A 126132-nucleotide genomic window follows, 5' to 3' on the forward strand; every position below is an offset into this window, starting at 1 on the left:
CCTGCTGAATTGTGCTTAGTACAGGGGAATCCCTATGTGCCATAGTTTTATGGTATCTCTCTGTACAGGCTATGGGCAAACTTAGGGGGGCTGTTCCTGCTGAATTGTGCTTAGTACAGGGGAATCCCTATGCTGCCATAGGTTTATGGTATCTCTCTGTACAGGCTATGAGCAAACTTAGGGGGCTGTTCCTGCTGAATTGTGCTTAGTACAGGGGAATCCCTATGTGCCATAGTTTTATGGTATCTCTCTGTACAGGCTATGGGCAAACTTAGGGGGGCTGTTCCTGCTGAATTGTGCTTAGTACAGGGGAATCCCTATGCTGCCATAGGTTTATGGTATCTCTCTGTACAGGCTATGGGCAAACTTAGGGGGCTGTTCCTGCTGAATTGTGCTTAGTACAGGGGAATCCCTATGTGCCATAGTTTTATGGTATCTCTCTGTACAGGCTATGGGCAAACTTAGGGGGCTGTTCCTGCTGAATTGTGCTTAGTACAGGGGAATCCCTATGTGCCATAGTTTTATGGTATCTCTCTGTACAGGCTATGGGCAAACTTAGGGGGGCTGTTCCTGCTGAATTGTGCTTAGTACAGGGGAATCCCTATGTGCCATAGTTTTATGGTATCTCTCTGTACAGGCTATGGGCAAACTTAGGGGGCTGTTCCTGCTGAATTGTGCTTAGAACAGGCTATAAAGTTTAAAAGAGTCAGTAGAGAGTGAAAGAGCACTTAATATCCCCTTGCGTTAGATTAGTTTACACATCTAAATTTGGGAGTTGTAGTTCATCATCGCCGGTCCCATAAGGAATGAAATAAAGAGAAAAGAAATAAGAATAAAAATGCCTCAGCAAGAAATCCAGACAGGGAAACAGACAGGAAAGAATATTATTTTTACAAACGTAAACAACGCCACCCGCAGGCATTAGTGAGTAAAGCTCCTAATGATTGGCTAACACAAGAGGGAGAGTTCGGTAGAGGAGATGCAATAATGGAGTAAGTGCAGGGCTGCAGCGCCTCCAAGTGGTGGTGACACAGAAGAGTAAACTTGTCGATTCACTCTCTGCCCTCAATCAAATCTATTCTTACCCTGATAAAGATGGCAGATATTAGGAAATACTGGGGGTGACAGTTGGGAGGGGTCCCTGAGGTCACTGTAGGTTTATTGTTCCTGCAACGGCAGCGCTAAGTAATGAATTGTACTGCAGAAAGAATAATCAGTGCTGGGCAATTAGGGAATAACTGCAGTATCAACACCACCACTGGGGGGGAGCACTTCTTAAGGAAGTCAATGATATCTTACAGAGAATGTTCTGGGCAAACAGTAGGATAAAGCCTCATATTGAAGTGTATAAGGGAGACAATATGGCGGCTACAACCTCTAGGTATAAATAGATACTCAGAAGGAATGTTCTGGGCAAACAGTAGGATAAAGCCTCATACTGAAGTGTACAAGGGAGAGAATATGGCGGCTACAACCTGTAGGTATAAATAGATAGAAGGAATGTTCTGGGCAAACAGTAGGATAAAGCCTCATACTGAAGTGTATAAGGGAGACAATATGGCGGCTACAACCTCTAGGTATAAATAGATACTGAGAAGGAATGTTCTGGGCAAACGGTAGGATAAAGCCTCATATTGAAGTGAATAAGGGAGACAATATGGCGGCTACAACCTCTAGGTATAAATAGATACTGAGAAAGAATGTTCTGGGCAAACAGTAGGCTAAAGCCTCATAGTGAAGTGTATAAGGGAGACAATATGGCGGCTACAACCTGTAGGTATAAATAGATACTCAGAAGGAATGTTCTGGGCAAACAGTAGGATAAAGCCTCACATTGAAGTGTATAAGGGAGACAATATGGCGGCTACAACCTCTAGGTATAAATAGATACTCAGAAGGGATGTTCTGGGCACAAAATAAGCTAAGGGAGACAATATGGCGGCTACAACCTCTAGGTATAAATAGATACTCAGAAGGAATGTTCTGGGCAAACAGTAGGCTAAAGCCTCATATTGAAGTGAATAAGGGAGACAATATGGCGGCTACAACCTCTAGGTATAAATAGATACTGAGAAGGAATGTCCTGGGCAAACAGTAGGATAAAGCCTCATACTGAAGTGTATAAGGGAGACAATATGGCGGCTACAACCTCTAGGTATAAATAGATACTGAGAAGGAATGTTCTGGGCAAAAAGTAGGCTAAAGCCTCATACTGAAGTGTATAAGGGAGATAATATGGCGGCTACAACCTCTAGGTATAAATAGATACTGAGAAGGAATGTTCTGGGCACAAAATAAGCTATAAGGGAGTCAATATGGCCACTCCAACCTATAGATACTGAGAGGGAATGTTCTGGGCACACAGTGAGTATACCCTCATACTAGACCGTTTCTGTAAGGGAGTATAAATATACAAACTAATGTTTGGTGCCAGTTCGGGGTACAAAGCTCGGCTCTGGCTGCTGAAGACTAAGACAGAAACGTCGGTTCTGCCACAGTTCTCCATTACTAGGAATTGGGTTCCAGGTCACAGGCCACGTTTGGTGCTGCCTTGTTGTAATACCAACAGGTTCCGAGGCCTAGTAACCACGGGACAAATGCTGCCTCTGCTCCATGTTACACACAAGGATCGTGTCAGTGGTTATGGGGTGGGGGGGGGGTAGGTGCAGTCCGTGGGTGGATATTTAGGAGACTGGGTCACCAGAGACAAGTTCTGGACCCGCGAGTCCTTTTCTGACCTTCACCACTAGGAGTCGTTGGCTTCATCCCACCATGATGTTAAAGCCGCAATGAAACTTGTTCTTCCAGTGGTTCATAAAAGCCCCCAGTGCCAGGGTTACAGGTAGCGGGGGCAGCTTTTTCTCCAGGATGCCCCCTACACACCAAGAATTGTCCACAGAACCTTTAAAGACCACGTTGGCTTTGGGAATGTCCAGGTGGTAACCGAAGGCAAAGGACGTCTCCTGGAGCCTGGTGTTGGCCTCCAACTCCACCCCAACGTGGATCTGCTCATTGGCTCTGTGATAGTAGCTGGCGTGGGCGCCCCCGTAGCCGATATTTAACGTGGCCACCCAGTTGGGAGCTGAAAGATGATCAAACGGACAACATGAACTACACTGGCCAGCTATTGGCCAGCAGTGACTAGTGACTAGACTAGGACTAGTGATACTGCTCACATTCCAGCCAACCACAATCCTGTGTTCCCCTCTGCTATGACCAGTGGGACTTACCGGAATATTTCCCTGCCATGGTAAAAATGGCTCCCTCTTCTCCCATTCGTTGATGATAAACCAATTCTCCTCCCAGGACCAGCCGGGGGGTGATGCTCTGCAGGAAATGGGTCACCAGGATCACTGTGAAATGAAGAGGAAGGAAGATGAGTAAGACTTGGGCACCTAATAGTGGAATCTCCCACTCTAGGTTGTTCTAGGTTCCTCTAAAAAATGAAAATCTGATATTCTAGGTTCCTCTTAAAAAAACAACACCTGCTATTCAAGGTTCATCTAATAGAACAATCTGTCATTTTAGTTTATTCTAAAATTCATATTCCAAGTTCTCTCTCTAAAAGGGAAGTCTGATATTCTAGGTTCCTCTCACAGAGAAATCTGTAAAATGAAGTGGAAGGAAGATGAGTAAGACTTATGGGCACCTCTAATATCTAAGGTTGATCTTATAGTGGAATTTACCACTCTAGGTTGTTCTAGGTCCCTCTAAAAAATGAAAATCTGATATTCTAGGTTCACCTAATAGAATAATACTGTACATCATTCTAGGTGCCTCTAAAAAAGAACACCTGCTATTCATGGTTCATCTTATAGAACGATCTGTCATTTTAGGTTATTCTAAAATGGATTATCCAGGTTCCTCTCACAACACAATGTGTCATACTAGGTTTGTCTAAAAGGGTAATCTGATATTCTAGGTTCCTCTCACGGAGAAATCTGTTACACTGGGTTCTCTTAGTACTGTGCAGCCTCATCTAATAATGGAATGAATCTTTCTAGGCTCCTCTAAAAAAGGAAATTTGATATGTCTTTCTAATAATAGAGTGTTGTTCTAGCTTCCTCTAGGACATTCTAGGTTCCTCTTTGAGAATGTGTAATTGCAAGTTAGTATAAAAGGGACATCTGATAGTGTAGGTTCCTCTAAAAAACAAATATGTCATTTTAGATTGCCATTACCCTTACAGGGGCATCAGATATTGCAGGTCCAACTGTCAAACTAGAATAATCTAATAACAGAATCTGCTGTTCTAGGTTTGCCTAAAAAGGAAATTTGATAATCTATGATCCTGTCACAAAGAAATCTGTTACGCTAGGTTATCTCAATAGATAAAGGGGCATCGGATATTCCAGGTCCGTCTGTCATACTAGAAATGCTCTAACAACAGAATCTGCTGTTCTAGGTTTGTCTAAAACAAACTCTGATATTCTAGGTTTCTCTAAAAGAAACCCCTTTTCTCCTAGGTCACATTAACAAAGACATTGGCCAGTCTAGGTTATCTAACAGAGAAGTCTGTTGTGCTAAGTTACTCTGATCATTCAAGGTTCCTGACTTATAAAGTTCTGGTTCTAGGTTCTCTTGAACTCTTCACTTTTCAGCAGTAAATTACAAAGTTAAGAGTTCAGTATCCCTAGCAATATAAACCCCCATAGTGTGTGGCCCTTAGCAGCTGTTCTGCGAAGCCTCCTTACCTGATTCGTTGAGGATATCGGGGTTCCCCAAGGTCAGTGTCACTGTGCAATCGTCCCCTCTGTATTCCCCGTCAACCTGCCAGGTGAGGAACTTAGAGCGATAGGTCTGATTGGGAGAGAAACAGAGTCATTAGGTCTCTAATGCCATCAGCTTCCCTCCCTGCCAGGCAGTACCGGACTCGCCCATACCTGGAAGACGGCTTTGGATCGGAACCGATCGGCCAGCAGGCAGTGGATCTGAGCATTCAGGCTCCCTGCATTATCCACATCTCCAGTCAACATGGGGAACGTCTAGAGCAGGAAACAAGGAGCAAACCATTCATTTCTATTCTGTGGGGTTACTAAAATACAACTACCCCAGTCCAAAGCAATGTATCCCAACCTTTACCATCCCTGCTGTGAGACTATACCCTGTATCTACTACTCTTCCCATAAATCGCTCTTCCTAGCCCCTCCCTACCCCCAGCTTTAGCCTAGGTCTCAGATTTGCAGACAAGGAAGAGTTCACTACACTAGGAAGCATCTGATTTATTGTCTCCGCCCACAATTGCTCTCAAGAACCAGAAAGTGGAAAAATAAAATCACTTGGCTGCACTTTTAGAGCAAGTAATAATGAACCATAATAACTCTACCTCTGTGGGGCTGGGCTGATAGTCTCCCACATACTTTGCATTGAAGTGGTAACTGGACTGGCCCACTGTGCTCATGTGAATCGAGTGGCTGACCTGGAAAAAGGGTAAATAAAACACAATTATACCATTAGTGAGGGAGGTGCCATAGTGTTTCCCTTAGACAGTACAGTATGGGGGTACAGCTTATTGTGTGCCCAGAACATTCCTTCTCTGCATATTTGTATTTATACATATGGGTAGGGGGTGCCATAGTGTTTCCCTTAGACAGTACAGTATGGGGGTACAGCTTATTGTGTGCCCAGAACATTCCTTCTCTGTATATTTGTATTTATACATATGGGTAGGGGGTGCCATAGTGTTTCCCTTAGATAGTACAGTATGGGGGTACAGCTTATTGTATGCCCAGAACATTCCTTCTCTGTATATTTGTATTTATACATATGGGTAGGGGGTGCCATAGTGTTTCCCTTAGACAGTACAGTATGGGGGTACAGCTTATTGTGTGCCCAGAACATTCCTTCTCTGTATATTTGTATTTATACATATGGGTAGGGGGTGCCATAGTGTTTCCCTTAGACAGTACAGTATGGGGGTACAGCTTATTGTGTGCCCAGAACATTCCTTCTCTGTATATTTGTATTTATACATATGGGTAGGGGGTGCCATAGTGTTTCCCTTAGACAGTACAGTATGGGGGTACAGCTTATTGTGTGCCCAGAACATTCCTTCTCTGTATATTTGTATTTATACATATGGGTAGGGGGTGCCATAGTGTTTCCCTTAGACAGTACAGTATGGGGGTACAGCTTATTGTGTGCCCAGAACATTCCTTCTCTGTATATTTGTATTTATACATATGGGTAGGGGGTGCCATAGTGTTTCCCTTAGACAGTACAGTATGGGGGTACAGCTTATTGTGTGCCCAGAACATTCCTTCTCTGTATATTTGTATTTATACATATGGGTAGGAGGTGCCATAGTGTTTCCCTTAGACAGTACAGTATGGGGGTACAGCTTATTGTGTGCCCAGAACATTCCCTCTCTGTATATTTGTATTTATACATATGGGTAGGGGGTGCCATAGTGTTTCCCTTAGACAGTACAGTATGGGGGTACAGCTTATTGTGTGCCCAGAACATTCCCTCTCTGTATATTTGTATTTATACATATGGGTAGGGGGTGCCATAGTGTTTCCCTTAGACAGTACAGTATGGGGGTACAGCTTATTGTGTGCCCAGAACATTCCTTCTCTGTATATTTGTATTTATACATATGGGTAGGAGGTGCCATAGTGTTTCCCTTAGACAGTACAGTATGGGGGTACAGCTTATTGTGTGCCCAGAACATTCCCTCTCTGTGTATCTGTATATGTATGCAGACAGTAGCTGCCATATTGCTTGCTAGACATTACCAAGGGTGCCTTACCTGAAAGTGGCTACTAAGGGGCTTGTTGATAATTAGCTTCACACCCTCCATCTGCTGCGGGAAAACCTCTGAGTATAAACAACAGAAACAAGCTCAGACCATCTGTCAGTTAATAAGCAGTGCTGCTCTGTAACTAGAGAGGGGAGTTAACTGACTAGTTACCCACGGCAACCACAAAGCTGAAGCGAGAACTTCATTACGTTGGGTTATTACTTATCTACTAGTTCAGTCTCTTTCTGGACTCTGGTTCTGACTCTCGACACAATGTAGCGGAATATGGCTCACCTCAAGGCTGGTCAATTAGCTGGATTCTGCTACACTGTTTCAGCAGTCAGAACCGGCAGGGTAGGGAATGTTTTCAGCTACACTGTTTCAGCAGTCAGAACCGGCAGGGTAGGGAATGTTTTCTGCTACACTGTTTCAGCAGTCAGAACCAGCAGGGTAGGGAATGTTTTCAGCTACACTGTTTCAGCAGTCAGAACCAGCAGGGTAGGGAATGTTTTCAGCTACACTGTTTCAGCAGTCAGAACCAGCAGGGTAGGGAATGTTTTCAGCTACACTGTTTCAGCAGTCAGAACCGGCAGGGTAGGGAATGTTTTCAGCTACACTGTTTCAGCAGTCAGAACCGGCAGGGTAGGGAATGTTTTCAGCTACACTGTTTCAGCAGTCAGAACCAGCAGGGTAGGGAATGTTTTCTGCTACACTGTTTCAGCAGTCAGAACCAGCAGGGTAGGGAATGTTTTCAGCTACACTGTTTCAGCAGTCAGAACCAGCAGGGTAGGGAATGTTTTCAGCTACACTGTTTCAGCAGTCAGAACCGGCAGGGTAGGGAATGTTTTCAGCTACACTGTTTCAGCAGTCAGAACCGGCAGGGTAGGGAATGTTTTCAGCTACACTGTTTCAGCAGTCAGAACCGGCAGGGTAGGGAATGTTTTCAGCTACACTGTTTCAGCAGTCAGAACCAACAGGGTAGGGAATGTTTTCAGCTACACTGTTTCAGCAGTCAGAACCAGCAGGGTAGGGAATGTTTTCAGCTACACTGTTTCAGCAGTCAGAACCAGCAGGGTAGGGAATGTTTTCAGCTACACTGTTTCAGCAGTCAGAACCAGCAGGGTAGGGAATGTTTTCAGCTACACTGTTTCAGCAGTCAGAACCAACAGGGTAGGCAATGTTTTCAGCTACACTGTTTCAGCAGTCAGAACCAGCAGGGTAGGGAATGTTTTCAGCTACACTGTTTCAGCAGTCAGAACCAGCAGGGTAGGGAATGTTTTCAGCTACACTGTTTCAGCAGTCAGAACCGGCAGGGTAGGGAATGTTTTCAGCTACACTGTTTCAGCAGTCAGAACCGGCAGGGTAGGGAATGTTTTCAGCTACACTGTTTCAGCAGTCAGAACCAACAGGGTAGGGAATGTTTTCAGCTACACTGTTTCAGCAGTCAGAACCAGCAGGGTAGGGAATGTTTTCAGCTACACTGTTTCAGCAGTCAGAACCAACAGGGTAGGCAATGTTTTCAGCTACACTGTTTCAGCAGTCAGAACCAGCAGGGTAGGGAATGTTTTCAGCTACACTGTTTCAGCAGTCAGAACCAGCAGGGTAGGGAATGTTTTCAGCTCCACTGTTTCAGCAGTCAGAACCAGCAGGGTAGGGAATGTTTTCAGCTACACTGTTTCAGCAGTCAGAACCAGCAGGGTAGGGAATGTTTTCAGCTCCACTGTTTCAGCAGTCAGAACCAGCAGGGTAGGGAATGTTTTCAGCTCCACTGTTTCAGTAGTCAGAACCAGCAGGGTAGGGAATGTTTTCAGCTCCACTGTTTCAGCAGTCAGAACCAGCAGGGTAGGGAATGTTTTCAGCTCCACTGTTTCAGCAGTCAGAACCAGCAGGGTAGGGAATGTTTTCAGCTCCACTGTTTCAGTAGTCAGAACCAGCAGGGTAGGGAATGTTTTCAGCTCCACTGTTTCAGCAGTCAGAACCAGCAGGGTAGGGAATGTTTTCAGCTCCACTGTTTCAGCAGTCAGAACCAGCAGGGTAGGGAATGTTTTCAGCTCCACTGTTTCAGCAGTCAGAACCAACAGGGTAGGGAATGTTTTCAGCTACACTGTTTCAGCAGTCACAACCAGCAGGGTAGGGAATGTTTTCAGCTACACTGTTTCAGTAGTCAGAACCAGCAGGGTAGGGAATGTTTTCAGCTCCACTGTTTCAGTAGTCAGAACCAGCAGGGTAGGGAATGTTTTCAGCTACACTGTTTCAGTAGTCAGAACCAGCAGGGTAGGGAATGTTTTCAGCTCCACTGTTTCAGCAGTCAGAACCAGCAGGGTAGGGAATGTTTTCAGCTCCACTGTTTCAGCAGTCAGAACCAACAGGGTAGGGAATGTTTTCAGCTACACTGTTTCAGCAGTCACAACCAGCAGGGTAGGGAATGTTTTCAGCTACACTGTTTCAGTAGTCAGAACCAGCAGGGTAGGGAATGTTTTCAGCTCCACTGTTTCAGTAGTCAGAACCAGCAGGGTAGGGAATGTTTTCAGCTACACTGTTTCAGTAGTCAGAACCAGCAGGGTAGGGAATGTTTTCAGCTCCACTGTTTTCAGCAGTCAGAACCAGCAGGGTAGGGAATGTTTTCAGCTCCACTGTTTCAGCAGTCAGAACCAACAGGGTAGGGAATGTTTTCAGCTACACTGTTTCAGCAGTCACAACCAGCAGGGTAGGGAATGTTTTCAGCTACACTGTTTCAGTAGTCAGAACCAGCAGGGTAGGGAATGTTTTCAGCTCCACTGTTTCAGTAGTCAGAACCAGCAGGGTAGGGAATGTTTTCAGCTCCACTGTTTCAGCAGTCAGAACCAGCAGGGTAGGGAATGTTTTCAGCTCCACTGTTTCAGCAGTCAGAACCAGCAGGGTAGGGAATGTTTTCAGCTCCACTGTTTCAGCAGTCAGAACCAACAGGGTAGGGAATGTTTTCAGCTACACTGTTTCAGCAGTCACAACCAGCAGGGTAGGGAATGTTTTCAGCTACACTGTTTCAGCAGTCAGAACCAGCAGGGTAGGGAATGTTTTCAGCTACACTGTTTCAGCAGTCAGAACCAACAGGGTAGGGAATGTTTTCAGCTACACTGTTTCAGCAGTCAGAACCAACAGGGTAGGCAATGTTTTCAGCTACACTGTTTCAGCAGTCAGAACCGGCAGGGTAGGCAATGTTTTCAGCTACACTGTTTCAGCAGTCAGAACCAACAGGGTAGGCAATGTTTTCAGCTACACTGTTTCAGCAGTCAGAACCAGCAGGGTAGGGAATGTTTTCAGCTACACTGTTTCAGTAGTCAGAACCAGCAGGGTAGGGAATGTTTTCAGCTACACTGTTTCAGCAGTCAGAACCAGCAGGGTAGGGAATGTTTTCAGCTACACTGTTTCAGTAGTCAGAACCAGCAGGGTAGGGAATGTTTTCAGCTACACTGTTTCAGTAGTCAGAACCAGCAGGGTAGGGAATGTTTTCAGCTACACTGTTTCAGTAGTCAGAACCAGCAGGGTAGGGAATGTTTTCAGCTACACTGTTTCAGCAGTCACAACCAGCAGGGTAGGGAATGTTTTCAGCTACCCTGGAATGTTTTCAGCTCCACTGTTTCAGCAGTCAGAACCAGCAGGGTAGGGAATGTTTTCAGCTCCACAGTTTCAGCAGTCAGAACCAGCAGGGTAGGCAATGTTTTCAGCTACACTGTTTCAGCAGTCACAACCAGCAGGGTAGGGAATGTTTTCAGCTACACTGTTTCAGCAGTCACAACCAGCAGGGTAGGGAATGTTTTCAGCTACACTGTTTCAGCAGTCACAACCAGCAGGGTAGGGAATGTTTTCAGCTACACTGTTTCAGTAGTCAGAACCAGCAGGGTAGGGAATGTTTTCAGCTACACTGTTTCAGCAGTCACAACCAGCAGGGTAGGGAATGTTTTCAGCTACCCTGGAATGTTTTCAGCTCCACTGTTTCAGCAGTCAGAACCAGCAGGGTAGGGAATGTTTTCAGCTCCACTGTTTCAGCAGTCAGAACCAGCAGGGTAGGCAATGTTTTCAGCTACACTGTTTCAGCAGTCACAACCAGCAGGGTAGGGAATGTTTTCAGCTACACTGTTTCAGCAGTCACAACCAGCAGGGTAGGGAATGTTTTCAGCTACACTGTTTCAGCAGTCACAACCAGCAGGGTAGGGAATGTTTTCAGCTACACTGTTTCAGCAGTCACAACCAGCAGGGTAGGGAATGTTTTCAGCTACACTGTTTCAGCAGTCACAACCAGCAGGGTAGGGGAATGTTTTCAGCTACACTGTTTCAGCAGTCACAACCAGCAGGGTAGGGAATGTTTCAGCTACACTGTTTCAGCAGTCACAACCAGCAGGGTAGGGAATGTTTCAGCTACCCTGGAATGTTTTCAGCTACACTGTTTCACCAGTCAGAACCAGCAGGGTAGGGAATGTTTCAGCTACACTGTTTCAGCAGTCAGAACCGGCAGGGTAGGGAATGATTTCAGCTACACTGTTTCAGCAGTCAGAACCTGCAGGGTAGGGAATGTTTCAGCTCCACTGTTTCAGCAGTCAGAACCAGCAGGGTAGGGAATGTTTTCAGCTACACTGTTTCAGCAGTCACAACCAGCAGGGTAGGGAATGTTTTCAGCTACCCTGGAATGTTTTCAGCTACACTGTTTCAGCAGTCAGAACCGGCAGGGTAGGGAATGATTTCAGCTACACTGTTTCAGCAGTCAGAACCTGCAGGGTAGGGAATGTTTTCAGCTACACTGTTTCAGCAGTCAGAACCAGCAGGGTAGGGAATGTTTTCAGCTCCACTGTTTCAGCAGTCACAACCAGCAGGGTAGGGAATGTTTTCAGCTACACTGTTTCAGCAGTCAGAACCAGCAGGGTAGGGAATGTTTTCAGCTCCACTGTTTCAGCAGTCAGAACCAGCAGGGTAGGGAATGTTTTCAGCTCCACTGTTTCAGTAGTCAGAACCAGCAGGGTAGGGAATGTTTTCAGCTACACTGTTTCAGCAGTCACAACCAGCAGGGTAGGGAATGTTTCAGCTACCCTGGAATGTTTTCAGCTACACTGTTTCACCAGTCAGAACCAGCAGGGTAGGGAATGTTTTCAGCTACACTGTTTCAGCAGTCAGAACCGGCAGGGTAGGGAATGATTTCAGCTACACTGTTTCAGCAGTCAGAACCTGCAGGGTAGGGAATGTTTCAGCTCCACTGTTTCAGCAGTCAGAACCAGCAGGGTAGGGAATGTTTTCAGCTACACTGTTTCAGCAGTCACAACCAGCAGGGTAGGGAATGTTTTCAGCTACCCTGGAATGTTTTCAGCTACACTGTTTCAGCAGTCAGAACCGGCAGGGTAGGGAATGATTTCAGCTACACTGTTTCAGCAGTCAGAACCTGCAGGGTAGGGAATGTTTTCAGCTACACTGTTTCAGCAGTCAGAACCAGCAGGGTAGGGAATGTTTTCAGCTACACTGTTTCAGTAGTCAGAACCAGCAGGGTAGGGAATGTTTTCAGCTACACTGTTTCAGCAGTCAGAACCAGCAGGGTAGGGAATGTTTTCAGCTCCACTGTTTCAGCAGTCAGAACCAGCAGGGTAGGCAATGTTTTCAGCTACACTGTTTCAGCAGTCACAACCAGCAGGGTAGGGAATGTTTTCAGCTACACTGTTTCAGCAGTCACAACCAGCAGGGTAGGGAATGTTTTCAGCTACACTGTTTCAGCAGTCACAACCAGCAGGGTAGGGAATGTTTTCAGCTACACTGTTTCAGCAGTCACAACCAGCAGGGTAGGGAATGTTTTCAGCTACACTGTTTCAGCAGTCACAACCAGCAGGGTAGGGGAATGTTTTCAGCTACACTGTTTCAGCAGTCACAACCAGCAGGGTAGGGAATGTTTCAGCTACACTGTTTCAGCAGTCAGAACCAGCAGGGTAGGGAATGTTTTCAGCTACCCTGGAATGTTTTCAGCTACACTGTTTCACCAGTCAGAACCAGCAGGGTAGGGAATGTTTTCAGCTACACTGTTTCAGCAGTCAGAACCTGCAGGGTAGGGAATGTTTTCAGCTACACTGTTTCAGCAGTCAGAACCAGCAGGGTAGGGAATGTTTTCAGCTCCACTGTTTCAGCAGTCAGAACCAGCAGGGTAGGGAATGTTTTCAGCTACACTGTTTCAGCAGTCACAACCAGCAGGGTAGGGAATGTTTTCAGCTACCCTGGAATGTTTTCAGCTACACTGTTTCAGCAGTCAGAACCGGCAGGGTAGGGAATGATTTCAGCTACACTGTTTCAGCAGTCAGAACCTGCAGGGTAGGGAATGTTTTCAGCTACACTGTTTCAGCAGTCAGAACCAGCAGGGTAGGGAATGTTTTCAGCTCCACTGTTTCAGCAGTCAGAACCAGCAGGGTAGGGAATGTTTTCAGCTCCACTGTTTCAGCAGTCACAACCAGCAGGGTAGGGAATGTTTTCAGCTACACTGTTTCAGTAGTCAGAACCAGCAGGGTAGGGAATGTTTTCAGCTCCACTGTTTCAGTAGTCAGAACCAGCAGGGTAGGGAATGTTTTCAGCTCCACTGTTTCAGCAGTCAGAACCAGCAGGGTAGGGAATGTTTTCAGCTCCACTGTTTCAGCAGTCAGAACCAGCAGGGTAGGGAATGTTTTCAGCTCCACTGTTTCAGCAGTCAGAACCAACAGGGTAGGGAATGTTTTCAGCTACACTGTTTCAGCAGTCACAACCAGCAGGGTAGGGAATGTTTTCAGCTACACTGTTTCAGCAGTCAGAACCAGCAGGGTAGGGAATGTTTTCAGCTACACTGTTTCAGCAGTCAGAACCAACAGGGTAGGGAATGTTTTCAGCTACACTGTTTCAGCAGTCAGAACCAACAGGGTAGGCAATGTTTTCAGCTACACTGTTTCAGCAGTCAGAACCGGCAGGGTAGGCAATGTTTTCAGCTACACTGTTTCAGCAGTCAGAACCAACAGGGTAGGCAATGTTTTCAGCTACACTGTTTCAGCAGTCAGAACCAGCAGGGTAGGGAATGTTTTCAGCTACACTGTTTCAGTAGTCAGAACCAGCAGGGTAGGGAATGTTTTCAGCTACACTGTTTCAGCAGTCAGAACCAGCAGGGTAGGGAATGTTTTCAGCTACACTGTTTCAGTAGTCAGAACCAGCAGGGTAGGGAATGTTTTCAGCTACACTGTTTCAGTAGTCAGAACCAGCAGGGTAGGGAATGTTTTCAGCTACACTGTTTCAGTAGTCAGAACCAGCAGGGTAGGGAATGTTTTCAGCTACACTGTTTCAGCAGTCACAACCAGCAGGGTAGGGAATGTTTTCAGCTACCCTGGAATGTTTTCAGCTCCACTGTTTCAGCAGTCAGAACCAGCAGGGTAGGGAATGTTTTCAGCTCCACAGTTTCAGCAGTCAGAACCAGCAGGGTAGGCAATGTTTTCAGCTACACTGTTTCAGCAGTCACAACCAGCAGGGTAGGGAATGTTTTCAGCTACACTGTTTCAGCAGTCACAACCAGCAGGGTAGGGAATGTTTTCAGCTACACTGTTTCAGCAGTCACAACCAGCAGGGTAGGGAATGTTTTCAGCTACACTGTTTCAGTAGTCAGAACCAGCAGGGTAGGGAATGTTTTCAGCTACACTGTTTCAGCAGTCACAACCAGCAGGGTAGGGAATGTTTTCAGCTACCCTGGAATGTTTTCAGCTCCACTGTTTCAGCAGTCAGAACCAGCAGGGTAGGGAATGTTTTCAGCTCCACTGTTTCAGCAGTCAGAACCAGCAGGGTAGGCAATGTTTTCAGCTACACTGTTTCAGCAGTCACAACCAGCAGGGTAGGGAATGTTTTCAGCTACACTGTTTCAGCAGTCACAACCAGCAGGGTAGGGAATGTTTTCAGCTACACTGTTTCAGCAGTCACAACCAGCAGGGTAGGGAATGTTTTCAGCTACACTGTTTCAGCAGTCACAACCAGCAGGGTAGGGAATGTTTTCAGCTACACTGTTTCAGCAGTCACAACCAGCAGGGTAGGGGAATGTTTTCAGCTACACTGTTTCAGCAGTCACAACCAGCAGGGTAGGGAATGTTTCAGCTACACTGTTTCAGCAGTCAGAACCAGCAGGGTAGGGAATGTTTCAGCTACCCTGGAATGTTTTCAGCTACACTGTTTCACCAGTCAGAACCAGCAGGGTAGGGAATGTTTTCAGCTACACTGTTTCAGCAGTCAGAACCGGCAGGGTAGGGAATGATTTCAGCTACACTGTTTCAGCAGTCAGAACCTGCAGGGTAGGGAATGTTTCAGCTCCACTGTTTCAGCAGTCAGAACCAGCAGGGTAGGGAATGTTTTCAGCTACACTGTTTCAGCAGTCACAACCAGCAGGGTAGGGAATGTTTTCAGCTACCCTGGAATGTTTTCAGCTACACTGTTTCAGCAGTCAGAACCGGCAGGGTAGGGAATGATTTCAGCTACACTGTTTCAGCAGTCAGAACCTGCAGGGTAGGGAATGTTTTCAGCTACACTGTTTCAGCAGTCAGAACCAGCAGGGTAGGGAATGTTTTCAGCTCCACTGTTTCAGCAGTCACAACCAGCAGGGTAGGGAATGTTTTCAGCTACACTGTTTCAGCAGTCAGAACCAGCAGGGTAGGGAATGTTTTCAGCTCCACTGTTTCAGCAGTCAGAACCAGCAGGGTAGGGAATGTTTTCAGCTCCACTGTTTCAGTAGTCAGAACCAGCAGGGTAGGGAATGTTTTCAGCTACACTGTTTCAGCAGTCACAACCAGCAGGGTAGGGAATGTTTCAGCTACCCTGGAATGTTTTCAGCTACACTGTTTCACCAGTCAGAACCAGCAGGGTAGGGAATGTTTTCAGCTACACTGTTTCAGCAGTCAGAACCGGCAGGGTAGGGAATGATTTCAGCTACACTGTTTCAGCAGTCAGAACCTGCAGGGTAGGGAATGTTTCAGCTCCACTGTTTCAGCAGTCAGAACCAGCAGGGTAGGGAATGTTTTCAGCTACACTGTTTCAGCAGTCACAACCAGCAGGGTAGGGAATGTTTTCAGCTACCCTGGAATGTTTTCAGCTACACTGTTTCAGCAGTCAGAACCGGCAGGGTAGGGAATGATTTCAGCTACACTGTTTCAGCAGTCAGAACCTGCAGGGTAGGGAATGTTTTCAGCTACACTGTTTCAGCAGTCAGAACCAGCAGGGTAGGGAATGTTTTCAGCTACACTGTTTCAGTAGTCAGAACCAGCAGGGTAGGGAATGTTTTCAGCTACACTGTTTCAGCAGTCAGAACCAGCAGGGTAGGGAATGTTTTCAGCTCCACTGTTTCAGCAGTCAGAACCAGCAGGGTAGGCAATGTTTTCAGCTACACTGTTTCAGCAGTCACAACCAGCAGGGTAGGGAATGTTTTCAGCTACACTGTTTCAGCAGTCACAACCAGCAGGGTAGGGAATGTTTTCAGCTACACTGTTTCAGCAGTCACAACCAGCAGGGTAGGGAATGTTTTCAGCTACACTGTTTCAGCAGTCACAACCAGCAGGGTAGGGAATGTTTTCAGCTACACTGTTTCAGCAGTCACAACCAGCAGGGTAGGGGAATGTTTTCAGCTACACTGTTTCAGCAGTCACAACCAGCAGGGTAGGGAATGTTTCAGCTACACTGTTTCAGCAGTCAGAACCAGCAGGGTAGGGAATGTTTTCAGCTACCCTGGAATGTTTTTCAGCTACACTGTTTCACCAGTCAGAACCAGCAGGGTAGGGAATGTTTTCAGCTACACTGTTTCAGCAGTCAGAACCTGCAGGGTAGGGAATGTTTTCAGCTACACTGTTTCAGCAGTCAGAACCAGCAGGGTAGGGAATGTTTTCAGCTCCACTGTTTCAGCAGTCAGAACCAGCAGGGTAGGGAATGTTTTCAGCTACACTGTTTCAGCAGTCACAACCAGCAGGGTAGGGAATGTTTTCAGCTACCCTGGAATGTTTTCAGCTACACTGTTTCAGCAGTCAGAACCGGCAGGGTAGGGAATGATTTCAGCTACACTGTTTCAGCAGTCAGAACCTGCAGGGTAGGGAATGTTTTCAGCTACACTGTTTCAGCAGTCAGAACCAGCAGGGTAGGGAATGTTTTCAGCTCCACTGTTTCAGCAGTCAGAACCAGCAGGGTAGGGAATGTTTTCAGCTCCACTGTTTCAGCAGTCACAACCAGCAGGGTAGGGAATGTTTTCAGCTACACTGTTTCAGCAGTCACAACCAGCAGGGTAGGGAATGTTTTCAGCTACCCTGGAATGTTTTCAGCTACACTGTTTCAGCAGTCAGAACCAGCAGGGTAGGGAATGATTTCAGCTACACTGTTTCAGCAGTCAGAACCTGCAGGGTAGGGAATGTTTTCAGCTACACTGTTTCAGCAGTCAGAACCAGCAGGGTAGGGAATGTTTTCAGCTCCACTGTTTCATCAGTCAGAACCAGCAGGGTAGGGAATGTTTTCAGCTACACTGTTTCAGCAGTCAGAACCAGCAGGGTAGGGAATGTTTTCAGCTACACTGTTTCAGCAGTCAGAACCAGCAGGGTAGGGAATGTTTTCAGCTACACTGTTTCAGCAGTCAGAACCAGCAGGGTAGGGAATGTTTTCAGCTACACTGTTTCAGCAGTCAGAACCGGCAGGGTAGGGAATGTTTTCAGCTACACTGTTTCAGCAGTCAGAACCAGCAGGGTAGGGAATGTTTTCAGCTACACTGTTTCAGCAGTCAGAACCTGCAGGGTAGGGAATGTTTTCAGCTACACTGTTTCAGCAGTCAGAACCAGCAGGGTAGGGAATGTTTTCAGCTACACTGTTTCAGCAGTCAGAACCTTCAGGATAAATAAAATCCAGCATGGCGGCCACTCACCTTTGCAGCTCCTGTGCAGCTCATCGAAGCTCCCAGGATTGGGCAGTGGGACCCTCTTCTTGTGCTTTCTCCAATATGGCGGCGAGGTGGCCATGGCCACGACATTACCCATGCTGCCTCAGTCAGAGCGATGCTCCTGGGGTTATAAAGCTGGATAGCGCAGCCCGGGGTAACAAGCCGCTGCCCACAGACCTTCCCAGGGAAGCCACATTTCCCACACGGGGCGATTTCGTGGAGTAGTTGATGCCGGAGTCACCCACCTGCACAGTAAAACATAGAGAAATCAGAGAGGCCATCGCCATACGACTTCCATTTGTTATTATTTCACACACAGTCAGTACAAATGATATACAGGGACACCATTACATGCAGCCTCAGCTTTGGATTAAGCACCGCCCCCCTAGATTGCAAGCTCTTCTGACTGGGCATCATAGCCGTGGCTAGTAACTGGATGCCATGGCTTTTATTCATCCTAATATGGCCAAGGAACGTAGGAATGCTTTATCAATATCAAAAATAATATTGAAATAATTTTTTAAAAAATCCCAGAATGCTTTGCTGGTCAGTGAAATATGTATCTTTCAAATAAAACTACTAAAACCTGAAATAACGAGTCGCCCTTCGCCCATTTATCCCTGAGGTGCCCGCTTCATGGCTTTCCCTCTGTAAATGGATACAAATGCCAGTAACAAGCTGCCCTCCTCAGCAAGCGGATGCGGGCGGCCATTGCAACTGCTGGCAACATTCATTCCCAAGAGACGTAAGGCGCTTTCCTTACGACCGCCATCTTTGAAAAGGGCAGGAGGGTGACAGCGGCTGCTATAGCAACGCACGTAGTCAGAGAGGGGGATCTCAAATTTCAGTGAAACAGAACAAAATTGTCTTCAGTTTCTCAATAACTACTCTAGCAGCCATTTACTTCATATTTTTTATACAGAAATCATATAGAAAGTTTCGTCTTTTTTTGCAAAGTCGCACAGAATTACCGCGAATAGTGGTGCTTTGAGGTAAATATAATGTGTAAATGAGAATAGGCTGGGCGGCAGCGAGAAAATCCGGTAGGGAAATTCTTCCCAACGTTATTGGCCGATGAGCCGTTGACGTCATTTGACCCTCTTTTGTAAGTCATTGACTAACTAGGTTGCTTTAAGGGAAGCCACGCCCACCGTGACGTACCTCCGCGCTGCTATTGGAGGAGCGGGGACAGACCCTCTCACTTCCGGTTGTGGCGGAGGCAGGTGGGTAAAGGGAAGAGAGAGAAGGTGGTGCCACCCCCCGGGGGAAAGGACAGGACAGTGCGGGGCTGAGGCCTAGGGACAGGGCTGGGGACAAGGTACCGTGTAGGTAAGTGGTGGATATTATTATACTACAAATAATTACATGGAATGGCTTATATACCCTACTTTTAGCTATAATACGGTATTTTGGGGTGGGGCTAAGTCCTGCAATGGGGGGGGACCCCTAGTAAAGGCTCTGGGGTATTGGGATAATAGGGAGTGTGGGCCCTGTAGGTAACCAATGGCAGAGTTATTCCCAATGGAGGGGTGGGGGCAGGGCTGTGTATCAGCTGATTCCCCCCTCCCCCATGTCACACAGTGTGTAGATCCCTTACTGGAGAAGGGGGGTATATAGTAGATCTACTATAGGTTATTATACATTGTGTTGCCTGGGGGCTTCAAATTAAGGTGGGCAACAAGAATGCGGGGGTGTTATATTAAGTATTTGTATGATAGTAAGGCTTGACCCCCGCCCCCCAACCATATATATAAGATACTCTGAATTCATTAACCTCTCTCTTTCCATTCTTTACATTTTCAGTCCCTGGAACTCATGGCTCACTCCCACCACCCGCGAGAGGCTGCCGTACACCCGCGCTGAGAGGCTGACGATGGCCTGATGCCCCAGTCCAGGACCTTGATAGGTGAGTGGAACAAGATGGCAGATCTACATACTGATTGGGGTCATTCACTGGGTCCAGGCGGGACACAGAAAATACACTGGTTACTTAGCAGATAACAGATAAAGCCCCATTATATTCTACAGAGCTTATCTGTTATCTGCTATATAACCTGGCCCATTTTCCTGCTTGAATGCCCGCCCCCGGGGCTACACAGCGGGGTATTTATATAAACTATAGTAGGGTTTCTGTAGCAAACACCCCAGCTGTACCAGTGCAGGAATGACTGCCCCCGGGGCTACACAGCGGGGTATTTATATAAACTATAGTAGGGTTTCTGTAGCAAACACCCCAGCTGTACCAGTGCAGGAATGGCTGCCCCCGGGGCTACACAGCGGGGTATTTATATAAACTATAGTAGGGTTTCTGTAGCAAACACCCCAGCTGTACCGGTGCAGGAATGGCTGCCCCCGGGGCTACACAGCGGGGTATTTATATAAACTATAGTAGGGTTTCTGTAGCAAACACCCCAGCTGTACCGGTGCAGGAATGGCTGCCCCCGGGGCTACACAGCGGGGTATTTATATAAACTATAGTAGGGTTTCTGTAGCAAACACCCCAGCTGTACCGGTGCAGGAATGGCTGCCCCCGGGGCTACACAGCGGGGTATTTATATAAACTATAGTAGGGTTTCTGTAGCAAACACCCCAGCTGTACCAGTGCAGGAATGGCTGCCCCGGGGCTACACAGCGGGGTATTTATATAAACTATAGTAGGGTTTCTGTAGCAAACACCCCAGCTGTACCGGTGCAGGAATGGCTGCCCCCGGGGCTACACAGCGGGGTATTTATATAAACTATAGTAGGGTTTCTGTAGCAAACACCCCAGCTGTACCAGTGCAGGAATGGCTGCCCCCGGGGCTACACAGCGGGGTATTTATATAAACTATAGTAGGGTTTCTGTAGCAAACACCCCAGCTGTACCAGTGCAGGAATGGCTGCCCCCGGGGCTACACAGCGGGGTATTTATATAAACTATAGTAGGGTTTCTGTAGCAAACACCCCAGCTGTACCAGTGCAGGAATGGCTGCCCCCGGGGCTACACAGCGGGGTATTTATATAAACTATAGTAGGGTTTCTGTAGCAAACACCCCAGCTGTACCAGTGCAGGAATAGCTGCCCCGGGGCTACACAGCAGGGTATTTTTTGGTGTTACTGTTCCTTTAAACACAGCACTGCAGTATGGCAGACTCCCAGGCTGTTTATGGGCAGGGAGACAGGGATAATTCCTGTACAAACACGCTGATGCCATTGCAACATTTTTCCAAGTAGGAATCTGACGTTCCCCTAGTATCTCGTCTTAAGGGCAAAGTTTGTGCAGCTTCCAGTGTCACTGACCCCACTCGGCCATGGCCATGTCTTTGGTTTATGATCCTATCCCAGGAAAGAAAGGGAGGCCATTCCCCTGCTAGTGAGTAGCGGTACCCACGCCTGCCTGCACAATGCAATGAGTTCCATCTTTCCTGGGAATTAAATTATTGATCATTTCCATACATAGTCATTTTAAAGGGGAAGTAACCCTTACCTAAACACAACCGCGTCTTTACATTTCATACTGGCTTCTTTACTCGCAACTGGTTTTTCAACTCCTAGAGTCACTCTGTGACTGGTCCCTTAAGCCAAATGGATACGGGAAGTGGATTAATGGCATTCCTTTGCTTTCGTGTAAGCCTCTGGGCTCTGAGCTGCAGGCCAGACGCACCACTGGTAGATTCATCATTGTGGTGCAAACAGCCGTTTGGGTTTCCCTGGTACTGTCTGGGTATATGGAGTCCCTGCAGCCGTGGTGCTGCGCTCTGTACCAACCCATGACCTTCCTATTAAACTTAGAAAGATTGTGCTGTGGTTGAAAGATGGCTCCCTGTGCTCTAGAACAGTATTAATGTTCCTGTGTTCTGCAGTGCCTTTACAACAGGAGGCCAGGAGCATCACCATGGTCTGTAGAATAGATAGAATCCGTATCTAACTAGCAGCTGGTGTCTTAGCAACCCTTCATAGATACTGCACATCATAGGTCAACAAAAGCAGATAGGATATCGCAGCTTTATACCTATTCCTCTGTATTATAAGATCTTAGAGAAACCTAGAATCAGAGAGTTCTAGACTAGAGTAACCAAGAACAAGAAGTTCCTACATTAGGCGAGGAATTATGTTGTGCCTATTATGCCTTTCCACTCATTCCAGCTCTTGTTCTGCAGGCGGAACACTAACCGTCCAGGCATGGAGGACAAACGGAACATCCAGATCATTGAGTGGGAACACCTGGACAAGAAGAAGTTCTATGTCTTTGGGGTCTGCATGACCATGATAATCCGGGTGAGCGTTTACCCCTTCACCCTCATCCGGACGCGCCTGCAGGTGCAGAAGGGCAAAAGCCTATACAATGGGACGTTTGACGCCTTTGTGAAGATCTTGCGGACGGAAGGGGCCGCTGGGTTTTACAGGGGGTTCCTGGTCAATACGTTTACTCTGATCTCCGGCCAGTGCTACGTGACCACCTACGAACTGACCCGCAAGTACGTGTCAAAATACAGCAGCAGCAATACTGTGAAGTCATTGGTTGCCGGGGGTTCTGCGTCTCTGGTTGCTCAGAGCATCACGGTACCTATAGATGTGGTCTCCCAGCACCTTATGATGCAGCGCAAAGGAGAGAGTATGGGGAGGTTCCGGGTACATGCAACAGATGGGAAACAGCCAGTAATGTTTGGCCAGACCAAGGACATAATCCTGCAGATTTTCCGCGCCGACGGTTTCCGAGGTTTCTACAGGGGATACGTAGCGTCCCTGCTAACCTACATCCCTAACAGTGCAGTGTGGTGGCCATTCTACCACTTATATGCAGGTAGGTACCCCAGCAGGACTGCTGCTTACATTGGGGGGATCAGATAGGATCTGTGCCACTGTGACAGAATGCTCTGTTATACAGATAGCTAGAATCTCAGCCATAAAGCAGGGCAGGACTGCTGCTTACAATGGGGGGATCAGATAGGATCTGTGCCACTGGGACAGAATGCTCTGTTATACAGATAGCTAGAATCTCAGCCATAAAGCAGGGCAGGACTGCTGCTTACAATGGGGGGATCAGATAGGATCTGTGCCACTGGGACAGAATGCTCTGTTATACAGATAGCTAGAATCTCAGCCATAAAGCAGGGCAGGACTGCTGCTTACAATGGGGGGGGGGATCAGATAGGATCTGTGCCACTGTGACAGAATGCTCTGTTATACAGATAGCTAGAATCTCAGCCATAAAGCAGGGCTTTATCTTATTTTTGACATCTCTTATCTGTTACAAAACCAAACCCCCCACCCATTCATGCTTATGTTTAGTGGATCTTTAGATAATACAGATTGCAGGTTTCGGCAGAAAATACTAAGAGGACATTCACATACAGGTCAGTTTAAATTCCTGGTGTTTTGGCCCATTCATACACTAAAAGACAGACTGGGAAAGGGCTTCAGTCTGCAAAATAAAGTTTGTTATTGTAGAGCAAGTGAGGCATCTAAGTTTAGAGACAGCTGTGAGACATGTCATGGGGGGGTCAGAGAGTGCGGGGTATAGGCAGGGGCAATAGGGAGGGATTGGGAAGCACTGACTGTAACTGTAGGAGGGGCAAAGGAATTAGATATACTGAGTGAGACATAACAGTGTGCCTGTTGCTTTAAATGCTCTGTACTGGTGCCCTACTGGGTTCCTTTGGCTGCCAACAGGATTTGGTTCTAGATTACTATAATCTTTCACTTACCCTATACCATGGCAGTAGCCACTCAGACAGGAACTGGGGGGGGGGGGAATGATTTATTCACCTGTTCTATAAGTGAGAGCTAAAAGTAAACAAGTCCCCAGGCCTGCTAATTACAGGGCACTGCCAGCCTCGCTCTAGGGGAGAAGGTACAAACCATCATGTTTAGTTTGATGTAGAGAGTAACATTCTGAGATTTGCAATTGGTCTTCATTTTTTATTATTTGTGGTTTTGTAATGATTTCACTTTTTGATTAGCAACTCTCCAGTCTGGAATTTCAGCAGTTATCTAGTTGCTAGGGTCCAAATTACCTTAGCGACCAGGAATTGATTGGAATGTTAGACTGATATATGAATAGGAGAGGGCCTAAACAGAAAGAAAAGTAATATCAAGTAAAAATACCAATAAAACTGGAGCCTCGCAGAGCAGTTGTTGTTTGGCTGCCGGGGTCAGTGACCCCCATTTGAAAGTTGGGAAAAAGTCAGAAGAAGGCGGTTGTTAGGGGCGGGCACAGGTCTATAAATAGAGGGTAGATGTGGGGTTGGGAGTGGGTGGGTTAGGGGCGGGCACAGGTCTATAAATAGAGGGTAGATGTGGGGTTGGGAGTGGGTGGGTTAGGGGCGGGCACAGGTCTATAAATAGAGGGTAGATGTGGGGTTGGGTAGGGTTCAGGTCTATAAATAGAGGGTAGATGTGGGGTTGGGTAGGGTTCAGGTCTATAAATAGAGGGTAGATGTGGGGTTGGGTAGGGTTCAGGTCTATAAATAGAGGGTAGATGTGGGGTTGGGAGTGGGTGGGTTAGGGGTGGGCACAGGTCTATAAATAGAGGGTAGATGTGGGGTTGGGAGTAGGCGGGTTAGGGGCGGGCACATGTCTATAAATAGAGGGTAGATGTGGGGTTGGGAGTGGGCGGGTTAGGGGCGGACACAGGTCTATAAATAGAGGGTGGATGTGGGGTTGGGTAGGGTTCAGGTCTATAAATAGAGGGTAGATGTGGGGTTGGGTAGGGTTCAGGTCTATAAATAGAGGGTAGATGTGGGGTTGGGTAGGGTTCAGGTCTATAAATAGAGGGTAGATGTGGGGTTGGGTAGGGTTCAGGTCTATAAATAGAGGGTAGATGTGGGGTTGGGTAGGGTTCAGGTCTATAAATAGAGGGTAGATGTGGGGTTGGGTAGGGTTCAGGTCTATAAATAGAGGGTAGCTGTGGGGTCGGGTAGGGTTCAGGTTGGGGTGGGCTTTGGCTTGTTATTGGGAGGAGTCTCATTGGTAACTTTCTGTGCTTTCTCCTAGAGCAACTGTCCCGCCTGAGCCCTAACGACTGTCCCCACCTCCTGCTTCAGGCTATAGCCGGCCCACTAGCCGCTGCCACTGCCTCTACCATCACCAATCCCATGGATGTGATAAGGGCACGTGTGCAGGTAACGACTGTCAGTTCTTTGTGTGTTTGTGGGGGGATCATGCTGCACTACAACTCCCAGAGTTGCAGTTCTAGCAGAACAGTTTGTGTTTTCCTTTCTAACTGCCCTGTGCATTCCAGGTGGAAGGCAAGAGCTCCATTATCAATACCTTCAGGCAGCTGATGGCAGAAGAAGGTCCGTGGGGATTGACCAAAGGCCTTTCCGCCCGTATCATATCCTCTACTCCTTCCACCATAGTCATCGTGGTGGGTTATGAGACACTGAAGAAGCTCAGCCTAAGGCCGGAACTGGTGGACTCGAGACATTGGTGACTGGTAGAGCTTGTGGAACCTTGTCCATCAGTAGAGACACTGGAACTTTGGTGGAACTTTGAGGGTATCATCAGGAGAACGTGCTGGAATATCACTGGGCCCATCTTCTACTTGGTTCTTCCATGAGCTGCTGCTGGACTGGAATTGGGCGCCCAGACACTGAGAAGCACAAGAGGACAAGACCTTGTGACTCTCCGAACCAATAGCTGTGTATGTGACCTTCCTACTCCCGCCCCCTCACGCGTGTGTCATACACGCGTATTCCGTGTGGCCTCTCCGCTCCTTCTCAAGATTCTGGGATTTCCTCTCTTTTTCTTCAGTTTTAAAAACACAGGGTATTTTTCCCCTTTTTATAAAGACTTCTAGATTTTTTTACACAGATGCCCGGTCCCTTTTATTTAATGTAATTGCCAAATGGAGGGTGGGGGGTGGCAGGGTGCCTAGGTGCTTACATAGAGATTGTATCGGTCCACGGGGGAAATTCTCCGTCTGCTTACTGTTGGTTTCGTTTGGCCTAAAGCGCCTTTCCCTTTGCGCCTCCCTGCAGGGCTGACCGATAGTAATGGGTACTTGTTTCTTTTTAAAGGGGAAGTATGCCTTTTGTTTTGCATCTCTATAAGTATAACTGAAGGTGGAATATTCTAAGCAACATTATTAGAAATCTTACATTTATTTTTGCTTCCCCCCCCCCTAATTTTACATGGTCTGTCCCTAGAATTAAGCTTAAAAGGATACTGGTGCCTTTTTTTTGGGGGGGGGGGGGGAAGTGGTCTGAATTGCAAGGCTTTAGTTTCAGTTGAATTGCTGCTTGCTTTTCTCTATGGAACCTCCTGCAGCTGTCAGCTGAAAATAGGGCATTTAAAAAATAAAAAGTCATCTCAAGGATAGCGGGGTGCAGGAATGACCAGAAATTAGAAAAATAAATAAAGGGGTTAGTATCCTTTTAAAATGTGACCACTGTACCAGACAAACTAAATATTAGGTTAGTTTTTATTGCCATTACCCAGGCCAGTGGCAAAGTTGCTTTATACAATAAGTCCATTACCCAGCGAGTCGGACCTCCCGTACGGATGGATACACTAGAGGGGGCTCTTGTCATGTAATGGGGGGGTGCGTCCGGTCTCCTCGGCTTCTGTTACTAAATAAATTCTAAACCTGTGGGTCGGGGTGGGTCTTTGTTTGTATCCGGTTGTACTGCAGATTTTTATGTGTATGTATATATTTAAACTCTTTTTAAAAAAAAAAAAAAGGAATATGAAATGCGGATTATATTAACTGTGACTGTATATTATGTACTTGGCTACTGGTTTTGTGGGCACTGGAGCTGGCAGGGCTGTCCTGGCAGTGCCGAATGAATTCAACTTTTTTAAAACTCGTTCCCAGGCCCGGAGGCTGTGAATCGGGTTCTGCTAATGGTTTAACCCAAGCTGTATTTGCCTACAATAAATACTTTCCTCGCTGTGGACCATCAGATATTGTGCCTGAGGCTAATTGTATTGGCTGTGGGTGACCTTGGGGGGGGGGGAGCCTTTATAATTGTAAGAAATAAGGGCAACATTGGCCAAAATCATATCTACCATGGTGATAATCATTTAAGGGTAAGTAAAGCTTTATAATAACCTGTTCTGTATAGCATGCCAGGTACAACATCCTTATGGCATTGCACTTAATCCCACCAATTGCCTGTCTGATCCCACCAAAAAAAAATAAATAAAAAACCTGTGGGGTTGGCAAGGTACAAGGGGCAGGCCCAGACTGGGATTTAAAGTAGGTCCTGGCATTTTAAATACACAGAGGCCCAAACAGCCCCTCATTAGTCTGTCTAGGGCAGGGATCCCCAACCTTTCTTACTTGTGAGCCACAGTCAAATGTAAAAAGACTTGGGGAGCAACACAAGCACCATAAAAGTTCATGGAGGAGCCAAATAAGGGCTGTGATTGGCTATTAGGGGCCTCTATGCACCCTATCAGCTTACAGGGGGCTTTATTTGGTAGGAAATCTTGTTTTTATTCAACCAAAACTTGCCCCCAAGTCAGGAATTCAAAAATAACTCCCTGGTTTGGGGGCACTGAGAGCAACATCCAAGGGGTTGGGGAGCAACACGTTGCCCCTGAGCTACTGGTTGGGGATCCCTGGTCTAGGGTATCTTACAGCAGCCCCCCTGGCGTTTTCCAGAATCCAAAGACTGCCAGTCTGGGCCTGCAGAGGGATCATGAACACAGGCCATTCAGGTAGCAAGCCAAAGGCATAACTAGATATTATAGAGCAAAGTGGCCCAACTATAGGCCTTACGGATAAGTGATACCTCTTTTGGGGGGATCTTCATGGTTTAAGCCTGCCCGCAGACTCTATAGATTTATGGCATCAATGGGACACTGCTATCATAATAAAAAATTACTTTTCCTGAAAAATGTTTCTGTCCCTTTTTACATTCTGGTAAACAGCAGCAGTCCTGCTTTGCTTTATGGTGGGGATTCCAGAAATATTTGCAGGATCAGAACCACTGGTCCCACAGGACAAAGCAGAGAGCTTCAATTGTATTTACTGCACACGCGAACGAGACTGAGCAGGAAACAATGCTTAGATGAGGCAGTGACTGGGGGAGCCATACCTCACATCTTGTAAGTGTAATGGGACAAAGCCAGTGTTGGACTGGGACCCCAGGGGCACATCAGAATGACTTAGACCATAGGCCCACTCTCCAAACTATTTTTCCTCCTTTCTTCACCCAACCTCTTTATTCTCCTAGTCTCTTTTATTTACATGCTAGCATCTATCCTTCCATCTATTTCTCCTCTTTCTTTCCATTCAGAAATAGGGAATCAGCATGAAACAGGCCAAATGGTCAGGAGCAGGAGGGCTACTTACACCTGGACCCACGGGGAGTTTTCCTGGTATCCTGGTGGGCCAGCCCGACACTGGACAAAGCAAAGTGCTGTTAAATGTTGTGTAAAAAATGGTATAGTATAACTATAATAATACACAGGTAGCAAGTTATATGATCAGGCAAATACATGGAAAAAGGTTGGATGGACCTGCTCTAAAGAGCATACATAATTGGCCATAACTGAATATTATGGTGTACAACAGGGTCCTCAAGCTAGTGCCCACGGGCCAGATACAGCCTCCCATGCGTCCTCACCCCTGGTTACTACCTGTCTGCCTCAGCATGGTTTTTGGCCACGCCACTGTGTCCCACTGGGTGATGCTAATGGGGCACTGGGGCCAAGGACCACGCTACAGGTAGTAGCCAGGCATGAGGTTGCAGCGGGGGCCGTAATTTGAGGACCAACTATAGTCCACCCCCCCCCCAACAGTCTGAGGGACCATGAACCCCCTGGTGTACAACCCGGAGCAAATGTGCCTAAACGAATGGGACAAGATCCCCCTGGAACAGTGTGTGAAGCTGTTACCTATTTGCCCCAAATAGATTACTGGGGAAAAAGCCTTTTAACACCATAAAACAAAGGCCGCATTAAAAGTGAAACTAAGGGGCAGATTTATGAAGATGTGAGTTCAGATCTTAATATATAACAACTCACCCTTAACCCTTCCCATTCAGCCATTTAGTGAATGGGATTAGTGCAGCAGGCCTGAGCTATTGTTAGGGGAGTAATCCCTGTAGGGGAGTTGGGGCTTCAGCCCTGTAGTGAGTTACCAGCGTGTACACTGGATCTGGATGTGGGATTACCCATCAGCCTCCGTGACACCTGCAGTGAATCTCCATCAGGATCCCAAGAAGCCTTTCTCTCCCCCAGCATCTCAAGCTCAGTGAGGGTTAAAGCTGCCAGACTGCTTCCCTGCATCTGCCCCACAGGATCTATTCCCCTTTTCACTGCCACTGGGAGTTGGTGAGGTTTTACAGTTACCCACCCCGGGGTGCTACAATCTGGTGTTGCAACACATAACTCTGTTACCACTACCTTCATACAAGGAGTAAACCTGCGCAGACCCATAGTGTGCACACTCAATGTTCTTAAAGTGACAGGGGACATATTTTACACAAAGGGGAATAGTGTCAAATATTATATGTGTTATGTGAAACTGTTATTCACTGTTTTCATTCCATTGCATCTTGCATATATATTACAATTTATTTCATATCTATCAATTGTGTGGTTTATTTCCATTGCATTTGGTATATTAATCACTGCTGTTGCAGTTCCCAGGGAGTTGTTGCCCACTAATACATGGTTTAGCCCTGGGTGGAGGCACTTAAACTTTCCAAATCCCGCAAATCTCCCACTTAGCGGAGGCTTGGGATTTTTCCTGTTTGCGCCCCAGTGTGGCCCTGGATATCAGTGCCAAGAAAGGGTTACATGTATAAGATATAAACTCACGTTTTGATAAATCTACCCCTAATTGTTTCGGTTTGTGGAAATAGAAATATCCCATTTCAGTAGGATCAGTCATTTAGCCCAATGAGAGAGCAGGCACAGGCTAGGAATGTATCTAACCATGTATGTTTTGTTGGCAAACAAAATGGCAGCCGAGAGCCTGGAAGAGGGAGTCAAGTGTCAAAGATGGCTGCAATATATTATATAAAAAGGAGGAGAGGAATGTAAACAAACAAACCCCAAAGGGATTCCCAGACATAAATTTATATGAAATAAATATATATAATACCCAGTATCGGGTTAGGCCCGGGTGTTCAAACCCCGAGCCTGACGCTGTGGTTCAGAGAGTCACACAATGTACATCGCTCAATAATGTGAAAGCTGAGGAATCAAAATAGCTCACCACAAGCCGATAATGGTCCGGGTGCTCAAGGCCCCGAACCCGCAGCTGAAGGGGGAAATTTCTCCAAAGTTTGCATATGGAACATCAAGCACTCCGGACACGTGAAGACTGCTAAAATCCAAGATTTATTTCTTCATGTTTAAAACAATGAACGCCTAACGCGTTTCGTGCCCATTAAGGCACTTTATCATAGGATATGCCTATGATTAAGTGCCTTAATGGGCACGAAACGCGTTAGGCGTTCATTGTTTTAAACATGAAGAAATAAATCTTGGATTTTAGCAGTCTTCACGTGTCCGGAGTGCTTGATGTTCCATATGCAAACTTCAAAGATGGCTGCCACAATCCTGTTTGGGTTCTTTGCCATTTGGTATGAGGTGCTGTGCCACTTTTTCTGGGAAAATATACTCCCAGCTCCTAATATTTGTATCCCCTCTATATAACACTGACATGAAGCCTCATAGCCTTGCAGGTCTAGATTTGAGGGGTGTCAGTAGCGCCATTTGGGAGGCCTTGGCAGGGGACTAGGGTTACCAGGTTTTGTGGGGGCAATAATTCCTATATATATTTAGCTTTCTTTTCTATTAAAAACATTGGAATCAGATTCATGGCACCCCTTAACTTTAATTTAGGGCCCCCTAATCTCCTGTCATAATCACTGGCACTGGGCCTTCTACATTCCAGGGCCCCCACAAGATGGATTCATGTCAGGTTTCTGAAGGCTGATTAAATAAATGTATCTATAAATATATAAAAAAATAAATATATAAATATATATGTACACGCTTAATTAATCAAATACTGTCTGAAAAAAAAACGACGTGTGGTAAAACAATAACAAAATAGCACAGTGACATCTCTACAGCATGTAAGAGGCAGGGGCTATGTGCAGCTTCTAATTGGCTGTGGGGAAGATGAGCAGGCGGAGTAGCCAATCATAATGCAAGTATCAATTGCTACAAGTTAGGCAGGAGCTATGTGCAGCTTCTAATTGGCTGTGTGGAGGATGATTGCTTAATGAGCAGGCGCAGTAGCCAATCATAACGCAAGTATCCTTGCTAAAAGTTTGGCGGGAGCTAAGTGGGCGTGGCCGGGACGGCGCTCGAACAAGATGGAGGCGGGAGAGTCGGATGAGGGTCCCGCTGAGGGGGTCCCGGGAACATCCCAGGAGGCCGAAGTGGCGCCCAGCGAGAATCCTTCCAGAATTGTGATCTTCGATACCTTAGTGGACAAGTTCCTAGAGGGGCTGGTCCAAGCAGGCAGGTAGGTCGGGTCCGGCGCGCCTATTGGCTGGGAACTTAGCAGTGCTAAAAGCTGATTGGCTGGCGGCTCTCACTGGTTGTTTTTAATTGGATACAATGATATCGTCTCTGAATCTTAATTGGCTGGGAAAATGTAATGTTATACCATTAGCTGTGGGGATGTAATTAATGCCCTGGCTCTGGGCTGGAGAGCTTGCACTCTACTCCAAGCCTCTCAGGGTGGGGAAACCCCAGCTATCCCGTTACTATTGTATGATAGTAAGTCTGGGTTGAGGAGCTTACTCTTTATCCATGGAAATATGGCCTTACAAGGGAATTGATATCATTCTGGGCAGAATTGTTTCAGGAGTCGGAGCCAGCAGTGCAGAGGTGTAAAGCCAATGGGGCACAGGGAATATACAGAATAAACGAATGTTGGGGGGGGGGTTTGTGGTCAGGTTTGAGAGCTCCGCCCATGTCTCCGCCCTCTCTCCTCAGCTACCAGCGATTTGCCCGCTGCTACAAGCGCTTCTACAGGCTGCAGCCGGAAATGACCCGCAGTATCTATGAGCAGTTTGTGTTCCAGCTACAGAGCTCCATCAAGGTAAGTGTGGCCCCGTCAGGGTCATAGGGGGTTGCACCCTCCCCTGTTAGGGGCAGTAAGGGCGTGAACCCCCCCGCCCGTGGGGGGTTCAGTAAGGGCGTGCACCCTCCCCGTCCGTGGGGGGCAGTAAGGAATTGTACCCCCCCACCTCTCGGGGGCAGTAAGGAATTGTACCCCCCCCCCCCCGTCGGGGGCAGTAAGGGCTTGAGACACCCCCCCACCTTTCGGGGGCAGTAAGGGCTTGAACCATCCCCCACCTTTCGGGGGCAGTAAGGGCTTGAACCAACCCTTACCTTTCGGGGGCAGTAAGGGCTTGAACCCCCCCCCCCCACCTTTCGGGGGCAGTAAGGGCTTGAACCCCCCCCCCCCCCACCTTTTGGGGGCAGTAAGGGCTTGAACCAACCCCCAGTAAGAGCTTGCACTCCCCACCCGTTGGAGGCAATAAGGGCTGAATTCCACACTGCATTGATCTCTATGTGCGGACTATTTCCCATTTAATGGCATAGGGTTTTTCTGCAGGATGAAATACAGGAAATTAAGGCCGAGGGGAATCTGGAGGCGCTGTTGGACTCGCTGGACAAAATGGAGACTGAGGCGGGAGACAGAACAGACCTGGCCTGGTGAGTACAGCACCCTGTCCCCTAATGGCGTCTGGTACCAGCACCTCTCAGTACCAGGGGCAGCGCCAGGCAACCTGCTGCTTCCCAGTCTGGTCATTGGACTGTTGCCATTGGGCCCCATGTGATCTGGGAGGCGTAGCCAGCTCGCTGACTGTGCTCCTGTCCATTAGGCGCCCCAGTGGGGTTCCCGAGGAAGATCTGCGCTCCCACCTGGTGCCCTACCTCCTGCAGCAGAGGGACTACCTGCGCAAACTGCTGCGGGAGCGCGAGGAGGAGAACGCCAGGCTGGCGCAGGCCGTACTGCTCGGCAGGAGGAGGATAGAGGAAATGCAGAAAGAGATAGAGAGGAGGAAACTGGCCTGGCAGGTACGGGGGTACCCCCCTTTGTAACCCTGTCATTGGTATGTCCGGATCTGTCACTCAAGTGCCCACCCCCCCATAACTGTATGGTACATACCATGGGATATGTCTATATAAGAATAATAATAATGCTGAATAATCTGTTCCATAGGAGCTGAGCAAAGCCCAAAGGGAACTGATTCTGTCTATTGAGGAGCCCAAGTGAGACGCGGTTGCTGCGTGGCGTTTAGCAGACAATTCCCAGACAGGTACAGACTCTGTTCTCATGTTGCTGGAGCAACTGAAGGGACAATTTGAGGAGCGTAGGCCTATAAACTCTGCTTGGTTGGACCCGCTGATACAGAACGGGGACCTAGAGACGGTGGGGGAGTCGCATCTACGCCCAGTCGGAATGTTCTTTCTTAGTCGGATATTAAAGATTTCTGCAATTCAATCCTTACTGTGAGATTATGGATGTTTGTCCCTACACAGCACCACTAGATGGCAGCCTTACCCCCTCCAGAATTCTGCATATATGTAGTATATCATATCGTACTATAGGATCTGTTATCAAGAAACCTGTTATCTAGAAAGTTAGGGAAGGTTTATTTAAAGGAACAGTAACACCAAAAAATGAAAGTGTATAAAAATAATTACGATATTATGTACTGTTGCCCTGCACTGGTACAACTGGTGTGTTTGCCTTAGAAAGACTACTATAGTTTATATAAACAAAGCTGCTGTGTAGCCATGGGGGCAGCCATTCAAAGGAGAAAAGGCACAGGCACATAGCAGATAACAGATAAAGCCCCATTATATTCTACAGAGCTTATCTGTTATCTGCTATGTAACCTGTGCCTTTTCTCCTTTTTTCCAGGTTGAATGGCTGCCCCCATGGCTACACAGCAGCTTATTTATATAAGTTATAGTATTGTTACTTTAGCAAAAACACAACTTTACCTGTGCAGGGCAACAGTACATTATATTTAATACACTTTAATTTTTGGTGTTACCGTTCCTTTAATGGTTAAATGATTCCCTTTTCTCTGTAATAATAAAACAGTACCTGTACTTGATCCCAACTAAGATATAATTACCCCTTATTGGGGCAGAACAGCCCTATTGGGTTTATTTAATGGTTAAATGATTCCCTTTTCTCTGTAATAATAAAACAGTACCTGTACTTGATCCCAACTAAGATATAATTACCCCTTATTGGGGCAGAACAGCCCTATTGGGTTTATTTCATGGTTAAATGATTCCCTTTTCTCTGTAATAATAAAACAGTACCTGTACTTGATCCCAACTAAGATATAATTACCCCTTATTGGGGCAGAACAGCCCTATTGGGTTTATTTAATGGTTAAATGATTCCCTTTTCTCTGTAATAATAAAACAGTACCTGTACTTGATCCCAACTAAGATATAATTACCCCTTATTGGGGGCAGAACAGCCCTATTGGGTTTAATTCATGGTTAAATGATTCCCTTTTCTCTGTAATAATAAAACAGTACCTGTACTTGATCCCAACTAAGATATAATTACCCCTTATTGGGGCAGAACAGCCCTATTGGGTTTATTTAATGGTTAATGATTTTTCAGTAGACTCAAGGTATGGAGAGCCATATTATGGAAGACCCCTTATCCAGAAATCCCCGGGTCGTGAGCATTCTGGATAACAGGTCCCATACCTGTATATCATCCTATCCTTGGTCCCCTTTTTCTAACAATAAAACTGGAGCCTCACAGAGCAATAGTTTTTGGCTGCCGGGGTCAGTGACCCCCATTTAAAAGCTAAAAAGTAAATGGTTAAAAAAACTATATCATAAATAATGAAGACCAATTGAAAAGCTGCTTAGAATTGGCCATTCTATAACACACTAAAAGTTAACTGCCCCTTTAAATCTCTGATTAGAGTGCATGTCCGTGTCCCGCCCAGAGTTCCTAACAATGGGTTTGTGGTGCAGGCGAGAGGCGATGGGGTTCAGCAGAGTAAATACAGTTTGTGCTTCTCCCCTCTGGCCGAAGCTGGGACACGGGGGGGGGGAGCGGAAAGCCAGGCTGGGGCTTGTGGTTAAGGAGTTCCGGCCAAGCTAAGCTCCGGCTGCCTGCCGCTGGCTGTAACGCTTGTTATATGGCCAATAGGAGAAGGGCATAGGGTTTGGTGCTGTTGCTAAATAGATTAACCCTCTGTATGTGGCACAATAATCAGTATGGCAGCGCAGAGAGCAAGCCCATTGGCTCATGTACAACCTGCAGCCTCTCGCTCTGCTATTGGCTTGGGGTTCTTTGCCTGTAGTTACCCACCTGCCAGTCACATGGGTATCCATTGGGTTATTGTAGTAAGGGTCCTGCCCCAGGTCTGCTATTGGCTTGGGGTTCTTTGCCTGTAGTTACCCACCTGCCAGTCACATGGGTATCCATTGGGTTATTGTAGTTAGGGTCCTGCCCCAGGTCTGCTATTGGCTTGGGGTTCTGGGAATCAGAGCTGTGTAAGTAATGGGACCTACTGAGGGCCCCGGGGCCCAAAGCCAATAAGCACAGCCCTGGTTCAGTAGTGACAAATACAAACATATTTAGACTTACTCCAAATATAGGGGACTTGTTCTGATTCTGAGTGAATAAACGGAATCCCTGCCATAAAGCGAGACAGCACTGCCGTTCTGTAGTTACTCTCCTGGCAGTCACATGGGTACCCATTGGGTTCTTATAGTAAGGGTGCAGCCTCCCGCTCTGCTATTGGCTTGGGGTTCTGGGAATCAGAGCTGTGTAAGTAATGGGACCTACAACGGGCCCCGGGGCCCATAGCCAATAAGCACAGCCCTGGTTCAGAAGTGACAAATACAAATATATTTAGACTTGCTCCAAATATATGAGTGGATAAACAGAATCCCTGCCGTAAAGCGAGACAGTGCTGCCGTTCTGTAGTTACCCTAATGGTGGTCACATGGGTACCCCCGGAGAGAGATATTTATATGATAAGGATATTCCCCTGGAGAGATACATAATATAAGGATATTCCCCCAGGGAGATACATTTATATGATAAGGATATTCCCCTGGAGAGATACATTTATATAAGGATATTCCCCCAGGGAGATACATTTATATAAGGATATTCCCCCAGGGAGATACATTTATACGATAAGGATATTCCCCCCGGGTTCTTATAGTAAGGGTCCTTCCCAGCCTGCTATTGGCTTGGGCTTCTGGGAATCACTGTATTATAACAACTGTAGGTTGTGTGTAAATAATGGGACCTACAAGGGGCCCCGGGGCCCAATAAGCACAGCCCTGGTTCAGAACCAGAGACTCAGGAAGTTCAGCAGGAGACGTGGCTCTGGGCTTCCCCCTCCATCCAGTACCAATGGGCCACAGAGTCCTTCCAGAACCGCTTCCTCTCTGAGGTCAGACCGCCGGCTAATTACACAGGACAGGAGGGGGAACCCAGGGCAGTTGGGTCAGCTGACCTGCGGCATGCCATAACTGAGGGCGGGGCTCTGCTTCCCCTTTAACCCCTTCCCTCCCTGACACTAGTTGTTATGCATGTATGTAATGTATGAACCTGATCTGTGTTCTCTGCACTGCTGGGTTCTGACTCCTGAAACCATGAAGCTGAGTGGGCACGGGGGAGATACTTTCTCTCATTATGGGGAAAGATATATATTTGGGTGGGGGTTCTGCCCTCAGTAGTATGGTCGTGCTAAGCGGAGTCCCAGTTCTTGACCAGTATGGGCTGCAGCGTGCCGGTGTCTTCCTAAAGACGGCTATGGGCCAAATATCACCCAATGGAAATGTTCCCCATCTCATATCAATATGTCTCCTTTGGGGAATATCCTTATCATATAAATGTATCTCTCCATGAGAATATCCTTATCATATCAATATATCTCCTTGGGGGAATATCCTTATCATATAAATGTATCTCTCCGGGGGAATATCCTTATCATATAAATGTATCTCCCCGGGGGAATATCCTTATCATATAAATGTATCTCTCCGGGGGAATATCCTTATCATATAAATGTATCTCTCCGGGGGAATATCCTTATCATATAAATATATCTCCCCGGGGGAATATCCTTATCATATAAATGTTTCTCCCCAGGGGACTAACCTTATCATATAAATGTATCTCCCCGGGGCAATATCCTTATCATATAAATGTTTCTCCCCGGGGGAATATCCTTATCATATAAATGTATCTCTCCGGGGGAATATCCTTATCATATAAATGTTTCTCCCCAGGGGACTAACCTTATCATATACAGTAAATGTATCTCCCTGGGGCAATATCCTTATCATATAAATGTTTCTCCCCATGGGAATATCCTTATATAAATGTATCTCCCCGGGAGAATATCCTTATCATATCAATATATATCCTTGGGAGAATATCCTTATCATATAAATGTATCTCTCCATGAGAATATCCTTATCATATCAATATATCTCCTTGGGGGAGTATCCTTATCATATAAATGTATCTCCCCGGGGCAATATCCTTATCATATAAATGTTTCTCCCCGGGGGACTAACCTTATCATATCAATATATCTCCTTGGGGGAATATCCTTATCATATAAATGTATCTTCTTGGGGAATTATCTTTATCATATAAATGTATCTCCTCGTGGGAATATCCTTATCGTATGAACATATCTCCCTGAGGGAATATCCTTCTCTTATGAATGTATCACACCGGGGGGAATAACCTTATAATATAAATGTATCACTCTGGGGGGAATATCCTTATCATATGAATATCCTTATTCCCGGGGGAATATCCTTCATGTGTGAATGTATCTCCCTGGGGGAAGCTGCCCCCCTAACCCCCTTGAGATACCACACTAACCCGCTTTCCATTGCTATGGGAACGTAAAGTAATGGCCCAAGCGAGTCACTAAGGATACAGGGGGGGCAGTTGCTGTGCCCTGTTGTCTCCCCAGGTGCAAATATCTCTGCAGGTGACTCTAATCTCCTTATAGATGGATACTGGGTGACTGCAGGTGACTCTAATCTCTTTATAGATGGATACTGGGTGACTGCAGGTGACTCTAATCTCCTTATAGATGGATACTGGGTGACTGCAGGTGACCCTAATCTCCTTATAGATGGATACTGGGTGACTGCAGGTGACTCTAATCTCCTTATAGATGGATACTGGGTGACTGCAGGTGACTAATCTCCTTATAGATGGATACTGGGTGACTGCAGGTGACTCTAATCTCTTTATAGATGGATACTGGGTGACTGCAGGTGACTCTAATCTCTTTATAGATGGATACTGGGTGACTGCAGGTGACTCTAATCTCCTTATAGATGGATACTGGGTGACTGCAGGTGACCCTAATCTCCTTATAGATGGATACTGGGTGACTGCAGGTGACTCTAATCTCCTTATAGATGGATACTGGGTGACTGCAGGTGACTAATCTCCTTATAGATGGATACTGGGTGACTGCAGGTGACTCTAATCTCCTTATAGATGGATACTGGGTAACTGCAGGTGACTCTAATCTCCTTATAGATGGATACTGGGTGACTGCAGGTGACTCTAATCTCCTTATAGATGGATACTGGGTGACTGCAGGTGACTCTAATCTCCTTATAGATGGATACTGGGTGACTGCAGGTGACTCTAATCTCCTTATAGATGGATACCGGGTGACTGCAGGTGACTCTAATCTCCTTATAGATGGATACTGGGTGACTCTAATCTCCTTATAGATGGATACTGGGTGACTGCAGGTGACTCTAATCTCCTTATAGATGGATACTGGGTGACTGCAGGTGACTCTAATCTCCTTATAGATGGATACTGGGTGACTCTAATCTCCTTATAGATGGATACTGGGTGACTGCAGGTGACTCTAATCTCCTTATAGATGGATACTGGGTGACTGCAGGTGACTCTAATCTCCTTATAGATGGATACTGGGTGACTGCAGGTGACTCTAATCTCCTTATAGATGGATACTGGGTGACTGCAGGTGACTCTAATCTCCTTATAGATGGATACCGGGTGACTGCAGGTGACTCTAATCTCCTTATAGATGGATACTGGGTGACTCTAATCTCCTTATAGATGGATACTGGGTGACTGCAGGTGACTCTAATCTCCTTATAGATGGATACTGGGTGACTGCAGGTGACTCTAATCTCTTTATAGATGGATACTGGGTGACTGCAGGTGACTCTAATCTCCTTATAGATGGATACTGGGTGACTGCAGGTGACTCTAATCTCCTTATAGATGGATACCGGGTGACTGCAGGTGACTCTAATCTCCTTATAGATGGATACTGGGTGACTCTAATCTCCTTATAGATGGATACTGGGTGACTCTAATCTCCTTATAGATGGATACTGGGTGACTGCAGGTGACTCTAATCTCCTTATAGATGGATACTGGGTGACTCTAATCTCCTTATAGATGGATACTGGGTGACTGCAGGTGCTGTTACAGACACAGTGCTGGCTGTTCCTGCGGTTCTGTTGTGCAGCCCAGTGGGCCGGTGGGGGTTACTATTTGGGGGTTGGAAGGCTGTATATATGGTTTAGCTGTGCCACAACTGCCTGGCTCTCCGCCTGTCCCTTCCCCGGGGGGGGGGGGGGGGGGGGGGATGAGGCTACTGCCCCCTGTGAGCCAAGAGCCAGGGGTATATATCCCTCCCAGGGAACAGCCTCGGCCATACACGGGCGGTACCTCTGGGCCAGTAGCAGCAGTGAGCCATGAAGCTTGCAATCGTCCTCCTTCTGCTGGGGCTGGCAGTGCTCTGCCTGGGGGGCAAAGGTAGGGGCCCCTGGGGTTCTGTACTGGGGGGGCTTGTTTCATTGCTATCAAAGGGCCAATGACATCTCTAGTAACTTGGCCAGTACAAGCTCCCTGCTGATTGGCTGCTATAGGAACCTGTCTACATTATTGCATGGCCCCTTGTACTGCAGTGGGGGCTGCAGTGAGATTTGTATTGGGGCTGAGCAGCGGGGCAGTCTCCTCTGCTACTGACTTGTAATCTCTGTCTCTCTAGATTCCCAGCACTCTGCCAGCGCCGGGGACTCTCGCAGCTCTGAAGGTTGGTAATCTAGTGACTGCTAATATCCTTATCATTTACAGTAGGGGGTACATTATCCCTTATAATACATGAGTGATACTCAGAGTTCCCTGTAAAACTCAGCCTGCAGCCTTGTGCCTTTATATGGGGGGCACAGAACCCCTCAGTGACTGCTAATATCCTTATCATTTACAGTAGGGGGTACAGTATCCCTTATAATACATGAGTGATACTCAGAGTTCCCTGTATAACTCAGCCTGCAGCCTTGTGCCTTTATATGGGGGGCACAGAACCCCTCAGTGACTGCTAATATCCTTATCATTTACAGTAGGGGGTACATTATCCCTTATAATACATGAGTGATACTCAGAGTTCCCTGTATAACTCAGCCTGCAGCCTTGTGCCTTTATATGGGGGGCACAGAACCCCTCAGTGACTGCTAATATCCTTATCATTTACAGTAGGGGGTACAGTATCCCTTATAATACATGAGTGATACTCAGAGTTCCCTGTGTAACTCAGCCTGCAGCCTTGTGCCTTTATATGGGGGGCACAGAACCCCTCAGTGACTGCTAATATCCTTATCATTTACAGTAGGGGGTACATTATCCCTTATAATACATGAGTGATACTCAGAGTTCCCTGTATAACTCAGCCTGCAGCCTTGTGCCTTTATATGGGGGGCACAGAACCCCTCAGTGACTGCTAATATCCTTATCATTTACAGTAGGGGGTACAGTATCCCTTATAATACATGAGTGATACTCAGAGTTCCCTGTATAACATTTAATGTATTTATTCTGTACTCAGCAGCCGCCAGTTAGCAATGCTGGTAGAGGATGCTGGGAGTTGTAGTTAGTGCAAATGGGCTGGGGGTGTAGTAGTGCCCAGTTGCGACTCCCACACCCTTCTCATGGCTGGTTTCTCCCCTGTGTTACAGCTTTTATCTCCAGACAAGACTCTGCCAATTTCGCGAGGAGACACAAGCGCAGCTACAGATACAACGTGTAAGTGTCCTGCTCAGTAATATTTCCCAGAATTCACAGTAAACCTTTCTGTAGGGGGCGGAGAGCAGAGAGAAAGCTGAGGAATATTTTAAGAGAATATTTTTAATTAGATACACAGGTAAATCCTGTACTGGGGGGAGATTGGATTCACTTACCCAGGGGGAGGTTCCTGTCTGACCATGGGAAAGAGAGCAGCCCAGGAGCAGGAAGTACAGAGAATCAGAGCTCTGTACCTGGGTAAGTACTGGGGGGAGATTGGATTCACTTACCCAGGGGGAGGTTCCTGTCTGACCATGGGAAAGAGAGCAGCCCAGGAGCAGGAAGTACAGAGAATCAGAGCTCTGTACCTGGGTAAGTACTGGGGGAGATTGGATTCACTTACCCAGGGGGAGGTTCCTGCCTGACCATGGGAAAGAGAGCAGCCCAGGAGCAGGAAGTACAGAGAATCAGAGCTCTGTACCTGGGTAAGTACTGGGGGGAGATTGGATTCACTTACCCAGGGCGAGGTTCCTGTCTGACCATGGGAAAGAGAGCAGCCCAGGAGCAGGAAGTACAGAGAATCAGAGCTCTGTACCTGGGTAAGTACTGGGGAGATTGGATTCACTTACCCAGGGGGAGGTTCCTGCCTGACCATGGGAAAGAGAGCAGCCCAGGAGCAGGAAGTACAGAGACTCAGAGCTCTGTACCTGGGTAAGTACTGGGGGGAAATTGGATTCACTTACCCAGGGGGGGTTCCTGCCTGACCATGGGAAAGAGAGCAGCCCAGGAGCAGGAAGTACAAAGAATCAGAGCTCTGTACCTGGGTAAGTACTGGGGGAGAATGGATTCACTTACCCAGGGGGAGGTTCCTGCCTGACCATGGGAAAGAGAGCAGCCCAGGAGCAGGAAGTACAGAGAATCAGAGCTCTGTACCTGGGTAAGTACTGGGGGGAGATTGGATTTACTTACCCAGGGGGAGGTTCCTGTCTGACCATGGGAAAGAGAGCAGCCCAGGAGCAGGAAGTACAGAGAATCAGAGCTCTGTACCTGGGTAAGTACTGGGGGGAGAATGGATTCACTTACCCAGGGGGAGGTTCCTGCCTGACCATGGGAAAGAGAGCAGCCCAGGAGCAGGAAGTACAGAGAATCAGAGCTCTGTACCTGGGTAAGTACTGGGGGGAGATTGGATTCACTTACCCAGGGGGAGGTTCCTGCCTGACCATGGGAAAGAGAGCAGCCCAGGAGCAGGAAGTACAGAGAATCAGAGCTCTGTACCTGGGTAAGTACTGGGGGGAGATTGGATTCACTTACCCAGGGGGAGGTTCCTGCCTGACCATGGGAAAGAGAGCAGCCCAGGAGCAGGAAGTACAGAGAATCAGAGCTCTGTACCTGGGTAAGTACTGGGGGGAGATTGGATTCACTTACCCAGGGGGAGGTTCCTGCCTGACCATGGGAAAGAGAGCAGCCCAGGAGCAGGAAGTACAGAGAATCAGAGCTCTGTACCTGGGTAAGTACTGGGGGGAGATTGGATTCACTTACCCAGGGGGAGGTTCCTGCCTGATCATGGGAAAGAGAGCAGCCCAGGAGCAGGAAGTACAGAGAATCATTTCCAGGGAGGATAAGGTAAATTAGATAAGATTTCAGCCCAATGGGTAGGGGAACACAAAACTTGCTGTTGCAGAACTGCAGCTCCCAGCATAGCAGCCAATAGAGCAGAGTAGTAGAGAGTGATGTGTTGCTATGGTTCCTACAGAGCCCGAGGTGCAGCCGTGACATCCCCCCTGGAGTCCCAGCGAGAGGTCTGTGAGCTGAACCCAGACTGCGATGAACTTGCAGACCACATCGGATTCCAGGAGGCCTACAGGCGCTTTTATGGACCAGTCTAATTGCCCCCCTCCCCAAGCAGTGCATGTAGCTCCTCCTGATGCCCCCGCCCTTCCACGCCCCATGTGGATATTTCCTGTTCCCCCAAACACATGTTGTCTCTGATTGGTTGATAGGGTTCCTGTTTGCATGGGAAGGAGATGCTATTGGCTAATGATGGAAGCTCTAAAACCAACCATAGATACTATGCACCTGCACCCCTTCCTATTGGCCCTTGTTTCAGACACCCGGGGGTCACTGGGAAAGGATCAGCACTCCCTAGAGCCCCAGTGGCTGTCTCCAACTCCCAGCATCCCATTGGCTGAGCCACGGCTGCCATACTGCTTGCCCATGCAGACCTAAACTTGAAAAGCCCCCATAGACCAAAGCAGGACCCCTAGTGGCCAAACCCACATGGTGCTATTCTGGTTCCTCTCTAGGGGAGTACTCAGATTTACCTCATCTGGGGCAAGCAACATGGCAGCTCCTGTCCATGTATGGGGTATGTTGTTCATTTAAAGGGCCCTCACACTAATATAGCAATAAAGCTTTGCCTGCCATGATTATACTGCAGATTTATCATTGGGCCCAGGGTGCACGTGGGAATGGCTCCCCCTGCCTGCTGATTGGGTGCCTGCACCCCCATATACTGTTCTGCCCGCGCTACTGTATGTATGTAAATACCATGATACCCTATGGGGTATAGGCGCTTTCCCCTGACCCATAAGTACTAGCCAATACTCTGTTACTATAGGGGGTACTCACCTGTACATGAACTCACTCAGGCTGTGTTATTCTGGGAATTGTGACTGCTTTGTGGTTGCTATGCTCACTGACCCTGACAACAGGGCAGTCGTTTGAATGACAGACAGGGCACCGAATGGATATCAGGCTGGAGAGAGGGAAATCGATAAACACCACAAAAGGCTGGAATCATCGCTCACCAGGGATTCCATGAAGAGACAATATAAGGTGAACTTGCCCTTTAATCAGCTGGTTACGTAACGCTGCTGCTTTGCCCAATGTACTACACACGCTAATAAACTCCTTGTTACCCCATTCCTCTCTCTCTGCCATGTTTTGTGGGGGGGGGGGGTAATTACATTTCTTGGGGCTCATTTAGCAAAACTGGGCAAATTTGCACCTGGGCAGTAACCCATAGCAACATGTCATTAGTTTCTTTCGTGCAAATCTGGTTGGTCTAGCCCTGTCAGTGTCACCATGCTCTGATTGGCTACAGATTGGTTTAGCCTTCTGAGTATTCTCATGCTCCAATTGGCTACAGGTTGGTCTAGCGCTGTCAGCGTAACCATTCTCTGATTGGCTACAGGTTGGTCTAGCCCTGTCAGTGTCACCATGCTCTGATTGGCTACAGGTTGGTCTAGCCCTGGGGATATTGTAATTCCCTGATTGGCTACAGGTTGGTCTAGCCCTGGGAATATTGTAATTCCCTGATTGGCTACAGGTTGGTCTAGCCCTGGGGATATTGTAATTCCCTGATTGGCTACAGGTTGGTCTAGCCCTGGGGATATTGTAATGCTCTGATTGGCTACAGGTTGGTCTAGCCCTGGGAATATTGTAATTCCCTGATTGGCTACAGGTTGGTCTAGCCCTGGGGATATTGTAATTCTCTGATTGGCTACAGGTTGGTCTAGCCCTGGGGATATTGTAATTCCCTGATTGGCTACAGGTTGGTCTAGCCCTGGGGATATTGTAATGCTCTGATTGGCTACAGGTTGGTCTAGCCCTGGGGATATTGTAATTCTCTGATTGGCTACAGGTTGGTCTAGCCCTGGGGATATTGTAATTCTCTGATTGGCTACAGGTTGGTCTAGCCTGGGGATATTGTAATTCCCTGATTGGCTACAGGTTGGTCTAGCCCTGGGGATATTGTAATGCTCTGATTGGCTACAGGTTGGTCTAGCCCTGGGGATATTGTACTGCTCTGATTGGCTACAGGTTGGTCTAGCCCTGGGGATATTGTAATTCTCTGATTGGCTACAGGTTGGTCTAGCCCTGTCAGTGTCACCATGCTCTGATTGGCTACAGATTGGTCTAGCCCTGTCAGCGTAACCATTCTCTGATTGGCTACAGATTGGTCTAGCCCTGTCAGTGTCACCATGCTCTGATTGGCTACAGATTGGTCTAGCCCTGTCAGTGTAACCATGCTCTGATTGGCTACAGGTTGGTCTAGCCCTGTCAGTGTCACCATGCTCTGATTGGCTACAGATTGGTTTAGCCTTCTGAGTATTCTCATGCTCCAATTGGCTACAGGTTGGTCTAGCCCTGTCAGCGTAACCATTCTCTGATTGGCTACAGGTTGGTCTAGCGCTGTCAGCGTAACCATTCTCTGATTGGCTACAGGTTGGTCTAGCCCTGTCAGTGTCACCATGCTCTGATTGGCTACAGATTGGTTTAGCCTTCTGAGTATTCTCATGCTCCAATTGGCTACAGGTTGGTCTAGCCCTGTCAGCGTAACCATTCTCTGATTGGCTACAGGTTGGTCTAGCGCTGTCAGCGTAACCATTCTCTGATTGGCTACAGGTTGGTCTAGCCCTGTCAGTGTCACCATTCTCTGATTGGCTACAGGTTGGTCTAGCGCTGTCAGTGTCACCATTCTCTGATTGGCTACAGGTTGGTCTAGCCCTGTCAGGGTCACCGTGCTCTGATTGGCTACAGGTTGGACTAGGCTTGTGAAAGTTCTCAAGCTCTGATCGTAAAGTATCCTGCTCTGATTGGCCACGGCTTATTTCAAGCCACACCCACTAAAAAGTGCGAGACTGCCGTAGTATTACGTTTATTTCCGCCGTCACCGCGGCTTCATATCTACAGTTATCTCTAACAATTCCAATACAAACCTTGTTACACAACACCATTAATATAATTAGTGAGATATTAAAGGGGCGGCGACACCCCACCCTGCAAGGGTTAACAGGAAAAGGTAGTATAATGCCGGATATCACATGATCAGCTCATTTAGGGGTTACAGAGCTTTATATAGGGAATTCTGGGAGGCCAGTCGTACCTATAGGGCCTCTGTTTCTTTCCCTTGGGTCATCAGATGGTGCTGAACTACAAGTCCCAGAATTCCTCAACATATAACCTAGGGATAATGCATGCTGGGGGTTGTAGAACTGTAACATCTTGGGGTCCCGGGGTTAAAGGGGTCACCTTTGAGCTAACTTTTAGTATGCTCAGTTTGGAATTGTAGCATCTATTTGGTTGCTAGGGTCCAAGTTACCTTAGCAACCAGGGAGCAGCTTCAGTGAGAGAACAGGAGAAGGGCTGAAAAGTAAAATGAGTTAGAAAAAGTAACAATAAAACGGTTTCACGGAGCAAAGGTTAAAAGAAGGAGTTTAAAATAACTATGAAAAATAAATAATAAAGACCAATTGAAAAGATGTTTAAAACTGGCCATTCTATGAATGAACTTAAAGGTGAACCGCCCCTTTAAGAAACAGGGCTATTGAGCAACCTCACACCTTTAGGCAACCTCACACCTTTAGGCTTGGCCCCAGTATTGAGGGGCAGATACCCCAGTATGGGGGGGGGGCAGTATATGGGGGTAACTGGGGGACAAAATGGTACAGGGATCAGCAGCATGTCAGGGGTTACAGGAGAGATAGTGACACCCCCCTCTCCATTTCTGGGTGCCTGGGCCCCACCTATACAGAGTCTGGGAAGGAATGAGATGTGGGGGTGCTGCTCAGTAGTAGTACAGACAGTGCTGGGCCCCTCAGGAATGTATTGGGTTAGAGGGTATATAAACAGGCGCAGGGGCCTCACGTAGAAATCACTAGAAAAAAGTGCAGTTAGTCCCGTTATATAGAAAATTCCATCCAAAAATCCTACTATTAGTAATGATACATTCAGCAGCGGCAGGGGGCGGGGCTATGAGAGTGGGTGCAACATGGCCCCCTATTAACAAAGGGCACCGTGCTCTGTGTATAGTAGTACTGAGTATGGTAGATAGGCAGTCGCTGCCAGTCTGGGGGCAGTGCCCACAATACATGGGGGAACACTTGCAGTACTGCCGTAAGAACACTAGGGGGAAGCGCAATACAACCTGATGCTGAATGGAACTCAGCTTTTAAAGTCATAGTGTCCCCGAATTCAGGTTTCCCACTGTGCTCAGGAGTGAGATGTCCCTGTGCCTTTAAGACAAACACAAACTAATGGCCAATGGCAGCAGGGAGTTGCCCCCCCCACGGAGCTGGCCATGACTGCCCCCTAGTGGGTAAGTACACATCTACCCACCAACACAATAAGGATCCCTATATATAATCTGACCCTAACATGCCAATATCCCCTTTATTTACCCCCCCACTACCTCAATGACACCCCCCAGCTAGCCAGCGGGGCCCGTGATGCATTCACATGGTAGGGAAGAGTCCGACACAACCGGCCCACGTCTGGGCCGACCCACCGTAACCACACAAACAACTAGTCCATTATTCACACTTACTTGGAACATTCTAGAAAATCAGCTGACGGGGCGGCACCGCCTTAATTCCTCGGGCACTTGGGGCACGTGCCATGGCAACCCTGGGAGCGGCCGCAGCAAGAAAGCTCTGCTAATCCAACGGATCATATATCTCTGAGCCAGGGTTCAATGCTAAATACAGGCCATCTCCTCCGGGGCTCCGCTCCACTTATCTACAACTCATTCAGGTTGGGCTTGCGATGTCGCCATAAGGGCCCTGCAGAGAATGTGCTCTAAGCACTTCAACTCTACACTTGTTCTTCCTGTATCTGGGCTGCTCTCTTTCCTATGGCCAATAAAGTGGAGTTCCTGTCTGACCATGGGAAAGAGAGCAGCCCAGGAGCAGGAAGTACAGAGAATCAGAGCTCTGTACCTGGGTAAGTACTGGGGGGGAGATTAGATTCACTTACCCAGGGGGAGGTTCCTGCCTGACCATGGGAAAGAGAGCAGCCCAGGAGCAGGAAGTACAGAGAATCAGAGCTCTGTACCTGGGTAAGTACTGGGGGAGAGAGATTGGATTCACTTACCCAGGGGGAGGTTCCTGTCTGACCATGGGAAAGAGAGCAGCCCAGGAGCAGGAAGTACAGAGAATCAGAGCTCTGTACCTGGGTAATACTGGGGGAGATTGGATTCACTTACCCAGGGGGAGGTTCCTGCCTGACCATGGGAAAGAGAGCAGCCCAGGAGCAGGAAGTTACAGGGAATCAGAGCTCTGTACCTGGGTAAGTACTGGGGGAGATTGGATTCACTTACCCAGGGGGGGGGGGGTTCCTGTCTGACCATGGGAAAGAGAGCAGCCCAGGAGCAGGAAGTACAGAGAATCAGAGCTCTGTACCTGGGTAAGTACTGGGGGGAGATTGGATTCACTTACCATGGGGGGGTTCCTGCCTGACCATGGGAAAGAGAGCAGCCCAGGAGCAGGAAGTACAGAGAATCAGAGCTCTGTACCTGGGTAAGTACTGGGGGGAGATTGGATTCACTTACGCCAGGGGGAGGTTACTGCCTGACCATGGGAAAGAGAGCAGCCCAGGAGCAGGAAGTACAGAGAATCAGAGCTCTGTACCCTGGGTAAGTACTGGGGGAGAGAGATTGGGATTCACTTACCCAGGGGGAGGTTCCTGCCTGACCATGGGAAAGAGAGCAGCCCAGGAGCAGGAAGTACAGAGAATCAGAGCTCTTACCTGGGTAAGTACTGGGGGGAGATTGGATTCACTTACCCAGGGGGGAGGTTCCTGCCTGACCATGGGAAAGAGAGCAGCCCAGGAGCAGGAAGTACAGAGAATCAGAGCTCTGTACCTGGGTAAGTACTGGGGGGAGATTGGATTCACTTACCCAGGGGGAGGTTGCTGTCTGACCATGGGAAAGAGAGCAGCCCAGGAGCAGGAAGTACAGAGAATCAGAGCTCTGTACCTGGGTAAGTACTGGGGGGAGGTTCCCCTAGAGTCAGAACCTAATTACCCATGATTCCCTGCAAGGTGGCAAAGTGCTTGGGGCCCTCAGTAGAACATACTCAGTACTACTATACACAAGATCACAAGTGCTATTGTTGGCCAAGCTCAGGCTCAGGCTGTTCCCCAAGGTAAGACCGTTGGCCGGACAGAGGGACACTCTCTCAGTATAGCCCCTCCTATTGGCTAGAGCCGTATGGGCCGACACTGGCCCGGGGGCAGGATAACCCACGCGGGGGCATCTCAGGGCGCCTCAGTATTCCTTGAACCGGGCATCGCCGGGGCTGTGGTTCTGCAGGATGGAGTTGGCACGCGGAGACCACAGCAAGGTGGCCGTGAAGAAACAGATAAGGATGAGGTTCCCTATGAGAGCGGTGGCCACGACCCCCAGGGTGACGGCCAGAGAGTCCCCGTCTGAGTGCGCTGCCAGCCAGGCTTCCCGGGCGGCCCGGTCACACAGCACCGCCTCCAGCTGGAAGTGAGTGCCCAGCACGGCACAGATATGGAACAGTTGGTGGCTGTGGCCTGCAGGAGACAGAGTGTGGCTAGTGAGTTCCCTATATAGTGTGCCCCCTGCTGGCCTGGCATTGCAACAGCTATATGCTCCCCTCATCTCTACCCCTACTTACCTACATACACACCCCATAAGCACACTATGGCACTATAGCATTACTGGGTTAGTCCCACTAGGAGCTCCTGGACTGCTCTCTTCCCTATGGTCAGCCAGACACCCCCAGTATAAGTCACTCCAACCCCCCCCAGGTACAGACCTCTGTACTTCCTGCTCCTGCAAGATAAGATTCACTTACCCGGGGGGGGGGGGGGGTTCCTGCCTGACCATGGGAAAGAGAGCAGCCCAGGAGCAGGAAGTACAGAGAATCAGAGCTCTGTACCTGGGTAAGTACTGGGGGGAGATTGGATTCACTTACCCAGGGGGAGGTTCCTGTCTGACCATGGGAAAGAGAGCAGCCCAGAAGCAGGAAGTACAGAGAATCAGAGCTCTGTACCTGGGTAAGTACTGGGGGGAGATTGGATTCACTTACCCAGGGGGAGGTTCCTGTCTGACCATGGGAAAGAGAGCAGCCCAGAAGCAGGAAGTACAGAGAATCAGAGCTCTGTACCTGGGTAAGTACTGGGGGGAGATTGGATTCACTTACCCAGGGGGAGGTTCCTGTCTGACCATGGGAAAGAGAGCAGCCCAGGAGCAGGAAGTACAGAGAATCAGAGCTCTGTACCTGGGTAAGTACTGGGGGCAGATTGGATTCACTTACCCAGGGGGAGGTTCCTGTCTGACCATGGGAAAGAGAGCAGCCCAGGAGCAGGAAGTACATGAGAATTAGGAGCCAATAGAAATCCTTACCAAAGTAGTCAAAGCGCCCGGGCGCCAGGCGTTCTGGCAAATGCGAAGCGAACAGGAAACCAGTGAGAAAAGCGAAGGACAGGTGGGTGAAGTGCAGTCGGACCGCCTCATTCCAGTTACAGTCTTCTCCGAAGCAAAATATCAACTGCAATGCAGGGACACAGAGGTTGGACACACCCACACAATCAGCCTGACCATGGGAAAGAGAGCAGCCCAGGAGCAGGAAGTACAGAGAATCAGAGCTCTGTACCTGGGTAATTACTGGGAGGAGATTGGATTCACTTACCCAGGGGGAGGTTCCTGTCTGACCATGGGAAAGAGAGCAGCCCAGGAGCAGGAAGTACAGAGAATCAGAGCTCTGTACCTGGGTAAGTACTGGGGGAGATTGGATTCACTTACCCAGGGGGGGGGTTCCTGTCTGACCATGGGAAAGAGAGCAGCCCAGGAGCAGGAAGTACAGAGAATCAGAGCTCTGTACCTGGGTAAGTACTGGGGGGAGATTGGATTCACTTACCCAGGCAGGGAGGTTCCTGCCTGACCATGGGGAAAGAGAGCAGCCCAGGAGCAGGAAGTACAGAGAATCAGAGCTCTGTACCTGGGTAAGTACTGGGGGAGATTGGATTCACTTACCCAGGGGGGGGTTCCTGCCTGACCATAGGAAAGAGAGCAGCCCAGGAGCAGGAAGTACAGAGAATCAGAGCTCTGTACCTGGGTAAGTACTGGGGGAGATTGGGATTCACTTACCCAGGGGGAGGTTCCTGCCTGACCATGGGAAAGAGAGCAGCCCAGGAGCAGGAAGTACAGAGAATCAGAGCTCTGTACCTGGGTAAGTACTGGGGGGAGATTGGATTCACTTACCCAGGGGGAGGTTCCTGCCTGACCATGGGAAAGAGAGCAGCCCAGGAGCAGGAAGTACAGAGAATCAGAGCTCTGTACCTGGGTAAGTACTGGGGGGAGATTGGATTCACTTACCCAGGGGGAGGTTCCTGCCTGACCATGGGAAAGAGAGCAGCCCAGGAGCAGGAAGTAGAGAGAATCAGAGCTCTGTACCTGGGTAAGTACTGGGGGGAGATTGGATTCACTTACCCAGGGGGAGATTCCTGCCTGACCATAGGAAAGAGAGCAGCCCAGGAGCAGGAAGTACAGAGAATCAGATCTCTGTACCTGGGTAAGTACTGGGGGGAGATTGGATTCACTTACCCAGGGGGAGATTCCTGCCTGACCATGGGAAAGAGAGCAGCCCAGGAGCAGGAAGTACAGAGAATCAGATCTCTGTGTCTGGGGGAGACTCTTGATTTAAGAACTACTGGATCCCACAATCATTACTGGGCCGCGTGAGAGTTACAGTTCATCATTAAGCTACATTATTCCTGCCAGGGCCCCGCTGAGAGAGTGACAGGTTAAGGCTAGCAGTGCTCCCCCTACAGATCAACCGGAGTTAATACATAATAATCTGAGAAACCTTTCAGCTCCCTCTACTGTCCAGTTTAAAGAATAGCAGCTACGGAGACACTATCAATATGGCAGCTTCTCTGTCAGGGATTCGGCAGCTGATCTGCCTGTGTATTCGGACCCTCTAATGGGGCTACTTGACCGATATTTGGCCTACAATTGGGCAGATCTCCACGGGGCAGGTTTGATTTTCCCAATGGCCCATATACCCGCCATTTTAATTGAGCCGAATTAAATTGCATTTTCCAGTGTGCTATGAATATGGTGGCACCGCCCCAGACCCCCCACCCCGACTCACCCTGAAAAACAGCGGGATATTGTCAAACATGAAGGGGTGCACAAACGCCACGGTGCGCAGGACTTTACTGAGCTGCGGCTGATCCACTTCCAGGAACCTGCACACAAGAAGCTGTATGTAGAGAGCTTCATTACAAGGAAACTACATTTCCCAGCATCCTCAGCTACTTACCGGGAGTAGCAGGACAGCCCTGTGCAGATGAAGGTGTTGAACGCTGCAATGGGCACAAAGTAGCGGTGGAGGGCGCTATTGATCCAGCGGTCGGGCATGATGTAGGCGCTGTATATGAAGGCGGAGCCTGCGGGGGCAAATCAGGGAGTCACAAACACCAATAGGAGAGACTATAAGCGAATCAGGGAAGGCGTAGGGAACCCACCCAGGCTATAAAGGCTCAGCGCTCCGTAGTCCAGGAAGTAGCAGATATGGCGGGCGTGGGCGGACATGCTGCTGAAGGTGTGGGCAAAGCTGGAGGTGAAGGGGTACAGGCAGATCAGCATCATGTAAACCAGTAGGGGCCAGTTATAGGAGTGACCCCAAAAGTCCAGGGTGTGGGAGAGAAGCAGGAACCTCCAAAGGAAATACCTGAGGAGACACAAAGTGATCCCTCGTGCAACCATGTGATCAACGAGACCCTCACAGGCTCCTTGGCACCGCCCCCTACAGGGCAACACCCACGTATCATTTCTAACATGCCCCGCCCACCATAAGCCATAGGCAAAGTGGTACCTGCCACCTCGTGATTCCACTTGGGGCCAACGTTACCACAGCCATCACTGGTCTTCTCCACTCACCAGGTGGGCAGGAAGTGGGTCCAGATATTCACAGTTTCATTGGTCATTTGGAAGGAACTGAGCAGGCAGTCCAGGGCGGAGCTCTTAGGGTGCCGGTACCCAGATATGATCCCATCTTCCCAGAATACCTTGCAAGGAGAACACAAACACAGTCAGTTTCACATCACAGACTTGGGTTGCTAAGGGAACATGGGTAAGTACTGGGGGGAGACTGAATTCACTTACCCAGGGGGAGGTTCCTGCCTGACCATGGGAAAGAGAGCAGCCCAGGAGCAGGAAGTACAGAGAATCAGAGCTCTGTACCTGGGTAAGTACTGGGGGGAGATTGGATTCACTTACCCAGGGGGAGGTTCCTGTCTGACCATGGGAAAGAGAGCAGCCCAGGAGCAGGAAGTACAGAGAATCAGAGCTCTGTACCTGGGTAAGTACTGGGGGGAGATTGGATTCACTTACCCAGGGGGAGGTTCCTATCTGACCATGGGAAAGAGAGCAGCCCAGGAGCAGGAAGTACAGAGAATCAGAGCTCTGTACCTGGGTAAGTACTGGGGGGAGATTGGATTCACTTACCCAGGGGGAGGTTCCTGCCTGACCATGGGAAAGAGAGCAGCCCAGGAGCAGGAAGTACAGAGAATCAGAGCTCTGTACCTGGGTAAGTACTGGGGGGAGGTTCCTTCCTTGGGGGAGGGGGGAGTGGGTGAGAGCTGTGGGGACTATGGAAGGTTGGGCCCAGTCCATATGAATTGTGGGCAGATTGAGTGAGTGCCTGTGGGACAGGCGGGTGGGTTTGGGATCAGGCGGGTGGGTTTGGGATCAGGCGGGTGTCAGGCTGTAATTACACAGAGCTGGAATGTTGATCTGAGATTTAGGGGCCCAGAGGGATTTCTGTGCCATTGCAGAAGCTCATAGTCACTTTCTTTCTATTTATATGGAGTAATAACTATACTTATAGCTCTAACAAGTCTATTGTACTGTGACCAACTGCAAGCTGCTGTTAAACTGCAACTCTCTTTCCCATGGTCAGGCAGGAACCCCCCCCCCCCCCCCCCCCCCAGTACTTACCCAGGTACAGAGCTCTGATTCTCTGTACTTCCTGCTCCTGGGCTGCTCTCTTTCCCATGGTCAGACAGGAACCCCCCCTGGGTAAGTGAATCCAATCTCCCCCCAGTACTTACCCAGGTACAGAGCTCTGATTCTCTGTACTTCCTGCTCCTGGGCTGCTCTCTTTCCCATGGTCAGGCAGGAACCCCCCCCCCCCTGGGTAAGTGAATCCAATCTCCCCCAGTACTTACCCAGGTACAGAGCTCTGATTCCCTGTACTTCCTGCTCCTGGGCTGCTCTCTTTCCCATGGTCAGGCAGGAACCTCCCCCTGGGTAAGTGAATCCAATCTCCCCCAGTACTTACCCAGGTACAGAGCTCTGATTCCCTGTACTTCCTGCTCCTGGGCTGCTCTCTTTCCCATGGTCAGGCAGGAACCTCCCCCTGGGTAAGTGAATCCAATCTCCCCCAGTACTTACCCAGGTACAGAGCTCTGATTCTCTGTACTTCCTGCTCCTGGGCTGCTCTCTTTCCCATGGTCAGACAGGACCCCCCCCCTGGGTAAGTGAATCCAATCTCCCCCCAGTACTTACCCAGGTACAGAGCTCTGATTCTCTGTACTTCCTGCTCCTGGGCTGCTCTCTTTCCCATGGTCAGGCAGGAACCCCCCCCCCTGGGTAAGTGAATCCAATCTCTCCCCAGTACTTACCCAGGTACAGAGCTCTGATTCTCTGTACTTCCTGCTCCTGGGCTGCTCTCTTTCCCATGGTCAGACAGGAACCTCCCCCTGGGTAAGTGAATCCAATCTCCCCCCAGTACTTACCCAGGTACAGAGCTCTGATTCTCTGTACTTCCTGCTCCTGGGCTGCTCTCTTTCCCATGGTCAGGCAGGAACCCCCCCTGGGTAAGTGAATCCAATCTCCCCCCAGTACTTACCCAGGTACAGAGCTCTGATTCTCTGTACTTCCTGCTCCTGGGCTGCTCTCTTTCCCATGGTCAGACAGGAACCTCCCCCTGGGTAAGTGAATCCAATCTCCCCCCAGTACTTACCCAGGTACAGAGCTCTGATTCTCTGTACTTCCTGCTCCTGGGCTGCTCTCTTTCCCATGGTCAGGCAGGAACCTCCCCCTGGGTAAGTGAATCCAATCTCCCCCCAGTACTTACCCAGATACAGAGCTTTCACATGTACCCACTGCCTGTGTAAGCCCGCCATTAGGCTATCAGCATACTGTATGCAAGTTACACTATAGGGGGGCTCCGCCCAAGGTGGGGTGCATGACGTTAATAAGGGCAGGGGGGCACTCACCCGGGGCATCTGATGGACGCGGAAGAGCTGGGGCAGCTTTATCGTCAGCATCTCGAGCCCCCACGAGCCCCTTCTCCCTTCTCAGCCGGACAAAGTCGCTGCTTCAGACCGTCGAGCAGAAGTGGCGTCCCCGAGCAAACATCCGCGCTACGAGACAGGTTAGAGGAAGTGAGGTCGGCCCCCCGCGGGGGTCTCGGCATGAGAGAGAGCAGGGAACATCAGGAAGCCCAGCCCAGATGTGAGAGAGGGACCCCGGCCAATCACACACAGTAACATAGCAAGTCAGGCTGAGAAAAGACCCCCGTGCTTCGACCTTCCCAGAATTCCCTGCAAACAGATCCACAGGAGGGCAAACAGAGCCGGCCGCTAGGCTAACTGCCAACTCAACCTTATAGGCGCCCCCTGAATTTGATTTTCTCTATTCCAGCCCCCCTCACTGTCCTGTCACAGACTCTTATAGATTCCAGATGTTATCCTGGCGCTTCTGGAATTTATTCGGGGGTTAAATATCACGGGCTCTGGAGATCCACCAAACCCCAAGGGCCCCTTAAAGGGCCAGTTCACTTACAAATGAACTCATCTGCAGATGGACTTTTTCAATTATGTAGCTTTTTGTTCAACAGATTTGGGAATTTCAGCAGCTATCTGGTTGCTAGGCTTCAGCGGATCCTAGCAACCAGGTACCGGTTTGAATGAAAGAGACTGCAAGATGAATAGGAAGGGCCAGAATAGAAAGACAGGGAATAAAATGTAACAATGACAATACTACTGTAGCCTAATGGCCATATTCTTTATTTCCCAGGGTGCCACAGCCATGTGACCTGAGCTCTGATAAATTTCAGTCTCACTTTACTGCTGCGCTGCAAGTTGGAGTGATATCCCCCCCCCTTCACCCCCAGCAGCCAATCAGCAGAACAATGGGAAGGGAGCAAGATAGCAGCTCCCAGTAGGTATCAGAATAGCACTCAATAGTAAGAAATCCAAGTCCGGCTTGGGACTCCTCCAGTTACATGGGAGTAGGAGAAACAATAGGTTAGCTGAAAGCAGTTCTAATGTGTAGCGCTAGCTGAAAGCTCAGACTCAGGCACACTTTACTGCTGTGCTGCAAGTTGGAGTGATATCCCCCCCCCCCTCACCCCCAGCAGCCAATCAGCAGAACAATGGGAAGGGAGCAAGATAGCAGCTCCCAGTAGGTATCAGAATAGCACTCAATAGTAAGAAATCCAAGTCTGGCTTGGGACTCCTCCAGTTACATGGGAGTAGGAGAAACAATAGGTTAGCTGAAAGCAGTTCTAATGTGTAGCGCTGGCTGAAAGCTCAGACTCAGGCACACTTTACTGCCGCGCTGCAAGTTGGAGTGATATCCTGCGGCTTTCATCTCTACATGCTTGGACCTCCTACCTGCCCCAAGCTAAAACTGCTTTATCTGCAACCCAATCAGTGACCCACTGACCACCATTAAAGCAGGCAGCCGCCATTTGTTAGTAAGGGATTTGCATCGTGCCAATATCTTGTTTATGTGCCAGAATGGGGGACCTGATGCCCAGGGCCATGTACCGGCTACACAGTTAGATGGCGAGGAGGGAGGGAGCAGTGACATCTACGTGCTGAATGGAAAGTGAAAGTAATTATAGGCCCCGCCCCTATGCCTGAGACCTAGAGGCAATATAATTGACAACTGGGGCTTTAAAATGCCTTTATAATGGGAGCGGATGTGTTCATAAAAAACAAAAGAATTTGGATTTCTTGTTTCATTTGAACAGGACTTTTATTATAGAGCTTTTTATGTCTCGGCGACATTTCCCCTATAGGAGTAAAATATAAAATAAGGAATAGAGATAAGACCCACCATCTGTAAATCCTACCCACAATCCACAGGGTTATTTTCCTGTGGGTACCCACAGCTTCCCCCACCAGTTGTTACTCAACTCTCCAAGCCCCCATTTGGTTGGGCCTCTCCCTCCACCGCCATTTCCCACCATGAACCTTTCTGTTTCACCGTTCCCTCCCTCCGGAACCCTATCCCTCCGGAACCCTATCCCTCCGGAACCCTATCCCTCCGGAACCCTATCCCTCCGGAACCCTATCCCTTAATTCATTCACCTTCCCTCGGTCTCGACAAAACGAGAGACTCCCTCACACTCTTGGCACTCAATCCCAGTTACCCACCCACTTAGATTGTGAGCTCTATGGGGCAAGGACCTCCTTTCTCTTCTCTTAATTCTATTAAGTTATATACTGTATATACTCGAGTATAAGCCTAGTTTTTCAGCACCCAAAATGTGCTCAAAAAGTCACCCTCGGCTTATACTCGAGTCGGGTCCCTCCAAACTAGCACCCTCTCTCCTTTGAGTGCAAATTAGGCCCCCCGCAACCAGACCCTCCAGTGCCCTGGCCCGCTCCCAAATTCATCTTCATCTACTATTCTCCCCTGTCCCATTTTGCACTTTTTGCAGACATTTCACTTTATATTCTATATAAACTATATATTGTTTTGAAGGATTTTAACTCTTTGTGTTTTAGCTTGGTTGCTGATTGAGTAATCTTAAGGTATTATTGTTGATAAAACAATTGTTTTTGTTGACCCTCCACTTACAGAGCTAGTTTACAGTTTTTATTTGAAATAAATATTTAAAAACTTATACCCCACTGATGCCTCATTTAATGTAATTTTATTGGTATTTATTTTGATGAAACTTAGCAGTAGCTGCTGCATTTCCCACCCTAGGCTTATACTTGAGTCAATAAGTTTTTCCAGTTTTCTTAGGTTAACTTAGGTACCTCGGCTTATATACGGATCGGCTTATACTCGAGTATATACGGTATGTCACATTATATGGATCCCACCAGATCTTTTTTGTTACACAACTTCAATCACTTTACATACAGTGCAATCGACAACAATATTGTTAAGGAACCTGCCCGGCAGGTGTAGGGGCACCGACGACGGGCCTGAAATCGGGCAGATATCAATTGGGCAGGTTGAAAAAATCTAGTTGGATCGGGGACCGCATCGGCTCGTTAATGCGGTCCCCAAACCAATTGCTCCTACTACCGGCATTCTAATTAGAACGTTTGGCCCCAGGGCCAAATGACCAAATTAGCCTGAATTCACTCGATATCGCCCACCAGTAGGTGAGGGACATCGGGAGAAGATCCACTAGCTTGGCGACCTCACCAGGCGAGTGGATCTTAACGTGAATGGCCACCTTAAATGAGAAAGTGAAACCACCTTCTGATTCTGTTGACTCAATGCAAGTAGGAGGAGTTAATAAAACCAGTTACCAGTCCACTAATAGTCCTGCTGGATAATAAACTGCCCCTTATCTCAAAGCCTTACAAAGGCTGCAGTTGTATATAGAGCTCCTAATCACCAGTTGATCGAATCACGTTGTTTGGGGCGGGGGGGTATATAGATATACGCCTTTCCCATCATGGGGCGGGGGTTTATAGATATACGCATTCCCCATCATGGGGCGGGGGTTTATAGATATACGCATTCCCCATCATGGGGCGGGGGTTTATAGATATACGCATTCCCCATCATGGGGCGGGGGTTTATAGATATAGACCTTCCCCATAATCGAGCGGGGGGTTTATAGATATAGACCTTCCCCATCATGACTGAATGTTCAACAAACGGAAGGAAAAAGTTCCAACAACTTTTCGATAGTCCTCAAAGTCGGGCCGACGGTATTTTTTCCATGGACAGTTGCAGTCCAAGTTTTTCCGCCATTTCCTCCAGTGGCCTCTTCTCTACGTAGAAGGTCGTCTCATTGGTCGATTTCAATTTCGTTATAACCCCAAGCTGGACAAAGGAGGACAGTGTATTTTTTTGCATATCAGAAGAGAGAGCTTCGACGCACCGACTGGCTCCGGATACGATCAGACGAGAAATAAAACTCCTCATTCCAGACACGTATTGCATTTCCGTGAAGCCATTAGTAACTTCCCTCGACAGATACGAAGCGGCCAACTTGTAACCTTCAAGAAATGGCTGGAACATCTGCGATAAAAACAAAGCAGCAATTGCCCCACTGTCCGTTATTTTGATTTCATTAGGGGTCACATGAATGATGTCGCATTTGGCCAACATGGAGCAGCCTTCTTCAAAATCCTTATCTCCGGAGCTGGGGGAGAAGATGAACTCTTTGGAAAAGATATCCCTCAAGAAGTGAAATGAATTCAAGATGTCTTCTTTCCTGGAACTCTGGACTATTTCACGAGCTAGAACCACCAGTGCAGGGCGTACACACACATTGATCACTTGGTTCCTATATAAGGCACAAGTGAGGGTTGAAACTGCTCGTCTGAAGACGACCTCCTCCGTCATTGAACCTGTGAGCTCCTCGAACAAAGCCACCCGTCCATCGACCAGACGGAGAAGGTTGGAGTGAAGCTCAATGCTGGAACGGACCACCACGCCGGCTGACTCATTATCAGGCCACTCTAGGAACCCTCCGAAGGCTTCTACTAAATCTTTCAGCCAAAGAGTCTTTTCAACTAAGACATTAAAGTCCATCTCTGGTAAATTCTGTAGCAAAATGGTTGCCACCAAGACTCCAGGGCTAAGAACCATATTTGCGATTTGGGTAAGTTCCACTTTGTAAGCCACATCGCGGACAAAGAGGTGCAGGTCTTCAGACGGTTGCTGGGGGAGGTGTCGGGGCGTTAGATTATACTGGGAGCGGCTTATTCTTCCATAAGACAGAGAACGTAATGATAAAGGCACACCGAAGTAGACGTGGATGCTTCCAAAGTTCTGATGGAGAACACTCCTTGCTTTGATCATTCCCGACGTAGACTCTTTGGGTTTGGGCACGCCTAGGAGTTCATAGGCAAGAAGAGATTCTTCCAGAACCCGTTCATAAGTAATACTGATCGGAACAATGTACGTGTCGAACACTTGGCCTTTAAAAAACGGCTCCATGACGACAGTTAACATGCCAAACTTTGGACTTAATATCTTGCCCGTTCTGCTCCTCCAGCCCTCGATGAAGAACTCCACCGGGGCGTAACCGCTTCGCACTAAGGCCTTCACGTATTCCGCAAAGACCGCCCAATAGAGTGGGTTCCCTCGGAACCCTCGCTTTATATAGAAGGCGCCGGCCATACGCAGCAGTTCTCCTACGAGGGTCATGCCGGTGAGGGCGATTCCCGCGGCGATGACGGGAAGCGCCAGGTCGTACGTGTACAGAACGAAGGACAGCATCAAAAAGTCGACGTAGCTTTGGTGGTTGGGAATCAGCACAACCGGGTGCTCTCGAATGGCCTGAGTCAGCCGCTGGACCCCTTCCTCGTTGACGCGCACTTTGCGGAAGAGGCGCTTGAAGATCTTGCTGAGGGTCAGAGCGAAGAATCGGACGGCTTCCATCCGCAGGTTCTGACCCATTTCGTCTAGAATATCCGCCGCCTGTTTCTGAAGGGAATCTAGCGGCTGCCCGATTTCCAGAGAGATCTGACCAATGACGTACTGCAGCTCCACAGACTGTAGGACCATAGTCTTTAAGGCACTGGGCGGGCAGGGGGTCAGGTGTCTGTAAATTACCGGTGTGTAGCGCCTCATAGCGTAGGTGAGGTCACTAGTCTGCCGCCGCGCCTCCAGTATGTCCTCAAACGCCTCTCTCTTCCTGCTCCGGAACGGTCTCTCACATAAGCACTTTCCCGCCATTTCTCCTGCACACAAACACTGCTCACTTTCCTCTGAGGTACCGGAGTCAGACTATTCCTGTAAGTCATGTGACCGACTTTGAGCAGAGGGAGGGGGCGGGAACAACACAACTGTAACTAGGAGCTCACCGAGACGGCTACGGAAGCCCAGACGCCTGCCCAATCGGATTTGATGTTAGGGCCGGGTTGCCAGGCTTATTTTTCCAAACTAGACAAAGTCAGTTCTAAGACCAGCCCAAAACTAGCCAAACTACAACTCTCAGCAGCCCCAAGATATCCTGAGAGATATAGCTTAAGAACCAACTGCAGAACTGCCCCACATCCCAGTAGAAAGTAACAGTACAATCACATACCCTATAGAGCAGGGGGTAGAACTGCCCCACATCCCAGTAGAAAGTAACAGTACAATCACATACCCTATAGAGCAGGGAGCAGGGGGTAGAACTGCCCCACATCCCAGTAGAAAGTAACGGTACAATCACATACCCTATACCCTCTGTTCTGGGGTATTATACATGGAATTGGCACTGTATTTATCCTGCTGTGGGTTCTGGGGTATTATACATGGAATTGGCACTGTATTTATCCCGCTGTGGGTTCTGGGGTATTATACATGGAATTGGCACTGTATTTATCCTGCTGTGGGTTCTGGGGTATTATACATGGAATTGGCACTGTATTTATCTGCTGTGGGTTCTGGGGTATTATACATGGAATTGGCACTGTATTTATCCTGCTGTGGGTTCTGGGGTATTATATATGGAATTGGCACTGTATTTATCCCGCTGTGGGTTCTGGGGTATTATACATGGAATTGGCACTGTATTTATCCCGCTGTGGGTTCTGGGGTATTATACATGGAATTGGCACTGTATTTATCCTGCTGGGGGTTCTGGGGTATTATACATGGAATTGGCACTGTATTTATCCTGCTGTGGGTTCTGGGGTATTATACATGGAATTGGCTCTGTATTTATCCTGCTGTGGGTTCTGGGGTATTATACATGGAATTGGCACTGTATTTATCCCGCTGTGGGTTCTGGGGTATTATACATGGAATTGGCACTGTATTTATCCCGCTGTGGGTTCTGGGGTATTATACATGGAATTGGCACTGTATTTATCCCGCTGTGGGTTCTGGGGTATTATACATGGAATTGGCACTGTATTTATCCCACTGTGGGTTCTGGGGTATTATACATGGAATTGGCACTGTATTTATCCCGCTGTGGGTTCTGGGGTATTATACATGGAATAGGCACTGTATTTATCCTGCTGTGGGTTCTGGGGTATTATACATGGAATTGGCACTGTATTTATCCTGCTGTGGGTTCTGGGGTATTATACATGGAATTGGCACTGTATTTATCTGCTGTGGGTTCTGGGGTATTATACATGGAATTGGCACTGTATTTATCCCGCTGTGGGTTCTGGGGTATTATACATGGAATTGGCACTGTATTTATCCCGCTGTGGGTTCTGGGGTATTATACATGGAATTGGCACTGTATTTATCTGCTGTGGGTTCTGGGGTATTATACATGGAATTGGCACTGTATTTATCTGCTGTGGGTTCTGGGGTATTATACATGGAATTGGCACTGTATTTATCCCGCTGTGGGTTCTGGGGTATTATACATGGAATTGGCACTGTATTTATCCTGTTGTGGGTTCTGGGGTATTATACATGGAATTGGCACTGTATTTATCTGCTGTGGGTTCTGGGGTATTATACATGGAATTGGCACTGTATTTATCTTCTGTGGGTTCTGGGGTATTATACATGGAATTGGCACTGTATTTATCCTGCTGTGGGTTCTGGGGTATTATACATGGAATTGGCACTGTATTTATCTGCTGTGGGTTCTGGGGTATTATACATGGAATTGGCACTGTATTTATCCTGCTGTGGGTTCTGGGGTATTATACATGGAATTGGCACTGTATTTATCCTGCTGTGGGTTCTGGGGTATTATACATGGAATTGGCACTGTATTTATCCCGCTGTGGGTTCTGGGGTATTATACATGGAATTGGCACTGTATTTATCCCGCTGTGGGTTCTGGGGTATTATACATGGAATTGGCACTGTATTTATCCTGCTGTGGGTTCTGGGGTATTATACATGGAATTGGCACTGTATTTATCTGCTGTGGGTTCTGGGGTATTATACATGGAATTGGCACTGTATTTATCCTGCTGTAGGTTCTGGGGTATTATACATGGAATTGGCACTGTATTTATCCCGCTGTGGGTTCTGGGGTATTATACATGGAATTGGCACTGTATTTATCCTGCTGTGGGTTCTGGGGTATTATACATGGAATTGGCACTGTATTTATCCCGCTGTGGGTTCTGGGGTATTATACATAAGGTAGAACTTACCCCTGGGACAGTTTGAAGGAATCTGTGTAGAAAATTAAATTACCTACCCAAAACATAAAAATTCCCTCTTTGGGGCAAGGGCAAGGTGCATTTTTTTTCTTGGGGCCTATAAATATACCTTGCTGGGGGGGGGGGGCTATAAATTTATTGTTACCTAATGATCTCCTATTATACTGGGGGGGGGGGGGGGGGGGGGGGGGGGGAGGGGAATAAACCGAGGCAACTCTGTATTTGTTTACTTTGCCTTGGAAGACTCAAGCTTTCAAACTTGCAAGATCAAATGTTACGTGGTAACTAGGGCTGGCCCCTTAGCAACCATACAAACAGTGCAGCTAGATTATCTTTCCAGTCATAGCCTTTCCTACATTTCATACTCAGCGAGACCCCAGGGGCCCAGAGAGCAGTTTAAATAGCAAAATGAAAAAGGTGAAATTTAAAACCAACTAATGAATTTATCGTTGTGCTTATTCTCACACTGCCGTGTCTGTAACCAGAGATGCCAGGGGTAGCTGGGAGTTACAGTACAACTACAGCTGGAGGGTTAGAGTTATATTATTTACATTTAGTTTTACTTCCCAATAAAACCAGAGCTCTGTACCTGGGTAAGTACTGGGGGGAGATTGGATTCACTTACCCAGGGGGAGGTTCCTGTCTGACCATGGGAAAGAGAGCAGCCCAGGAGCAGGAAGTACAGAGAATCAGAGCTCTGTACCTGGGTAAGTACTGGGGGGAGATTGGATTCACTTACCCAGGGGGAGGTTCCTGTCTGACCATGGGAAAGAGAGCAGCCCAGGAGCAGGAAGTACAGAGAATCAGAGCTCTGTACCTGGGTAAGTACTGGGGGGGAGATTGGATTCACTTACCCAGGGGGAGGTTCCTGCCTGACCATGGGAAAGAGAGCAGCCCAGGAGCAGGAAGTACAGAGAATCAGAGCTCTGTACCTGGGTAAGTACTGGGGGAGATTGGATTCACTTACCCAGGGGGAGGTTCCTGCCTGACCATGGGAAAGAGAGCAGCCCAGGAGCAGGAAGTACAGAGAATCAGAGCTCTGTATCTGGGTAAGTACTGGGGGGGAGATTGGATTCACTTACCCAGGGGAGGTTCCTGCCTGACCATGGGAAAGAGAGCAGCCCAGGAGCAGGAAGTACAGAGAATCAGAGCTCTGTATCTGGGTAAGTACTGGGGGAGATTGGATTCACTTACCCAGGGGAGGTTCCTGCCTGACCATGGGAAAGAGAGCAGCCCAGGAGCAGGAAGTACAGAGAATCAGAGCTCTGTACCTGGGTAAGTACTGGGGGAGATTGGATTCACTTACCCAGGGGAGGTTCCTGCCTGACCATGGGAAAGAGAGCAGCCCAGGAGCAGGAAGTACAGAGAATCAGAGCTCTGTACCTGGGTAAGTACTGGGGGGAGATTGGATTCACTTACCCAGGGGGAGGTTCCTGCCTGACCATGGGAAAGAGAGCAGCCCAGGAGCAGGAAGTACAGAGAATCAGAGCTCTGTACCAGGGTAAGTACTGGGGGGGGGGGGGGGGATTGGATTCACTTACCCAGGGGGAGGTTCCTGCCTGACCATGGGAAAGAGAGCAGCCCAGGAGCAGGAAGTACAGAGAATCAGAGCTCTGTACCTGGGTAAGTACTGGGGGAGATTGGATTCACTTACCCAGGGGGAGGTTCCTGCCTGACCATGGGAAAGAGAGCAGCCCAGGAGCAGGAAGTACAGAGAATCAGAGCTCTGTACCTGGGTAAGTACTGGGGGGAGATTGGATTCACTTACCCAGGGGGAGGTTCCTGCCTGACCATGGGAAAGAGAGCAGCCCAGGAGCAGGAAGTACAGAGAATCAGAGCTCTGTACCTGGGTAAGTACTGGGGGGAGATTGGATTCACTTACCCAGGGGGAGGTTCCTGCCTGACCATGGGAAAGAGAGCAGCCCAGGAGCAGGAAGTACAGAGAATCAGAGCTCTGTACCTGGGTAAGTACTGGGGGGGGGGGGATTGGATTCACTTACCCAGGGGGAGGTTCCTGCCTGACCATGGGAAAGAGAGCAGCCCAGGAGCAGGAAGTACAGAGAATCAGAGCTCTGTACCTGGGTAAGTACTGGGGGGAGATTGGATTCACTTACCCAGGGGGAGGTTCCTGCCTGACCATGGGGAAAGAGAGCAGCCCAGGAGCAGGAAGTACAGAGAATCAGAGCTCTGTACCTGGGTAAGTACTGGGGGGAGATTGGATTCACTTACCCAGGGGGAGGTTCCTGCCTGACCATAGGAAAGAGAGCAGCCCCAGGAGTAGGAAGTACAGAGAATCAGAGCTCTGTACCTGGGTAAGTACTGGGGGAGATTGGATTCACTTACCCAGGGGGAGGTTCCTGCCTGACCATGGGAAAGAGAGCAGCCCAGGAGCAGGAAGTACAGAGAATCAGAGCTCTGTACCTGGGTAAGTACTGGGGGGAGATTGGATTCACTTACCCAGGGGGAGGTTCCTGCCTGACCATGGGAAAGAGAGCAGCCCAGGAGCAGGAAGTACAGAGAATCAGAGCTCTGTACCTGGGTAAGTACTGGGGGAGATTGGATTCACTTACCCAGGGGGAGGTTCCTGCCTGACCATGGGAAAGAGAGCAGCCCAGGAGCAGGAAGTACAGAGAATCAGAGCTCTGTACCTGGGTAAGTACTGGGGGGAGATTGGATTCACTTACCCAGGGGGAGGTTCCTGCCTGACCATAGGAAAGAGAGCAGCCCAGGAGTAGGAAGTACAGAGAATCAGAGCTCTGTACCTGGGTAAGTACTGGGGGAGATTGGATTCACTTACCCAGGGGGAGGTTCCTGCCTGACCATGGGAAAGAGAGCAGCCCAGGAGCAGGAAGTACAGAGAATCAGAGCTCTGTACCTGGGTAAGTACTGGGGGGAGAGGCAATTTTCTCATTTACCCATTCACAAAGGCCCCACACCACTGTGCCAGGAATGAAGAATCTCACATGTGGAAAGAGCAAATTCTTACCGCCCTACACCCTATAGAGCTATGGTACTGGGCAGTGGGTAACCCACACCTTCCTACACTGCCTAGGGGAAATATGGCAGCTCCCACTCTGATGTACCAATATACCCCATACCAAACATTAACTGCCCTTCACGCTGGGCAGTGAGTGAATAAGATGAGGGGGCCTTCCAGCTGCGCTTGCCTGTCGGAGGGACGCGGGGAGCTGTAGTGTAACTACCCCCTGGGTGGGTGATGGTACTTTCCCAAACCATACAGTGCCACAGTGGTGCCAACCATGAAAGGGGCATCTCTTAACTCCTTCCCTGCCAGTTTGCTCCCCCTTAGAGCTACAGGATCCCAGCCAGTCACACACACACTATGTCAGAGCCCGGCCATTCCCGGGGCCCCCAGGAGCCCCCCCACTGACCTGCTCCTGCGAGTTTGCCCTCTCATGGGTCCCAGTTATCCCAGATAGTTGCGATCTTGCGGTTTGTAGGATGGGAGTGTGGTTACCTCCTGGCAAGGGGAACTCTGCCTGCACAACTGCCTTTCTCTGCACATTCCTTGGCTGGGGATCTTGGGATAGAGCCAAGCCCCCCCCTTCCCCAGTCCCTGCCCTCCCATTGGGCGCCTCCATTCGGTCAGGAGATCCGGCTCTATAAGAGCTTTGTGCTCTTCTGAAAGGGGGCCCCGTCTTACATTTCCCTTGCTCTGTCCCCACCCTCCATTGTGAGCACAAGAGTGCGGTGTCCCAGCTAGCCGGGCGGCCCTGGGGTGTGGGAGCCATAAATCACCCCCGCTGGGCCACATCCAACAGCAGAGCAGCTCTGGGTAGCCTAGAACAAGGGGTGCAGAAGGTTAACTTTCCCTTTGTTCAGGTAGAAGGGACCAATTACTGGCAAACAATAAGTTTCCCTTTTATCCTGTATTTATTCACCCCTTTCCGACTCCTTATACAGTTCCCTATGTCTGCTACTTTGTTTCAGGAGTCGGAACCAGCCATGAAGACAATATAAAACAGTCAACACTGGAACTGAACTGCACATCTGGGGCAGATTGGATTCAAGTACCCAGGAGGGGATTCTTGTTTAACCATTTATATAATCTTTTCTTGAACTACAGCTCCCACAATCCCCTGACAACCTCCCTAGAGACAGCTCTGACCCCCCCCCCCCAGAAAAAATATTTCATAGTTTTCCAGGCAATATTATTAATATTAATTTAAGGACAAAAAAGCCATGGATAAGGCAGGAGGGCCCCCGGCACGGACAGTAACAGTATCCAGTAGGCGAGGGGGTCACGCCGGGCCCCTGTCAGTAGGCAGAACAGCAAACAATAGCCCCTCTCTCCCGGCCCAACGCTCATTAACATGCAGCTTTCCCCATACTCAGCCTCATCGCCAAGGGAACCCGACCGGATCAGCGCCTGCTTGTAAATCACTGGCACGGGGGCCCCCACAGAGAGGTTCCCTCCAACTAAACCCCCCCATAATCTAAAATGTGGATTCAGGGAATTCCAAAGATAAAATAAATATATCTTATAGGAAACGGCAAAATTATCTCCCCCCAATCTTGGATAAATACAGTGCCAATTCCATGTATAATACCCCAGAACCCACAGCAGGATAAATACAGTGCCAATTCCATGTATAATACCCCAGAACCCACAGCAGGATAAATACAGTGCCAATTCCATGTATAATACCCCAGAACCCACAGCAGGATAAATACAGTGCCAATTCCATGTATAATACCCCAGAACCCACAGCAGGATAAATACAGTGCCAATTCCATGTATAATACCCCAGAACCCACAGCGGGATAAATACAGTGCCAATTCCATGTATAATACCCCAGAACCCACAGCAGATAAATACAGTGCCCAATTCCATGTATAATACCCCAGAACCCACAGCAGGATAAATACAGTGCCAATTCCATGTATAATACCCCAGAACCCACAGCAGATAAATACAGTGCCAATTCCATGTATAATACCCCAGAACCCACAGCAGATAAATACAGTGCCAATTCCATGTATAATACCCCAGAACCCACAGCAGATAAATACAGCGCCAATTCCATGTATAATACCCCAGAACCCACAGCAGGATAAATACAGTGCCAATTCCATGTATAATACCCCAGAACCCACAGCAGGATAAATACAGTGCCAATTCCATGTATAATACCCCAGAACACACAGCGGGATAAATACAGTGCCAATTCCATGTATAATACCCCAGAACTCACAGCGGGATAAATACAGTGCCAATTCCATGTATAATACCCCAGAACACACAGCGGGATAAATACAGTGCCAATTCCATGTATAATACCCCAGAACCCACAGCAGGATAAATACAGTGCCCAATTCCATGTATAATACCCCAGAACCCACAGCAGATAAATACAGCGCCAATTCCATGTATAATACCCCAGAACCCACAGCAGGATAAATACAGCGCCAATTCCATGTATAATACCCCAGAACCCACAGCAGGATAAATACAGTGCCAATTCCATCTATAATACCCCAGAACACACAGCAGGATAAATACAGTGCCAATTCCATATAATAACCCCAGAACCCACAGCAGGATAAATACAGTGCCAATTCCATGTATAATACCCCAGAAACCCACAGCAGATAAATACAGTGCCAATTCATGTATAATACCCCAGAACCACAGCAGGATAATACAGCGCCAATTCCATGTATATACCCCAGAACCCACAGCAGATAAATACAGTGCCAATTCATGTATAATACCCCAGAACCCAACAGCAGGATAAATACAGTGCCAATTCCATGTATAATACCCCAGAACCCACAGCAGGATAAATTACAGTGCCAATTCCATGTATAATACCCCAGAACCCACAGCAGATAAATACAGTGCCAATTCCATGTATAATACCCCAGAACCCACAGCAGGATAATACAGTGCCAATTCCATGTATAATACCCCAGAACCCACAGCAGGATAAATACAGTGCCAATTCCATGTATAATACCCCAGAACCCACAGCAGGATAAATACAGTGCCAATTCCATGTATAATACCCCAGAACCCACAGCAGATAAATTACAGTGCCAATTCCATGTATAATACCCCAGAACCCACAGCAGGATAAATACAGTGCCCAATTCCATGTATAATACCCCAGAACCCACAGCAGATAAATACAGTGCCAATTTCCATGTATAATACCCCAGAACCCACAGCAGGATAAATACAGTGCCAATTCCATGTATAATACCCCAGAACCCACAGCAGATAAATACAGTGCCAATTCCATGTATAATACCCCAGAACCCACAGCAGGATAAATACAGCGCCAATTCCATGTATAATACCCCAGAACCCACAGCAGATAAATACGTGCCAATTCCATGTATAATACCCCAGAACCCACAGTAGGATAATACAGTGTCAATTCCATGTATAATACCCCAGAACCCACAGCAGGATAAATACAGTGCCAATTCCATGCATAATACCCAGAACCCACAGCAGATAAATACAGTACCAATTCCATGTATAATACCCCAGAACCACAGCAGGATAAATACAGTGCCAATTCCATGTATAATACCCCAGAACCCACAGCAGGATAAATACAGTGCCAATTCCATGTATAATACCCCAGAACCCACAGCGGGATAAATACAGCGCCAATTCCATGTATAATACCCCAGAACCCACAGCAGGATAAATACAGTGCCAATTCCATGTATAATACCCCCAGAACCCACAGCAGATAAATACAGTGCCAATTCCATGTATAATACCCCAGAACCCACAGCGGGATAAATACAGTGCCAATTCCACGTATAATACCCCAGAACCCACAGCAGATAAATACAGTGCCAATTCCATGTATAATACCCCAGAACCCACAGCAGATAAATACAGTGCCAATTCCATGTATAATACCCCAGAACCCACAGCGGGATAAATACAGTGCCAATTCCATGTATAATACCCAGAACCCACAGCAGATAAATACAGTGCCAATTCCATGTATAATACCCCAGAACCCACAGCAGGATAAATACAGTGCCAATTCCATGTATAATACCCCAGAACCCACAGCAGGATAAATACAGTGCCAATTCCATGTATAATACCCCAGAACCCACAGAAGATAAATACAGTGCCAATTCCATGTATAATACCCCAGAACCCACAGCGGGATAAATACAGTGCCAATTCCATGTATAATACCCCAGAACCCACAGCAGGATAAATACAGTGCCAATTCCATGTATAATACCCCAGAACCCACAGCAGATAAATACAGTGCCAATTCCATGTATAATACCCCAGAACCCACAGCAGATAAATACAGGGCCAATTCCATGTATAATACCCCAGAACCCACAGCAGGATAAATACAGTGCCAATTCCATGTATAATACCCCAGAACCCACAGCAGGATAAATACAGTGCCAATTCCATGTATAATACCCCAGAACCCACAGCAGATAAATACAGTGCCAATTCCATGTATAATACCCCAGAACCCACAGCGGGATAATTTACAGTGCCAATTCCATGTATAATACCCCAGAACCCACAGCAGGATAAATACAGTGCCAATTCCATGTATAATACCCCAGAACCCACAGCGGGATAAATACAGTGCCAATTCCATGTATAATACCCCAGAACACACAGCGGGATAAATACAGTGCCAATTCCGTGTATAATCCCCCAGAACCCACAGCAGGATAAATACAGCGCCAATTCCATGTATAATACCCCAGAACCCACAGCAGGATAAATACAGTGCCAATTCCATGTATAATACCCCAGAACCCACAGCAGATAAATACAGTGCCAATTCCATGTATAATACCCCAGAACCCACAGCAGGATAAATACAGTGCCAATTCCATGTATAATACCCCAGAACCCACAGCAGGATAAATACAGTGCCAATTCCATGTATAATACCCCAGAACCCACAGCAGGATAAATACAGTGCCAATTCCATGTATAATACCCCAGAACCCACAGCAGGATAAATACAGTGCCAATTCCATGTATAATACCCCAGAACCCACAGCAGGATAAATACAGTGCCAATTCCATGTATAATACCCCAGAACCCACAGCAGGATAAATACAGTGCCAATTCCATGTATAATACCCCAGAACCCACAGCAGGATAAATACAGTGCCAATTCCATGTATAATACCCCAGAACCCACAGCGAATAAATACAGTGCCAATTCCATGTATAATGCCCCAGAACCCACAGCAGGATAAATACAGTGCCAATTCCATGTATAATACCCCAGAACCACAGCAGGATAAATACTGTGCCAATTCCATGTATAATACCCCAGAACCCACAGCAGATAAATACAGTGCCAATTCCATGTATAATACCCCAGAACCCACAGCGGGATAAATACAGCGCCAATTCCATGTATAATACCCCAGAACCCACAGCGGGATAAATACAGTGCCAATTCCATGTATAATACCCCAGAACCCACAGCGGGATAAATACAGTGCCAATTCCATGTATAATGCCCAGAACCCACAGCAGGATAAATACAGTGCCAATTCCATGTATAATACCCCAGAACCCACAGCAGGATAAATACTGTGCCAATTCCATGTATAATACCCCAGAACCCACAGCAGATAAATACAGTGCCAATTCCATGTATAATACCCCAGAACCCACAGCGGGATAAATACAGCGCCAATTCCATGTATAATACCCCAGAACCCACAGCAGGATAAATACAGTGCCAATTCCATGTATAATACCCAGAACCCACAGCGGGATAAATACAGTGCCAATTCCATGTATAATACCCCAGAACCCACAGCAGGATAAATACAGTGCCAATTCCATGTATAATACCCCAGAACCCACAGCGGGATAAATACAGTGCCAATTCCATGTATAATACCCCAGAACCCACAGCGGGATAAATACAGTGCCAATTCCATGTATAATACCCCAGAACCCACAGCGGGATAAATACAGTGCCAATTCCATGTATAATACCCCAGAACCCACAGCAGATAAATACAGTGCCAATTCCATGTATAATACCCCAGAACCCACAGCAGATAAATACAGTGCCAATTCCATGTATAATACCCAGAACCCACAGCAGGATAAATACAGTGCCAATTCCATGTATAATACCCCAGAACCCACAGCAGATAAATACAGTGCCAATTCCATGTATAATACCCCAGAACCAAACAGCGGGATAAATACAGTGCCAATTCCGTGTATAATACCCCAGAACCCACAGCAGGATAAATACAGTGCCAATTCCATGTATAATACCCCAGAACCCACAGCAGGATAAATACAGTGCCAATTCCATGTATAATACCCCAGAACCCACAGCAGGATAAATACAGTGCCAATTCCATGTATAATACCCCAGAACCCACAGCAGATAAATACAGTGCCAATTCCATGTATAATACCCCAGAACCCACAGCGGGATAATACAGTGCCAATTCCATGTATAATACCCCAGAACCCACAGCGGGATAAATACAGTGCCAATTCCATGTATAATACCCAGAACCCACAGCGGGATAAATACAGTGCCAATTCCATGTATAATACCCCAGAACCCACAGCGGGATAAATACAGTGCCAATTCCATGTATAATACCCCAGAACCCACAGCAGATAAATACAGTGCCAATTCCATGTATAATACCCCAGAACCCACAGCAGATAAATACAGTGCCAATTCCATGTATAATACCCCAGAACCCACAGCGGGATAAATACAGTGCCAATTCCATGTATAATACCCCAGAACCCACAGCAGGATAAATACAGTGCCAATTCCATGTATAATACCCCAGAACCCACAGCAGGATAAATACAGTGCCAATTCCATGTATAATACCCCAGAACCCACAGCGGGATAAATACAGTGCCAATTCCATGTATAATACCCCAGAACCCACAGCGGGATAAATACAGTGCCAATTCCATGTATAATACCCCAGAACCCACAGCAGGATAAATACAGTGCCAATTCCATGTATTAGGAGTGTCTGGAAACCTGGAACATGTATAGTTAATAAGTTGCATATAGAAGTGCTAGGAGCGGCTGAGTGAAAGTGCAGTAGGAGGCACAATGCAGGGGCTGTTAGTGCTGGGTAGCATAAAGGAAGGGCTGAATGGGGCAGGGGGTGCCAGGGTACAGTCTGTTCGGGGCAAACAGTGCAGAGGGAACTCAATATCAGTACAATAGAGAGAACGTTTAGGGCAGGACACACGGGGGGGTGAGTCACACAGTTTTAATTGAACGTGTAACACAGCCTGGCACCTACAGGATTAAATCCTATGCCACCCAAATCTTCTGGGTGTAACCTCCTGGCCTCCACCCACGCTCAGCTGCTGTTAGACTGTGCTTACTGTTCCCTGGGGGGGGGCAAGTTGTGATTGTGGCTCTACCTACCCCAGCGGGTATTGGCACGCACTGGCACTATTCATGGAGTTATAGTTCATAAGATTAGTGGGACTCGGCTGATCTGCATACAAATGCCCCATTGCTGGCACCACTGGGGGGGATGGGTGTGAGGGGGGGGGGCAATGTATGTATGGGAGGGGCAAGGCTGCCATAATCACATGCCATCCCACACCGTGCCATGCCTGGCACCACACCCAGAGTTTGGCTGCTGCACAAAGAATAGGAGGCTGCTTAGGAGTCGGAGCCTCCAGTCTCTCCCGGTGCCACAGAGAATACCCAGAATTCATTATTTCCTTTGTTTATCAGTGGGCAACCAAACGTGTGCAACCCCTAGTGCCCCAATCCAGGGGGGCATCACATCAGCTTCTCAGTCAGATAAATATAAGGCCTCTGTCGCTTTAATGCTCCCCAAAACTCAGCAGTTTTTACATCAGTCCCTCGGCATCTGGAACCATCAGCCTCTGCGTGTATCTACATACCTGTCAGCCTCTGAATCTCACCCCCAGCCCCCCTCCATCATCCTCCTTCTCCCATACCCCAGCCTTCCTGCCTCCCCACAATACCCCCAGGCCTCACCCCCATCCATATCAGCAGCCTCCCCGCCTACAATACCCCAACTTCCCCACCTATCCATATCAGCAGGCTCCCCACAATACCCCAGCCTCCCCAATCCATATCAGCAGCCTCCCCAATCCATATCAGCAGCCTCCCCACCTACAATACCCCAGCCTCCACACCTATCCATATCAGCAGCCTCCCCCCATCCATATCAGCAGCCTCTCCACCTACAATACCCCAGCCTCCACACCTATCCATATCAGCAGCCTCTCCACCTACAATACCCCAGCTTCCCCACCTATCCATATCATCAGCCTCCCCCCAATACCCCACCCTATTAATATCATCAGCTTCCCCCAAATACCCCACCCAATTAATATCAGCAGCCTCCCCCCAATACCCCACCCTATTAATATCATCAGCCTCCCCCCAATACCCCACCCTATTAATATCATCAGCCTCCCCCCAATACCCCACCCTATTAATATCATCAGCCTCCCCCCAATACCTCACCCTATTAATATCATCAGCCTCCCCCCAATACCCCACCCTATTAATATCAGCAGCCTCCCCCCAATACCCCACCCTATTAATATCAGCAGCCTCCCCCCAATCCATATCAGCAGCCTCCCCACAATACCCCACCCTATTAATATCAGCAGCCTCCCCCCAATCCATATCAGCAGCCTCCCCCCAATCCATATCAGCAGCCTCCCCCCAATCCATATCAGCAGCCTCCCCCCAATCCATATCAGCAGCCTCCCCCCAATCCATATCAGCAGCCTCCCCCCAATACCCCACCCTATTAATATCAGCAGCCTCCCCCCAATACCCCACCCTATTAATATCATCAGCCTCCCCCCAATACCCCACCCTATTAATATCATCAGCCTCCCCCCAATACCCCACCCTATTAATATCATCAGCCTCCCCCCAATAGCCCACCCTATTAATATCATCAGCCTCCCCCCAATACCCCACCCTATTAATATCAGCCTCCCCCATAACACCCCTGTAGTAACCCGAGGCCAGAAGAAAGACAAAAGTGATAAATAAAATAGCACTGTTTCCTTTATTCTCCTGCAGTCCCACTCGGGCACCCACAGAACTCCCTCTGACAAGAATCTAACAAAAGAAAACAGGGGGGTAAAGAACTGGGTGGGGGAGGCTGGGATAGGGTGGGCATGGAATGGGAGCTGGGGGGGCAATATCTGTAGCACAAAGGGGAAGAGAAGCAGGTACCGGGGGTACAAGGGTAAGTGGGGGGGGGGGGGGTAACTCTTTCCTGTCACCACACTTGACACAAAAGGAAAGATGATTGATGTTCCGGTCCAATCAGCCGAGGGGGAACTGGAAGCTGGGCCTAGGCCAGTGGTCACAAACACTAGGGTCACACAGTAAGAGATGAATGGCCGCCCCTTCCAGCCCCGGCGGCAATGCCCCTCCGTTCCTCCGACAGGCCCCGCCGTACGGCGTAGGGAAGCAGCGCGTTTGTGCAAGAGAGACAGAGAACGTGCGTCTTTATATTATTATTATTATTGGCTCGCTGGTTTCGATTGGTTGCTGTCACCGATGTTGTGTGTTTTGTTTGGATTCCAAAGAGTCGCCATTTTGGATTTCGGAGGCCGCGGTGGGCGAGAGAGGGAGCAGAAGGCTTTTCTCCATCACCTGTGGCTTCCCACGCTCAGCCCATCTCCTTCCACTGCCTGTAGAACTCCAGCACGTTCTTAATCTCGATGTTGGCGCTGGAAGCTGTCTGCAGGGCCGTCTGTGTGGGCACGACATGGTTACTGGCACAACTAGGGGCACCCCTCTGGTACAGAATGGTACCCTCCCAATTCTTACCTGCTGGGAGGCTGTTCCCTGTATCTACCCCCTTTCTGTAAAGTAGCACTTCCCTATGTTCCCTTTCAGCCTCCCCCTCCTTTTCCTTTACTGTATCAGTCCCACCGGCCCTGCTGGGAGGCATTTCCCTGTATCTATGCCCCTTACTGTATAAGTCCCACCACCCCTGCTGGGAGGCAGTTCCCTGTATCTATGCCCCTTACTGTATAAGTCCCACCACCCCTGCTGGGAGGCAGTTCCCTGTATCTATGCCCCTTACTGTATAAGTCCCACCACCCCTGCTGGGAGGCTGTTCCCTGTATCTATGCCCCTTACTGTATAAGTCCCACCACCCCTGCTGGGAGGCAGTTCCCTGTATCTATGCCCCTTACTGTATAAGTCCCACCACCCCTGCTGGGAGGCAGTTCCCTGTATCTATGCCCCTTACTGTATTAGTCCCACCGGCCCTGCTGGGAAGCAGTTCCCTGTATCTATGCCCCTTACTGTATAAGTCCCACCACCCCTGCTGGGAGGCAGTTCCCTGTATCTATGCCCCTTACTGTATCAGTCCCACCACCCCTGCTGGGAGGCAGTTCCCTGTATCTATGCCCCTTACTGTATCAGTCCCACCGGCCCTGCTGGGAGGCTGTTCCCTGTATCTATGCCCCTTACTGTATAAGTCCCACCACCCCTGCTGGGAGGCAGTTCCCTGTATCTATGCCCCTTACTGTATCAGTCCCACCACTCCTGCTGGGAGGCAGTTCCCTGTATCTATGCCCCTTACTGTATCAGTCCCACCGGCCCTGCTGGGAGGCTGTTCCCTGTATCTATGCCCCTTACTGTATCAGTCCCACCGGCCCTGCTGGGAGGCTGTTCCCTGTATCTATGCCCCTTACTGTATCAGTCCCACCGGCCCTGCTGGGAGGCTGTTCCCTGTGTCTATGCCCCTTACTGTATCAGTCCCACCGGCCCTGCTGGGAGTCTGTTCCCTGTATCTATGCCCCTAACTGTATCAGTCCCACCGGCCCTGCTGGGAGGCTGTTCCCTGTATCTATGCCCCTTACTGTATTAGTCCCACCAGGAGGCAGTTCCCTGTATCTATGCCCCTTACTGTATCAGTCCCGCCGGCCCTGCTGGGAAGCAGTTCCCTGTATCTATGCCCCTTACTGTATTAGTCCCACCAGGAGGCAGTTCCCTGTATCTATGCCCCTTACTGTATTAGTCCCACCGGCCCTGCTGGGAGGCAGTTCCCTGTATCTATGCCCCTTACTGTATTAATCCCACCGGCCCTGCTGGGATGCTGTTCCCTGTATCTATGCCCCTTACTGTATCAGTCCCACCGGCCCTGCTGGGAGGCTGTTCCCTGTATCTATGCCCCTTACTGTATTAATCCCACCGGCCCTGCTGGGAGGCTGTTCCCTGTATCTATGCCCCTTACTGTATTAATCCCACCGGCCCTGCTGGGAGGCTGTTCCCTGTATTTATGCCCCTTACTGTATCAGTCCCACCACCCCTGCTGGGAGGCAGTTCCCTGTATCTATGCCCCTTACTGTATAAGTCCCACCACCCCTGCTGGGAGGCAGTTCCCTGTATCTATGCCCCTTACTGTATTAGTCCCACCGGCCCTGCTGGGAAGCAGTTCCCTGTATCTATGCCCCTTACTGTATAAGTCCCACCACCCCTGCTGGGAGGCAGTTCCCTGTATCTATGCCCCTTACTGTATCAGTCCCACCACTCCTGCTGGGAGGCAGTTCCCTGTATCTATGCCCCTTACTGTATCAGTCCCACCGGCCCTGCTGGGAGGCTGTTCCCTGTATCTATGCCCCTTACTGTATAAGTCCCACCACCCCTGCTGGGAGGCAGTTCCCTGTATCTATGCCCCTTACTGTATCAGTCCCACCACTCCTGCTGGGAGGCAGTTCCCTGTATCTATGCCCCTTACTGTATCAGTCCCACCGGCCCTGCTGGGAGGCTGTTCCCTGTATCTATGCCCCTTACTGTATCAGTCCCACCGGCCCTGCTGGGAGGCTGTTCCCTGTATCTATGCCCCTTACTGTATCAGTCCCACCGGCCCTGCTGGGAGGCTGTTCCCTGTGTCTATGCCCCTTACTGTATCAGTCCCACCGGCCCTGCTGGGAGGCTGTTCCCTGTATCTATGCCCCTTACTGTATTAGTCCCACCGGGAGGCTGTTCCTTGTATCTATGCCCCTTACTGTATTAGTCCCACCAGGAGGCAGTTCCCTGTATCTATGCCCCTTACTGTATCAGTCCCGCCGGCCCTGCTGGGAAGCAGTTCCCTGTATCTATGCCCCTTACTGTATTAGTCCCACCAGGAGGCAGTTCCCTGTATCTATGCCCCTTACTGTATCAGTCCCACCGGCCCTGCTGGGAGGCAGTTCCCTGTATCTATGCCCCTTACTGTTTTAGTCCCACCGGCCCTGCTGGGAGGCTGTTCCCTGTATCTATGCCCCTTACTGTATTAGTCCCACCGGCCCTGCTGGGAGGCTGTTCCCTGTATTTATGCCCCTTACTGTATCAGTCCCACCGGCCCTGCTGGGAGGCAGTTCCCTGTATCTATGCCCCTTACTGTATTAATCCCACCGGCCCTGCTGGGATGCTGTTCCCTGTATCTATGCCCCTTACTGTATCAGTCCCACCGGCCCTGCTGGGAGGCTGTTCCCTGTATCTATGCCCCTTACTGTATTAATCCCACCGGCCCTGCTGGGAGGCTGTTCCCTGTATCTATGCCCCTTACTGTATTAATCCCACCGGCCCTGCTGGGAGGCTGTTCCCTGTATTTATGCCCCTTACTGTATCAGTCCCACCGGCCCTGCTGGGAGGCAGTTCCCTGTATCTATGCCCCTTACTGTATTAATCCCACCGGCCCTGCTGGGATGCTGTTCCCTGTATCTATGCCCCTTACTGTATCAGTCCCACCGGCCCTGCTGGGAGGCTGTTCCCTGTATCTATGCCCCTTACTGTATTAATCCCACCGGCCCTGCTGGGAGGCTGTTCCCTGTATCTATGCCCCTTACTGTATTAATCCCACCGGCCCTGCTGGGAGGCTGTTCCCTGTATCTATGCCCCTTACTGTATTAATCCCACCGGCCCTGCTGGGAGGCTGTTCCTTTTATCTACCCCCGTTTCCGTGATACTGCCCTCCCTTTCAGCCCCACACAGACATGTTACTGACCTGCATTGCAGGGGAGAAGCTGCCCGAGTCACTGAGCTGGAAACCAGTTATGATTGTGACCATCCCTGCTGTGTCGTCGTCATTGCCCCCCTGGGACACGGTGAGCTGTTTGCAGCTGTCCAAGATCTTATAGAGGTGCCTGTGGGAGACAGGGGGCAGTTAGCCCGTACTGGGAGGGGGGACTCACCTAGAGGAAAGCTGCTAGTGCAATAATGCTGCGAGTACAGACCGACTCCACAGCCTGATCCTGGCAGGTTCTGTAGTCTTGAGTCAGACCGGTCCATTGGGATGGGGGGGGGGGGGGGACCAGCGACTCACTGCCTTACCATGCATCTGTGTCCTGCCTCTTCAGCTTGTTCTTCTCATAGCTCTTCCCTGTTTCTCTCTGGCAGCGAATGTACCTGCAGCATAAACACGAGGATCGGCAGTGAGAGTGTGGCTATGGCTAAGAGTGGCTAATAATGTAAGCACTGCAGGGCAACTTATAATAGCGCCCAGCCTGCAGCCTTGTGCCTTTATATGGGCACAGACCCCCTCAGTGACTGCTAATATCCTTATCATTTACAGTAGGGGGTACATTATCCCTTATAATACATGAGTGATACTCAGAGTTCCCTGTATAACTCAGCCTGCAGCCTTGTGCCTTTATATGGGCACAGAACCCCTCAGTGACTGCTAATATCCTTATCATTTACAGTAGGGGGTACATTATCCCTTATAATACATGAGTGATACTCAGAGTTCCCTGTATAACTCAGCCTGCAGCCTTGTGCCTTTATATGGGGGGCACAGAACCCCTCAGTGACTGCTAATATCCTTATCATTTACAGTAGGGGGTACATTACCCCTTATAATACATGAGTGATACTCAGAGTTCCCTGTATAACTCAGCCTGCAGCCTTGTGCCTTTATATGGGGGGCACAGACCCCCTCAGTGACTGCTAATATCCTTATCATTTACAGTAGGGGGTACATTATCCCTTATAATACATGAGTGATACTCAGAGTTCCCTGTATAACTCAGCCTGCAGCCTTGTGCCTTTATATGGGCACAGAACCCCCCCGTGACTGCTAATATCCTTATCATTTACAGTAGGGGGTACATTATCCCTTATAATACATGAGTGATACTCAGAGTTCCCTGTATAACTCAGCCTGCAGCCTTGTGCCTTTATATGGGCACAGACCCCCTCAGTGACTGCTAATATCCTTATCATTTACAGTAGGGGGTACATTATCCCTTATAATACATGAGTGATACTCAGAGTTCCCTGTATAACTCAGCCTGCAGCCTTGTGCCTTTATATGGGGGGCACAGAACCCCTCAGTGACTGCTAATATCCTTATCATTTACAGTAGGGGTACATTATCCCTTATAATACATGAGTGATACTCAGAGTTCCCTGTATAACTCAGCCTGCAGCCTTGTGCCTTTATATGGGGGGCACAGAACCCCTCAGTGACTGCTAATATCCTTATCATTTACAGTAGGGGGTACATTATCCCTTATAATACATGAGTGATACTCAGAGTTCCCTGTATAACTCAGCCTGCAGCCTTGTGCCTTTATATGGGGGGCACAGAACCCCTCAGTGACTGCTAATATCCTTATCATTTACAGTAGGGGGTACATTATCCCTTATAATAAAAGTGATGCTCCGCTTACCGGTTTCCTTTTTTAAATTCCGCCTCTAAGTATCGGATTCCATCCCTGGCACCTGCGTTTTCCTTTTTCAGGAAGTCCAGACCATCTATAACTGGGGGGGGGAGAAGGACAGTGATAGTTGGTATTGCCCATACTTGGCACAGATAAACAGGAAGTCTATACATATTAGAATAAATATAGGGGGCAATAGGATGCCCGGCGTCGGTACCTGTGCGGGGTATAATGAGAATGAAGCGCCCACTGGTGGCTAGCTGCCGGATGACGCCCAGGTGTTGGCAGAGTGCTTGGGTGTCGGGAACAAGGTAGGGTGACATGGCCGACTGAGCCTTGGGCTGCTGCAGGGTGCCCTCTAGCTGTGAGACCTCCAGCTGGGAGCAGAGATTGACCAATGTGAGTTATTACCCCCGATAGTGAGCGTCGGCGCCATTCCCATCATGCCACACTCTACATACCTGCAGTCTCAGCTGCGCCATGTCTCTCATGAGTCGGTTCCGCCGAGCCTCTTCCTGAGCCTGGGAAATAAAGACGCAGGAAATGGTGATGAACCTTGGCAGGCACACCCTTGCGCTAAGCTTATAAATACCCAGGGGATTGGGTTCCACTTCCCGGCGGAAGCAATCAGAGCCCCTCGCCGTGCCAGCTGCTGCCATCACTCCCACTCTGCCCCTCACTTACATGTGAAGCGCCGGCACGCAGAGAGACCTCAGCTCCCCTGACCGGGATCCCTTGTGTCCTCCCAGACTGGGGGGGGGGGGCAGGTAGGCTTTGCTTCTGGTAATAACTGCCCCTGCCTGCCCTCACTTTGTTATATTTACCCTTTAATGCCACCAAATAGAAACATCCTAGAATGATATGGACTTAAGGTCCCCATACACGGGCCGATTGTAGCTGCTGATATGGGTCCCTTGGATGATTCAGCAGCTTATTGGCCCGTGTATGGGCACTACCGACGGGCCTGGCCGACCGATATCTGGCCTGAAATTGGCCAGATATCAATTGGGCAGGTTAAAAAATCTAGTCGGATTGGGGACGGCATGGGCTTGTTGATGCGGTCCCCGAACCGACTGCCCCATTGCTGCCCACATAATCCAATCCCCAGGGCCAAACGATCGAATAATTTTTTTATTTAAATGCTCCCCGATATCGCCCACCCATAGGTGGGGATATCGGGTGAAGATCTGCTCGCTTGGCAACATCGCCAAGCGAGCGGATCTGCTTGTGTATGGGGACCTTTATAGAAGCCTTATTTATACCTTAACTTCCCCTTTAAATAAGGCTGAGCCCATAATGGAAGCTACATTGTAGAACAGGTAAACTGCTGCCCAACCAATGACCAGGGTCGGACTGAGGGAATTGCTGGGGCCTTGCAACCCCCCCTACCACCGCCACCCAAGGGACCCACACCGCCCACCTAACCCCCTAGCATGAATAGTTAGGCAGAGGGGGACCTGTGGGCCAAGGAGCCCCAGCAGGGATGGATTCTGGGCCGGCAGAGCTTCCTTTCAGGGAGACAGAAAAGGGGGCACCCATTTGGGCGCCCTACCACTCACCATGCGGAATTGAGCTTGTGCCTGATGGAGGATGTTGTCGTGCCCGGGCTCGGCGATGCTGGTGAAGATCCCCAGCTCAGGGTTGAAATGCAGGACGTTGCCCTGTAACCGGGTCAAGAAGTGCCCAAAGCTCCGGATGTAGCAACTGCGAGCGACAGACTGGGGGGGGGGGGGAGAAGGATTTAGGAATAGTTCAACTACTTCCTATAGATGGAACACAATTGGCCTGGCATTGCTGCTAATCCCTAACATTAAACCCTCAGCTGGAAACAAGGGGGGGGGGGGCGGGATCATATTCCATCCGAGCGATGGCGGCCAATCATATCTGGGCAGAACCATGTCCCTAGGAAAAGCTGCAGCTGTTGGGGAATGACTAAGGAATAAAGAGCGCTGGATAAATATAGCCTATTGTATCAGTAACCCCCCCGGGGGGTGTAATTTCCTCCCTCGCCCCCCATAAGCACTGTTATTGGGCAGGGAAGTTAAGGTTCCCCCTTATATATTCCTCCTTTAAAGAATAAACAACAGTGCAGTAAAGCGAATGCAGTTTTTCCAGCCAAGCAGGACACTACCTCCTCCAGTACGGTCAGCGCCGGCCGCTCCTGCTCAAAGTTTATCTTCCTGTGCGCCGGGCGTAGGGGCGGCAGGTAACGCAGTGCCGCGTCCTCTGGAAGCAACAGGTGGCTGTTGATGTCCGGAAGCTCCGAGTCCATCAGAAGGTTCCTTACTTCATTGGAAAGTGGGATTCCTGACAACGACCAATCACAGTGAGGCTTATTGTCTATACCATAATTACACCCACGTGACACATAAGGCTGACTACCTACCCCAGACTGAGCTTGCCCGATCAATATCTGCCCCACAAATATAGAAGCACTACATAGATATAATGACTCTATCCCCCATATGTAATAAAAGGCACTAAAGTTTGCCCAGGAGCAGTAACCCATAGCAACCAATTAGATGTTTGCATTTAAACAGGTGACCAGTAAATTCTACCCGCTGATTGGTTGCTATGGGTTACTGCTCCCGGGCAAACTTAGTACCTTTAACAACATAACCCCAATGTATACGCTTACCTGCTTCCTGTATCTTGGGGGCCGATGGCAACAGGTTTAAAAGCACCGACAATCTGTTCCACAGACTCTGAGAGCTCTGAAAAAATGGACATGTTTATGGGTCAGTACCACCTAGGCCCAAACTGTACTAATGGCACCGACGTGTTTATGGGTCAGTCCCCCCTAGGCCCAAACTGTACTAATGGCACCGACGTGTTTATGGGTCAGTCCCCCCTAGGCCCAAACTGTACTAATGGTACCGACGTGTTTATGGGTCAGTCCCCCCTAGGCCCAAACTGTACTAATGGCACCGACGTGTTTATGGGTCAGTCCCCCCTAGGCCCAAACTGTACTAATGGCACCGACGTGTTTATGGGTCAGTCCCCCCTAGGCCCAAACTGTACTAATGGTACCGACGTGTTTATGGGTCAGTCCCCCCTAGGCCCAAACTGTACTAATGGCACCGACGTGTTTATGGGTCAGTCCCCCCTAGGCCCAAACTGTACTAATGGCACCGACGTGTTTATGGGTCAGTCCCCCCTAGGCCCAAACTGTACTAATGGTACCGACGTGTTTATGGGTCAGTCCCCCCTAGGCCCAAACTGTACTAATGGCACCGACGTGTTTATGGGTCAGTCCCCCCTAGGCCCAAACTGTACTAATGGTACCGACGTGTTTATGGGTCAGTCCCCCCTAGGCCCAAACTGTACTAATGGTACCGACGTGTTTATGGGTCAGTCCCCCCTAGGCCCAAACTGTACTAATGGCACCGACGTGTTTATGGGTCAGTCCCCCCTAGGCCCAAACTGTACTAATGGTACCGACGTGTTTATGGGTCAGTCCCCCTAGGCCCAAACTGTACTAATGGCACCGACGTGTTTATGGGTCAGTCCCCCTAGGCCCAAACTGTACTAATGGCACCGACGTGTTTATGGGTCAGTCCCCCCTAGGCCCAAACTGTACTAATGGCAGTGACGTGTTTATGGGTCAGTCCCCCCTAGGCCCAAACTGTACTAATGGCACCGACGTGTTTATGGGTCAGTCCCCCCTAGGCCCAAACTGTACTAATGGCACCGACGTGTTTATGGGTCAGTCCCCCTAGGCCCAAACTGTACTAATGGCAGTGACGTGTTTATGGGTCAGTCCCCCCTAGGCCCAAACTGTACTAATGGCACCGACGTGTTTATGGGTCAGTCCCCCCTAGGCCCAAACTGTACTAATGGCACCGACGTGTTTATGGGTCAGTCCCCCCTAGGCCCAAACTGTACTAATGGCACCGACGTGTTTATGGGTCAGTCCCCCCTAGGCCCAAACTGTACTAATGGCACCGACGTGTTTATGGGTCAGTCCCCCCTAGGCCCAAACTGTACTAATGGCAGTGACGTGTTTATGGGTCAGTCCCCCCTAGGCCCAAACTGTACTAATGGTACCGACGTGTTTATGGGTCAGTCCCCCCTAGGCCCAAACTGTACTAATGGCACCGACGTGTTTATGGGTCAGTCCCCCCTAGGCCCAAACTGTACTAATGGCACCGACGTGTTTATGGGTCAGTCCCCCCTAGGCCCAAACTGTACTAATGGCACCGACGTGTTTATGGGTCAGTCCCCCCTAGGCCCAAACTGTACTAATGGTACCGACGTGTTTATGGGTCAGTCCCCCCTAGGCCCAAACTGTACTAATGGCACCGACGTGTTTATGGGTCAGTCCCCCCTAGGCCCAAACTGTACTAATGGTACCGACGTGTTTATGGGTCAGTCCCCCCTAGGCCCAAACTGTACTAATGGTACCAACGTGTTTATGGGTCAGTCCCCCCTAGGCCCAAACTGTACTAATGGCACCGACGTGTTTATGGGTCAGTCCCCCCTAGGCCCAAACTGTACTAATGGCACCGACATGTTTATGGGTCAGTCCCACCTAGGCCCAAACTGTACTAATGGCAGTGACGTGTTTATGGGTCAGTCCCCCCTAGGCCCAAACTGTACTAATGGCACCGACGTGTTTATGGGTCAGTCCCCCCTAGGCCCAAACTGTACTAATGGTACCGACGTGTTTATGGGTCAGTCCCCCCTAGGCCCAAACTGTACTAATGGTACCGACGTGTTTATGGGTCAGTCCCCCCTAGGCCCAAACTGTACTAATGGTACCGACGTGTTTATGGGTCAGTCCCCCCTAGGCCCAAACTGTACTAATGGTACCGACGTGTTTATGGGTCAGTCCCCCCTAGGCCCAAACTGTACTAATGACAGTACCATGCGTGGGACCAATGGGTGCGTACCTGAGCACACATGATCACAATGTCAGTGTTTGCCCGCAGCCAATCCAGGAAGATCTTGACAGTGACCAATAAGCCTTCGCTAGTGATGATCTCCAGACGCTCCTGCAGAGTTTTCTCGTTGCGACAAGACTTGCTGCTTAACATGCTCTCTTCCGAATCGGATCCGTCTTCTGTGTGCAAACCAGACAGAGCCACACAGCATGAATTAGCCATTCAGTAGTTGCCGAAGCCAAGATGGGGGGGTAATTACTTAGTAAATTAAGATTAAATGAACTTACCCTGTTCCACTGAGTTTTGCTTCTCCGTGTCGCCGTTCACCAGTGGCGTCGGTACCTCAGCGGTGGGGTTGGCAGGTTCTGCCGCAGGTTTCACTAAGACGTTGGTAAATGTGGGTGCCAGTCGGAAACAGCGTTTGGTCTGGAACATTTGGGAGGACATAGCCTGGAGGTTGCTGGCGATGCTGCCCTCACCGCTGGCTGGGCAAGGCCCGTTAATGGGGACTTCTTGGCTTTCACCCTTGGTGGAAGCTGCCATCTTTGCATCCTGCTCCTCAGTTGGGTTCTTTAGGGCGTCTTTCGGCTCCCGGATTCCCTTGCGCTCGTACGGATCGTCCTCCATGTCTTCGAGGTCCGAGCGAGACTCCTGGCTGTTCATGTCGGAGTCCGTTTCCACGTCGAAAGCTGCTTCCTCGTCGCTCTTCTCTGACCCGCTCTCCGAGATATCGCTGCCCTTGGCGGAACCGCGGCTGGAGTCCGAGTCGAAACCCTCGCTCAGGTCACTCTCGTCCAACTTGCGGGCGTGACGGCGCCTCCGAAGTCGGGACAGGCGAGAGTACTTGTGGCTCTTTTTGCTGTTGGACTTCGTCCTCTGCTGCTTCCTCGTTTGGTTCTGAGCCATCTCGGGCTCCGGGTCGGCGTCTTTTACGATCACCTCGGAGACTTCTTTGGAGTCGTGGTCATCTGTGAAGCAAAGCTGGTGAGTGGGGCAAGGAGACCCTGCAACCAGTGCCCAGCTACTGTATAAGCCCTAATGTACAGCAGCTCCATGCATTGCTTTGTATCCCCATGTTCCCCCTCTGTGCTGGTTATAGTCATTCAAATGGGTGCAGAGGGCAAGTGAGGGTGCCACACAGGGGGAGGGCCCACAGCATATGACTGAGCTCGGGGCAGTTAAAGGTAATTTAGAAAGGGCCAAATTAATAAAGGGGTTGTTCACCTTTGAATTAACTTTTAGCATGCTGTAGAGAGTGTTACATTGAGACAATTTGCAATTGGTCTTCATTTTTTATTATTTGCCCTTTTTTAGTTACTTTACTTTTTGTTCAGCAGCTCTCTAGTTTGGAATGTTAGTCGTCACCTGGTTGCTAGGGTCCAAATTACCTTAGCAACCAGGGAGTGGTTTGAATGAGAGACTGATATATGAATAGGAGAAGGACCTGAACAGAAAATTTAGTTATATAAAGTAACAATAAAACTGGAGCCTCACAGAGTGATAGTTTTTCGGTTGCCGGGGTCAGCGACCCCCATTTGAAAGCTGCAGACAGCAATTAAGTAATGAAGACCAATTGAAAAGGTGATTGGAATTAGCCATTCTACAACAGAGTTGACTAAGGTGAACTACCCGTTTAAATAAAACTTACATTCCCCTATTATTCTGCTTGCTCTATAGTAAAAGTCTTATTTATTTTTGAAAGCACAGGCAGCACAGAAAGGGCAAGCAAGAGTCCCGAATGACATGGAAAAGAAGGCGATTGGCTGGGCATGCTAGAGGCGGGATCTCACCTGGGCTGTCATTCTTGAAGGCGGGCAAGGGACTCTCCTCCAGCTCGGCCTGCAGCCGTATATTAACATGGTTGACCAAGTGAGAGAAGAGCGCCAGGGTGAAGGCAATAGCAGCACTGTACTGTTTGGAATCTGAAAATACAAAAGCACAGAGGAGAATTAATAAAGGTCCTGCTTATAAAGAATACTGGTACCATTCAACATCTCCCTGCAATAAGCAGTTCTATATTCCTAGCAACAGCTAGGGGGAGCTAGAGATCCCACCCTAGGGTAAGTGAAACTGAGCAGCTATAGGCCTAACTGTTAAACTCATTATAGGGTTGCGCCACCTAGAGGACAACACCACCTCTTACACATCTCAGTACAATCTGAACACATCTTCCAAGACATAAGACTATCTGGTTGCTACGGAAAACAAACCTAGTAACCAGACATTTTAAATCACACACCACTGGACATACACAAGATCAGTTCTGAGCTCTCGTCTGTATTACCCAAGTAATGTCCACACGCGGTTACCTGCCCGCTTCAGGCTGTGGACGCTCATCAGACAGATCACCACCATCCTGAAGACAAGCAAGTCGGGCAGGAAGGAATAGCCCCCCTCGTATTCCTCCTCGTCCTCACTGGCCGAGCTCATGTTGAGGGATGTGGGCATGTAAAACATGCAGAGGTTGAAGTCCTCTAGGACGGACTGGCACAGGGAGGTCAGCTCGGCCTCTATGGAACTGCAACGAGGGGAAGAGTCAGAAATTCCAGTAGGTCACACCTTGTCTGTTCTCTTTCCTTTGGTCAGTAACGACTAAGTGCATCCCATATTCAATCAGTACTAATCCAGGTGCAGAGCTCTGATTCCCTGTACTTCCTGCTCCTGGGCTGCTCTCTTTCCCATGGTCAGACAGGAACCTCCCCCTGGGTAAGTGAATCCAATCTCCCCCCAGTACTTACCCAGGTACAGAGCTCTGATTCCCTGTACTTCCTGCTCCTGGGCTGCTCTCTTTCCCATGGTCAGACAGGAACCTCCCCCTGGGTAAGTGAATCCAATCTCCCCCCAGTACTTACCCAGGTACAGAGCTCTGATTCTCTGTACTTCCTGCTCCTGGGCTGCTCTCTTTCCCATGGTCAGGCAGGAACCTCCCCCTGGGTAAGTGAATCCAATCTCCCCCCAGTACTTACCCAGGTACAGAGCTCTGATTCTCTGTACTTCCTGCTCCTGGGCTGCTCTCTTTCCCATGGTCAGGCAGGAACCTCCCCCTGGGTAAGTGAACCCAATCTCCCCCCAGTACTTACCCAGGTACAGAGCTCTGATTCTCTGTACTTCCAAGTACTGGTCACCCCTTTGAGTTGGGATCACCTAATCTGACCATGGGGAAGAGAGCAGCCCAGCAACAGGAAGTAGAGAGAATACCAGCTAGGTTACAAGGAGAGAATTATTTTACCCAGTGGAGGTTCCTAGAGGGGCCAGTTTAACCCTTAGAAGAATAACATTGTATTTCTAACAATAGCTGATATTTCAGTAAGGATGTATAATATCTGTCTATAAAAAGGGAACAGTTCCCCTTTAATATTGTGAGGTGCAGGCCAGCAGGAAGTGGAAATGCCGTGGGTCACATGGGTGGCACTTACCTGCTCTTGGGCTGCATCAGGCTCTGAAGGTGCAGGAAACTCACCAGCAGCCTCTTAATGTCTTTACACCTGAAAGAGACAGAACAGGGAGAATCACTGTGGGGCTCAAAGGCTTTGCCCCGCTCTCTAACACTCGCTAACACGTGCCCCTCGTTCTACCTCTTCTTGCTCGGGGACAGCTTCCGGCTCTCACTCTTCTTCAGCTGGTGGTACATTTTAGCAGCTTTGTCGTACAGCCGCTTCAGGTTGCCATAAGCACCTTCAAACGACACATCCGATTGGATACTGGGGAGAGAGGGCAGAAATATTGTAGTGAGGCCCCAATCCCCTTTCCCCCAATCCCCTTTCCTCCCCACCCCCAATGTATCACTCATTCCCCCTCTCTTGGTAGGGAACCCCATAACCTGACTGCCCTTACAGTAAGGAACCCCTTCCTATGCTGATAGTGAGATCCCCTTTCCTCCCCACCCCCAATGTATCACTCATTCCCCCTCTCTTGGTAGGGAATCCCATAACCTGACTGCCCTTACAGTAAGGAACCCCTTCCTATGCTGATAGTGAGATCCCCTTTCCTCCCCACCCCCAATGTATCACTCATTCCCCCTCTCTTGGTAGGGAACCCCATATAGCCCGACTGCACTTACAGTAAGGAACCCCTTCCTATGCTGATGGTGAGATCCCCTTTCCTCCCCACCCCCAATGTATCACTCATTCCCCCTCTCTTGGTAGGGAACCCCATAACCTGACTGCCCTTACAGTAAGGAACCCCTTCCTATGCTGCTGGTGAGATCTCCTTTCCTCCCCACCCCCAACGAATCACTCATTCCCCCTCTCTTGGTAGGGAACCCCATAACCTGACTGCCCTTACAGTAAGGAACCCCTTCCTATGCTGATGGGGAGATCCCCTTTCCTCCCCACCCCCAACGATTCACTCATCCCCCCTCTCTTGGTAGGGAATCCCATAACCTTACTGCCCTTACAGTAAGGAACCCCTTCCTATACTGATGGGGAGATCCCCTTTCCTCCCCACCCCCAACGATTCACTCATCCCCCCTCTCTTGGTAGGGAATCCCATAACCTTACTGCCCTTACAGTAAGGAACCCCTTCCTATGCTGATGGTGAGATCCCCTTTCCTCCCCACCCCCAACGATTCACTCATCTCCCCTCTCTTGGTAGGGAATCCCATAACCTTACTGCCCTTACAGTAAGGAACCCCTTCCTATACTGATGGTGAGATCCCCTTTCCTCCCCACCCCCAATGTATCGCTCATTCCCCCTCTCTTGGTAGGGAACCCCATAACCTGACTGCCCTTACAGTAAGGAACCCTTTCCTATGGTGATGGTGAGATCCCCTTTCCTCCCCACCCCCAATGTATAACTCATTCCCCCTCTCTGGGTAGGGAACCCCATAACCTGACTGCCCTTACAGTAAGGAACCCCTTCCTATGGTGATGGTGAGATTCCCTTTCCTCCCCACCCCCAATGTATCACTCATTCCCCCTCTCTTGGTAGGGAATCCCATAACCTGACTGCCCTTACAGTAAGGAACCCCTTCCGATGCTGATGGTGAGATCCCCTTTCCTCCCCACCCCCAATGTATCACTCATTCCGCCTCTCTTGGTAGGGAATCCCATAACCTGACTGCCCTTACAGTAAGGAACCCCTTCCTATGCTGATGGCGAGATCCCCTTCCCTCCCCACCCCCAATGTATAACTCATTCCCCCTCTCTTGGTAGGGAATCCCATAACCTGACTGCCCTTACAGTAAGGAACCCCTTCCGATGCTGATGGTGAGATCCCCTTTCCTCCCCACCCCCAATGTATCACTCATTCCGCCTCTCTTGGTAGGGAATCCCATAACCTGACTGCCCTTACAGTAAGGAACCCCTTCCTATGCTGATGGCGAGATCCCCTTCCCTCCCCACCGCCAATGTATCACTCATTCCCCCTCTCTTGGTAGGGAATCCCATAACCTGACTGCCCTTACAGTAAGGAACCCCTTCCTATGCTGATGGTGAGATCCCCTTCCCTCCCCACCCCCAATGTATCACTCATTCCCCCTCTCTTGGTAGGGAATCCCATAACCTGACTGCCCTTACAGGAAGGAACCCATTTCTGGATAATCTTGAGAATAACGTTACCGGGCATATATGCCAAGCACAATTTCAAACTGCCCCCGTGCCCTCTGTTGGCAGAAAGAACTGTGTAAGGGTGGGATTAGCAGACAAAAAGTCAACAGAACAGCAAATGCTGCTCGCCCACAGAGATGGCATTCCTTGGCCCAGCCCCTAGCTATTCCACTACTCGCACGTGTCCATCCCACACACTGTGCTGATTGAGCTGAATGGAATGGAGCTCCCAGTGCCACAGAGCACAATAAGCCCACAGACAGGTGCGGCACTCACCAGCGCAGGTAGCAGTATGTGGCATCCACATGGTAGTACTTGCTGCCAGCCAACGTGCCTAGTTGGTTAAACGGCATCCCTATCACAAGAAAAGAGAGTTAGTTGTTGCTGTGTATGACTACTGCGGCCCTCCTGCGGTAACAAAGTGCTTTCTTCCTGCTGCTGCTGTCCTTAAGTGCGCCTGGATCAAAGGACAGTCAATAGCTCTCTCTTCAGCTGTAACAGAACTACAAATTGTAGCGCGTGGAAAGTGAAGATGCATAGTGCTTACCTACTGTAGGGTCGACGGTGAGAGCCTGGCAGTAGAACCTTTCTGCCAACTTCTCTGTATCCACAACTGCCAGTTCATTCTGGTATCGAGCTGCAGTGAGACGACAGTTGGTCTGATGTGTGCGTATATTATTTTATATATTGTGTATTATAAATGTATATGTATGTATAAATATATATTTACACACACACCCATAAACACACACGATATATATGAACAGGAATGCATCTTACCCAGGTCGCCCAGATAGACCAGGCATCTGTGGCACGCCATCCTCGCCCAATCCATCTCCTTAGTGGAGGCCGACACCGGCTTCTTAAACCCTGAAACGGGAACATAAGTAACAGCTCAATGGCTATGTCTGACTAAGTATATATTCTGGCTGAAATTAAAAATAAAATCTCTGGCACATAGGGATTCCCCTGTACTAAGCCCAATTCAGCAGGAACAGCCCCCTAAGTTTGCCCATAGCCTGTACAGAGAGATACCATAAAACTATGGCACATAGGGATTCCCCTGTACTAAGCACAATTCAGCAGGAACAGCCCCCTAAGTTTGCCCATAGCCTGTACAGAGAGATACCATAAAACTATGGCACATAGGGATTCCCCTGTACTAAGCACAATTCAGCAGGAACAGCCCCCTAAGTTTGCCCATAGCCTGTACAGAGAGATACCATAAAACTATGGCACATAGGGATTCCCCTGTACTAAGCACAATTCAGCAGGAACAGCCCCCTAAGTTTGCTCATAGCCTGTACAGAGAGATACCATAAAACTATGGCACATAGGGATTCCCCTGTACTAAGCACGATTCAGCAGGAACAGCCCCCTAAGTTTGCTCATAGCCTGTACAGAGAGATACCATAAAACTATGGCACATAGGGATTCCCCTGTACTAAGCACAATTCAGTAGGAACAGCCCCTAAGTTTGCTCATAGCCTGTACAGAGAGATACCATAAAACTATGGCACATAGGGATTCCCCTGTACTAAGCACAATTTAGCAGGAACAGCCCCCTACGTTTGCTCATAGCCTGTACAGAGAGTTACCATAAAACTATGGCACATAGGGATTCCCCTGTACTAAGCACAATTCAGCAGGAACAGCCCCCTAAGTTTGCTCATAATCCATACAGAAAAATATAACGAAATGGCAATGAGAAGGTTCACCCAAAACCCATGGGACACAGGCTCTAGGGCTCAGGTAGGTGCAGGTTTTTATAGGGGTGACTGTATTGAGATATATACATATATATGGCAATTAGTGACATTTAGAAGAAACGGGCCATTTGCAGCAGCAGCCTGCAATTCCCAGAGGTACCCAGATCTATAGTTACACTCCCTAAACCTGGCAACACAAACATTAATACCCGTGGCACCTACTGTATTGGCCGGCTCAGCAGGGGGCACCCCCAATGCATAACGGCACCCAATAATAATAATAATAATAAGCAATATATTCCCTATCCCAAAGCAAGGCCATAGGGAATGTCTCACAGGTATATAGCAGGGGGGTCTGTGGGGGAAGCAGCCGGATTGTTTATTAAAGGGAAAGTGACATGTATATGTGGAGGGGTGTCACTATCCCTTTAACACAAGCCCTGCTAATGGGATCCTTCTGCTGACTATATCCTCCCCCGTGCAAGCCAGGGTGCACAAGTGCAGCGGTGCGACCAAGCATGTAGGAAAGAGTCACAGCCGTGTGTTTCCTGCGTGTAATCCTGCTGGGTAACACGGGATGGGAGCACAATAGGGTGCAGCTTGAAGATTATTAGGGTGACTAACCAATGAGCGGGTCGGTGACATGAGTCCAGTCGATGCAGCACTGAAGCTCCAGCTGGTAGTGGGACTGGATGTACAGCAGCAGGTGTTGGTAAAAGCCCACTCCGGCTATCAAGTGAGTGCGGTAGGCACACTCCAAGGCGCTGCGGCTGTGTATGTGCTGCACACGGAATCGAGAGAGACATTAACGTTATTTGTATCATACAGTGTTACAGGGCAATCGCTAACCAGCAGCACCAGTGCATTGTGGGGCAGATAGAATAGGGAAGGGAGCAATAATCCAGGCAGTGCATTGTGGGGCAGAATGAATAGGGAAGGGAGCAATAATCCAGGCAGTGCATTGTGGGGCAGAATGAATAGGAAGGGGAGCAATAATCCAGGCAGTGCATTGTGGGGCAGAATGAATAGGAAGGGGAGCAATAATCCAGGCAGTGCATTGTGGGGCAGAATGAATAGGAAGGGGAGCAATAATCCAGGCAGTGCATTGTGGGGCAGAATGAAGAGGAAAGGGAGCAATAATCCAGGCAGTGCATTGTGGGGCAGAATGAATAGGGAAGGGAGTAATAATCCAGGCAGTGCATTGTGGGACAGAATAAATAGGAAGGGGAGCAATAATCCAGGCAGTGCATTGTGGGACAGAATGAATAGGGAAGGGAGCAATAATCCAGGCAGTGCATTGTGGGACAGAATGAATAGGGAAGGGAGCAATAATCCAGGCAGTGCATTGTGGGACAGAATGAATAGGGAAGGGAGCAATAATCCAGGCAGTGCATTGTGGGACAGAATGAATAGGGAAGGGAGCAATAATCCAGGCAGTGCATTGTGGGGCAGAATGAATAGGGAAGGGAGCAATAATCCAGGCAGTGCATTGTGGGGCAGAATGAATAGGGAAGGGAGCAATAATCCAGGCAGTGCATTGTGGGACAGAATGAATAGGGAAGGGAGCAATAATTCAGGCAGTGCATTGTGGGGCAGAATGAATAGGGAAGGGAGCAATAATCCAGGCAGTGCATTGTGGGGCAGAATTAATAGGGAAGGGAGCAATAATCCAGGCAATGGGATACACAGTGCATCATGGGACTGTATGTATACAGGGAAGGGGGTAATGGGATACACAGTGCATCATGGGACTGTATGTATACAGGGAAGGGGGTAATGGGAGACACAGTGCATCATGGGACTGTATGTATACAGGGAAGGGGGTAATGGGAGACACAGTGCATCATGGGACTGTATGTATACAGGGAAGGGGGTAATGGGAGACACAGTGCATCATGGGACTGTATGTATACAGGGAAGGGGGTAATGGGAGACAGTGCATCATGGGACTGTATGTATACAGGGAAGGGGCAATGGGATACACAGTGCATCATGGGACTGTATGTATACAGGGAAGGGGGTATGGGATACACAGTGCATCATGGGACTGTATGTATACAGGGAAGGGGCAATGGGAGACAGTGCATCATGGGACTGTATGTATACAGGGAAGGGGGTAATGGGAGACACAGTGCATCATGGGACTGTATGTATACAGGGAAGGGGCAATGGGAGACAGTGCATCATGGGACTGTATGTATACAGGGAAGGGGCAATGGGAGACACAGTGCATCATGGGACTGTATGTATACAGGGAAGGGGCAATGGGAGACACAGTGCATCATGGGACTGTATGTATACAGGGAAGGGGCAATGGGAGACACAGTGCATCATGGGACTGTATGTATACAGGGAAGGGGGTAATGGGAGACACAGTGCATCATGGGACTGTATGTATACAGGGAAGGGGGTAATGGGAGACACAGTGCATCATGGGACTGTATGTATACAGGGAAGGGGCAATGGGATACACAGTGCATCATGGGACTGTATGTATACAGGGAAGGGGCAATGGGATACACAGTGCATCATGGGACTGTATGTATACAGGGAAGGGGCAATGGGAGACACAGTGCATCATGGGACTGTATGTATACAGGGAAGGGGCAATGGGATACACAGTGCATCATGGGACTGTATGTATACAGGGAAGGGGCAATGGGAGACACAGTGCATCATGGGACTGTATGTATACAGGGAAGGGGGCAATGGGATACACAGTGCATCATGGGACTGTATGTATACAGGGAAGGGGCAATGGGAGACAGTGCATCATGGGACTGTATGTATACAGGGAAGGGGCAATGGGAGACAGTGCATCATGGGACTGTATGTATACAGGGAAGGGGCAATGGGATACACAGTGCATCATGGGACTGTATGTATACAGGGAAGGGGCAATGGGATACACAGTGCATCATGGGACTGTATGTATACAGGGAAGGGGGTATGGGATACACAGTGCATCATGGGACTGTATGTATACAGGGAAGGGGGTAATGGGAGACACAGTGCAAATCAAATCAAATTCAAATTCAAATTTTATTTGTCACATACACAGTCATACAATTATGATATGCAGTGAAATGCTTAGACGACTACTATTTATGACCTCAAATTAGAATAATATAGAATATAAGAAGTTAAGAATAAAAAGATAAAAATAAATGAACACAATAATGCAATAATTGATATGTATGTAGTGCAATGTAGAACCATGGCCAAATAGTTGGCATGATAATGTGCAAGAGTTACAGTTCAACTTCGCAGTGAGCGAAAAGTGCAATGTGCAATTGTCCCACGTGTGCAAAATAAAAAGGCTTAATCCTTGACAGAAACTCCCAATGGTTCCTAGATCCATGTGATGTTGTTATGATTGAGAGCTCGTATGGCCTGCGGGAAGAAGCTCCTTTTCGATCTCTCTGTATTGGCTTTCAGTGAGCGGAAGCGCCTTCCTGACCGCAATAGACAGAACAGTCCATTGTCAGGATGACTGAGGTCTTTCATTATTTTCCTGGCCTTGGTCCAGCAACGTTTATTGTAGATCGATTGAAGGTCAGGGAGCTTGATACAGATGATACGTTCAGCTAATCGTACTACCCTCTGTAGGGCTTGTCTGTCCTTCATGTTACTGTTCCCGAACCAGGTTGAGATGTTTCCCGTCAGGATGCTCTCTATGGTGCAGGAGTAGAAGTTCCTAAGCACCCTAGAGGGCAGCCTGAAGCCTCTCAGGCGTCTAAGATGGTAGAGACGCTGCCTCGCCTTTCTCACCACGGTATTAATGTGACATGACCATGACAGGTCCTGTGTGATGTGAACACCGAGGTATCGAAAGCTATCTACTCTCTCCACTGGGCTCTTGTTGATGATGGGGGTCTGGTAATTCCTCACCTGCTTGGTACTAAAATCCACTATCAACTCCTTTGTCTTACTGACATTCAGAAGAAGATTATTCCTCTGGCACCAGTTCACCAGATTTCCAACCTCCTCCAGGTAGGCCGTCTCGTCATTATCAGAGATCAGGCCCACCACAACAGTATCATCAGCGAACTTAATGATGGATGTGGAATTTGTGGTGGCTACGCAGTCGAAGGTGTACAGAGAGTACAACAGGGGGCTTAGAACACAGCCTTGAGGGGCACCAGTGTTGAGAGTGAGGGAGGCTGAGACCTGACCCCCCACCCTTACTGCCTGTGGTCTTCCAGTTAGGAAATCGAAGATCCACTGACACAGAGATGGGCTCAGACCTAAGTACTCCAGTTTAGTGATGAGTGTGGAGGGAATTATGGTATTAAATGCTGAGCTGTAGTCGATGAAGAGCATTTTCACATAATTCCCCCCCCTAGTGTCCAGGTGAGATAGCGTTGTGTGGAGAAGATGAGAGATGGCATCATCCGTAGAGCGGTTCGAGCGGTATGCAAACTGCAGTGGATCCAGTGAGTTGGGTAATGAAGAAATGATGAAGTCCCTGACCAGACGTTCAAAGCATTTCATCACTACTGAGGTGAGGGCTACAGGACGATAGTCATTGAGGGAAGTAGGAAGGGGTTTCTTTGGAACAGGGACAATAATAGACTCCTTAAAGCATGTGGGAATCACTGACTGAGATAAGGAAATGTTGAATATCTCTGTGAATACAGGTGCCAATTGATCTGCACAGGCTCTAAGGACTCTACCTGATATGCCATCTGGTCCTGCCGCTTTCCTGGGGTTCACTCTCTTGAAAGCTCTTCTCACATCATGCTCGGAGATGATGAACGTGTTACCGGTACTGACAGATTCTTCCTGTCTGCAGCCAGAGTCGTCAGTATGCATTATACCATATGCATTAGCATCACTACCGACCTTAGCTGCAGACTCGAAGCGAGCATAGAATGTGTTCAGCTCATCTGCCAGGGTCCCGTTCGCAATCTTCATACCAGATGTTGGTGCCTTGTAGTCAGTTATTAACCTTAAGCCCCGCCAGAGGCTCCTAGAGTCACTCTGTTGGAGCTGTGACTCTAGTTTCCTCCCGTAGCGTTGCTTCATCATGGGACTGTATGTATACAGGGAAGGGGCAATGGGATACACAGTGCATCATGGGACTGTATGTATACAGGGAAGGGGCAATGGGATACACAGTGCATCATGGGACTGTATGTATACAGGGAAGGGGCAATGGGAGACAGTGCATCATGGGACTGTATGTATACAGGGAAGGGGCAATGGGATACACAGTGCATCATGGGACTGTATGTATAAAGGGAAGGGGGCAATGGGAGACACAGTGCATCATGGGACTGTATGTATACAGGGAAGGGGCAATGGGATACACAGTGCATCATGGGACTGTATGTATACAGGGAAGGGGGCAATGGGATACACAGTGCATCATGGGACTGTATGTATACAGGGAAGGGGCAATGGGATACACAGTGCATCATGGGACTGTATGTATACAGGGAAGGGGGCAATGGGAGACACAGTGCATCATGGGACTTTATGTATACAGGGAAGGGGCAATGGGAGACACAGTGCATCATGGGACTGTATGTATACAGGGAAGGGGCAATGGGAGACACAGTGCATCATGGGACTGTATGTATACAGGGAAGGGGCAATGGGAGACACAGTGCATCATGGGACTTTATGTATACAGGGAAGGGGCAATGGGATACACAGTGCATCATGGGACTGTATGTATACAGGGAAGGGGCAGTGGGAGACACAGTGCATCATGGGACTGTATGTATACAGGGAAGGGGCAATGGGATACACAGTGCATCATGGGACTGTATGTATAGAGGGAAGGGGGCAATGGGATACACAGTGCATCATGGGACTGTATGTATACAGGGTAGAAAGGAATGGGTTGCAAAGGGCATTGTGGGACAGAACTTACCTTCTTGTTGGTTTTGATGAGCTGAATGACTTCATAGTACACCTTCCTCCATAACACTTCCTCTGCTTTGCGCCCATATTCCACGGGGTGTAGGAACATAAGCTTCACGCACAGCTCCCGTAACCTGTACAGAGGGACAAAGAAGGGGACCCTTACTTACTTACACGCCAGTGTGGCCTTTAATCACGTATTTATGGCGTTACCCTTCTATGTGAACACTGCGCAGGGGTAAAGCCCCTAATTAGCCAATCAGTGGTGCGATAGCGCTAATGTGTTATAAAGGTGGGGAGGGTGAGGCCACTAATTAATTTGCAGTAAATTGTAAATGAACAGTTATTGGTATCGGTGTTACGGCAGCAAATTATCAGCGGCACTCCCCGTCTGATCCAAAATAGCCCCGCCGTCTGGTCTGTGCTACTGGCCTGGCAAGTGTAAAGGCAAAGTAAACCATAAAAAGGTGACAAATACTTTCAAACAGGACGCAAAGTGGTTGTTCACCTTTGAGATAACTAGTATAATGCAGAGAGAGCTATTTGGAATTTCAGCCGTTATCTGGTTGCTAGGGTTGAATTTACCTTAGCAACCAGGGAGTGGTTTGAGAAATTGATTGATATACGAATAGTAGTGGGGTGAAATAGAAAGAGAAGGCATAAAAAGCAACAACAATAAAACTGTAGCCTCGCAGAGCAATAGTTTTTTTTAGTTGCCGGGGTCAGTGACCCCCATTTGAAAGCTGGAAAGAGGCAGAAGAGGAAATAATTTAAAAACAATAAAAGATATCAAAATGAAGACCAATTAAAAAGTTGCTTAGAATTGGCCATTGTGTAACATATGGAAACTTAAAGGTGAATAACCCCTTTAATACTAAGAAACAACTGTTACCGTAGCCCTATTCTCTCCCTCTATAACCTAAAAGTGAATGTTTAGGTTAATATCCCCTTTAACCGCCAGCACTGCACAATCAGAACAGACTGCTGACAGTTAGAGGCCTCATTTCTGCCTTTAGCTCATTCAGCTGCATTTTCAGTGTTAAATTCAGGTCTGTAAAACCTACTCACATGCAGCGTATACTTCCCCTTTAATTACCCAGTTCTGTGGGTCAGGAAGGAAACCCAAAACAATGTTCTGAAAAGGGAATTTCCAGTTACTGCACTCCCAGTACCTGCATGTTACAGCCTACTGCCCCTGATCTGGCCCCTCACTGACACTAAGCAACCCCCCAGTAAGGGCCAGGCCCGACCCAGACACCGGTCAGTACCACAGCAGCCCATATCCAGGCACTGGGTTATACATACTTGTTCCTGAGGCTGATATTCTCCGGCTTGAAAACTTCCTGATAGGCAGACTTGTTGGAAATAATCAGATCCAGCCGGTGCACCGTCTCCACTACGGCCCTGCCAACACAGAGCAAATGGGTTAGCGCCACAGAGCAATGAATGGACTGCACCGCATACATGGATTCACTTACCCAGGGGGAGGTTCCTGTCTGACCATGGGAAAGAGAGCAGCCCAGGAGCAGGAAGTACAGAGAATCAGAGCTCTGTACCTGGGTAAGTACTGGGGGGAGATTGAATTCACTTACCCAGGGGGAGGTTCCTGCCTGACCATGGGAAAGAGAGCAGCCCAGGAGCAGGAAGTACAGAGAATCAAAGCTCTGTACCTGGGTAAGTACTGGGGGGAGATTGGATTCACTTACCCAGGGGGAGGTTCCTGTCTGACCATGGGAAAGAGAGCAGCCCAGGAGCAGGAAGTACAGAGAATCAGAGCTCTGTACCTGGGTAAGTACTGGGGGGAGATTGGATTCACTTACCCAGGGGGAGGTTCCTGCCTGACCATGGGAAAGAGAGCAGCCCAGGAGCAGGAAGTACAGAGAATCAGAGCTCTGTACCTGGGTAAGTACTGGGGGGAGATTGGATTCACTTACCCAGGGGGAGGTTCCTGCCTGACCATGGGAAAGAGAGCAGCCCAGGAGCAGGGGTGCCTGGGAAGCAGTGTAAAGCAGCTGACTGAAACCAATGCAATGGAAAAACACCCCTCTCTGCTGAATGGAGACGCACACACTATTGCCCGTACCCCCCCCCACCGCTCGGTGCCATTAGGGCCACACAATGCAGCAGTTCTGCCGCCCTATTAGCACACACGAGCAGCTGGTGAAGCTCATTTACTAAAGTGGTACCGGCGACACATCTGCCCTCAGGCGCCAGTAACACCTATAAAATATTAATGCCAATAACCAATAGAAAACACATTCCTTCCGCTTATCCCACAATGCCTTGCACAACACAGCAACTGAAGCCTCCGTTTATAGGAAAGGGGGCCCATTTCTCCCCCCCCACCCCCCCGTGAGTTCTGGAAACAAGAGATCTTGCCTCTACAATTGGCTGGGTCTGCCCCCACCCAGATCCGGTTACAGGCACCTATGGGAGGCCCAGCCCAGCAGTGTGGGTGCATTACAGGTGGGAGTGGAGGGGGGATATAACAGGCAGGGGTTAGAAATGCACTTATGGGGTTATGTAATACAAGGCACTTAGTTTGGCCAGATGCGGTTACCCATAGCAACCAATCAGCAGAAACCAGATACAGGATTAAAAGCAAACATCTTATCGGTTGTTATGGGTTACTGCAGGTAACCACTCCATTCCATATATGGGCCTTTGGTTATCAGCACCCAGAATGGCAATGGTTAATTGCTGGGAGTTTGTGCCGCTTGCCCCTGTGCATACGGCCGGGCTCCAACCATGAATGCCATTTTACGTTTGATTGGCCCATGGCCCTACACAGGAGCAGCCAATCAGGTTCCCTATCCTCACTGGAGTATGACTACTCAAAGCAGTTGTGTATGTGACTACAATATTAAGCTGGCCACCCACGGGGGGCTACTGGCTACCTGTCACTCACCTTGCCATCAGTATAAGCCAAAACCATTGCCTTCTCTTCATAGAATGGGGGTTACTATGGCCCAATAAGCAGTAGCTCCCGGGCAAGGGGCACCGCAGCAGAACTGGCCAGGGTCCCACCCGGAGGTACAGCACAACTGTCACCCAGGAAAGTGCCCACCGTGTAGAGTGACAGCTGCGCCATTATCCATAGTGACTGATCCATACACGGGTTATCTTCTGTACCTTCCTCCAGTAACCTCCAAGGCCAACCTGCTCCTCCTCCCCCAGTAACCTCTAATCTGCCCTTCCTCCCCCATACCCCCCCCAATATGCCCTACCTCCACCACAGCCCCCAATCTACCCTTTCTCCCCAGTACCACCTAAGCTCAATTTGTCCCGCTGCCATGGATCTGCCCATCCTCCCCCAGTACCCAATCTGCCCTGCTACCATAGATCTGCCCTTTCCCCCAGTACCCCCCAATGCCCAATCTGCCCTGCTGCCATAGATCTGCCCTTTCTCCCCAGTACCCCCCAATGCCCAATCTGCCCTGCTGCCATAGATCTGCCCTTTCCCCCAGTACCCCCCAATGCCCAATCTGCCCTGCTGCCATAGATCTGCCCTTTCCCCCAGTACCCCCCAATGCCCAATCTGCCCCGCTACCATAGATCTGCCCTTTCCCCAGTACCCCCCAATGCCCAATCTGCCCCGCTACCATAGATCTGCCCTTTCCCCCCCAGTACCCCAAGCCCAATCTGCCCCACTGCCATAGATCTGCCCTTTCCCCCCAGTACCCCCCAAGCCCAATCTGCCCCACTGCCATAGATCTGCCCTTTCCCCCAGTACCCCCCAAGCCCAATCTGCCCTGCTGCCATGGATCTGCCCTTTCCCCCAGTACCCCCCAAGCCCAATCTGCCCCGCTACCATAGATCTGCCCTTTCCCCCAGTACCCCCCAAGCCCAATCTGCCCTGCTGCCATGGATCTGCCCTTTCTCCCCAGTACCCCCAAGCCCAATCTGCCCCGCTACCATAGATCTGCCCTTTCCCCCAGTACCCCCCAAGCCCAATCTGCCCCACTGCCATAGATCTGCCCTTTCCCCCAGTACCCCCCAAGCCCAATCTGCCCCACTGCCATGGATCTGCCCTTTCCCCCAGTACCCCCCAAGCCCAATCTGCCCTGCTGCCATGGATCTGCCCTTTCTCCCCAGTACCCCCAAGCCCAATCTGCCCCGCTACCATAGATCTGCCCTTTCCCCAGTACCCCCCAAGCCCAATCTGCCCCACTGCCATGGATCTGCCCTTTCTCCCCAGTACCCCCAAGCCCAATCTGCCCCGCTACCATAGATCTGCCCTTTCCCCCAGTACCCCCCAAGCCCAATCTGCCCCACTGCCATAGATCTGCCCTTTCCCCCAGTACCCCCCAAGCCCAATCTGCCCTGCTGCCATGGATCTGCCCTTTCTCCCCAGTACCCCCAAGCCCAATCTGCCCTGCTGCCATGGATCTGCCCTTTCCCCCAGTACCCCCCAATGCCCAATCTGCCCTGCTGCCATGGATCTGCCCTTTCTCCCCAGTACCCCCAAGCCCAATCTGCCCCGCTACCATAGATCTGCCCTTTCCCCCAGTACCCCCCAAGCCCAATCTGCCCCGCTACCATAGATCTGCCCTTTCCCCCAGTACCCCCCAAGCCCAATCTGCCCCGCTACCATAGATCTACCCTTTCCCACCCAGTACCCCCCCAAGCCCAATCTGCCCTGCTGCCATAGATCTACCCTTTCCCCCAGTACCCCCCAAGCCCAATCTGCCCCACTGCCATAGATCTACCCCTTTCCCACCCAGTACCCCCCAAGCCCAATCTGCCCCACTGCCATAGATCTACCCTTTCCCCCCAGTACCCCCAAGCCCAATCTGCCCCACTGCCATAGATCTACCCTTTCCCCCAGTACCCCCCAAGCCCAATCTGCCCCACTGCCATAGATCTACCCTTTCCCCCCAGTACCCCCCAAGCCCAATCTGCCCTACTAGTACCATGAATATACACTTCCCCCATAAGAGCTACAGCCCAGCTGTTGGTACCATGGATCTGCTTTCCCTCCATGCCCCCTAGCCCAGCCTGATGCCCAGATATATATATAATGTTGCCCCTGAGTCCCCCCTAGTGCCACCCATACGGCCCCACAATAGCCGCTTTAGGTGTGCCCCAACCATGCCCAAAACATATTCCATGAAGAGCAGAGAAACTACAATTCCCATCAGCCCCCATGTCGCAGTACTTGCAGATGCGGTTGAGCCCAAGCCCCGGGGCCCCCCCATAACAGTAGCAGTGGGGCCGCCACTCACCGGTACAGCCTCTTGGTGTGTAACACCTTGGCCTCGGGTTCGCTCTCGGCGGCTCCTTGGCTCATGGTTCCCGTCACCGCGGTCCCGCCGAGTCCGCCATGTCTGGCACTGCCAAATCTCGCGAGAGCACAAGCGCGCACACAAGCTACACCTGCGGGGACGCGCTCTGCGAGGGGCGGGCTCTGCGTACTGGGCGTGGTTAAACGTGAGTGACAGGCGTTGGGACTTGGGAGAGGCGGGGCGTACAGGTGTTTGCTACAGGTGCGTAGTGAGGCGGAGTCCTGGGGAGAGGAATGCTGGGAAAGTGGCAGTGGCTTGGGCGGGAAATCTTCGGGGAGTCTGGATTTTTTAAAATATATGTGTGTATAAGTTACATACTACTGTGCTGCGTGCATTTTACACACTAGGTGAATGGTATTCCTGTCAGAATAAAGCAAAAACGGCACAGCAGTCTTACTTTACGGCGGGGTATCGAAATAACACAGAGCCCGATCCCAAAGATGGACAAGTTTATATGGACCCCCTGTTGGCCTGCCTCAGGTGCTGCACCACATGTGACTGGGTGGCCAATCAGATGCCAAGAGCCTGCTGATACTGTCCTGGAACCAATGGGCTGGGCCCACAGCTGCCAGGCCTCCCACAATGCACAGCGGTGTAATATATCTAATAAATCATATTGGTTCCGTCTGTAGAACCCTGAAACCTGACTCTACGGGTGCAATGATGGAATCCTGTGTGTAAGTGAGGGGTTTGCCAGGGATACCTGAGGAACACACGGATCAGGGGTACATAGTGGGGTATCAGCCTCAGTACTGGGATACATAGTGGGGGTATGGGGCTCAGTACTGGGGTACATAGTGGGGTATGGGGCTCAGTACTGGGGTACATAGTGGGGGTATGGGGCTCAGTACTGGGGTACATAGTGGGGTATCAGCCTCAGTACTGGGGTACATAGTGGGGGTATGGGGCTCAGTACTGGGGTACATAGTGGGGTATCAGCCTCAGTACTGGGGTACATAGTGGGGTATGGGGCTCAGTACTGGGGTACATAGTGGGGTATCAGCCTCAGTACTGGGGTACATAGTGGGGTATCAGCCTCAGTACTGGGGTACATAGTGGGGTATCAGCCTCAGTACTGGGGTACATAGTGGGGTATCAGCCTCAGTACTGGGGTACATAGTGGGGTATGGGGCTCAGTACTGGGGTACATAGTGGGGTATCAGCCTCAGTACTGGGGTACATAGTGGGGTATCAGTCTCAGTACTGGGGTACATAGTGGGGTATGGGGCTCAGTACTGGGGTACATAGTGGGGTATCAGTCTCAGTACTGGGGTACATAGTGGGGTATGGGGCTCAGTACTGGGGTACATAGTGGGGTATGGGGCTCAGTACTGGGGTACATAGTGGGGTATCAGTCTCAGTACTGGGGTACATAGTGGGGTATCAGTCTCAGTACTGGGGTACATAGTGGGGTATCAGTCTCAGTACTGGGGTACATAGTGGGGGTATGGGGCTCAGTACTGGGGTACATAGTGGGGGTATGGGCCTCAGTACTGGGGTACATAGTGGGGTATCAGTCTCAGTACTGGGGTACATAGTGGGGTATGGGGCTCAGTACTGGGGTACATAGTGGGGGTATGGGCCCCAGTACTGGGGTACATAGTGGGGTATGGGGCTCAGTACTGGGGTACATAGTGGGGTATCAGCCTCAGTACTGGGGTACAAAGTGGGGTATGGGGCTCAGTACTGGGGTACATAGTGGGGGTATGGGGCTCAGTACTGGGGTACATAGTGGGGTATGGGGCTCAGTACTGGGGTACATAGTGGGGGTATGGGGCTCAGTACTGGGGTACATAGTGGGGGTATGGGCCTCAGTACTGGGGTACATAGTGGGGTATGGGCCTCAGTACTGGGGTACATAGTGGGGGTATGGGCCTCAGTACTGGGGTACATAGTGGGGTATGGGGCTCAGTACTGGGGTACATAGTGGGGTATGGGGCTCAGTACTGGGGTACATAGTGGGGTATGGGGCTCAGTACTGGGGTACATAGTGGGGTATGGGCCTCAGTACTGGGGTACATAGTGGGGGTATGGGGCTCAGTACTGGGGGTATGGGGCTCAGTACTGGGGGTATGGGGCTCAGTACTGGGGTACATAGTGGGGTATGGGCCTCAGTACTGGGTACATAGTGGGGTATGGGCCTCAGTACTGGGGTACATAGTGGGGGTATGGGCCTCAGTACTGGGGTACATAGTGGGGTACGGGGCTCAGTACTGGGGTACATAGTGGGGTATGGGCCTCAGTACTGGGGTACATAGTGGGGGTATGGGCCTCAGTACTGGGGTACATAGTGGGGGTATGGGCCTCAGTACTGGGGTACATAGTGGGGGTATGGACCTCAGTACTGGGGTACATAGTGGGGGTATGGGCCTCAGTACTAGGGTACATAGTGGGGTATCAGCCTCAGTACTGGGGTACATAGTGGGGTATCAGCCTCAGTACTGGGGTACATAATGGGGTATGGGCCTCAGTACTGGGGTACATAGTGGGGTATCAGCCTCAGTACTGGGGTACATAGTGGAGGTATGGGCCTCAGTACTGGGGTACATAGTGGGGTTATGGGCCTCAGTACTGGGGTACATAGTGGGGGTATGGGCCTCAGTACTGGGGTACATAGTGGGGGTATGGGCCTCAGTACTGGGGTACATAGTGGGGTATGGGCCTCAGTACTGGGGTAATATAGTGGGGGTATGGGCCTCAGTACTGGGGTACATAGTGGGGGTATGGGCCTCAGTACTGGGGTACATAGTGGGGTATGGGCCTCAGTAGTGGGGTACATAGTGGGGGTATGGGTCTCAGTACTGGGGTACATAGTGGGGTATGGGCCTCAGTACTGGGGTACATAGTGGGGGTATGGGCCTCAGTACTGGGGTACATAGTGGGGGTATGGGCCTCCGTACTGGGGTACATAGTGGGGTATGGGCCTCAGTACTGGGGTACATAGTGGGGGTATGGGGCTCAGTACTGGGGTACATAGTGGGGTATGGGGCTCAGTACTGGGGTACATAGTGGGGGTATGGGCCTCAGTACTGGGGTACATAGTGGGGTATGGGCCTCAGTACTGGGGTACATAGTGGGGGTATGGGCCTCAGTACTGGGGTACATAGTGGGGTATGGGCCTCAGTACTGGGGTACATAGTGGGGTATGGGCCTCAGTACTGGGGTACATAGTGGGGGTATGGGGTTCAGTTCTGGGGTACATAGTGGGGGTATGGGGCTCAGTACTGGGGTACATAGTGGGGTATGGGGCTCAGTACTGGGATACATAGTGGGGGTATGGGCCTCAGTACTGGGGTACATAGTGGGGGTATGGGCCTCAGTACTAGGGTACATAGTGGGGTATCAGCCTCAGTACTGGGGTACATAGTGGGGTATCAGCCTCAGTACTGGGGTACATAGTGGGGTATGGGCCTCAGTACTGGGGCTGTAAATCCATGGCACCCAGGCACCGCTGCAGCCAGAGTTCCCCACAGGGCACCAATACAGAGAATAAACACAGTCCCAATGCCGGGGTGGGGGCCTATCAGATAAATCAGGGCCACGCTGGGTGCAATCTCAGCCGCTCTACAAATACCTTGCGTATCCCCAGCCTAATTACTTTATTGTGCTATTTACTGTTCCCTGTTGGAAAGCACTTAGCTGCCCGGCGCCTATTGTCCCAGGGCAAGGACTCACGTAGGGAAAGATAAGGCCTATTGTATTGCGCCATGTCAGGGTCCTGGCAGCCGGCCCCACGCGTGCCTTTGCCCTCCCATAATGGCTCCCACTGACTCGGGGGCCTGCCTGTGCTAAAAGAGAATAATATTCTGAAACAGTTTGCAATTGGTCTCCATTTTCTATTATTCTTAGTTTTTTTAATTCAATTTTAGTTCAGCAGCTCTCCTGGTTGGAGTTTCAGCAGCTGTCTGGTTGCTAGGGTCTGAATTACCTTAGCAACCAGGGAGTGGTTAGAATGAGAGGCCGATATATTTATAGGAGAGGGCCTGAATAGAAAAAATACGTTATATAAAGTCTCACAGAGCAATGGTTTTCTGGCTGCCGGGGTCAGTGACCCCCCATTGGAAAGCTGCAAAGAATAAGAAGGAAAATTATTTAAAAAAAAAAAAACAAACTATAATATAAATAATGAAGACCAATTGAAAAGTTGCTTAGAACTGGGCATTCCACCTCTTTAACAAACTTATTGTAGAGGGAGCCTAAATCACATGTGGCAGAGAAGCCACGGGGGGGGGGGGGGGTCGAGGCGAATCCCTCCCCCATAGCTGCACACAATACACACAATGTATATGAATCTGAAAAGGAAGAGTCACAATTTCCTGGTATAGATCTCCTTTATGCCTGAGCCCAACCCAAAAATGGCCCTGAGCCTGAGTCAGGGAGCTGCTGAATCACAGCCGGGGAGCACAGTTTCATTCCCAGCAGGGTTCATCGGGGTGGCTGGGTGTATCAAAGCGTTAGCTCTTCAGCTTCACAAATCAGCCCCTGCCCCGGCGGAGCTTACAATCTAATCTGTGCACACTACTGTCTATATTAAAAGTGTTTATCCTTTCCTCTGGTCTGGTTCTAACTCTCGAAACAATGTAGCAGAAGTCGTTTTTCCTCCGGGTCTGTTAGATTGAAGACACACGGCAACTACTTTTTCACAGCTACTAAGTAGCTCTGTGTGTCTTAAGGCGAAGACACACAGAGCTGCTTAGTAGCTGCTACATTTTTGCGGCTACTAAGTAACCGTGAAAAAGTAGCCGCCGTGTGTTTTCAATCTAACAGAAAGCCAGAAAATACCCTCCTGTAGACAATATTGAGAATTGCCTCTTCCAAGGGCAAAGACACACGGGGTGATTAGTCACCGGAACTTTTTAAAAAGGCGCGGTGACTAATCCGTGTGACAAAAATGCGTAATTTGTTGCTGCAACACAAATACACTCTATGGGCGAAAAGTCACCTGCGATAAGTTGATGCAACTGGGTTGATTAAAAGTCACGGTGACTAATCGCCCCTTGTGTCTTCGCCCTAAAACACAGGTAGGGGCAATTATCAGTAAGTGATCAGCATTGTCTGTTTTAGTAGCCGGGACAAGTAGCTGCTACTAGTAGCTCCGTGTGTCTTCACCCTAAATCAGTGGGGTTAGCTGAGTGGTGTGGTGTTTTTATTGTTTAGATGCTATTTAGTAGCCTTAGACACACAGAGCTACTTAGTAGCAGCTACTAAATGCCAGAAAAAAAAACCCTGCCATAGACAATACTGAGAATTGCCTCTGCTAAAACACACACAAGCATTGTCTATTTTAGTAGCTGCTACTAGAATTTCCGTGTGTCGTCACCCTAAAGCATGCTGCTCTGCATTACAGAATGATCCCTTATCCAGCATTCCAAATAAAAGATCCCATAGCTGCTGTGATGGAATTGCTGGCCTCTCAGTGCCAGGCAGTTACGGATATCTTGGGGAGGCGTGGCTAAACGTGTAACTCACCCAGGCCCCTCCCACTGTTGCAGGTTTAACCTGTTTGATCTCTCTCTCTCGGCAGGTAAATACACAGGACAGGGTGGGAAGTGGAAGCAGGTTAGTCCCAGCATGGACCCAGGCCCCCAGTAGGGAGATATGAAGCCCCAGGATCTGGTAAGTAAATATAAGACTCGTTCTTCTACCCCGAGTGTGTGGATCCCTGAAGGAATTCCCCGTATAACAATTTCCACGGCTGGAGGTTACGGGCAGACATAGGACAAACCGCAGGGCAGCACTTTAGCCTCGCTTTGTGGCTATTTAACCTTCCCCTATTTATCCATTATTGAGTGTTGTCCCGTTAAACTACAACTCCCAGCAATACCGAGCAGATAAGATGTGTTACTCACTATACTATATACACTGTCTGAGCTTTCCTTGTTACCAGCTTTACCCACAATCCCCTGCTGTGCCAGAAGGGCTGCCGTAAGGTGCCACCCTGAGCACCCCAACCTGCAGTGACACGGGGGGGCTTTTGTGCTTTTATCCGATATAAAAATTCCGACCAACCCTGCATGAGTGACTCCTATTGGGTGTAGGGCTATTGCTGCTCCTCTGACTGGCCAGGTATAATGGTTCTAGGCAGTAGAATATCCAGTTCATTATCCCGGAGAGTCATCGGTACATTCCTGCCCCCATATTCATCTGTATAACAATGCACACTGCTGCCGTCATCCCTGCTGTTGTACAGCTGAAATACTGAGGGCTGGTTGGACGCTCCGAGATAAAGGGTCAGGGACGTGGAAGCCTTAGCTGAAATACAACACCCAGAATTCCCTGTCAGACAGAATGCAGAGCTTCAAGCTGTCATATACACCAGCCATTTGTACTGTTACCAAGAGCATTTATAACTATATCTGCGTGGCTAGCTGTACTGACTCCCTCTGTGTGTGTGTGGCTAGCTGTACTGACTCTCTCTGTGTGTGTGTGGCTAGCTGTACTGACTCCCTCTGTGTGTGTGGCTAGCTGTACTGACTCTCTCTCTGTGTGTGTGTGGCTAGCTGTACTGACTCTGTGTGTGTGTGTGTGTGTGGCTAGCTGTACTGACTCTCTCTGTGTGTGTGTGTGTGGCTAGCTGTACTGACTCCCTCTGTGTGTGTGGCTAGCTGTACTGACTTCCTCTGTGTGTGTGGCTAGCTGTACTGACTCCCTCTGTGTGTGTGTGGCTAGCTGTACTGACTCCCTCTGTTTGTGTGTGTGTGGCTAGCTGTACTGACTCCCTCTGTGTGTGTGTGGCTAGCTGTACTGACTCTCTCTGTGTGTGTGTGGCTAGCTGTACTGACTCCCTCTGTGTGTGTGTGGCTAGCTGTACTGACTCCCTCTGTGTGTGTGGCTAGCTGTACTGACTCCCTCTGTGTGTGTGGCTAGCTGTACTGACTTCCTCTGTGTGTGTGGCTAGCTGTACTGACTCCCTCTGTGTGTGTGTGGCTAGCTGTACTGACTCCCTCTGTGTGTGTGTGGCTAGCTGTACTGACTCCCTCTGTTTGTGTGTGGCTAGCTGTACTGACTCCCTCTGTGTGTGTGTGGCTAGCTGTACTAACTCTCTCTGTGTGTGTGGCTAGCTGTACTGACTGTGTGTGTGTGTGTGTGTGTGTGGCTAGCTGTACTGACTCCCTCTGTGTGTGTGTGGCTAGCTGTACTGACTCCCTCTGTGTGTGTGTGGCTAGCTGTACTGACTCTGTGTGTGTGTGTGTGTGTGTGTGTGTGGCTAGCTGTACTGACTCCCTGTGTGTGTGTGGCTAGCTGTACTAACTCCCTCTGTGTGTGTGTGTGTGTGTGTGTGTGTGTGTGTGTGTGTGTGTGTGTGTGTGTGTGTGTGTGTGGCTAGCTGTACTGACTCCCTCTGTGTGTGTGTGGCTAGCTGTACTGACTCCCTCTGTGTGTGTGTGTGTGTGTGTGGCTAGCTGTACTGACTCCCTCTGTGTGTGTGTGGCTAGCTGTACTGACTCCCTCTGTGTGTGTGTGTGTGTGGCTAGCTGTACTGACTCCCTCTGTGTGTGTGTGTGGCTAGCTGTACTGACTCTCTGTGTGTGTGTGTGTGTGGCTAGCTGTACTGACTCCCTCTGTGTGTGTGTGGCTAGCTGTACTGACTCCCTCTGTGTGTGTGTGTGTGTGTGTGTGTGGCTAGCTGTACTGACTCCCTCTGTGTGTGTGTGGCTAGCTGTACTGACTCCCTCTGTGTGTGTGTGGCTAGCTGTACTGACTTCCTCTGTGTGTGTGGCTAGCTGTACTTACTCCCTCTGTGTGGCTAGCTGTACTGACTCCCTCTGTGTGTGTGTGGCTAGCTGTACTGACTTCCTCTTTTTGTGTGTGTGTGGCTAGCTGTACTGACTCCCTCTGTGTGTGTGTGGCTAGCTGTACTGACTCCCTCTGTTTGTGTGTGTGTGGCTAGCTGTACTAACTCCCTCTGTGTGTGTGTGTGTGTGTGTGTGTGTGTGTGTGTGTGTGTGTGTGTGTGGCTAGCTGTACTGACTCCCTCTGTGTGTGTGTGGCTAGCTGTACTGACTCCCTCTGTGTGTGTGTGGCTAGCTGTACTGACTCTCTGTGTGTGTGTGTGTGTGTGTGTGTGTGTGGCTAGCTGTACTGACTCTCTGTGTGTGTGTGTGTGTGTGTGGCTAGCTGTACTGACTCTCTGTGTGTGTGTGTGTGTGGCTAGCTGTACTGACTCCCTCTGTGTGTGTGTGGCTAGCTGTACTGACTCTCTGTGTGTGTGTGTGTGTGTGTGTGTGTGTGTGTGTGTGTGTGTGTGTGTGTGGCTAGCTGTACTGACTCTCTGTGTGTGTGTGTGTGTGTGTGTGTGGCTAGCTGTACTGACTCTCTGTGTGTGTGTGTGTGTGTGGCTAGCTGTACTGACTCTCTGTGTGTGTGTGTGTGTGTGTGGCTAGCTGTACTGACTCCCTCTGTGTGTGTGTGTGGCTAGCTGTACTGACTCTGTGTGTGTGTGTGTGTGTGTGTGTGTGTGTGTGGCTAGCTGTACTGACTCCCTATGTGTATGGTAAGTGTTCTGATGCCCCATGGCCAATAAAATTCAGAATAACTAGCCTCTGGATAAACCTGGACAGTGTGTTAAAAAATAGATTCCCCCAAGGAATGTGCAGCCTTGTCCTTTAACTGGACAATACCAGTAACTGCTGGCTGGTTGCTATGGGTTACAGGACAAAATGTGTCCACGTTAATACATAAGCCCCTGTCACTGTGTGACTTGTGTAGGCAGCAGTTGGCTAGTGAGCGCTCAGCCGTGGAGCTACTCCTGATATGAACACTTGGAGTACAGCTTGTAAGGGGAGTATGGGGGTGGCGGGGAACTTTCTGCCAGATACAGGAAGGAAGGGGGATATAAGAATAGTAGGTCATGCCCTGAAACCCAGAGGGGGGGGTAGAAAATATTTAGAAGTTCTGCTTCATGGAAATATTATTATCATGGAACAAAACCCTCAGTGGCGGCGGCAGTTGAACTTTGATTCCATTTAACCACAGCAAGCAGTAGGCATAACTGTGCCCCGAGAGTGCCCGCAATCCTATCCTCGTGGCTAAAGGGAGACCAGCACCGTGAGGAAGTAGTTACATACAAGTGCCTGTCAGCAGAGATGGTAGGAGAAAGATGAAAGGCTGAACGTGATGTCTGTGAGTCTTTGTTTCTATCACTTTACTATGTGTAATTGTCAATGGGGACGTTCCACTCACTATGAATTAGAGTGAGTGAGATGCTGGGAAAGCCACATCAGGGGGTGTTTTTGTACAGATGTGCATGGCTTAGATACGTCCAGAGGTATGTAGTAGCCCTAGAGATGCCAGCCTTCCTCCCGTTCCACACCGGTGTAGCCCAGTAGCCGTCAGAACCTCCCATTGGTATGTGGAAGAAACAAATAGGGGAGAAAAACCAATGGCAGTATGTCTTAAGGTCCCCATACACGGGCAGATCCGCTTGCTTGGCGATGTCGCCAAGCGAGCAGATCTTCACCCGATATCCCCACCTACGGGTGGGCGATATCGGGAGAATCCAGGATAATTTGATCGTTTGGCCCTGGGGCCAAATGATCGAATTATAACTACGGGCATAGCAAAAGTCGGCCTGGGGGCCGCATCAACGAGCCGATGTGGTCCCCGATCCGACTAGATTTTCTAACCTTCCCAATTGAGATCTGCCCGATTTCAGGCCAGATATCAGTCGGGCAGGTCCGTCGGTAGCCCCCATACACGGGCCGATTAGCTGCCGAATCGGTCGAAGGGACCCATATTGGCAACTAGAATCGGCCCGTGTATGAGGACCTTTAGTTATTATTAATACAAAAATAAATGAGCGCAACCTCCTAAGTAAGTAAAGTGGAACTGCCCTCAATCTGTGTAACCGCCCCAAACGGAGTGATTAAAGCAGTTAACCCAGAGGTACAACCACGCAGGGTGGGGTACACGCCTCTTATCTGCTCTTGCATTCCTTTGCCTGTATGAATAGAAGTCGAGGGTTTCAGTTGGTACGAGGCTCGAGTTCCTTGGATCTGCCAAGGATTTCATCCAAAAGCAAATTCCTCCGGCCTACCGTTGTCTCCCGTTTCCTCTGTTAAACACAAAGTAACCCTTGTTCTGTTTGTTTCGCTGCCAGGTAGGATGGGAAGAGGCAGAACGTGAGATGATGAGCTCTCCTTCTCTACCTTCAGCTTAAACCAGACAAGGAGAAATCGCATTTGTTGACAGAGGCCCAATGGTGGCTCCGGAAGCTCCTGAGAAGCCGAATGATGTGGACAGTGGAGTCGTAGGGGATTCTGAAGAGTTAACTGAAGTGGCGGTGCAACCCAACATGAATGTAGATCAACCGAGGCTTATCCGATCCGACAGACCATGTGATCATGGAGAAGATGTTGCTCAGAATCCCACCCTTGATCAACAGGACAACCCAGAACAGAAGAAGCGAAAAAGTGTTGGGTTTTGTGAAGTAGACGTCTCTACGACCCCTGGTGCTGCAGAAGAACAAAGCAGTGATGGATCTGTTAATATGGACAACGGGGGTTTTAGTGATGACAAGGACACATCCATGGGCAAAGCTCAAAGCTCTCCTCTTGCCAAAGGTCTTCCTTTGCAATGCCGAAAGCACAGTGTCCCCACTTGCCTGTGTAAAGAGTGTGTGGAGAACTATATGAACCATAATGAAAGTTTAGACGCAGAGGAAAGTGGGAAAGGCAGTGGGGATTTGTTGTGTGCAGACAGTCTATCAGTAGACTCCAACTTAGTTAGGAGCAGAAGTGGCTCTGAGAGGTCCAGGCACTCGGTCTCATTAGAGGAGGAGGACTATGGCCACAGGTATGAAGATGCACAAGTTACCCTGCCCTACCCCGATTCCAGCAAGCCACCGGACCACATCACGAGGCTAAGCAACGCCGGACTGTTTGATCCCTGTGAGGACCAAGTTGAAAAGAGAGAAGCAGAAGACCTAAAAGGAGAAGAGGACTGTGACTCGCAAACGGTGAACCCTGCCTTCTTTATCCAACACGAGAGGCTAGAAAGCTTTTCTGGGAGTAGCCACAGAAAGGTGCAGCTGGAAATGTGCGAACATTTGGACTCTGATAGAGGAGAACCAGAGGCAGAACCTCTACTCCGTTCTCACCATTCCAGGTCAGTAGATGTGGAGTCCATGCAAGGAGGACCTGTTGGCTGCCGGTGTGACAAGAACTATCTCAAGATCGTCGGCTCCTTCTTCCTCTCTCTCTTTGTGTTCCCGGCCTTCCTGTGTTTGGCTTACACATTCCTGCCCTTTGATGCCCCGCTGATGCCAGATATCACCACCAGGCTTATTTACACCTTACGGTGTGGGGCATTTGCCTCATTTCCCATCATCCTCGGTAAGAACACTTGTTGTGTTATTTGTCTTTCCAACCATTCAAACTGCTGGCTGGTTGCTAGGGTCGCCGCAATGTAGAATCCCCCATGATGCAAAGTGACTTTGATTACTAAAATCTGAGTATATTTCTACTGTGGGGGCTGCCATACAACATGTATGTACATAGTAAGGTTATGGTTGCTGGGAGTTAGCAGTAGGCCGCACTGGGTGGAAGTGGACATTCTAAAGAACATTCTTCCCAGGGCCACAGAAGCAGATCCAGGAAGTTGGGGGGACTGTAGCATGTACATCTTCCCAAACAGGAACTGCTCCAGCAGCCATTTTAGGAAAATCGGTGCTCATTCTTGAAAAAAAATAATGTTTAAGTTTCACTTGAAACTGGGTGAAATAGAAAATAATAATGGGATTAACTTCCCCTTGAGAATGTGTGAAAATAGGAAACAAGGATGGGGATTAATTTCCCCTTGAAAATGGGTGAAATAGAAAACAATGATGGGATTAACTTCCCCTTGAAAATGGGTGAAATAGAAAACAATGATGGGATTAACTTCCCCTTGAAACTGGGTGAAATAGAAAACAATGATGGGATTAACTTCCCCTTGAAACTGGGTGAAATAGAAAACAATGATGGGATTAAGTTCCCCTTGAAACTGGGTGAAATAGAAAACTTCCCCTTGAGAATGTGTGAAATAGGAAACAAGTATGGGGATTAATTTCCCCTTGAGAATGTGTGAAATAGAAAACAATGATGGGATTATCTTCCCCTTGAAACTGGGTGAAATAGAAAACAATGATGGGATTAATTTCCCCTTGAAACTGGGTGAAATAGAAAACAATGATGGGATTAACTTCCCCTTGAAACTGGGTGAAATAGAAAACAATGAGGAGATTAATTTCCCCTTGAAACTGGGTGAAATAGAAAACAATGATTGGATTATCTTCCCCTTGAAACTGGGTGAAATAGAAAACAATGATGGGATTATCTTCCCCTTGAGAATGTATGAAAAAAGAAACAAGGATGGGGATTAATTTCCCCTTGAAACTGGGTGAAATAGAAAACAATGATGGGATTATCTTCCCCTTAAAACTGGGTGAAATAGAAAACAATGATGGGATTATCTTCCCCTTAAAACTGGGTGAAATAGAAAACAATGATGGGATTAACTTCCCCTTGAAACCGGGTGAAATAGAAAACAATGATGGGATTAACTTCCCCTTGAAACTGGGTGAAATAGAAAACAATAATGGGATTAACTTCCCCTTGAAACTGGGTGAAATAGAAAACAATAATGGGATTAACTTCCCCTTGAAACTGGGTGAAATAGAAAACAATAATGGGATTAACTTCCCCTTGAAACTGGGTGAAATAGAAAACAATAATGGGATTAACTCCCCCTTGAAACTGGGTGAAATAGAAAACAATAATGGGATTAACTTCCCCTTGAAACTGGGTGAAATAGAAAACAATAATGGGATTAACTTCCCCTTGAAACTGGGTGAAATAGAAAACAATAATGGGATTAACTCCCCCTTGAAACTGGGTGAAATAGAAAACAATAATGGGATTAACTCCCCCTTGAAACTGGGTGAAATAGAAAACAATGATGGGATTATCTTCCCCTTGAAACTGGGTGAAATAGAAAACAATGATGGGATTAACTTCCCCTTGAAACTGGGTGAAATAGAAAACAATGATGGGATTATCTTCCCCTTGAAACTGGGTGAAATAGAAAACAATGATGGGATTAACTTCCCCTTGAAACTGGGTGAAATAGAAAACAATGATGGGATTATCTTCCCCTTGAAACTGGGTGAAATAGAAAACAATGATGGGATTATCTTCCCCTTGAAACTGGGTGAAATAGAAAACAATGATGGGATTAACTTCCCCTTGAAACTGGGTGAAATAGAAAACAATGAGGGAATTAACTTCCCCTTGAAACTGGGTGAAATAGAAAACAATGATGGGATTAACTTCCCCTTGAAACTGGGTGAAATAGAAAACAATGAGAGGAATAATTTCCCCTTGAAACTGGGTGAAATATGAAACAATGATGGGATTAACTTCCCCTTGAAACTGGGTGAAATAGAAAACAATGATGGGATTACCTTCCCCTTGAGACTGGGTGAAATAGAAAACAATGAGAGGAATAATTTCCCCTTGAAACTGGGTGAAATAGAAAACAATGATGGGATTATCTTCCCCTTGAAACTGGGTGAAATTGAAAACAATTATGGGATTAACTTCCCCTTGAAACTGGGTGAAATAGAAAACAATGATAGGATTATTTTCCCCTTGAAACTGGGTGAAATAGAAAACAATGTTGGGATTATCTTCCCCTTGAGACTGGGTGAAATAGAAAACAATGATGGGATTAACTCCCCCTTGAAACTGGGTGAAATAGAAAACAATGAGGGGATTAACTCCCCCTTGAAACTGGGTGAAATAGAAAACAATGATGGGATTAACTTCCCCTTGAAACTGGGTGAAATAGAAAACAATGAGAGGAATAATTTCCCCTTGAAACTGGGTGAAATATGAAACAATGATGGGATTAACTTCCCCTTGAAACTGGGTGAAATAGAAAACAATGATGGGATTACCTTCCCCTTGAGACTGGGTGAAATAGAAAACAATGAGAGGAATAATTTCCCCTTGAAACTGGGTGAAATAGAAAACAATGATGGGATTATCTTCCCCTTGAAACTGGGTGAAATTGAAAACAATGATGGGATTAACTTCCCCTTGAAACTGGGTGAAATAGAAAACAATGATAGGATTATTTTCCCCTTGAAACTGGGTGAAATAGAAAACAATGTTGGGATTATCTTCCCCTTGAGACTGGGTGAAATAGGAAACAATGTTGGGATTATCTTCCCCTTGAGACTGGGTGAAATAGGAAACAATGATGGGATTATCTTCCCCTTGAAACTGGGTGAAATAGGAAACAATGATGGGATTATCTTCCCCTTGAAACTGGGTGAAATAGGAAACAATGATGGGATTATCTTCCCCTTGAAACTGGGTGAAATAGGAAACAATGATTGGATTAACTTCCCCTTGAAACTGGGTGAAATAGAAAACAATGATGGGATTATCTTCCCCTTGAAACTGGGTGAAATAGAAAACAATGATGGGATTAACTTCCCCTTGAAACTGGGTGAAATAGAAAACAATGATGGGATTATCTTCCCCTTGAAACTGGGTGAAATAGAAAACAATGATGGGATTAACTTCCCCTTGAAACTGGGTGAAATAGAAAACAATGATGGGATTAACTTCCCCTTGAAACTGGGTGAAATAGAAAACAATGATGGGATTAACTTCCCCTTGAAACTGGGTGAAATAGAAAACAATGAGGGAATTAACTTCCCCTTGAAACTGGGTGAAATAGAAAACAATGATGGGATTATCTTCCCCTTGAAACTGGGTGAAATAGAAAACAATGAGAGGAATAATTTCCCCTTGAAACTGGGTGAAATATGAAACAATGATGGGATTAACTTCCCCTTGAAACTGGGTGAAATAGAAAACAATGATGGGATTATCTTCCCCTTGAAACTGGGTGAAATAGAAAACAATGATGGGATTAACTTCCCCTTGAAACTGGGTGAAATAGAAAACAATGATGGGATTAACTTCCCCTTGAAACTGGGTGAAATAGAAAACAATGATGGGATTAACTTCCCCTTGAAACTGGGTGAAATAGAAAACAATGAGGGAATTAACTTCCCCTTGAAACTGGGTGAAATAGAAAACAATGATGGGATTATCTTCCCCTTGAAACTGGGTGAAATAGAAAACAATGAGAGGAATAATTTCCCCTTGAAACTGGGTGAAATATGAAACAATGATGGGATTAACTTCCCCTTGAAACTGGGTGAAATAGAAAACAATGATGGGATTAACTTCCCCTTGAAACTGGGTGAAATAGAAAACAATGATGGGATTAACTTCCCCTTGAGACTGGGTGAAATAGAAAACAATGAGAGGAATAATTTCCCCTTGAAACTGGGTGAAATAGAAAACAATGATGGGATTATCTTCCCCTTGAAACTGGGTGAAATAGAAAACAATGATGGGATTACCTTCCCCTTGAGACTGGGTGAAATAGAAAACAATGAGAGGAATAATTTCCCCTTGAAACTGGGTGAAATAGAAAACAATGTTGGGATTATCTTCCCCTTGAAACTGGGTGAAATTGAAAACAATGATGGGATTAAGTTCCCCTTGAAACTGGGTGAAATAGAAAACAATGATAGGATTATTTTCCCCTTGAGACTGGGTGAAATAGAAAACAATGTTGGGATTATCTTCCCCTTGAGACTGGGTGAAATAGGAAACAATGATGGGATTATCTTCCCCTTGAAACTGGGTGAAATAGGAAACAATGATTGGATTAACTTCCCCTTGAAACTGGGAGAAATAGAAAACAATGATGGGATTAAGTTCCCCTTGAAACTAGGAAACAATGATGGGATTATCTTCCCCTTGAAACTGGGTGAAATAGAAAACAATGATTGGATTAACTTCCCCTTGAAACTGGGAGAAATAGAAAACAATGATGGGATTAAGTTCCCCTTGAAACTGGGAGAAATAGAAAACAATAATGGGATTAACTCCCCCTTGAAACTGGGTGAAATAGAAAACAATGATGGGATTAACTTCCCCTTGAAACTGGGTGAAATAGAAAACAATGATGGAATTATCTTCCCCTTGAAACTGGGTGAAATAGAAAACAATGATTGGATTAACTTCCCCTTGAAACTGGGAGAAATAGAAAACAATGAGGGGATTATCTTCCCCTTGAGACTGGGTGAAATAGAAAACAATGAGAGGAATAATTTCCCCTTGAAACTGGGTGAAATATGAAACAATGATGGGATTAACTTCCCCTTGAAACTGGGTGAAATAGAAAACAATGATGGGATTACCTTCCCCTTGAGACTGGGTGAAATAGAAAACAATGAGAGGAATAATTTCCCCTTGAAACTGGGTGAAATAGAAAACAATGATGGGATTATCTTCCCCTTGAAACTGGGTGAAATAGAAAACAATGATGGGATTAAGTTCCCCTTGAAACTGGGTGAAATAGAAAACAATGATAGGATTATTTTCCCCTTGAAACTGGGTGAAATAGGAAACAATGATGGGATTATCTTCCCCTTGAAACTGGGTGAAATAGAAAACAATGTTGGGATTATCTTCCCCTTGAGACTGGGTGAAATAGGAAACAATGATGGGATTATCTTCCCCTTGAAACTGGGTGAAATAGGAAACAATGATTGGATTAACTTCCCCTTGAAACTGGGAGAAATAGAAAACAATGATGGGATTAAGTTCCCCTTTAAACTGGGTGAAATAGGAAACAATGATGGGATTATCTTCCCCTTGAAACTGGGTGAAATAGAAAACAATGATTGGATTAACTTCCCCTTGAAACTGGGAGAAATAGAAAACAATGATGGGATTAAGTTCCCCTTGAAACTGGGAGAAATAGAAAACAATGATGGGATTAACTTCCCCTTGAAACTGGGAGAAATAGAAAACAATGATGGGATTAAGTTCCCCTTGAAACTGGGAGAAATAGAAAACAATGATGGGATTAAGTTCCCCTTGAAACTGGGAGAAATAGAAAACAATGATGGGATTATCTTCTCCTTGAAACTGGGTGAAATAGAAAACAATGATGGGATTAAGTTCCCCTTGAAACTGGGTGAAATAGAAAACAATGATGGGATTAACTTCCCCTTGAAACTGGGTGAAATAGAAAACAATGATGGGATTAACTTCCCCTTGAAACTGGGTGAAATAGAAAACAATGATTGGATTAACTTCCCCTTGAAACTGGGTGAAATAGAAAACAATGATGGGATTAAGTTCCCCTTGAGAATGTGCCAAGGACAGGCTGTCACTGACTAATCTAAACCTCCATAGGACTCAATGGTTCTCCACCTTAGTAAATGGGCCCCTAAGTGATCCAATGAGTGATGCTCTATAAAACACCATTTTCCTGTCTTTCCCCCAGGAGTAATCATCCACGGGATCTCGCGGCTCTGCACCTCTTCCTTCGACCCCTTTAAGCCCAAGGTGCGGGAGGTGGCCATTCACCGGCGGTTTGTCAAGCAGAGCACCTTCCTGTTCGTTTTGTATTTCTTTAACCTGTGCGTGTTGGTGACTTACCTGCCCCAGAACTACCTGAAGCTCATCCCGCTGCTCACCTGTCTCTTTGCACTCTCGCAGTAAGTGATGCGCAGGGGCGGGGCCCTGACACAGGATCTGACAGCCGGGCTATAAATAATGTGGGTAGGAGAGGAGATTGCCCAATGTGGGGCACAGGAGAGGCATTTCCCTGTACTGGAACTGTACTCACTTATTCACAGTTTCACTTGTTTCCTGCTGATGTTTTACTTACCCTTTATTTGTATCTCTGTTCCCTGATCCCACACAGCCATATCCTTCCTCTTATACTTCTCTTTGCTTAGTTATACTACCCCTATACCTGTATACTACCCCTATACCTGTATACTACCCCTATACCTGTATACTACCCCTATACCTGTATACTACCCCTATACCTGTATACTACCCCTATACCTGTATACTACCCCTATACCTGTATACTACCTTCTTCTTATCCATCCCTCTCCTCCATCATCAGCCTCTCCACTTTCTACATTTCTACCCCGTCCATCCCTCTCCTCCATCATCAGCCTCTCCACTTTCTACATTTCTACCCCGTCCATCCCTCTCCTCCATCATCAGCCTCTCCACTTTCTACATTTCTACCCCATCCATCCCTCTCCTCCATCATCAGCCTCTCCACTTTCTACATTTCTACCCCATCCATCCCTCTCCTCCATCATCAGCCTCTCCACTTTCTACATTTCTACCCCGTCCATCCCTCTCCTCCATCATCAGCCTCTCCACTTTCTACATTTCTACCCCATCCATCCCTCTCCTCCATCATCAGCCTCTCCACTTTCTACATTTCTACCCCATCCATCCCTCTCCTCCATCATCAGCCTCTCCACTTTCTACATTTCTACCCCGTCCATCCCTCTCCTCCATCATCAGCCTCTCCACTTTCTACATTTCTACCCCGTCCATCCCTCTCCTCCATCATCAGCCTCTCCACTTTCTACATTTCTACCCCATCCATCCCTCTCCCCCATCATCAGCCTCTCCACTTTCTACATTTCTACCCCATCCATCCCTCTCCCCCATCATCAGCCTCTCCACTTTCTACATTTCTACCCCGTCCATCCCTCTCCTCCATCATCAGCCTCTCCACTTTCTACATTTCTACCCCGTCCATCCCTCTCCTCCATCATCAGCCTCTCCACTTTCTACATTTCTACCCCGTCCATCCCTCTCCCCCATCATCAGCCTCTCCACTTTCTACATTTCTACCCCATCCATCCCTCTCCTCCATCATCAGCCTCTCCACTTTCTACATTTCTACCCCATCCATCCCTCTCCTCCATCATCAGCCTCTCAACATTCCAGGTTTCTACCCCTCCTCTCTCTTTTTCTTCTTCATCAGTCCCTGTACATCTCATGTTTCTATTTATTCCTGTAATCCTTCTCCATCATTAGTTCTCTATCAGCCCTACTACACTCCACGTTTCTCCTTATTAATTGTGTCCCATGTCTTCCTTGCCATTATTCTTTGGTCTACCATCTTCCTTCACCTTCATCAGACCCCCTATGTCCCATGTTTCTTTGCATTCTTCATTTCCACCTCCCTTTACTGACCTCTCTTCCCCTTCATCAGTCCTTCCACCCCTTGTGTTTCTCCATCATTTCATCATGTTCCTTCTTGTATTCCTCTCATCCTTCTGTCTTCACCTTCCTTCATTGACTTCTCTTTTATTGGCCTTTCTGCCCTTTATGTCTCTCCATATGTTTCTGTAATATTTCTATCTTCCTCTTCTTTTCATCGCTCTGTGCCCCATGTATCTCCACAACTTGACCTCTCACAATTCCAATGCTTTTGCCTTCTCTCCGCACCAGTCACTTCTGCCCCCTGAGTCTCTAGCAGACTGCAAATGCCTAAGGTCCACCCTACATTCAGGAACTGAAATTGTTTCTATGTTCTCTCCTTCCAGGCTGATATACTGGCTGTCGTTTGCGGTTGGCCGCTCATTCCGTGGCTTTGGCTACGGCCTGGCCTTCCTGCCGTTGGTCTGCATGCTGGCTTGTAACCTCTGCTTCATGTTCCTTGTGGACCCGGAGAGGATGCTGTATTTGGGCTTACCTCCCAAGGAGGACTCCAAGTCAAAAGTAGACACTTTGGGTTGAAGGCCACAGAGAGGAAAAGAACTAAATCTAGAACAAAGAGGCAAAAGAGCAGCCTCAGCTCAACACTCTAGAACTTTACGTCCCTTCAGGGTAATCGGTTATAAACACAGGAACCCAGGGTGGGCTTACTGATGCATCATGGATGTTTCTTACTCAGGTCAATGTTACCACCTTTATACAACATTTCTTCTATTAAACCTGTTTTTTGATTGGTTGGTTAATCAGTGCAATAGAGTATGTAGTGGAGCCACAAAAGTAAGTGGGCATTGAGCTACAATTAGCTGGAGGTCCATTAAGGACATAGGAAGCACATTGAACACGGAGGCTGGGAGGCTGATCAGGTCACATGGGTAGGGCCGCAAAGAACAAATGTTTTTTTTTTCTTAACTGGGGGTTCCCAGGAACATGGAGTTGCCCCCTGGCTGACAATGGGAAAGAGAGCAGCACATAGAGATTTAGAGCTCTGCACCAGGGTGGGTACTAAGGGAAAGTAAAGAGACCCGTGGGTTCAACTATATGATTTCATGATACGGCAGAAAAGAACAATTTCACTTACCCCATTACTTGTCCCCCATCTTCTTACACAATGTTCTTAGTAATTCTCACTGTATTTATAGCAGTGCCTTGTTGTTCAGCTGCCATTTTGTGTTCAGTATTTATACCTAAATAAACAGAAAATCAGTAGTTTCACTTTATTATACCTGCTTCTTAGTTTATTCAGTGAAGTACAGAGAATCAGAGCTCTGTACCTGGGTAATTACTGGGGGGAGATTGGATTCACTTACCCAGGGGGGAGGTTCCTGTCTGACCATGGGAAAGAGAGCAGCCCAGGAGCAGGAAGTACAGAGAATCAGAGCTCTGTACCTGGGTAAGTACTGGGGGGAGATTGGATTCACTTACCCAGGGGGAGGTTCCTGTCTGACCATGGGAAAGAGAGCAGCCCAGGAGCAGGAAGTACAGAGAATCAGAGCTCTGTACCTGGGTAAGTACTGGGGGAGATTGGATTCACTTACCCAGGGGGAGGTTCCTGCCTGACCATGGGAAAGAGAGCAGCCCAGGAGCAGGAAGTACAGAGAATCAGAGCTCTGTACCTGGGTAAGTACTGGGGGGAGATTGGATTCACTTACCCAGGGGGAGGTTCCTGCCTGACCATGGGAAAGAGAGCAGCCCAGGAGCAGGAAGTACAGAGAATCAGAGCTCTGTACCTGGGGTAAGTACTGGGGGGAGATTGGATTCACTTACCCAGGGGGAGGTTCCTGCCTGACCATGGGAAAGAGAGCAGCCCAGGAGCAGGAAGTACAGAGAATCAGAGCTCTGTACCTGGGTAAGTACTGGGGGAGATTGGATTCACTTACCCAGGGGGAGGTTCCTGCCTGACCATGGGAAAGAGAGCAGCCCAGGAGCAGGAAGTACAGAGAATCAGAGCTCTGTACCTGGGTAAGTACTGGGGGGAGATTGGATTCACTTACCCAGGGGGAGGTTCCTGCCTGACCATGGGAAAGAGAGCAGCCCAGGAGCAGGAAGTACAGGGAATCAGAGCTCTGTACCTGGGTAAGTACTGGGGGGAGATTGGATTCACTTACCCAGGGGGAGGTTCCTGTCTGACCATGGGAAAGAGAGCAGCCCAGGAGCAGGAAGTACAGAGAATCAGAGCTCTGTACCTGGGTAAGTACTGGGGGGAGATTGGATTCACTTACCCAGGGGGGGTTCCTGCCTGACCATGGGAAAGAGAGCAGCCCAGGAGCAGGAAGTACAGAGAATCAGAGCTCTGTACCTGGGTAAGTACTGGGGGGAGATTGGATTCACTTACCCAGGGGGAGGTTCCTGTCTGACCATGGGAAAGAGAGCAGCCCAGGAGCAGGAAGTACAGAGAATCAGAGCTCTGTACCTGGGTAAGTACTGGGGGGAGATTGGATTCACTTACCCAGGGGGGGGGGGTTCCTGCCTGACCATGGGAAAGAGAGCAGCCCAGGAGCAGGAAGTACAGAGAATCAGAGCTCTGTACCTGGGTAGGTACTGGGGGGAGATTGGATTCACTTACCCAGGGGGAGGTTCCTGCCTGACCATGGGAAAGAGAGCAGCCCAGGAGCAGGAAGTACAGAGAATCAGAGCTCTGTACCTGGGTAAGTACTGGGGGAGATTGGATTCACTTACCCAGGGGGGGGGTTCATGTCTTATGGAGATGCCGCCACCATAATTGGCCCCTAATATTGATTTTCTATTTGGGATTATATGCCCTTTATGTATTTATGTTGCCTTTAAACAATGGATAATAAGGAGAAGGGCCATGATTTTACTGCCATAAGGGAAAGTGCTGAGCTGTGGGTGCCAGACAAGCAGCTATTTACTGAGTGAGTACATGTCTGTACAGGGGCAGTTTGGGGCAGAACCCGCCTGTCTCGCGCCTGGAGCCTTCCTATTTGCAATTCCTGCGCTGGGCAAGCCGGGTAGCAACTAATTGGCAGCCATGGCACCGGGTGGGACCGTAGGGAAGAGCACACTGCATGCTGAGACACTGTCAGCTTCAAGGGGAAATCCACCCAAATGTATTTGTGTCACTGTATGCAACTATTTACATTAATAATGTTTATTGTGCTCCAGCCACTGTAAGTACTACTCCCAGCAACAGCGAGCAGAATACAGGGCTGTCTGGGGTTCTCACCGCAGCCGGGCACGTCCTAACTACTTGTTGTTTCATGGGCCGGGAAGCAAAATAGATCCCTAATTACTAGGGAGGCTCCCATATAAACAAACCTTTGTCTCAGAAATAAAAT

At 48.8% G+C, this 126132-nt stretch overlaps 8 protein-coding genes across 13 annotated transcripts; 4 read left to right on the top strand and 4 right to left on the bottom strand.

Moving 5' to 3' along the window:
* Positions 1-866: 866 nt before the first annotated feature.
* Positions 867-18408, bottom strand: tomm40l (translocase of outer mitochondrial membrane 40 homolog-like). Of its 2 annotated transcripts, XM_031890990.1 has the most exons (8): positions 18238-18408; positions 17637-17896; positions 6752-6819; positions 5327-5419; positions 4884-4985; positions 4695-4800; positions 3231-3353; positions 867-3082 (listed from the first exon to the last, which is right to left on the bottom strand). In XM_031890990.1, the coding sequence occupies exons 2-8, from the start codon at positions 17746-17748 to the stop codon at positions 2763-2765; spliced, it is 924 nt and encodes a 307-aa protein (XP_031746850.1). In that variant the 5' UTR covers positions 17749-17896; positions 18238-18408; the 3' UTR covers positions 867-2762. The 2 variants fall into 2 exon arrangements, with proteins under 2 accessions (XP_031746850.1, XP_002941197.3); XM_002941151.3 differs by lacking the exons at positions 6752-6819; positions 18238-18408 and having other exon boundaries at positions 17637-17714.
* Positions 18409-19487: 1079 nt separating this feature from the next.
* slc25a44 (solute carrier family 25 member 44) lies at positions 19488-26314 on the top strand. The gene is given in 4 exon segments (NM_001008080.2): positions 19488-19557; positions 21791-22434; positions 24627-24754; positions 24874-26314. Coding segments are annotated over 3 exon segments (942 nt in total). The 5' UTR covers positions 19488-19557; positions 21791-21812; the 3' UTR covers positions 25066-26314.
* Positions 26315-30898: 4584 nt separating this feature from the next.
* pmf1 (polyamine-modulated factor 1) lies at positions 30899-33063 on the top strand. Its single transcript, NM_001114230.1, is given in 5 exon segments — positions 30899-31068; positions 31545-31650; positions 32170-32270; positions 32441-32636; positions 32782-33063. Coding segments are annotated over 5 exon segments (609 nt in total). The 5' UTR covers positions 30899-30916; the 3' UTR covers positions 32836-33063.
* A 6255-nt stretch (positions 33064-39318) lies between these two features.
* bglap (bone gamma-carboxyglutamate protein) lies at positions 39319-43572 on the top strand. Its single transcript, NM_001006688.1, has 4 exons — positions 39319-39405; positions 39641-39685; positions 40605-40671; positions 42404-43572. Exons 1-4 carry the CDS (start codon positions 39345-39347, stop codon positions 42534-42536), a joined length of 306 nt encoding a protein of 101 aa, NP_001006689.1. The 5' UTR covers positions 39319-39344; the 3' UTR covers positions 42537-43572.
* Positions 43573-48350: 4778 nt separating this feature from the next.
* Positions 48351-66310, bottom strand: paqr6 (progestin and adipoQ receptor family member VI). 2 transcript variants are annotated; one of them, XM_031891576.1, is made up of 8 exons: positions 66144-66267; positions 54688-54834; positions 52346-52473; positions 51931-52136; positions 51726-51852; positions 51555-51651; positions 49805-49949; positions 48351-48969 (listed from the first exon to the last, which is right to left on the bottom strand). In XM_031891576.1, exons 2-8 carry the CDS (start codon positions 54736-54738, stop codon positions 48698-48700), a joined length of 1026 nt encoding a protein of 341 aa, XP_031747436.1. In that variant the 5' UTR covers positions 54739-54834; positions 66144-66267; the 3' UTR covers positions 48351-48697. The 2 variants fall into 2 exon arrangements, with proteins under 2 accessions (XP_031747436.1, XP_031747435.1); XM_031891575.1 differs by lacking the exon at positions 54688-54834 and having other exon boundaries at positions 66144-66310.
* Positions 57833-60626, bottom strand: LOC100494829 (dihydroxyacetone phosphate acyltransferase). The gene has a single exon (XM_002941141.5). The coding sequence runs from the start codon at positions 60356-60358 to the stop codon at positions 58364-58366; it is 1995 nt and encodes a 664-aa protein (XP_002941187.1). The 5' UTR covers positions 60359-60626; the 3' UTR covers positions 57833-58363.
* An 8496-nt stretch (positions 66311-74806) lies between the features above and the next one.
* smg5 (SMG5 nonsense mediated mRNA decay factor) lies at positions 74807-103774 on the bottom strand. Its single transcript, NM_001079154.1, is given in 22 exon segments — positions 74807-75521; positions 78771-78909; positions 79097-79171; positions 80437-80527; positions 80645-80804; positions 80889-80948; positions 81987-82145; positions 82559-82734; positions 83066-83141; positions 85320-85489; positions 85598-86278; positions 87101-87232; positions 87620-87828; positions 88727-88795; positions 88886-89011; positions 91133-91211; positions 91404-91493; positions 91637-91726; positions 93190-93346; positions 98447-98570; positions 99742-99840; positions 103662-103774. Coding segments are annotated over 22 exon segments (3111 nt in total). The 5' UTR covers positions 103727-103774; the 3' UTR covers positions 74807-75437.
* Positions 103775-104315: 541 nt separating this feature from the next.
* tmem79 (transmembrane protein 79) lies at positions 104316-124056 on the top strand. 4 transcript variants are annotated; one of them, XM_031892107.1, is made up of 6 exons: positions 104317-104398; positions 109246-109337; positions 112698-112844; positions 113821-115054; positions 121083-121296; positions 123166-124056. In XM_031892107.1, exons 4-6 carry the CDS (start codon positions 113920-113922, stop codon positions 123356-123358), a joined length of 1542 nt encoding a protein of 513 aa, XP_031747967.1. In that variant the 5' UTR covers positions 104317-104398; positions 109246-109337; positions 112698-112844; positions 113821-113919; the 3' UTR covers positions 123359-124056. The 4 variants fall into 4 exon arrangements, with proteins under 4 accessions (XP_031747968.1, XP_031747967.1, XP_031747966.1 ...); XM_031892108.1 differs by lacking the exon at positions 112698-112844 and having other exon boundaries at positions 104316-104398; positions 113876-115054; XM_031892106.1 differs by lacking the exon at positions 112698-112844.
* The last annotated feature ends 2076 nt before the right edge of the window (positions 124057-126132 follow it).

This window comes from Xenopus tropicalis, chromosome 8 (genome assembly GCF_000004195.4).
Source record: "Xenopus tropicalis strain Nigerian chromosome 8, UCB_Xtro_10.0, whole genome shotgun sequence".
Classification (NCBI taxonomy): domain Eukaryota; kingdom Metazoa; phylum Chordata; class Amphibia; order Anura; family Pipidae; genus Xenopus; species Xenopus tropicalis.

What these genes read in the sequence shown, in the direction of transcription:
- tmem79 (XM_031892108.1), top strand. Translation starts at nt 113,920, where the DNA reads ATGGTGGCTCCGGAAGCTCCTGAGAAGCCGAATGATGTGGACAGTGGA. An exon ending in CTCATTTCCCATCATCCTCG is followed by an intron (nt 115,055 to 121,082) that starts GTAAGAACACTT and finishes TCTTTCCCCCAG; the next exon opens with GAGTAATCATCCACGGGATC. An exon ending in TGTCTCTTTGCACTCTCGCA is followed by an intron (nt 121,297 to 123,165) that starts GTAAGTGATGCG and finishes CTCTCCTTCCAG; the next exon opens with GCTGATATACTGGCTGTCGT.
- bglap (NM_001006688.1), top strand. Translation starts at nt 39,345, where the DNA reads ATGAAGCTTGCAATCGTCCTCCTTCTGCTGGGGCTGGCAGTGCTCTGC. An exon ending in GCTCTGCCTGGGGGGCAAAG is followed by an intron (nt 39,406 to 39,640) that starts GTAGGGGCCCCT and finishes CTGTCTCTCTAG; the next exon opens with ATTCCCAGCACTCTGCCAGC. An exon ending in CGCAGCTACAGATACAACGT is followed by an intron (nt 40,672 to 42,403) that starts GTAAGTGTCCTG and finishes TGGTTCCTACAG; the next exon opens with AGCCCGAGGTGCAGCCGTGA.
- tomm40l (XM_031890990.1), bottom strand. Translation starts at nt 17,748, where the DNA reads ATGGGTAATGTCGTGGCCATGGCCACCTCGCCGCCATATTGGAGAAAG. An exon ending in GCTGCACAGGAGCTGCAAAG is followed by an intron (nt 6,820 to 17,636) that starts GTGAGTGGCCGC and finishes GTTTATACTCAG; the next exon opens with AGGTTTTCCCGCAGCAGATG. An exon ending in CCCTTAGTAGCCACTTTCAG is followed by an intron (nt 5,420 to 6,751) that starts GTAAGGCACCCT and finishes CCCTTTTTCCAG; the next exon opens with GTCAGCCACTCGATTCACAT.
- paqr6 (XM_031891576.1), bottom strand. Translation starts at nt 54,738, where the DNA reads ATGCTGACGATAAAGCTGCCCCAGCTCTTCCGCGTCCATCAGATGCCC. An exon ending in ACCCACTTCCTGCCCACCTG is followed by an intron (nt 52,137 to 52,345) that starts GTGAGTGGAGAA and finishes GTGTCTCCTCAG; the next exon opens with GTATTTCCTTTGGAGGTTCC. An exon ending in CGGGCGCTTTGACTACTTTG is followed by an intron (nt 48,970 to 49,804) that starts GTAAGGATTTCT and finishes TGTCTCCTGCAG; the next exon opens with GCCACAGCCACCAACTGTTC.
- LOC100494829 (XM_002941141.5), bottom strand. Translation starts at nt 60,358, where the DNA reads ATGGCGGGAAAGTGCTTATGTGAGAGACCGTTCCGGAGCAGGAAGAGA.